Raw genomic sequence first — 141,324 nt, forward strand, 5'->3', positions numbered from 1 at the left:
AAGGCCTCGGTGAGTCCTTAGGCAGCCACTTTACCTAGCTACATAAGTATTTTGTAGTTCCAATACCTACTACCCAAAAAATTTAGAATTTAAAAGCCTGTCATGTCATTTGACTTTATCTAGTCGTAGTATACATCTGTATGTATATTTGCGAAACGTTAGAAGTGTGTGTGTGTGCATAAATTCTCTTACATTACAAACATACTTTTTGACGGTCACATCCACAACATAAGCCACTTTCCATTGCCAGCAATGCCTTAATGCCTCATCACCTCAATAAACCAACAACTTTCAATGTCAAAATCAAAGAATCGAAAAATTATATAAAAATACGTATAACTCGCATAGCACAACAGAAAAGGCTGAAGCAAATTCATATAGTTGAATAAGTGGAAAATGACGGAAATTATGTACTTACATACATATGTACAACCAGCAAATGACAATTTACGCTAACTAACAATATTGCTGGAGAATGCAATTGTTTTTGTTGTTGCACTGTTGTATTTTTTCTGTTATTGTATTTTTTTGGAATTGTTAAGTTGTTGTTGTTGCCATTATAAAATATTACTATTATATGCCATTGTAACAATTGCCGTTTATTGCGTTAACCTTCACATAGAAAATCTCTCATCGGGAAAATTACAAGTTTTGTTGTAACTGTAGAGGTCTAAACAACGGAAAAATTACATGATATGCACCCATAGTGGCAATTACATACATTACATACTTGTACATGCTTACGCATATGCGCATATTATGTGGTATGAATTTACCGGCACACCCACACATGTTTGAACTTTTTACATCAATACAGTTAAAGTTAACACAAATTATGCACAAAACTTTATTGAATTGGAAAAAATATATAATTTGATTTTTTAATAGTTCATATTTATATTTGCCGAATATTATAAATTATATTATATATAATATTTGTTTATTCAAAGTCATGACATTTAAATATAAAGCCAGCCAGCTCGTTAAAAACGTAATAAACTTCTATGAGTATTTGGTTTGTATGGCCTTCGCAGCCGCCTTCTGCACTTTATAGCAAAGTCAATAAGACAGGCTATCGATTTTTTTATTTTTTTATCTGCAAAGCCCCGTAACAAGCGATATGTATTTCTAATATTCATTCAAGAATTCAATAAGTTTGCATTTTTCGCGATTATTTCTTTAAGACACTTTTTTAAGAAAACAAACTTCATTTTGGCGGTAAAATACAAAAGCACAATAGTATTAATAAAGCCAAAATTAAATCAATTAATTTGTTAGATATTAAAATCTGGCGCAAATTATCGCCTTCCGTTAATCAACTAAAGGCTCAAACACATCCGGCCAACAATGAATACTCAATAAGATAACAAGCGATACGGAGAAGTGATCTGTACACATACATGTATATATGTATGTATGTATATTAGGGTAGACCGAAAAAGGGAAGTTTGAAAAACATGGTTTTGAGAAAAACACGTTTAAAGTCTCATGTCCGCAACTCAGCGCTCCGAATAGCTCCTTCTTCTAACTGCTGCATCTTTAAAATGACTCCGTAATTTAAAAAAATAACTTTACTACCGTTTTCTAGACATATTAAGTAAGCAATTTATGAAAATAACCGATTTTTTGAGCCCATCATAAGGGATGACTCTCTTAAAATTAAGCAAAAACCATTAATTTCGAAAAAATTCCCTACAAGGAAAATATTGTAGCTTAATTTTAAAAGGTGGCGGTGAGTATTCAAAATTTCCACTGTGAATAACGGTTAACATTTTTTTCATAAAAAACACCCTAACTTTTAAGCGTTTACGATACAATTTTTTTTATTTTCGGCACTATTGTAGAACATTGAATTTTCTAAAAAGATATATTTTTTTTCAATTCGTATGTACATACATACATACATATGTATATGTAAATGCTTTGAAAAGATAAAAATGGTTGACGCTGCAAAACAAGTAAAAAAGTTTAAGAAAACTGATTTTTTTTTTCCTTTTTATATGTGTATATGAGAAACCTGGAAACTCACCGTCATCTTTCAAAATTAAGCTAAAATTTATTCCTTGCAGGTATATTTTTTTCTTTTGTATGTAAGCTCATTTTAATATAAAATCGATTTTTAATTTTTGGCTCACCCTAATACACAAATATATACACATTAATGCGAACCACAGTAATTATAAACAGGAATCAAATCAAAGTGTCAATCAAAATAGCGAATAACCGTAATCGAGGAATTAATAGTTAATAACCTCTGCAAATTGATGATATTTTGCGAAACTTATACAATATAAGAGTAAATGATAAAATCGTTGAATGAAAATATATTTTCTGAGCTGGGCCAAAATCAGTTTTCAAGCCTTCTAATACAAATATATATTAATTTTAGTTTTTTATTATTAATACTAAATTTGCTGATACACTACAATCTAGTTAATCATATGAACATTGTGACAAAAAAGTACCCGGAAATTGTAAATAAAATGTGAAATATTTAGCCAAATCTGGTGAATACGGTTGATCAATGGTATTCATTGAGGTTTTGGCTTTAAATTCGGTCACAATCACAAATGGTGCATTATCATCGTATAAACTCCATAAATTTTTCTTCCACAATTGCCGCCGTTTTCGACCGATGTTTTTATGCAAACGCCTCTATACAACCGAACTTCTTATTGACCGCCTATCTATCCGCAACAAATTCAAGATGCAATAAACCACGAATATCAAAAAAATTAATTTTTAGGCAGCTTTGGCGTGATTTTTTTGGTTTCGGCTCCTTTTTTCCCTCATTTCCGATGATTGTTGACCTGCTTGCATGTCATACTCATAAACCCATGTATCATCAGCAATTATAATGCTCTCCATTAAGTGGGATCGGGCTTCACACGATCAGGCATGTCCAAAGAGATTGGTTTACAGTGCTCTTTTTGAAATAAAATCAGCTTTATCGTAACGAGTCGAGCAAGAAGGCGTTTCATAGTCAAAGTATCCACAAAATAATTCGAATCTCTCTTACACTTGTCTGACGATTTTCAAGCAGCATAGCCTTCACTTTTAATATTTTCGCCATATGTACTATATGTATGTATGTACATATGTATGTAACTACGCAAAAATGCACTGCTAATACACATTTGTATATCTCTCCCTCCGATTGTTGTGATATGAGAAAAACTTTCATTGAAATGAAATTCCTACTAAATTTTCAAATTAAATAATAGAGTTATAGCATTTCGGACATCTTCCCACTTAAACAGTTAGTTTGTTTAACAAAAGAGTAGCAATTTTCGAAATTAAATAATTACATATGAATAGGGAAATGTCTATATACATATGTATATACAGTTAAACATGTCGCATAGGTAAATATGTATGTTATAAGTGTGTAAATGTAAGCTAACTGAAAAAAGTAGCTAAGTAGAAAATCAACTCAACTTTACTCAGCACAAATTGTCCTCAATTTGTTTTGTATTGTTTGAGTAAAAATGAAATTATGGTGTTCGTGTGAAGATCCCACACATTGTTTTTATTTTCGTACTTTTATTTTTCTTTCGATACTGCTTACACATACATATGAAATTACAGACATACATAACGACGTTTATTGAAATTACACACTTGTACTTAGTTAAAGTCTAAGATATTCGTATGTACATATGTAGAATTGTGTAAAATTTGCCTGCATATATTCTCCTGTAGTTAAGCAATAGATAAATGAAGATATTTATACATATGTATAAAGATATGTAAGTATAAGTTTGTGCAAAGAGCAGACATATTGGATTCATTAGAGTTCGGTATTCTATTATTAAAATATCATTATTATAAAATTTATTTTTATTTATATGTATATGTATGTATAATATACAAATTATAAAATTTTATTAATAGAAACTGACTGTCTGTCCGTCCGTCTGTCCATGCAAGTGATAACTTATGTAAAACGTTAGATCTCTGGATGTAATTTGGTGTATAAATCCCTTGACACCCAAGGATGATTGGTATTGTAGATGGGCGGAATTGGATTACGACTATTCAGGCCCCCAGACACCGAATATGTGGACCCCAGTTCCAATTTCGAATTTTTTATCGAAAATATCGATAATCTGTGAGATATAGTATTGAAAATCGGAAGAGTTGCAAGAATATGAAATGTTAAGTCACACCCGAACTTTGCCCTTCCTTACTTGTTTATTTAAACCATCTTGCAAATAATAATTTTTTGAAGCTTATTTATTAACAAAAAAATAAAAATAAATATGAAAGTATCTTTGGCAACGCTTTGGCATCCCAAGGACAATATTTTCCATGCAAATTAAAAACTAAAATTTTTTTGCCGACTGCAACGGAAGCCGGCCGAAGTTCGATCTTTACTTCATTCATTCTCAAAATAGAGAAACAAAGCTTATCCTGGTGCAGCAAGAATAATATTGACAATATTGACACTTAACGGTTAAAGAAGAATACGTGTAATTTTCATATAGATGATTATTAAATTTTTAAAACACTTTTGCTTGCAATTTCGAATTTTCCTACGACTTAGGAATGTAGGCTGAAAATATACGGCCAAATAAAGTCAACAACGACTGAAAAATTATTGTTGTTGTTTTTGTAATTAGTTGCGCAAGAGGTCAACGTTAGAGCCACATTCGCAGTATATACACATACATACATAGACACGTAGCTATAACCCATATTCGTTCATTTCCGCTTCAATGCTATCGAAATTGAAAGTTCATGAACAGCTAAAGACGACAAAAACTACAATTTGCTTTGCTGCCGTAGTAACAAGCTCACCAAACACGCACTAACGCGCTCCGGCAGCTCCATCAGTTGCCGCTACTGCTGCTGAGACACGCTACCTTCGAGCGACAAACGCCGCACGCCAACTCTACTCCTACTACATACACATACACACACATCTAACTAGAGCTGTAATCATATGTGGACAAGGCCTAGTACCGCACAATTGCATTTGAGCTACGCTTTTCAGCTGTTAGAAGGCAACAAGACGCACGAGGGTCGGAGGGTGGCTTGTAAGTGGCGTATTTGCGTTTTGGCGCCCCTTTCGAAGTCATCATCGTCATCACATAACCGCTCATATTTGTGTTATTATGTTAAATATACCAATTACATTGCATGCCAATTGAGGAATACCCTCGAGAGTTGTATTTACCGGTTACGGCAATAACAACTCAAACGCAAAAAAAAAAGTTTACAAATAATAAAGTTTTTCGTTTGATAATTGACGATGCAGCGTGTAGGGAAATTCCCGCCCAAACGAGTGACAATTCAATTGCAGAAAATATTTATTTGTTGTTTAGCTGATAAAAGTAGAAATATTTATTTGAAGGTTACGAATCTAGGTTACCTAGCTCTACTTCTAGCTAATCGGTATATCAAGTTTGTTCGAAAAGTATCAGCACCTATTATTATTTTAAAATAATAACCCGTGTATAAATGTGGTACAGGGTGACCAAATAGAAACGGTAAAATGAGAATGTAAGCAAGATTTTATTGGACGACAAACAAGGCTGATGGATCTGATTGGTTGTAAATTCAGAAATTGGTTAAAAAATTCAAAAATCGGTTACGATTCAAATTTGAATGAATAGCACTCATCCTTAGCAGATAAAAGTAAATTTCCATAAATATTTAAAAGATGAAAAAGTTTTCATAAAACATCTTTAACTATTCAAAGACTTTAAACTTAGAAAATATTCCCTTTCTCGAATTTAATACCCACTTTTAGCGAAATTTAGCTGAGAAGCTCGGCTAAACTCCAGTAAAAGTATGCACCCGTTTATTACCGGCATATCGGTGCCTATCCACACCAAGTTATCACCAAGTCCGAACGCATTTCGCTGTTAAACACATTCCATTTGTTTGTAGTATCACAGTTGTTAGCTTCATGGCACGCTACCCACTGTCGAGCGGCGCATCTTCGCCTAATGACAAGCCCCAGCTGTGTATCTTTGCTCGCAAGCGCTATTTAAGCGACTAGCGCTGGCGCTGAGGTGTCCTTTCGCCGAGTTGAACCTTCGTCAACGGCAACATGAGCCAAGTTGCTGCCGCCAGCCACCAGCCGGGCGCACACAACCAGCAACGGTGAGTCAGTTGTCATTTAGATACTTCTCTTTTTCTTTAATTCTCAAATTGTTTGTGTTGTTGCCACTGTGCATCTTGCTGTTATTTCTTCACTCGTTGCATGTGTGTGTGTATGTTTCGTTTGGTCGCTGTACGCTGACAATAGTCGCTAACCGTTTTGCTGTTGATTGTTGTTGTCATTCACAGCTTACCGTTTGGCCGTTGTTGGCTTGCAAACATTTTTGTTATTGTGGCTTTTGGCTGGTTGTATGCTCGTCTCTGTTGCTGCCCCCCATTGTGTCAGTTATTCGATCGGTTATTAATTTTTCTGGCTACCCGACAACAATAACAAAAACGACAAGCAAATTACAACAATGTACGCTTGTGTGTAGATCCGAATTTGTTGTTGTTGCATTCAAGAACAAACGCTCGGAATGCTCGTCGGCTGCTGTTTATTCGCTTGGTGTCTTCTCAAATTGCTGCTATTTATGTCGGCGACTACCGTATAACTTTGTTTGAGTGTCATCCTGTCTCTCGACCCCACAATTGGTACAACCGCTGCCGTCACTTGCAGCTACCGCAAATAAAAACCTTCACTGCGGCTCCAATGGCAGCATCCAGCGAGTCACACAGCGCTCCGCAACAAGCATATGTTGCTTACAAGCCACAACAAAAGAAACAACAGCAATAACTAATCGCAATAAGGAGGCCCCAAAAACAAATGTTGTTAAATGCTGAAATCAATATGTACTTCAATAAATTGTTCAAAGATGTTCATTAAAAGCGGACTTTGCCGGCGAAACGGGAGCGGTTTAAAGGTAAACTTTTGAGGCGCTGAAAACTTGTTCTTACAAAAAAAAATTCGAATCCGTGGAACTTGTATGAAAGATGTGCTATTTATTACACTTTTTCGCATTGCCGCCGCTGCTATCCGAGTCTTGCTTATCTCTCTAGATGGGAGGCCTAGTCTAATCTAAAGGCTTTGCACAATCTTCAAGTCCGACACGGATGCATGCTACAGGCAGTTACACATTGATAGAGCGGTGAGTGCATAATTTCCAAATCGTCATTTCTTAAGAACTTTTGTTATAATAATACTTCCGTCTTCGGTCATGCTCATGGAGCACCTTCTTTTCCACTAAAATGGCACGATCATCTAAAAATTGAAACGGCGGTGCGGAAAACCAGTAAAATGCCGTATGAGTAGATCAAATCAAGTAACTCCAACTCAAAAGAAAGCTTCTCCAGTTTTCCAAAATTTATCTCAGGCATTCTAATAATTTTAAAAAGGACTTTTCTTTACATTTGAGTTTGCATCTAGTTTCCACAAGGAAAGTGTTCGAGAGAATCTCATGGTATTCTATACAGATATGTCACACGCCCGCAGGATGGGGCTGACACATCAAGAAGACTGCAGGAAATGTCTAGAGCAGGGCAACTGGAAAACAATAAAGCATCTCTTGTGCACTTGTCCCTTGTATTGACAAGGCAAGGTTTCAAGTATTTAAGGTCCACACGGTATAAGACACTGGAGCAGTATCGATAGTGAGGCTGCAGAGTCTGTTAAAATTTACGTCAAGCGCGGCCATTCCAAACGATGACTACTCCTCTTGCACTTAGCAAGTGAACTCTTTCTGGTAACGCAAAGGACCAAACTAGTATAAGCGCGGCTTATTAGCCTACCAGATAAACCTAACCTAACTCAACCTATACAGATACATATGTAATGAGATCAAGCGTAACAGTAAAATACGAGCGAATATTAAATTTGTGCTCTCTGATCTAATAATTACAAGTACAACGAAGAGTTTTGCAAGGAAGGAAATATTTAGCTGCAACTGTTACACAATGAAATATGAATTTCCAAGAAGAAACATAAAAGTAATTTGTAAGCGAAAATATGTTGTCGCCACCGGCGCTACAGCAAAAGCAACATTTGTCTCAATTGATGACGAGCCAGAGACAAGCAGACAAGCAGACAAGCCGTCAGACAGAGACGCTCCAGCAATAAAATTTTGAGAGCTAAAATTTGCCCATTGAAGTGTTCGAAAATTATGAAAAAAATGCGAGTAAATGAAATAAACAACAACAGCAACAACTAGCCGAATGATGGATCTATACATTTGCTTGTTGAAGTTTAATTAGTGCACCCTGTAATTATGATAAAACAATTGATGAACTTTTTGTTCGGAAAGACACACACACACATATACCACCCATGTGTAGTTGAGTATATTACACAAAACTAACTACGTGATCATTAAAATAAATTTAAATAAGTACAAAAGACATTTGGCTGTCGATTTGACGAACCGCCGATCTTTACTGTTAATGACCAACGCCAGTTTGTAGCACTGATGAACTGCGCAACTACACAACAGCACAACAGCACAATACAGCAATGCAACGCTGTACATCATTACACCATTCCAATTCGATTGTTATTATTGTTGGTGTTAATTCGCAGAATTATGCGCATAAGCGTTCATTTAAACGCTATTCGTTGGCGGCAAAAGACACAAGGAAATACGACGCTGGCGGCGCTAAGTGCACTGATCTTCCGAACGCCAGAGTCCATTCACCAGCAAACTGCGTTTATGAGATATGCACGAGTATGTGCTCCATTAATGCAGCTGGTCACTCGCGCCGGCATTGACCAGCGAAATGTGTGTATATGTGTGTGTGTGTGTGGTTGTGAATGCACGCTGCGCTCCTGCTGTCAATCAAAATGATTTATGTCACTTCCCACCGTATATCATCGCCGCAATTTATCTTTGTTACTTCATCGAAAATTTCATCCAGACATATGTACATACATATTTACTAGCAATATACATGCATACTTATGTACATACACATGTTGATGGCCACACAAACCTCACAAACATGAATAAGTATTCCTCTCATCTGAGCCTGCGAAAATGTGTGATCTTCACGCTGACCGCCGGTACACGATACACTCTAGTTTCTTAATTGTATCTATGTGCATTTCAACATGTACATAAATATACGTACATTGATAATCACATAATGACTCTTTCGTTCGTCACAAATGCGACCCGCCCCCTCTTGTGGGTTGGCGGCCTTCTTTTGTTATGCGTTCGTCGCACTTTTCTCAATTCCATTCGCTCATTGGAAATGCGCTTAATTTGCGCATGATACTAACTTTGCAAAGAGAGGTTAACAATGTTATATACATATTTATATCCTAGATATATTAAGTTTGCTAAAAAGCTTGTAACACTCAGTAGGAAACGTCGGAGATGCTATAATGTATATACCATATAGTATCTAAATGATCAGCGTTTTGAGCTCTCATTTTTGAGATTTCTATCTGAAATTTTTCCCACGTCCTTTTTTCCTCAAGAAGCTGCTCATTTGTCGGAACCGTCGATATCGGATCACTACTACAAATAGTCTCCGAACAAACTGAACGGTCAATATTAAACTCTTTTATGAACAACTTTTATTTTGAACAACTTTTTATTTGAAAGGATGTCATCACCAAATGCGTTATAGATTATTTTCTAAGATAACAGCACAATATCTGACGGAATGTTCCAGATCGGATAAATATAGCTGCCATATAAACTTAACGATCAAAATCGAATTCTTGTATGGACAACTTTTCTGGTTGACGAGATATATTCATAACATTTAGCAAAGATTATTGTCCGAAAAAACGCTGCAAATAATGAAGAAATTTTCCAGTTCGGCCAACTATGTATATCATCAAGCTATCACACAAAGTAAACGGTCAAAATAAAGTTCTTGTATGGCAACTTCTTTCGGTGCAACCAAAGTTAACATTTTTACTTACTTTTTTTAATTTTTATTTTGCGCTTGGGGCTCATTTTTCTCAAAAAAGGGTTCAATGAATATGTTTCTACGAATATTTGTCAATAATTTTGGTTTGAAGATAAACAACAGTCTGGCGCTTTATTTCAAAACGGCGGCTTCTTTGCTGCCAAGTGAGTGGGTGAGCAGGTTGCGGTGGTGGGGTGGTTTTCAATGAGGCATTCAGTAACTGTGACTTGGTATTTTTCAGTGGAACTTTTGATTTTGATTTTTTTCATCTTTATTTCCGATAATTATTATGTCCACGTTAAAGCAAATTCTTACTTTTTATTTCCTTTTTTTCTTTTGCTTTTCACTGGCTTTTTCTGGTGACACTTTATTTCTGTATTCCGGCGCTGTTGTTAAATTAAAAAGCGAGGGTATCAGAAATGATAGTTTGGACAAGGTCTTTTATAAAATTGTCAATTTCCTTTCAATATTTTACATTTTTTGCGAAAAGTCGCTTGCTTGTTATAATTTTTGTAGTAGGAAGTGGATCGTTCTCAGAAGATCATTTGGCCCTAAGAAAAGTGAAAGCTCGATTTGTTCCAAAAACACTCAATTTTTTCGAAAAACAGCGTCGCGTTAACGTCTGTAAAACAATACTTTCCGACTCACAGAATGTGAAACGCGTTATTACTGTGGGTGAGTCTTGGATCTATGCTTACAATCCGGAAACGCACCATCAATCGACCGAATACCGAGCCGAAGATGAGCCGAACCTGAAACCACGTCAAAGCAGGCCAGAAATTGACTTTAACAAATGCTCAGAGGATTGGAAAAAACGTGAGTATATTGGGTCAAGGGGAATTACTTTGAGGGGGACGACATAGATTTTGAAGAATAAGTTAGGAATTTTAAAATTATTCATGAAGTCTTGCTATATTTTGCTAATAGTAGTACATATGGTGACCAGATCACGATATCAATCAGTTAAGTAACGTACTTTTGGGTGGAATTTTAATTTTCAAATTAAAAAAAAATGGTTTCTCTAATAAAAAGTTTGAAGCGCACAACGTTAAAAAAATATATAAAAATACATACCTTCGGCCATTTCAGCTTAGAAGGGGTGACCATCATAAAAAACACTATGGTAGCACTTATTCAACCACAAAAGGGCAGTGAAAACTACACAACAAACACAATTGCCCATATTTTCAAGCTAACAAATATACTATGATTATATCGTTGTTTAATTTTTGATTATTGCTCACTATAATTTCATTTGTTGTTGTTACTGTGACTACTTTGGCTATTTTAATATTGCGTGCGCTTGATTGAAATCGGTTGGATCGTATATTTTCACTTATGTAGGTATAATCGTATACATATGTGTGTTTATATCTATATGGTATGTGTATATGTACATAGGTACATATATGCTAAGGCATATCGTAAAGCATACCATTATCGATAATGCACTGGTAAATGCAAATGGTGGGTAAAGCGCACAAAAAGCTGTTTTTAAGGCGGCGTGTACTTATAGTATGTATTTCTATGTCAAACTTTTATGCCTACATATATATGCATATAAGGCATAATTCCACGTGAAGAAAGCAGTGAAGTACTTGGAAGAAATAAATCTAAATTTCTACCACTTTTTCCCGTTCTTCTATAATATATGCATGTATACTCGTATACATAGCTACATATATATGTACATAGGTACATACATACATATATACATAGCATAGTTCATAAACATATTTGTGAAAATATCCTCCATATCATACATGTATGTGTTATTATTGTTTTTTTTTTGCTTTTAGCCTTTGATTATTATCACAATTTACTAAACAAAAAACAAAAAAGAAAGCGGCCACCAAATTTACCCTCGGAAATGCGCTGAAACCGCTTATTATGGCCGCCATGTTGTACACAATAACCGCAATAATGATAATAGCTGCAACTATGTACGTTGATACATAGTTAGGTATATTCCTGCAAGTAAATATGTATATGAGAACACCAACGAGTAATCAAAACAACACGAAAAATATTAAAAAACCGAAATATGTATGTATGTATGAATGGTTGTGTGTATATACTTATTAGAGAAAGAAACCTTCTTCATCGCCTCACATTTCCACGAAGTCTCAAGCCATTTACCACGTATATACCAACATATAGTATACACACTTATGTACATGAGAAGAAAAAACCTTGATAAAAAAGAGCATAGAACTGAAAAAGCGGCCGTCAGCCACTGGTTGATTTCTGGAGTAGAAGGAATCGATAATAATTGATTTGATTGATGGTCTGTTCGTAGATGGGGCCAACAATCGCTTTTCTTGTTTTTGTTACTGCCGCCGCCAGAGCTGCCGTTCTCTCTCTTTCAGTTCTTGTATTGGCTGCCACAGCCTCCAAGTACATTGTTGCATAGCATCTGTGATAGTAGTTCGTCGTATGTCGATTTTTATTGGCATTTCGATGGGAGTCAGGTAGATATACATACTTACATACATACATATGCATGTATGCTGCAACGGCGGACAGGCATTGAATACCTTTGAGTTCATTCAAAAGCAATTTCGACCAATTATGGAGTATGAGAGTATGATTGCCGCAAGACGCTGCTCTATTATATGAAGATGTTGTTGTTGTGGGGCAACTGCTTCTGTTTTTATTTTCTTGTTGCAAGTTGTGAGAATTATGCTGCTGGGATGCTGGTTATCATCATTATATTTAGTTGCGCGTATAAAAATGGCGTCGAAAGCGTTGAGCGCTAATTTTCAAGTTGAAGTTCGTATTGGCGACATTTTCTTATAAAATAATTAAATGTAAAAATTTTTGGCATACATCACCATAAAGAACTTTAAACTGAGCTAAGCTACTCTCACCGAGCGATTTGGCCAAGCGAATTGTTATAAAATGTTATATTTGTTTGCAAAACCAGACCTAAGAATGCACACCCAGATGGATGAATGGTAACAACATGAAAGAAAATTCGTATAAAATTTTATCGGCCTCATATCTAGAGTTTTGGTATTCAACCGAATTCGTTTAAGTTATGTCGGGCGGATCTAGAGAGTACACGTGAAAAAATAAAAACACGTTCTTCACAATTTCAAATTTTTTAAAGATAAAATGACAAAAAGATAAGACATGGAGGGTGGAGTCAAAATTAACGTCAGTGATGAAAGTTCTCTGATTGCCATTCACTTGAGAGTGGCCAGAAACGATTCTTTTACATATGGTTCAAGCAGCTCAAGACTTCCGGTCCTACACCAAGTATTCTTTGGGTAGCCAAAAAACCTCCGTTTGAAAAGCGAGCTAAAGTGAGAAGGCGAAACATCTCCACCACTGGTTGTGCGCTGGGTTTGGGACCCACCACAAAAACAAAACACTAGCAATGAAAACTAATCGCCAGCCTAGGATGAGAGATCCCCTTTTAATTGAGAAGTAAAGTCCTCTCCCGACGAACAAAAACCAAACTCTATAAGTCACTCATTATTCCCGTCCTCCTATATGGTGTAGAGGCATGGCCGATGACAACATCTTATGAGTCGACGTTACAAGTTTTCGAGAAAGGTTCTGCAAAAGATTTGTGATCCTTTGCGCGTTGGCCACGGCGAATATCGGATTCGATGGACGACAATGACATAGTTTAGCGAATTAGGAGACAGCGGCTGCGCTGGCTACTTCATGTCATACGAATGAACGAAAACACTCCAGCTCTGAAAGTACTCGACACAGTACTTGCCGGGGGAAGCAGATGAAGAGGAAGACCTCCACTCCCTTGAAAAGACCAGGTGAAGAAGGACCTGGCTTTGCTTGGAATCTTCAATTGGCGCAATATTGCGAAAAGAAGAAACAAATGGCGCGCTGTCGTTAACTTGGCTATAATCGCGTAAGCGCTGTCTACACCAGTAAACAAGAAGAAAAAGAAAATAATAGTTTACACAGATAACTATGTAGACGCTTAGTCTTAGCCCCCTAGTCCTCAACAGCAATCCTGAATGTAACTCAGGGGCATTAAGCAGCTTGGTAATTTCGATAAATTCGAGATTCGTTGATTATTTTTTTAATTTTTTTTAACTAATCAGATATATTAAACAATACAGTATATCCATTGCTTTATATTACACATGTACATATGTACATAAGATCATGCATTTATATGTACCAGCATATACCTTGATCCCTACCATGTTTTCCCTCGCCGAACACTGATACTCCATATCGGCAAAATTTGCATATTCATCCTGCCATCCAACTACACCTCAAAGCCATTACACTTCGAAACCCAATTGCTTCTACCTTGAGAGCCTTACAGTCAGTAGCACGATCGTGCCGCATTACCCAGATCAATCGTGAAGTGACAACAATACTTAAGAAATACAAAAGCGACACTCACATATGTACAGATATAAGAGAGTGTGCGACTTCATCGACCTCAAATATAAATTCTGCTGGGCTGGACACCAGCTGTCGTACAAGCAACAAGTGTACTCGTAACTGATCGTGCAAATTAAATTAATCGGCAACAAAATCACAAGTCAAATGTCAGCAACATTGACATACAAAATTTTAAATAGGAAAAAAATGCAAATAAACCGTTTTTAAAATATGCACAGTGAATATTTGTTGATTCGGGTCATGCCAACGCAACGAATCGGGTCAGCGCAAAGAAATCGCAAGGAAGCGGCGATCGGCTGTGAACTAAGCGTAAGCCTTTATTATTACAGTTATTATTTTTCAGTGTTTTTTTTTAGTTTTTGTGTGAAATTAATCTTACTGATTTGAAAATCGACAGGATGAAGGTGGACCGTTGTTTTACGCTCATCAGCGAACTTCAAACGCGCATACACACCTTACTGCTTATACTGTGTCTACATGAGTATATATAAATCTGCGTGTACATATGTACATATGTATGTTTGTACATTTGGCTGTCGAGAATCGTTTTGCTGTAGCGAAAAATTAGCGCACTTGATTGACAGCTCAAATGGGATTTTAATGGTCTGTTGCCACAATCAACCATTGCAGGGATGCCGGCTGACATTGGCCAGCGGCGCCCGATTGCCCCAATCGAAGCTTGATAATTGCTGAAGTTGCTGCCGATGCCAACGCAGCCTATAGATCTTTTTTCCCTACACTAACGAATTAAATGACCCTGGAAAAAACGAGAGTAAAGTTATGCGAAGAGGCAGTAATCATCATAAAGGGAAAATACGGTAAATAAGCTGGAGTAGAGAGCAAATTGCCAACAAATTGATGTGAAATTGATGTTTCGAAGGCGCATTAAAATAATATACACACATTATACCTATGTATGTATGTGTGTGCCAAATATATAATAATCAGATTTTATATATGCGAGAGGCGAAAAAACAGCGACAGAAAAAAATTGTCGACAGCTTAAAGTTTTCAACACAATTTCGTAATTTTCTAATTGTAGACAGTGTCTAAAACTTTCTATTTGCTATTTATATATCTATACCCTGAAGAAAAGAAATGTCGGAGACCGGATAAGGTATACCTACCTATATGTAAATGATCACCGCGATGAGCTGAATCGATTTGCCTATGTCCGTCTGTATATACCCGAACTAATCTCTAATATCTGTGAAAAGAGGACCGACACATACCACCTCTTCGTCGACTTCAAAGCTGCTTTTGACAGCGATAAGGAGCTGCCTTTATGAATTTGGTATCCCCGCAAAACTAATACGGCTATGTAAACTAACGTTGAGCAATACCAAAAGCTCTGTCAGGAGCGGGAAGGACCTCTCCGAGCCGTTCGATTCCAAACGAAGTATCAGACAAGGTGATTCCCTATAGTGCAACTTCTTCAATCTACTGCTGGAGAAAATAATTCGACCTGCCGAACTTAAGCGAGCTGATTCAGTCTTCTTCTATAAGAGTGTGCTGCTGCTAACGTACGCTGATGATATTGATATGATTGGCCTTAGCATCCGCGCCGTTAGTTCTGCTTTCTCCAGACTGGATAAGTAAGCGAGGCAAATGAGTCTGGTAGTGAACGAAGGCAAGTGAAATATCTCCAGTCATCAAACAGAGGGTCGTCGCACTCGCGACTAGGCTCCCACGTCACTGTTAACAGTCGTAACTTCGAAGTCGTAGGTAATTTCGTCTGACTTGGAACCAGTATTAACACCAACAACTACGTCAGCCTCGAAATCCAACACAGAATAAAAACGGCCAACAGGTGATACTTTGAACTAAGTAGGCAATTGAGATATTGTCCTCTCTCGACGAACAAAAACCAAACTCTATATTTTCGATGGAACGATGAGATGTACGAGTTATACGACGGCATTGACATAGCTCAGCGTTAAGAGACAGCGGCTCCGCTAGCTAGGTCATATTGTCCGTATGGATGGAAACAATCCAGCTCTAAACTCCAAACGATTGGCGCGCTGCTGTTAATTCGGCTATAACCGCGTAAGCGGTGTCTACGCCGTTAAAGAAGAAGAAGAATTTCTCAGTTTTTGAGATATTGATCAGACGTCCTTTTCTTCCCAAGAAGCTTTAAGGTCAATTAATAATTATAAATTATTAAAAGAGTCCGCTTGCCACCACGACAACAATTTAGGCATTCCACAACTATTCCAATTTATTCCCTGCGTGTAGGTCTTTGCACTACATTCCACCACGAGTATTACTCAGCAAACATTCTAAATTCTGAATTGCTTCATTTGATCGGAACTCTGTGGCGCGTTAACGCAATGGCACACACCGTAAACGCTACGCATTTGCTGAATTGAGTTGCAGAAATGCATTGCTGCACGCAACAATCGCACACCGCCTAGTACCTGCCTGGAAAATGACGCCAGCCACCAACCCAACTTCGCGACCGCTTACTACCAAACTGGGAGCTATGCCAAACTCGGCTATGGATTGCATGGGCGGCAGTAGCAGCAGCAGCTGACGTCACACATAAGCCCGCTGTGTCATAGCGGACACAAGTAATGCGACGAGGCTTATGCTCGCCAACGCTGGACAAACGATACGTCGAGACAGCGGGTGGCAGTGCCGTGCGGGTAAAGAGTTGCCATTCTTGGCGTCTGACAGAACTGAGGACTTGGAGGTGTATTGGACTTGTTGTGCGGTGCCGGTGCCGGTGCGGTGCCGGTGCCGGTGCGGTAGGCGTTCAATGCGCCCATATTGTAGTTTCTGTTGTTGTTGCAGGTTGCCTGCTGCCTTGTGAGTTAATGTTGTGTTTGTTTTGCGTTTCATGCGTGCGCGTGTCATCGCGTCGGTCTAAAATGACAGTTGCGATTTAATGGCAGTGTGGCTTCGTTTGCACTGGAATCAGTTACAAATTAATAATGAACTGCCACAACAAGCAACACAACACAGCACAGTTTAACAACAACAACGGTGACAACAGTAAATATTATACAACAAAAAGTAATACGTGCTTACACACACACATGCAAACAAACAACAGCCAGTCTTTTAGCTGCCACGAGTCCTGCACCGTCGCTTGTCCCAGCAATTTGCGACACTTAAGCCATTGTGGAACTACCGACCGGCCCAGCGATTGGCCAAAGCGGGTGTGGAGCTGTCTGCGCCTGTTTTTTTTTTTGCCTATGCTGGTGTGCTAAGCGCCCATAATGATAATGACAGCAATCGCTGACATTTGCGGGAATGACGCAGTGTCTTTGTTGCCGTTGCTGTTGTTGTTGTGCTATGAAAATTGCAATGTCGTTGACAATCGAAGGCGACACTAACTGCATACAAGTGTACACACACGCGTAAGTAAATGGAACTGTTATGTAGACACGATTTGCTTGTTTGCCTGTTTGTTGTTGTGCGAACTTTATCACCTTAATGGCTTGTCAATGTTTGACACTTTAATTTATTCATAGCCACTTAACGGAATCGAAGTTTCAGTGCCCATCAACACTGGGCCATTATAATAATATTTTTCGATTTTCGTTTTTGCTCCATTACCCAGCTGGGGTAATTGTGTGGGCGGCAACATACATACATACTTACATACTTATGGATATGGCTGATATTGATTTCAGGGTGTTGGTGGCAGTCGATTTCTACGAATAGTGTTTATTGTTGTTTGAAGAATTTGTTGATTGGTTGAAAAGAAATACATTGATTAATTTTATTGGGGCATTTTACTGACTTTTTATATCCGGAACAAGGTATATTAAGTTTGGTAGAAGGAAACGTCACAGATCTTATAATATATATACATACATATGTATACATATACATATATATGTATGTATATATAAATGATCAGCGGAACGAGCTGAGTCGGTTTACCCGTACGTCGTCTGTCCGTCTTCCGTGGTGGTGTTGGCTAGTTCCTCAGTTTTTGAATTAACGATCTGAAATTTTGCACATGTCCTTTTGTCCCCAAGAAGCTGCCCATTTGTTTGAACCGCCGATATCGGACCACTGACAGCTATATACTATGCCACACAAACTGAATGATCAAGTACAAAATTTTGTATGGATCTTTAAGAAATTTTCCACGAATTATTATTCAAGTCAATGGTACAATTTCTTCAGAGATCGGATGATTATAGCTGTCCATATAGTTGTCATACAAGCCGAACGATCCCAATCAAGATAAAGATCCCTGTGAAGGATTTTATAGCTTACTTATAATTTTTTAAAGTCTGATAATTGTTAATGATAATTGAAAATAAAATATAATTTAGCGTCCTTTTGATTTTTTTGTCAACTAATTTTTTTGAGAGATATACATATGTAGATATAAATACATCGTATAGCAGTTATGAGTCCAAAAAGGAGTGAAAAGAGAAAGAAGAAATGAATAGAGAAGAAAGAACCATTCACTCTTTATAGCCGAAACCGCCAAAAACGCTACTCCCTTCCTTCCTTTGACTTCTTTAGCGAGCAAAATGTGTCAAAAGTTGATCCCGTGGTAAAAACGCAGAGATCAGCCATCTTTGTTTGTTTTCTAGAATTTCAAACATATTTTATAATTACTACAGTATATCGAGATTGGCAACCCTGCGTTGTGAGTGAGCAATCAGCTGACACGTATCTACGGCAAAAATCCAAATGCCGTGGATTCCTACGGCATCCTATGGCTAAGAGAGAAGGGAGTAGCGTTTTTCGCTGTTCACTTACATTGCGCGCCCATAAGATAGGTCGTATCAGCTGACACGGGCCACGGGTCTACGTTTTTGGCTATTTCGGCGATTACTAGACTCACAACTACTAGTATGGAGGACAATTGAAACTTGTTGCCAACTGCTTAGATTGTGTAAAGTATTCTGAATATTAAATTCGTAAACATAGTTCTGACCTGAAAAGTGTTCTGGAGACTGTTTTTATACTATCTAAATTTCTTACGTCTAAGCCTCGACTACAGTGTAGAAGCAACTACCACTACTTAAATAAAACCAGCTTCAATTCATTATCACTTACTTTAGTGGACCTCATAAGGTATTTGATACTATTGATTGATCATATCTGTCTTAGTTTAATAAATAGTTTAATTGCGATGATATAATAAAAAAAAACAAAAGTAGTCTGCCTTTTGCAAAATATACATATCTCGAACCCCTTCACGGTGTTCTAAACTCTTCGGTGTTCTAAACCCTTTATAAATCCCCAAAGTAAGCATGTACATACATACATACATATGTATATGCATACAAACATTCAAACTTTTATCAAAAAGTATAATAAATATGTTTATATGTGCCATTTTCATACCAATTAGAAGAAATTTGCATACAAAAATAATACCGCAAAGAAATAAAATGCAGCAATTTACATAAAGTCTCAATGCGCCGCGCCGTACAACTGCAAATCAATCACCGCCGCGTGAGCCGCGTGTTCTTATACGCTTATCGGGTGCATAAATGCACAACTTAGCGATTATTATCCAAATCGCACAACAACCACACGCAAACCTGCATATACCATACATACATACATACATGCATACCAGATAGATTCCAATGGAAATTCCACCAACAAAAACACTTTAAAAATCTCTGCAGTGGAAGGCAAATACTATTCGCATGCATGCAACGCCACAACGCCAAGCTAAAGGCGCTGCACACAACAAGAAATCCGCAACTAAATTCACTCTCACTGCTCGCATGTCGGCGATAAAGCGACGTTGCATTGCGATTTGATGCGACTCTCGGCGATTGAAGTGCAAATGCAGCACTTACACGCACATTTGTGCAACTTCCACACACGCTCATTGCATATCTACGCGTTGCACGGCCGCCTGGCTGACTGGGTTACCCTGTGGAAGGGATGTGTGTGTGTTGGTTGCATGCCTTGGCTATCGGCAGTGAAATCTGGCCCAGAAGGGTGTGGCTAGCGGCTGTCACACACCACACTTACACATGCATGCACGGCTGCGTGTATTTGTATGCGAGAAAAACAATCACAGCACAATGGTTACTTACAACAGCAATAAAAACAATGTGCCATCATGACTGCAGGGCGTGTCGTCCAACAGTGGCTAAAATTACAGCGTTGTGCTGTGGCTGGTCTGGTATCTAGGTGGTAGTGGGGACGATGGTGGTGGTGGTGTTGGCTACAGCAGTGCTCACGCTCGTTGTGTTGGTGGTGGAAATTTGCGAAATAGAAACAATCTAAGAAGTTGAGGTGGTTGTGATTATGCACTCAATGTGGCAATGATTATGGCGGCCGCAGTGGATGCCTGACTACCGAATGATTTTTTTATTTTATTTATTTGGGATTTGCGCAATACGGTGTGGATTATTTGTATATGTACATATATGTCCACTTCTTCGGTATTGTATTATATTTACCTAAGTTTTTAGAATGAAAAATATTTGTAATTGTAACAATCTGTTATTATTCATACTTAAGACTTTAAGACGAGTTCTTCATAATGCTGAACATAGGCATAGGATTTGAAAGATAAAATGAAAGACAAATTATTTTACGTGCGATCAAAGGTAGGAAAGAGGAAGTGGAGAAGTGATTGAATTTTGAAGGATAAAAAATGGCTTATCTCGATTTGCGTAAAACTACGAGTCCTATAGAAAAAGCCATATGACAAAGTTGGAGGCAATGAAAGAGCGAAGCCAGGTCCTTCTCCACCTGGCCTCTACAACGGAGTGAAGGTCTTCCTCTGCTTCCCGGCGAGTATTGCGTCGAATACTTTCAGAGCTGAAGTGTTTTCATCCATTCGGACAACATGACCTAGCCAGCGTAGCCGCTGTCTTTTAATCCGCTGAACTATGTCAACGTCGGCGTATATCTCATACAGTTCATCGTTCCATTGAATGCGATATTCACCGCGGCCAACGTGAAGGACCATAAATCTTTCGCAGAACCTTCCTCTCGAAAACTCGTAAGTCGACTCATTAGATGTTGTCATCGGCCATGCCTCTGCACCATATACATACATAGCAGGACGGGAATAATGAGTGACTTATAGAGTTTGGTTTTTGTTGCCTACTCAGTCCAAAGTTTTTTTTTTCTTCTCTATTTTGCTTTAATATTGAATAAGCGTCCTAGTTTTCAATCAAAAATTCGTCAAAATATCGGAATTTTTAAAAGTCAGTAGGCTTTATCTTCATGGAAATCTCTATTTTCTGATGGTATAAAAATATATACATTACTATGGTAAGCTTTCGCAGATAATGTTATAAAGAACCATACTATACGATTTACAGCTGCTTAAATAAACCATTTCAAAGCCGTTTTTCCGCATGGAATTATTAAATCTCAAAATTAAAATATAAAAGTATTATTAAACTAAAAAAATAAATATCTCCCTAAGTACATATGTATATATGTACATATATATACATACATACATATTTTTAAAGTAATATTTTAGCATTATATTGTAGATATTTATATGTATATAGTAGATATGTATCTACACTTCCTCCTTTTGTATATAAGTATGTATGTATGTAAGTATTAGTTATCCATCCACCACAGCGCCCATACAAGAACTGTCAATCATTAACACAGCTGTAATCCATGTACACAAAATCCATATATGTATGTATGTATAAGGAAAACAGAAATAAGAAAGTACAAAAAAGTATCATAATTATTTTCGCATAACTAAGCCGGCTTAAAAATGAAAATCAATTGGCAAAAGGAAGCCTTTTGACATAATCCCTAAATCGCTTGAAGCGGCGTCTCCTACACATGCATATACAACAACATATTACATAAGTTGTGCCGCTTTTGCCATAATCTGTTAATAACTTATATTCTGTTTTTCTTTTTATAGTTCCTTTTCAAAAAGTCAATTGCTGTTCAAAGGGATTAGCCTTTCTTCCACTTCAGTCACTCCAGACACCTTCGCTCAGGCACCTGTGTATCGGCATGAGGCTATTACAACTGCTAACGGTAATAATAGCCAAACGTTGCACAATTTTATATACAGATATACAATTCAAATGGTTGCTTGTTGCGGTTGCAATCATGAGAATACTTTCCAAGATAAATTATTTTCTAAAGATACTGTATTTTTTCACTTAAATTTTGTGTACATGCATATGTATGTATGTTTAAATATATAACCATGTTTATAATATATCTGCCTAGAGATTTAGTTTAATAGCTTTTTTCATTTTTACTTGACTTATCACTTTTATCTAAAATGAAAAACAAGGTTGGTAAAATAAATATGATTTATATTTGTATACTGCAATAATTTTTTCCAACAGTTTTATTTTTATTTTGTATTAATTATTATTATTTTTCTACTACAGTATTTTTAAAAGTTATTTATAATATTTAATCAAACAAACAATTAAAACATAAATGCCAAGCATAATTAAACCAGCGGAACGAAACCCTATTAGCAAAAAAAATACTGGAGCACAAGAAAATGGCAGGAAAATAAATGTTTGGCAAAAAAAATTCAATAACCTACAGCACTTCTCTTCTTTAATAATTTTTAACAACCAAGGTCACCTGTCATATCAAAAGTATTAAAAACAAGATAACATGAAATTTTACAAAAATTCCTCCCGATTGCGTGCTAGCTCTTTCGCCTAAATTGATAACGACCACCTGAACGACAGATGTATGTAGATAGCTTACATATGTACATATAAACAAGCAAGTAAAGAGATGGAATGAAAAACTAAAACCAACATAAACAAGCAAAAACCAGCAGAAATAAACAGTTGCAATGTAGCACCATTTGACGTTTGATAGACAAGCAACTGCTGCTGCCACAGTTGCTGCTCAGACTCTCACTTGTCGATTTATTAGGTGATGCGATGCCAGCACAGTCGATTGATCGGTCGTTCGTGCCGACTGCAAAAGCGAATGAGCGGTTAGCTGATAGTGTGATACGCTCGTTAAATTGCACGATCAACATCGATTACGGTACATATTTTCTCAACACAGCAACGAATTGTATTGATTGGTTTGCAGCTGTGAGAGATTTCTTAGGCCAAACTGCATTGGTGCATTGTAGGTACATATGTACATGCATATGTATGTATGTATAGTAGATTAGATGCACAGATGGTAATTTAGTATAGCAACAACACATAGCAACAACGTTAGCGCAAAGTTTGCCACTTAAACGTTAGCGTCAACAACAATTTGTGGCATTGGAAAAAATTGCCACTGAAATTAGCGTCTGGCATTCGGTACGGTGTGGGGTGTGGAGTGTGGGGTGCTTGAGCTATACGTCGCTGCCAATTGACACTTTGATTGCATTTAATAAGACGATTGATCACTTAAACGTTGCCGCCCATTTAGCATGCACGGCAGCTGAACTATGTAAGCACGCTTGTATGATTGTTTTTGTTTTTGTAATAACTACCTGTTTACTTAAATTGCTGACAAATGTTTATTGCCGACAAATTGCTGTAACAATCTCATACTGATTCAGTTGCCTGCTTGCAGTTTTTAATAATAAATCTGTATATTTTTTAATATTTAGTAAATTTAAATATTTATATATGAAATACATACATACATACATACATGATAAAGTATTGAAGTTATAAAGTGAGTATTTTTTAAGTGTTATAATGTTAATCTGTTAATCTGACGTTGTAGGAAGTGTTTTTTTTTTTGAAAGTCTAAATCATTATACGATTTGAACCGCATTTTTTGCTTATAAAAGAGGCTCTTGTTACGAAGACAGGCATTGTGATGCGATGTTATGATGTTGCGATGTGATATGATGGCGTGATGTGGTTTTTTTGCAAACGCATTGAATAAAGTCAATGAATTATAAAATGACATGCTACCTTTAGGATTATCAGTAACTAATTTTAGAGAATTGAGGTGTGATGTGGTGTGCTGACATGTGATGTTTCTTAATGTGACGTGTGATGGAGAACATAGCAAACATGTAAATGGACGTGTTAGAATGAAAATTACTACGTCAGAATATAATTGAATGTAAATGTGATGTGATGGATGTGAAACGCCATATGATGCGATTGAGATATGACGTGATGAGATTTTTATACCAAACCAGGGTATATTAAGTTTGCAACGAAATTTGTTCAATTCTAAACATACAGAACAAACAAATATATTTATATATATATATATATAAATGAGAAGCTTGGTAAGTTAAGTCAATTGAGTCATGTCCATTAGTCTGAATACACTACTAGTCCCTCAGTTTTTGAGATATGAATACATATGCAATTTCGCATAGGTTCCTGTCTTCCCAAGGAGCTGCTCATTTGTCAGAACCGTCGATATCGGATCAGTATAGCACATAGCGACCATACAAATTGGACGATCAATATAAAGTTCTTTTATTGGAACTTTTTTATTTGGAAAAAAATGTTCTCAAAACTTGGCAAAGATTATTGTCCAAGATAATGGTATAAATTCAGAACTAATTGTTGAGATCAGAGATCTATAGCATATAGCTGCCATACAAACTGACTGATCAAAATAAAGTTCTTGTATGGAATCTTTTTTCTTAATTTGAGAAAGGTATTATAGCTTCAGTGCAACCGAAGCGTTGAAGATAGGCACATGTAATGTAGTGATTTATTGGGCATGATGGCATAATAATAACGACTGATATTATTCAATTTTAACATAAAAGTTAGTGTTGTATGATATGATATTTGTGATAAAATACTATACATCGAATGCACGTGAATACTACCTTATAATGAGCTAATCATTAAATCTAACCCATAAACTCGCAATGTAAATTTGGCATCGTTTAGTACACAACAAGGGCGGCATTTGCTAAAGTGGAGGCAAACGACTAATTTTAAATGCAGTTATGTGAGCAATTACGCTTACAACATGAATGCGATGGAAATTCTTACATGCCATTATATTTTTTACCGACATCACAAAAAGGTGGATAGTAGGGCCACAGGGAGAGCAACATAATATAGCAATAAGTTGCACCTTGCAACAAGTGCAATTTGAGGCAATTGATAGCGGCATCAAATGGTAATACAAGTAGACACCAGCGCCAGCCCCGGCATTTAGAGCCTTTTACTTGTACATATACATATGTATCTATATCAAATAACTCGTTTTTCATTCAAAAGAAGCGCGAATCGATAGCACACAGCTGCTGATATCAACTCTTTCGGTTTAACAACACATAATCGGTTATTTTTTTGTTTGTTTTTGCAAACAACTGAAATAATCGCGTTCTACATACATATGTATGTATCTGCTCATGTCTGCGTATGTGTGAATGTATTTGGAGCAAAGTATAAATGTCAAGTGCAAGACAACCCCAATGTGGTAGTTTTTCCGCATTAATATTTGTAATTTATCACAAGAAAAAGTAGTGTGCAAACCAGTTCAACGTATATTGCAGCTGCACCGCTGAGTTGTTGGCTTTCTGCATCAACGACAACCCGAACCGCTCAGAATGCGAAAATCGCAAGGCAATGTCCTGCGCCCCACCGGTCTTCTCAATTAAACTCGCCTCTGACGTGTGCATCGTTAGCGCTGGCAAGGATGCGCTTAACTCAAGGATAATAATCATAATTACCTTGTGTCTTATCATGAGGCAATGGAACATGTTCAACCGGCTACTCATACTTATGTATATAAGTAGGTATGCACATATGAATGCATGTATAAACATTTAGAATTTTTAATCAGCCTGAAAGTCGTTGTGATAATTGGGCGAAAGGGTGTCAGTCGAAAACATACATTTCTTGCGCAAGAAAATTACAATGCGAATTAACGCAAATACTTGCAAATGTAGTTAGGTAAGTGGGAATGTGCTTGTAATTGGATATGAAAATGTTGATAAATTTGCATTGCATATGCGGAACTGACATTTCTCCATATGTACAATCCTAAATATGTATTGAGGTGCACTGACCAACTCAACACAGCCAAAGGCTAATTAAACGAAGAACGGGGTTGTTTAAGTTAGTAAGATTGCAAAAAGCGGCTAATTATAAAACATGGTCATAAATTCTAAACAAGTGCATACAACAAAAAACAGCAGTCAACATCTGCTTTTGCGACGGCTGTATAGCAGATGCGACTAATATCAGTTTTTGCAAAAACTAAAGAATTATTAAGTTTTACAACTTGGACGGCTTGTAATTTCGATAAATAATATATTCTTCAAGGAGAAAAATTAATAAATATTCCAGTGAAAATTAATAGTAAAACAAGAAAAAATGTTAAATTCGACTACACCGCATCCGAATCCCCTTCACAGGTTCATTATGTAGCATAAAAGGATATTGCCAGATATATGCTATAGTGGTCCGAGCTAAAGAATTTGCTCATAGAGTATACTGCGGACAGCTTGGAGAATAATTAATGGCAAATTTCTTGGAGCCTTGAGACCCGCGGTGCATGCTGCTTGGATCCCCTTTCATCGGCCTTTTCAGGCAAGGAAACAAAAAAGTCCAAAGGGCCACATCTGGGCTGTAGGGCGGCTGCGGAAGCGTTGGGATGCCGGCCTTGGTTAGGTAACTGTTCACAAGAAAGGCGGTGGTCGGTGTGAGTCAGGGCGTTGACGTGATGCAACTTCCAATAGGCTTCGATGTCTTGTTGGACCCGATTGACCCTACGTTTGAGTCTCTTGAGGACTTCCACGTAAAATTTAATTTATTGTAGACGATCCCTTTGATGTAAAAAAATATAATGAACATTGTTTGCACTTTGGATTTGCTAGATTATCAGCAAACTCTTCCCGGCCCTCCAAAAAGGCCTACTGATCATATCAAACGCCTCTGTCGCAGATTCATCGAGTTTCACACAGAATTTAATCGCGTACCTCTGCTCTAACGAACGCTGCATTTTCGGCTTGCACCACTCACAGAAACACGTCGCCCGAAAAAAATGTTGTCAATAATGGATTTCTCTAAAATGGCTTAGGTATCTAATAGGCTTCTTCGTGTAGTTATAACCACAACTGATAAGATGACCACTATCTGCTTAGGCTGTTTAAATACTCAGTGGCTTTCTCAACAATCTAAACTTTTTATTTTTTTTTACTGAAATAACGCTTCAAATAGTGCAATCATTTATAACTTGTGTTTTGAGTGCAAATCCAAAATTTTTCTCAGCACTCTTCTACTATATAACACACATTTGTAATGTGTACTCACAAAGCTGATTTGGGCAATATTCAGAAAAATATAGCAATTAAAACAAATTTCATAAAAAAATATGCTTGAAATATGTAAATTATGCCAATTTATCCTCTTATTTTTCCTCGCTTCACCACTCTCTACACTAATTATTGCTTTGCTCGTATCTACGCTCTGCGCCTAGACTTAAATGAGCAATAAAATATATAGCAGAAAAGCATTCGCCGATAATATGCAAAATAGCAGATAAAAGGCAGCAGTGAAATTCTTATACCATACAGACGAGTATGTAGTATGGCCAACTTCTTGGAAAATATTAAGCAATGTAATTTCTTTGATTTATTACCGCAACGAACAAGAAAAAGGCAAAAGCAAGTAAAATGAAAACAAAAAAAAATTACGGTACAAACGATTGAGTGCTGAATGGGCGTTATCGCGAAAAAGTAGACGGTAAAGGGGCCAAGCAGTCAGCCATTACGATTTGGAGCGCACAAACTCACAGACACACACATATACATATGTAAATTCAACTCTGAAGGCCGAATTCTCCAACACACATCAATCTGGCGCTTTTATGAAAATAATAATAAATCAGTGGTTGCAAAGCAAAGGAGCCTTTTACGGAGGCAGTCATTGGTTGCCCACAAACGACCACTACAATCAACAACAACAAAGCGAAATATAAAAAAAGCACCAGCAATAAAAACAAAAATGAATTACGACAAGGAAAATGGCGCTCAGGTTGTTGCTGATCTTGGGCGCTTGATAAGCGATGCATTTATAAATCTGCACAACAACAAAACATATAATAAACGTTAAACAAAAATACAATTACATATACATATGTATGTGTATTGCACAAATACGAGTATATAAACACAAGATATGTTTCTAGTTATACATACTACATATATGTATGTATGTATGTGCATATGTATATTCGTGAAACAATAAAGAGCACTCAACACTGTCGCAACGCGAAGCTAGAATACATGTTGTACAAAATCTGTCACATGTATTGGAAGTAGATATATACATAAATAGTCACTTCTACAAAAAATACAGTAAAAACATATTGGATTCAAGCAGCGGTAAAATGAGTTTAGAGATTATGTAGATGGCCTAATATTAGATTAATTGTATTCTGAGCCAGAGCGGCCATTTTTTAATGGCAATGTTTTTACGTCTCAATATATACTAAAGTGATCCGAACTTTTAAAATAAAAAAGAATAGAAAAGTAAAGAAAATATGTGTGTAAAGTATCATATTGATATCACTAAAACTGAGCGACTAGTTCACATATGTACAGACGATCAGGCAGACTTGGCTAGCTCTTCACGCTATTTATGGTATATAAATATTTTGTAGCGTTCTCGACGTTTCCTTTTGAGTGTTGCAACCTTCGTGGCAAACCTAATAATACTGTTCAGGATATAAAAGTACATAAATATATAGTATAAATATATGTATATAGGCATTGACTTCTTCTGCTGCTGATGTAGAATAGCCAAACACCCACTCTTCATATTCATCAAAACACAAAATATATAGGTATATAGTAAGGCTAATGTATTACCGGCGATAATTGCTTTTATTTTTATTGTTTTTATTGTTGCTTGTGTTTCAGTTTTAATTACAGTGCAAAGTGCTATATGCTGTTGTCAGCTATTAATGTGATTAATATTATTTTTATTATCGCGAACCGGATTTTTTGTTATATTTTTTCTACACTTTTTTATGTCATTAGATTTTGATAGTCGTCACGAGGTATTAGCTTCTAAGCATTTATTTCCATCAACGCTTTTTTATTTTATTTCGATCTTGAAAAGTCGGAGAAAAGAGTTCTTTGAAGCAGCAAGTTCTTAAAAGATTTGAATATTTTTACTACAACTTTGTATATACATACATATCATCACCTGAAATGCAAAATAACGTAACAACATTTTCGGAAATTTTCAGTGGCATGAATGAAACATGAAATAAAATGGAACATGAGTGAAACAAAATTTTAATATTGGTTAAAACTGGTTTATATCTGATCGCAGAACCTGAAAATATTGAACGTATGTATTATTATGTATGTAATTTGAAGTAGTGAAGCATAATCAATAAGGCACTCAATTTCGATTTTTTTGATGATACGTTATTTTGCATTTCAGGTGACGATATATTCTAATTTTATTATCATTGACCCATAATTCCATTGTATTTAGGGCGCTATGAATCGATATATTTGAAATTTTCGCCCGAAAGCTTCGAAAGAGTCGGTTTCCCACCGCCAAAAATGTTTTCTAAAACTATTTTTGTGGACAAAAATAAGCAAAGGATTAACTTAAACTTCCTATAAGTCATCGCCATAAGAAGATTTATGAGTTAGAACCCAGGAGAGTAGCGGTCACAATTTAACTGCCAACTAACCTAAAAATTAAGTTGAAGATATAGGCTCAAATATAATTAATATCAGAAAAATATATTCGTATCACAAAAAATGGCAGTTAAAACTGCTTTACCAAATATAAAGAAGTGTTAGTGTTAATATGAAAAATCAATTTTACAGCAAGAGGCAAACAACGAAATAGCATTCAAATAAATATAATAATATTAATATTACTAATAATAAGTGGAAAGTATTGTAGTGGACAATGAAATGAAAATGTGTATTTAACAGCATTGCGTGTCAATGCGAAACAACAGCAAAGAAACACGACAGGCGTCGGTACAAGCGAATTTGCGCTTGCCGTGTAGCATAAATCTAGGCGCAAAAACAAGGAATCAACGCGTACAATGTATGCAAACGCGCTTGAGACACGCCGATGCGGTTGTTAGTGGAAAATCGAATGCAACCGTTGCACACACACACGCACATCCACACATGGAGGCCCAAAGGGCCGTTGCGGCCAAGGGTGCGATTGCATAAGCCGGCGACAGTTAATCAGCACCATGAAATGCAATTTAGACGCAACAACAAAAACAATGTATGTTAATGTGCAGTTGAAGCGCAACCAAAAAACAAAAATGAAGAGAGAAAAAAATAATTTCAGCTGGATAAAACTGTAAGCTACAGGTGCAGCGGTGTGGCGCAGTAAAGCGCTTTGCTGTGAAATGCCAACCATAATTAAGCCATAAATTAAGTTTTTATGATTTTTAGCAATGTTATGAATTTATGTTAGCATATTATTGGCAAAAGTACCACAAAGCAACGTGCTATTCCCTAATAATGCCGCCATAATGGAGCAGGAGCGCTAGAAAGCAGCAAACTGGCTAGGGTACGCAGGCATATATATTTATGTATGGTTATGTATGTTCCTGTACGAAAGCTTTTGAGCCGAGACTACAGTAGCGCTGCTATACATCTGTAAAAACGAAGCACTTTGTCCATGAATTAAATTGTATTTTGTGCCTATTTCTCAACAATAATTCTTAACTTAAATAAAAAAACAATAAAATTGTTCAATAAAAATAATAAAACCTTACAAGCAACAAAAACAAACTGTATTTTAACCACGTTCCAGGAAAACAATAACGAGTAACTCATCTTTTTTAGAAATTCTACAGTGATCAGGGCCAACATGCACTAGCGCTTAAAGCAAAACTACACACTTTAGATCTTACTTTATTTACATATATAAGTATTTTCTTAACCACTTATTGAGCCAACCTCGTATTTGTGTTCATAAAAAAAGTATTACGAAGTATGACCAATGGTTCTTTGATGTCTATGCTTGGCTACAACTTATTTTCCACAAACGTCACTTGGCCGGCACCACACTGGGCCGCCAAATAATGACCACCTCAGTCTCAAGCCGCAATTTCTATGCGTGTTCGCAAGTTTGTTTGGCCGTTTTGCAATATTTTTCTTATTGTATGCGGCATTTGTTGGGCGCTCATGCGCAGTGCAGTGTTGCTCCATAAATGTCAGACGCATATAAATTTAACGCTTTAATTTTAGTCGGCGCTCAGCGAAGAAAAAATATGCAATGAAATAGCAAAAACAATTAAGGCTAACAAGTATCGTTGAGCCATTCACTGGATTAACTGAAATGCACATGAGAGTTCGCAAGCAGAAGACGACAATAAATTTTAAGTTATGCACGAATAGTTATACCGAGGATAATTGTTTGGGACCGAAAATTTGATTTTCCTAATCACATTGTGCCGACGAAAATATCTAAAAGCGAAATTGTTTAGTAGGATAAAGTTAGGTTTGATACATTTTTAGGAAAGCGTGAAAAACGAAGATCCAAAGCTGTAAAGAAAAATCGACAATCGACTGCATTCATATGTACATAAAAGATCCTTGCTCAATTTCTTTTTGTGTTACGCGCTCTAACTTTCTTCGACAAATCGAGGAAGCTTAAAAGTGTAAGTCCACTCACTAATGGATTCCTTGGCAGAAATACTCTTAATTAACAACAGCGCGCCAGTCGTGTCTTCTTTTCACAATTTGGCGCCAATTCTAGATACGAAGTGCAGCCAGGTTCTTTTCCCCCTGATCTCTCCCCCCGGAATGGAAGTCTTACTCTGCTTCCCCGGCGGGTTCTGTGTCGAATAATTTCAGAGCTGGAGTGGTTTCATCCATACGCAGGACATGACCTAGCCAGCGTCATCAACTATGAACTATGTCTTAGACCAAGTATCCTCTGAGTAGTCAAAGAACATCTGTTTGAAAGCGAGGTAAAGTGATAATGCGAACCATCCCTCCCCAGGGTTCTGCGCTGAGTTTGGGACCCGGCATGTAAAGAACGCCCTCAATGAAAAGGAAACAACAGGCTCGGAAGACTCCTATTACAAAACAAAAATATATGCTGGTAGGAAAAGGGATCAACTCCAGATTGACATAAACTCCCATAATGTTAACGTAACAGCAAATGAGGAATTCGACAAAATAACTCTTTGTCAGGAATGTCGAGAGAAGGAAAGATACATTTTGGACAAAGTCGAAACTTTTGTTAAGTTCAGCGAGTTAGCACTTAATTACGGCCTAGAAACATCTACAGGGTGATATTTAACAGGTTGGATTCGACTGTTGTAGCTTATAGTTCAAATTAGTAGACCGTACTCAGCTTCAAAGCTATACCTAAATATGAATTCAAAAGCGTTTTTTTTCAACTACACAAAACACTATCCACGATAACCGCTTTTATTGCCTGAATGTTTCAAAGCCGCTAGTCAAACATGGCGTGCAAAATTTAGTGTAAAACGATTTACATTTCTAATTGCATAACCAAACAAAAGCAAATATTGAGCACGCTTATGTGGAACTGCAAGTAGAAGGCATGCATTTGCATATCGTATATATTTCTTGTACTTTGCACCGAACGATTTCAATATTTCTGTTTCTTTTACTTGCCTACCGCAATCTTAGTAACAATTTCTGCCCTTTTTAGGTCAACACGCGTCCGACAAGAAAACATAACCTAAAACTTGCACGACGCTGCTGCACTTGCAACGCACGCTCCCTTCGCTGGCGGCAACAGCCAATTTTCTCATCGTGTTTGCACGGGTGATGGCCTTGCTCAGCCTATCAATTAGCATAATCGTATTTAGCAGAAAAACTCAAGGAAAAATAATAGCAACAATTACAGCCAAATTTGCAAGCGAGTAAAAAATTACACTCTCGGTTTTTTTTCATCATATTTAGGACAAACGAAAATTACGCGAACTATGTAAGCTAAAACAAAAGGGTTAGGGTTCAATGTGTAGCCATGCGCGCCACTTTAGACGCTCCGAGCGCCGGTCAAGCCAGCGAGCCGATATTATTGCTCATGTCCTGCTGAAATTAATTAGTATGGAAATTATCAAAATGATCGCTCTGTTTACCTTCTCTAGGCATTATATGACTGAAATTGATACAAACATACATATGTACATATGCAGATGCGCTTTGATCGCGAGCGATTGCAGCTTTTATAAATACATCTGAAATTAGCGAAGTCAGTCATGGCTCGTAATTCAAACACTAAAGGCGTCATTAATTTTAAAGTATGCCCGGAATACTTAGCTACCGCAGAAACACACAAGTGTATATACATATATATAGATATATATTGTAGATATGTATGTGTTTATCATACGTTATTATAATCTTCATCAAAAAACTGACAGAGACAAGAAAGTTAATTGCACCAAACCATCTCAATTTCTTCAGGGAAAGCAACTCTCTCAATGAGAGAAGCACTGTACAGGAAGAGTTATCTCAAAATTGCTTAATGTGCAGCTAATGTACTATGTCTATACGCTTGTAGAACCCCCAGAGTTGATCTAGTTACTGTTGCCCAGAGCATACTGAAGTTATGGAGGGAAGACTTCTTCAGCCTGCATAACACCAGGAGATGCTGAGCCCGATTACCCAATCTATGATGATGGAGCAGACTTTCCAACGCCCGACCATGAATAGGTTCGATTAACAATTCCTCGTCTGAAGAACAAGAAAGCGGCGGGGGCCGGTGGATTGCCGGTCGAGCTATCCAAATACGGCTGCGAAGATCTGTTAAGGAGCATGCATCAGCTTCTTTGTAGAATATGGTCGGACGAAAGCATGGCCGACATATCGAATTTAAGTATGCTCTGCCCAATCCACATAAAGTGAGACACCACAAAATGCCCCAACTACCGTGGGATAAGCCTCCTCAACATCGCATATAAGATTCTATCGAGCGTATTGTGTGAAAGATTAAAGTCGTCAACAGACTGATTGGATCTTATCAGTGTGGCTTTAGGCCTAGAAAATCAACAACTGACCAGGTATTCAACATGCGCCAAACACGTACCACCTCACCAATTTCAAAACTGCTTTTGACAGCACGAAAAGAGCTCCCTTTATACCGCTATGTCTGAATTTAGTATCCCCGCAGAACTAATATGGCTACGTCAGGATCGGCAAGGTCCTCTCCGAGCCGTTCGATACCAAACAAGCTTTCGGGCAGGCGACTGCCTATCGTGCGACTTCTTCAATCTGCTGCTAAGGAAAATAATTCGAGCTGCAGATCTGAATAGAGAAGGTATAATCTTCTATAAGAGTTTACAACTTCTGGCATACGCCGGTGATATTGATATCATATATTGATCATCAGAATTTTCTAGAGAAAAGTTCTTGCAGAAGATTTGTGACCCTTGATCCGATCCGACTAAATTTTTCGGAGATTGCAAAGCTGCTTTAGACAATAACCCACGCCAAATTTCGTGAAGATATCTCCTCGAACGAAAAAGTCCTTGCAAGCACTGCGTGCCGAACATTCAGTGATCCGATATCGGCGGTTCCGACAGCAGCTTCTTAGGGAGAAAGGAACAGGTGCACAATTTTATCGATATCTCAAAAACTGAGGGGCTAGTTCGCGTATATACAGACAGACGGACGTGGCTAAATCGAGTAAGATTGTCACGCTGATTATTTACAAACATATTTTGTAAGGTCTTCTTCCGGGTGTTTTAAACATCGTGGCAAACTTAATATAACCCATTCAGGGTATAAAAATATCAGAATATTTACTACAAGTCATATTGCCCTGCTGGCAGCCTTAATAAACTAGTTTTTCTCATATTAGAATTAGTATTCAAAGCAAAAATTGTTGGAGCTCAAGAAGAAGAAAAACCAAGGAATAGCAAATATTCAAAGGTGAAAATGAGTTCTGCAATGGTTGACAAAATTTCCCACGTTTGCCAAATCAATACTTTATATCGTAGAATGAAATATGAAAGCTGGCAAATAGGCGGAAAAAAGAAAACACGGTTGCTTTTACAAGAATACAGATTCTTCATTTTAGCAAAGAAAAAAAACAACAACATAAAGTAACCAAAAAATATTCAAACATTGCCACGGAAATTGGCACATTCAAGAGCAGTAGTCAAAGCGCACAACAAGTCTTTACCAAATAAACAGCGACACTAACAACAACAACAACATTATTGGAAGCAGCCGTACAGCAACAAAGTACCCTTTGCACTGCGAATGCCAGTGGCATGGAGATGATATCAGCCTATTTGTGGGATGCGCGAATATGTGTTTTAATTTGAACTGACATGAGGACCGCGAACCCGCTAGATATAGTATATAGCAGTATAGTGGCTGTGTACAAGTGTATGGCTCTATGTATGAAGATACAGTGCAAGGTTCGAAAGTTAAATACCAGTAAAATAAAAAAAAACAAGTAAGGAAGGGCTATTCGGGTATAACGAAACATTTCATACTCGTGCAACTTCTCAGGGTCAAAGCCAGACTAATATCTTCAGGTACATAAAGCTTGTGGGGGTCTAGAGCAAGTTTTCATCCGATTTTATTCATTCTAAGCACCAAAATGTACCGTTATCAGGAAAATAACATTCTCTCCATTTTATTAAGATAAAACACAAATTGCTCTATATGTGCCGTGTAAAGTTACTCAGAAGTTCGAAACTCTTTATATTAGATATATGGAGGCTACGGGAGGTATTGACCCGATTCAAATCATTTTTGATACACAGATATACTATTATCGGAAAAGGATTCTCACGAAATTTCAATTATATTGGGTAGACGAGAAAGTCTTTTCGTATTTTGCCAAAAGATGTGGTTACAGTCGTATATCTCCAGTGCTACCAATCACATTGTGTCATACCATATAGTGTTAGAAAGGTGGGATTTTAAACTTCATTTAACTAAAAAAAAATTAAATTCGTGTAAGTTTAAAAAAAGCTACAGCTGTTCAAAAATGAGTGAAAATAATGAAGAAATTCGCTATATTTTGAAATTTTTGTTTAAAAAAATTAACTTTAGGCTCTGTGGGCTACATATTCGGTACCCGATTATATGGAAAGTAGGTTTTAGTCTATTTCACTCTTCACAACAACGGCGTATCATAGGAGTGTCATATACCAAATTCGGTTGAAATCGGTCGGGCGGATCTCGAGTTATCTGATCTCACCTAAAAGTAGGCTGAGCCACGCTCACCGTCCAATTTTGTCCCCGGCTTCATTAGAGCCCTGCCATACCATCTCGGGGGTAAAATTTAAAAAACTATTATACTCTGTAGCCACACGTTGCAAGAGTATAAAAACAACACAAAAAGCAAATGCAGCAGCCAAGTAATACTTCGAGAAGGCAAAGCGTACACACTTATGATAATGTTGAAGTTGCTGAATCCGGCAGACAGTTTGTCTATAAAAATTGTCAAAATAGTGTCGTATGGTGACTTTTGAATGCGCTACTCGATATTACTAGTTTTCTTTGCAAAAAAATTCACATAAACTTGAGTGTTTCAAACTCTCTCAATCCGAGTATTCTATGTATATACGAAACCCGAAAATCAAACTTGACTACTTGAACTGGTTTTACAGTCGCAAACTTATTATGAGAACAAAGAAAATGTTTCGTCTACTAACATATGTACATATGTATATTAAAATTATCATTGTTTTTGAGTTTGTACTCGAAACGCAATTTTGTGAGAGCATGACTACTTTAGATGGAGCTGATTGTAGGATCTCCAGTACACCAAATAAGATGCAATAGAGATAAGATTTTAGGCAAAGTAAGTCGCCACACCATTGATTTCCGACGACTCACCGACCGCACAACTCTCAGCTTGCTAATTCTACCGAGCATTTCAAAAGTAGGGTGTACGAAGAAATGCAAAAGTTGCATAAAGCCAATTAAATTAAGAAATCTGATGCAACAACGACAATTCTTGTTCCTGCCGTAAGACGCAAGTTCCCGCTGCTCTTTTTTTTTGCGTTGTTGCTTTAGAAGAGAAGGACTTCGCTGGCAGAGTCCAAGCAATGACAGCATGAATCAGCAAACATTCTACGCCGCTGTTGTGATGAGTCGTATTTATCATACACACACATACACATATACCTAGATAAGCATGGCTATGTGTGTATGTATGTTCAAGTGGACACTTGAGTGTCGTGGCAATTGGCATTTTTGCGCAATAAACATTGGACCACGTTATTTAACATAAATCGCGCTGCTACCAAAATACGTGGCTGCAGGCACCCGAGTGGCTGGCAAAACTCCAACCCAACTGAGTGGTTACATTAGGAAACTGCCAGAATTGTAGTTGTTGCAAGTGCACAGCGGCACTAAGTTGGTGAGATAGTGGAATTTTTGTTTTTCGTTAAATGATTTTCATTCACTAAAACCGAGAGTTTGGACTGGCTAAACTTGCTGGCTGCTTGGCTGGCTTTGCAGTCGCAGGAGGCTTTGCAAGCGCGCGCCTCTCCATTTGGCCACTTTTAGCAGTGTGTGAGTGTTTATGCTTCACCAAGTGACAAACGACCTTATGGCTCAGGCTAGTATTGCTGCTGCACAACCCCACTTCGACAGCTTTGTGGTAGATCACGACCGAATCGAGAGAAACCGACAGAAGTACGTTAATAAAGTTTGCACCATTTTAAGAAAGCGTCCCAACAACAGCTAATAGCAACCAAATGAATGGCACAGCAACTGAAATCGGAAAGCAATTCACACCTGCGCACCCCTGTACCCCCGCACCTACGCCAACCAACTGGTAGATGCCAATTCGGACGGCTCGTTGATGGCACCACCACCACCATCACCATCAGCATCACTACTTGGCGGACGCGTTGCAAACTCTTTCTCGTCTATATATAGAGTATATATGTAGTTATGTATAAATGTAGCTATATAAAGGAACGAGCCACAAGCCATCAGCGTTGCATCCTCGTGGGGCAGCAAACAGTAGCTACCTTCTTTGATTTTGGTTGTTGTCATTTCGTTTCGTTAACTACACTTTGCTACAGTCGTCGCTGTGCTTTGTTATTGCTTGGTCTTTATTCGTTCAACGTGGTAGCGGAGTTGCTCCTGCTCCGGCTCCGGCTACTGCTGCTGCTGATTTTCACAAAGCGATATCGCGTACACAAAATGTTAATGAGCAATTTGAGATGGTGCGAAGCGATTTCATTATTTACGTTTTTTGCATGCACACATACATACATGCCTCTTTATATTTTTTATATTTTCTGTTGGGTATTGCTGAAATATTCGTATTTTTTCCTTGGTTGACCGAATGAGTTTGCATCCCATAAAGCTTAGGTGTGGTGTCTCACTTCTCCACGTTGCCTATACTGATTTGCCGCAGAAGTGCGGACAGACTTAGCACTTGGCAGCAAGACGCACTTTTAATAAGAGCGCAAACAATTTTAATTAGAATTTGGCAAATTAATTGTTTCCTGCCCAAATATCTACGCTTCTATTGGATAAAGTTCGAAAAGGAAATCATTGTATGTTTGAAAATTAATGCAAAATATACTATAAATGAATTGACGAAAATAAAGGTTAAGACTATGAAATGGTCTTTTTAATATATCGAATCATATTGTATATCTTGAAATTAATGAATATAATGTTATGTAAGTGTTGAGAAAAGTACATACATACATACATACATATGTACATAGGTACAACTGATACGACTTAAATTTTGTTTTTTATTTTCTTTGTCTGCTTTAAAGAGTTTGAAAATTAGTTAATAATTTTTTCGATATCACATCAGTAATTGGAGAAAAAATATATTTTCTAAAAAAAACTTCGGTGTATTTTGGACATAAGACAGTAAGTCTACACAAAATTTAGTGAAGGAAAAAAATGTTTGTACAAGATAAAAATATAAACCTCTAAAATTTGGTTATTTCGCTTTTTCACATAAATTTTGAGGTTATGTCAAAAAAGTGTATATTGATTTTTTTCTTTACCTCCAACATTGTCATATAACTTTTTTCTATAGGACTCGTAGTTTTGCCAGACATCGAGATAAACCATTTTTAAAAATTGAAAGATCAGCTTCGGGAAACACGCTATGCGTTCTTTAATGCTCCTGTTTCTCTGCTTTCCCCGGCGGTTACTGCGTCGAGTACTTTCAGAGCTGGGGTGTTTTCATCCATACTGACGACATAACCTAGCAAGCGTAGCCGCTGTCTCTTAGTTCGCTGAACTTTGTCAATGTGGTTGTATATGTTAGCTCATCGTTCCATCGAATGCGATATTCGCCGTTGCCAATAACCATAAATCTTCCGCAGAACCTTTCTCTCGAAAACTCGTAACGTCGACTCATCATATATTGTCATCGTCCATGTCTCTGCACCATTTAGCAGGACGGGAATAAGGAGTGACTTATAGAGTTTGGTCTTTGTTCGTCGAGAGAATCAATTGTCTACTCAGTCGGAAGTAGCACCTGTTGGCAAGAGTTATTCTGCGTTGGATTTCGAAACTGACATATTTGTTGGTGTTAATACAGGTTCCGAGCTAGACGAAATTATCTACGACCTCGAAGTTATGTGACTTGGGAACCAAGTCGCAAGTGTGACGACTGTTTGTTTGATGACACGGGAGATTTCGTCTTGACCTCGTTCACTACCAAACCCATTTACTTCGCTTCGTTATCCAATCTGAAGAAAACAGAAGTAACGGCGCAGATGTTGAGGCCAATGATATCAATATCATCGGCGTAGCTCGATTCAGCTCTACAGCTCGAATTATTTTCTCCAGCAGTAGATTGAAGAATTCGCACGATAGGGAGTCGCCTTGTCTGAAACCTCATTTGTTATCGAATGGCTCTGATAGGTCCTTTCCGATCCTGACGGAGCTTCTGGTATTGCTCAACGTCATATTACACAGGCGTATTAGGATTAGGTTAGGAGAGTGCTGTGAGTAGTGCATTATTTACCGTATTAACATCGAGTAAGAAATTAAGAAAATCTTACTTGTAAGACGCCGTGACATAACTGCAGATTCATTTAGCTCGACTTTATATATGCATTAATGTTAGTTGAAGATTAAGCTCATTGAAATTGAAAAAAGTAGCTTCACAGCCAACTTAGTCTTTACATCCTCACATTACATTCTCAATTAAGCTACACTTTTAAGGCGCCTCCCCGAGTGCATGCAAATATAACATACTCGTATATAGGATCAGCAAAGAGCAGCCTTCAACCGCTAATGACTCGCAATGCATCATAAAACTGTCACCTGCCCACTGTGCATAATGGCGGTCGCCTACAAATATATTAAAACTTATTTACCCAGAATGGGGGAAACCAAAAAGCATTCACGAGACTGGCATAAATTAAAGTGGCTAGTGATTAATTACCATTTGCCATTTTACCACTTTTGTGGCAAATAACTTTGCCGCATTCGGATCGTGCGCGTAGCACTGACCATAAAACAGCACGGAGCAGAAGCAGCCAACGTCCGAACGGGTGGTAACCCAATTCAGTGTTAATGCAAGTCGAATGGCCAAGCGTACAATTTGATTAAAACATAAAAACGCACATAAAAATTGTAACTTAAGTTCATATTTTTTAAACGTTACAACAACAATAAACAATAAAATTAGCAGCACAAAACGAACTGAAGTGGAATGAAAGCAGAAAAAAGTAAAAAAAAAACAAAACTAAAATGTGATTAAAGAAAACACACCAACTTGCACAAAAAAATAAATAACTGAACAACGGAAACCCATTAAATTTGCAAAGCAGAATGTCAACAACAAATTTTACTTACAAACAACAAATACATATAACAACGTATTCAAGGCAAGCGATAAAGCTAAAGTAGGGCGCAGGCTCGACTTACTTCTCTTCCATTCAACACATTTCTTTTCAGCATGCTGCTAGGACAACTGACGACGCGATCAAGGATCAGTTGCAACGAAGCAGCTACTAAGTGTACATATATGCATTATAAACATACATACATATGAATATGTGTACGTTTGTCAGTGCATAGAATTTTTCATTAATGTCACGGCGCATTTTGCGCTCCTCCTCTACTTGTAATGAGTTTCCAAGAAATTGCAATTTAATTAAACGACAACAATTAGTGTACGGAATTTGACATTCAGCCGTCGAAAGGGTATGAACACAGCGAAATGTCGCATGTCGTTATATGACATTATAATATAATGCAAAAATGTTATTAGCAATGCCGTCTAAGCTTAAGCTATTATTTACAATGTTATATGAGCAATATCCAATATTTACAGCCTTTGTGGAACACAAAGTAAACGTTAATTAATAATATAATAACTATTGTTATAGAAAAAAATGGTTAAATAAATAATGCAATGGTTTGCCGTAAATCATACTTTTAAAAATACCTTACTAAAATTGTATAAAAAATATTTCAAATCTTTTTTGAGTTACGGGCATCCAAAGTGCAACCGCTCAGTTCGATCAGTGGTATTAGCCGTTACCACGAGAGTCGAGTAAAAGTAACCGGTACGGACGAGGACTACGAGTATTATTCGGCCGAAAACTGTCTACTCGGCACCATTCCTAGAAATTACTTCAGGAATGTTTTTTGTCGCTACAACAACATCAAATACGTCAGTTATCTTGAAAGATTTTTTTCTTGAATTTGCTTTATAATCTAATTGATCAAATGATGATGATTTGTTTTCTACATGTTCTGCATGTACAAAGGTAATGGAATTTTGACAGACCAAAATCGATCAACTTTTTTGGCTGAAACTCTACTCTTTTTAAATCGCCATTTTGCAATTTTTGAATTTTTTTCGCACGTACATAGATCCCAAATGAACCCAAATGAAAATCCGTGATCATCGGTAAAATGGAATTGAACATCTCCAAAACATCGATTTATCGCATTTTGACCGAACATTTGGGCTTACGAAAGGTGTGTGCACGGTTTGTTCCGCACAAATTGACTGACGACCAAAAATTGCTCAGAATCGATCGACGCTTGTGACCGATTATTTGACCAAAAATCACATTTTAACCATTAACCACTCCCCGTATTCACCTGATATGGCACAGTGCGACCTCTTCCTTTCCGGAAAAATGCATTTACCCATGAAAGGAAAGCGTTATGCAGACGTAGAGGCCTTTCAAACGGCTTGCACCGGCATGTATTGAAGCAGAAGGAGACTATTTTGAATAAAATAAATTGATTTTACAGGCGGCCATACCGGCCAACGAGCTAAAACACTCGTTCGACATGCTTTTGGACCATGCAAAAAGCTGTATTGAAGCAGAAGGAGACTATTTTGAATAAAAAAATTGATTTTGCCGAAAAAACCATTTGTCCTTTTTTTAGGTCTGTTCACTTTGGAACAAAACTTGTATCTTCTGAAAATATTTTTTTATCCATGAAGAAGGCTGGCATCACTGCAGCAGTGAAGCTCCTATTTCTTTAGCGCCGTCAGAGATCGCCTTTAACTCAAAAAGCATTTAATTTTTATCTTCAATAATTGTGTTTTGCATTCATTAAATATGCATAAATATACTCTTAAATTGTTGAAACAATTGATGTAGTACTTTTTTGTGACTATACTATCGTAAATGAGTTCTTCGTACGAAAATTTGGGTATTCTTTGCAACACTCCAAGTCCAAATATTAAGGAAATTTATAACTCCGAGGTGACACTTTTGGGATACTATTTTAGTTTTGCAGAATATTTTAGCTTCCCTTACCAACCCAAAAAAGACTCGCGTTTGTATATATATATATACATACATATATGTATATACATACATGTATATGCACAACTCTCTCTATATATGTATTACTAAAGTCTGGAGCCCCTTCATTCAAGGCTCCTTCTCATTCATTAACTCGTTTTATGCACAGTTCGTTAATTTTCTTATCGCTAAATTTGCAAATGTTCTGCATAAATATGACAGGACATAAGTGTATGCGTATTTTTGAATATTTATAGCAAACAAGTATATGAACGTAGAATGTAGAGAAGGGTAGCTTCAGAAAAAATCATAATAGAAGAGAGCATAATACAGGTGCAAAACTCAATATTGGTTCTTTCCATTGTTAACTCGTCATAGCTTATTTCACATTCAAATTTTTCTTTGGTTTTGGTTTTCAGTTCCACAATCTCTGCGCTGGCATCTGACCAAAACAAATGTATATGTCGGTTTTTCCAAATCATAAGTATATCGACATCTTAACAATAACGGTGAATCCGTCACTGTTACATACCAAGTTGAAAAGTTGACAATCTGGTCGTTCAAGGCTTGAAGAGCGAACGCTACATGCACAAATTTGACCGGACGTCAATAGAAATTCGACCTGCTTCAATAATCTAAGCACTAGTATTATGCTGGAGTAGAATTATAAAATTACCATTTTGTAATTGGAATAAATGTTTATGAAAGCTTATAAGAGTTTTATCAAAATTGCGTATACAAAGTAAAGTATTCTCAATGTAAACAAAAATTCGGAAACAATAACGTAAACCTCAATACATATAATCAAATATAACATTGTAATCATAACTACATACATATGTCTCCGGTTTCTTGATAGCAGTTTAAATTTTGATATTTTAAATAAGTATTTCGGGCTAAAAACAGTTAAATCTAACCATATATGAACTCGCGGCAATAACATATAACGTTTGGTCTTCGTTGGTACAGAAATTTGAGGAATAAAATTTAATAAACGTTTAAAACATACAATAATACTCAAAACTGGTCTTACCAAAATTGTTGAAATTGTCGAAAAAAGGCTTAGTTACGTTGAGACAACAAGCTGGACGGTGTTATCAATGGCTCTTCTGTACCTTCCGAAGGCGCTGGCGACCGCAATACGCTCGTTGTTTCTCTGTGACATTTCATTTGTCTACGTGATATCCATGTGACAATAAGGAATATCACAAAACAGATTAGCACATAAATAGCTACTGTTGCGAGAACCTGCAAAATGATTATAGCACCAACCTTTTTCATAAAAAATTGCAGTTTATTCTAAGGAATACAGCGTTTTTCGCCAAGCATACTTACTACCACCAAGCCCTCCAATATGCCCTTCAACCAGTACGGTATATAACCGTTATCGGTTTTTACGCCGACCGTTGGCTGTGGATTTTTAGCGCTATTATCTGGATCGAAAAAGTTTGACTGGGGGAAAAAATTGAATTCTTCATCAAAAATATCAGCTTCGCGTTTAGCGCTTCCATGCTGTGGTTGTTGTTGTTGCTGCTGTTGCTCTTTTTGATATTTGGCCGATTGTTTTTTCTTTTTGCCTTTTTTCTCTTTTTGTTTCTGTTAAGTGTAAAATAAAATAAAATAGAAATACGAATATTATAATAAATAAAATAAATCATAAAAAAAATGTTTTACCACCATATTTGAGTAGGCCCCGGCGAGATTCGAACTCACGATCTCCTGTTTACTAGACAGGCGCTTTAACCAACTAAGCCACGGCGCCGTTATTAAATTTCGCACTAAACACCTTTATATACGCAAGACGCCTGCTTTGCTTTAGTTATTTTTTACTCAATAGAGTAGCCAAGCATTCTTTTACATACACATAATTTAGTATTCTAATTTTTCTAAATATACATATATGCTTACTTAGGAATATATTTCATAATAAAATAATCTACACACTTAATCTAATACCACCAATATATTTATCTTAATACATTATATGCTAGGCTCACCATTTCTTGCTCTTCTTCTTCGCATTCGTTTCTGAAATCACCACTTAGTATCTTTTTCTTATCTTCTTCGGTAAAAAAGTTCTCAGGAATCACACATTCATTATTATAATAATCGTAGTGCTTCAAAATATTAAAAAAATACCATTGGTTTTTCATATAAATATTTTTATGCATATTTCTATGTTATGAAATACCATATTTGGCTTATCACAGCGTGGTACCGGATCGCAATGCTCTGTGGTTTTATTATAAAAACTGCGTTGTCCAAAGTAACGTTCCTGACAGTTTACAGGAGTGCAGTTATTCAAATATTCTTTATCCCAATTCTTACAATCCTTATAGTCAGGCCCTTATATATTAAAACACATATTAAAGGCATGAATTGTAGAATAGAGTAGTGGCATATTTGAACTAACGTTTTCTTAGCGTATGGCAATCGGGGTCGAGCGTAGTAAAACGAGTGTCGAAATGTATAGCATGTTTATGATGTTCCTCAACACCACGAGCATTTTTTGATGTAACAACAATGGGACATTTTCCGACACGATTGTACAGAGACTTTTTGTTTCATTTTATAATTAAATAACAAAATATGTATATATGTAAATATATAAATATAAATTTTTTTAAATTCTTACAATTGTTGGCCATATCAAGGATACAACTTCAGCAGCTCCTGCTACAATATGCCCAAAGTTTCCGCCTACTACACGGCCTGCCTACAATTAACATAAATTAAATATTTTATACCATATAATTTAATTTATCATAGTGCTAAAGATATATCTACATTTTTCATAATTTCATTTTCGGTTACATTCACACTACAAGTGGCATCGGAATGTATACGAAATTCAAGCGTTTCTCTATCGTTACACGGCGAATTTACAACAGTTAAATCTGTAGCAAATAATTAAATATATAGATATTTGCTTATATATTTTTTCACCAATTTATGTATATACATATATATCAAAAGAAAATGTGAAATTAAAAAAGAATGAACAATAAAAGAACTTACCGAAAATTAATCCAATGTCGTTCGGTTTAGGTATACGTACAACAACTTTGTTAATAACAATTTTGGCAAACGCCGTAGTTGTTATAAAATATATTAGCAACAATATACTGCCACAGTTCATAATGCTAAATAGAACAAAAAAACAAGATATTAATAAATATTTGAACTGTTTTTTTAATGGAATAACTCAAATATCATAGACGGCAAGTCGAATGGAAAGGCACTCTGAGAATATATAAATGGCAACAACCTATTGTTCTGAGATATAAAATAATGCAACCCTTAAATTAATCATCTGTTTGATTGTTGTTTTTATATTCCAATATTAGTTGTTTTTGAGTTTACTAATTTCCGCTTAAAATAACAAAACAAAATTATTATACACTAATATGGATTCAGAATTAACATTTAGAGATTATGCATTACTCAAAAACTTAAAATTCAACGATGAACGGGTATCAACTGTAACATCTCGTGAACAGGTGACTTTCAATACCAAATGTGAAACCTTTGGATGTCAAGTTAATATTAACAAATCCATTTAAAATTTACATACAATATATGTATTTCAGCAAAAGACCGAGAATTCCATAGAAAAATGTTTCAGTCGCTTTCAACAAATGCAATACCTGGATCCAAAAGTAAAGAAAATTCATCGAGAAGATCACCAACGCTATTTGGAGTCAATGCTACGTAGGCTTCCCTTACACTATGAATGCCTTGACAGTAGTAGGCCATGGAATGTTTATTGGATATTGCAAGCTGCTCATTTATTAAATTTCACCTTTGACGATGAAACACTGGAGCATGTGGTTGAATTTCTCATGAAGTAAATAATACAAAACCAGATTGCTCAACTATTTCCATTAATTAGCAAACGTTTAATTTTCATTAATCAGATGTCGTCATCCAAATGGAGGATTTGCAGGTGGTCCCGGTCAATACCCACATTTAGCTCCAACATATGCCGCTGTGAATAGTCTATGCTTAATTGGCACTTCAAATGCGTATCGTGCAATCGACCGTGAATCTTTAATGCAGTTTTTATTCTCTGTGCGTGAACCAGATGGCTCCTTTAGGCTACATGTTGATGGCGAGACGGATGTTAGGGGTGCTTATTGCGCTATCTCTTGTGCCAAACTGACGAATATGCCTGAGGAAGTTATCAAAAAATTGTTTGATAAAACAGGCGATTGGATTGCCCGATGTCAGACATATGAAGGCGGTTTTGGTGGTGCCCCAGACTTGGAGGCACATGGAGGTTACACATTTTGTGGCATTGCAGCTTTAGCATTGCTCGACGAAGGTCACAAATGCGATATTGAACAACTCCTGGTAAATGTCAAGGAATATTTTTTTAATATGCACTTAACCTTTGCATTTGTTTTATGTCTCAATTTCGTGCATAGAAATGGAATCTGCAACGTCAAATGCCTTTTGAAGGCGGATTTCAAGGTCGAACAAATAAGCTAGTAGATGGTTGCTATTCATTTTGGGTTGGTGCCACAATACCAATAACTCAAGCCTTTATATCCCAAAAAAGTAAAAATCTAGCTTTTATACCAAGATCAAAGTGCAATGAAAAAATAAATTAATCATTTTCTTCTCAGGTGGATCCATTAAGAAGTCACTCTTCGACACAAGTGCATTACAAGAATATATATTAGTTTGTTGCCAAAAAGCAAATGGTGGCTTGATTGACAAGCCGGGCAAGTACGTATTATGCAAATATTCTAATTCTTAACATTTCGGAAATGTCTCCAATATTAAATATATTTAAATTTCGAATCAAAACAGGCCTCAAGATCTCTATCATACCTGTTATACGTTAAGTGGCGTTTCAATTGCCCAACACTCTGAATCGTCGCTGAATCCACAAGTGCTAGGCGATCCGGCGAATGAGCTTTTACCAACGCATCCGCTGTTTAATGTTCCCCCAAGGGCTGTCGCCAGATCATTAGCCCACTTTGAGGTACTCAATGACAATTTCAAAGATTTTCGGAATCCCTCAAGTTGTCAGCATGATACAGGTGGAAATCAATACAAAAATGATTGTGAAAAATCATCGATTGAAAGCTACATGGAAGTAGAGGGAGGTGTAAGTGCTACTGAAGAAGAAGAAGCTCAAATATCCTCTGTTAGCTCGTCAATATCGAACTGATGAAATATATATAATATTATTTGGTATATTTAATAGGAGCGTGAAAACTAAATTTGTTGAAAGTGCAAATACAATTTTACCACATCATAAAATTGGAATGTAAAATTATTTTGTGTCCGAAAAGTTATATATTATGTATGTACATATGTTTCCTAAAATTGAGTACCATAAAGGAAATTTCCCACAAAAAATTAAATTGTAATGTATACAAGTATATACACTGTCTTAAATACACAAAAATGCACCCAAAAACTTAATGGGGACAATCCCATATTAGTTACACTTACCCTCGGTCGCAGTACGAAAGTGGTCCCATAAATATGACTAAAATATGTACATATGTATTCCAATGCTTTGTATGAACGATATTTTTTCTATTGTCTTTAAATAAATGTCAAGTGTCTTTAAAAGAAAACTCATTGAAATGTTTCCAATAAAAGTTGTTTTAACCTTTGACATTTCCTCAAATATGTCAACTAGATTTAAACTTGTTAAATCTACTTCCGCTCCCTAGAGAAAAGGTCTGCTTTATTTAACGATGTCCATGGTTCATCCAATGATTTCTATTAAAATACACTAATTAAAAATATATTCCCGAATATTTTACTAAAAGTACCTCAAGTATCTGTAAATACGTTCGTGCAAGTGAAACAACATTATTTTTCTGAATACTGGTAAAATGACAATATTTGAAGAAATAGAAAAAGGGGTCCATTGGGGTTACTAAACCCAATTTTTGTCTGAACGAACAACGGAAGGCATCACTAAATTAATTCGGTGGAATGTTGCCGAGGTGACGGTCCCCGGTCGGATAAATGTCCCTGTTCGTGCCGGTTTTGGTTATGCTTGAATCATTCCCTATTCCTTTGGTACATCGTTTTCAAACCATGGATCTCAAAAAAAGAGGCCAGGTATACATATGTATGGGTTCAATAAAATTGTCTGATGGTATTTAAAAATGTTTTTCTTTTTTTAATTATTATATGGATATGAATCATATAAACAGCAAACACTAAATTATTTTTAGCTAGTATAATTAGTGTCTAGAAAAAATTATTTATACATTTTTATGACTGTTGATATGATATACCACTTTAAAATAAATGTTTATCATATTATGGAATATTAAGAATTATTGTTTTAAATTTAGTTTATTGCTTCTTCAATTACTATTTTTCTTATGCTATGCTTAAAATATTTAAAATAGTCGGGATAAAATATTTTTTGACATTCGATTTGAAAACATTTTTTAAAAAAAAGCAATGTGTGGCACCTCTGTTGATGCAATTTGTGGCGAAACATTTGGCGCGCCTTACCTATTTTACTTCCATTCTGTTTGCAATTGTAGCAAAAATCTATCCCAAGAAAGTAAATTAAATTTCATTTGTGAAAATCCTGCTGTTAATTACGTTTAAGAAAAGGAAGCGAAATGGGTCTTTTGGATTTATGTGAAGAGTTGTTTGGAGAACGAGATCTTTATAAATTGTTGGATTTGGAAAAAAATGCATTGCCAAGAGATATAAAAAAAGCATATTACAAGATGTCTTTACAAGTTCATCCAGATCGTGTTGAGGAGGATGAAAAGTCTGCAGCTACAGAAAAGTTTAAAGTTTTGTCCAAAGTTTATCAGGTACTATCCGATAAAGAGAAGCGCGATTTATATGACGAGCAAGGTGTTATTGTTGATGAGGAGGACGAAGGAAAACTAAGTTCATGGATAGATCTGTGGAGACAAGTGTTTAGACGGGTTACTGAGGAAGATATTATTAATTACGAAAATTCTTATGTTGGTTCTGAACTGGAACGAGACGATATGAAAAAGGCTTATTTATCAAGTAAAGGCTGTATAAATAAGATAATGACTGAAGTGCCATTTCTGCATATTAAAGATGAGCCGCGTCTACAGAAAATCATAAGAGAAATGATTGATGCCGATGAAGTGCCGGAATACAAAATTTTCACGAATGAGCCATCTCAGAAACGTCAGCGTCGTCATAAGAAATATGCCCGGGAGGCGAAAGAGGCGGAAGAGATAAAACAAAAATTAGGGTCGGGCGATCTACAAAAACAGATATTGAAGCGTCAGGAGGAACGACAGGATGGTTTTAACTCATTCTTGGACAAATTAGCTGAAAAATATGCAGATGGTGACGACAGCGAACTATATGATTTTTCAAAGAAAACCAAACCTAAGAAGAAGGCAGCCAATACTCCATCGAAAGGCGTCAAGAAGGGGAGGGTACAGAAAAGACGCACTTAGTTTTTTGTTTATTTTATGTTTAGATATGCGCTGGAGCATTAGTATAGTATGTAGAGGGAATCACTTATATAAATTTTTTGTTTAAAAAATGTATGTGGAAATACAAATTGAATTTATTAGAAATGTACGTTAATGTGTTTTCATATGAGAGTATAATGAAAATAGTATCTAAAAAAATATATATATATCATATACTTACAATTCAGCGGAGAAGATTCTTTTCTAGTAAAAATCTTGAGACCTGAAACTACATATATCATTTAATTTATATACAACATATACATACATTTTAACAAATTTGTTTGTAAATTTAAATATTAATAATAATGACCTTTAAAAAGGTTTTTACATTGCTAAGAAAATTCGGCATTCTTTCCTTTTTTGAAATTCCTCTAGTTCTATTCTTATATGCAAATATTCATAATATTATAGAAATGTTTTAGAATATGATAAAAATTAGGTCAAAATATTTTTTTCTAAAATCGACTTTTATGAAAAGTTGGCAACCTAATCAGCTGATTTTACAATTTTATTCATATCTCCTTCTAATACGAAATTTTTTTCTTTATTTTGGCTGTTAAAAACAAAATATTCATTTGTGTAAACTTGTAGAATTAGAAATATTTTAAAATGGAGCATAAAATAATATTGAAATGCCGCACTTGCTTAGAGGAAAACGAAGAGGATAGCATGTTTGAATTATTTATGGAAAACGATATAAATGTTAACGGGAGGCAAAAGAAACTAAAGCTTAGTAAAAAATTTGAGTATTGTTGTGGTGTACGAGTAAGTGTTTTGTTTGTTGTAATCCGTATACCATGCAAACCTTAATTTTTAATATTCCAGATTAGGGAATCAACCGATATGCCATCTAAGGTTTGTTGGAAATGTTTTGAAATGACGAGAATATGGTATAACTTTCGACAAATGTGCATGAATTCACAACTTTACCTGGAGAGTTTATGTGAAGATCGAATGCGCCCAGAAGGCGCCGATGATGCGGAGTTTTTAGAATATCTAATGGAAGAATTGCAGGTACACCGTGATAGAGTACATGGGTCTTCTGAAAGTTTAGAATCTGATACAGATGATGACGATGACAATAATGATCTTGGTTTATTAGTGGATGAAGACGATGATGGAGATTTTATAGAATCAGAAAATAATTTAGAACGCAGCGTTAAATTAGAGGCGGAACAAATGGAAGAGAAAATTTTCACTCAGAAAGCAGAATGTATAGTAACCAACAATACGGATGTTGACACAACCCATGAAAATAACAAAAAAAGCAGAAAATCGCAAAAAATTCAAGACACTATCAAATTTTCTAAAAAACGGGATGTAAGCAGAAGACGTATATGTCGTCCACCTAGTCCAACATCGTACATGTGTTACATTTGTGGCAACGTTTACAACAAAAAAGCTACCTTTGCGTATCATATGTCACTGCACAACAACGTCAAACCACATGAATGCGAGTATGTTCACAAAAATAAAATTAAAAGTGTGTTAATTCTAATGTTTTTTTTGTTCTATTAGACTCTGTGGTAAATCGTTCCGCCAAATATGTGAGTTGAAGAATCATATGCGACGTCACACTGGTGAAAAACCTTACAAATGTTCATACTGTGATCGACACTTCATTGATCGTAGTGAAAAACATCGACATGAGCGGTAATATTAATGCTATTTTAAAATCATATTTTATTGTAGAATGGGTCAATTTACAGAGTACATACAAATACGAGACCATACATATGTAATGTTTGTGGTAAAAGTTTTACATACTCTGCCATACTGAAGAATCACTCAAAACTGCACTCTGGTAAAAAAGATTTCAAGTAAGAATATTCGTATGCTATACGTTCTTACTTAATTAGTCCAATAATTTATATTATATTCACTTATATTTGCAGCTGCATGGTCTGTCAGAAAGCATTCACTCTTCAGCATCAGCTAAAGGCACATTTACAAACCATGACCCATAGGCTGAAGGAAGCGCATTACGTCGCTGAGGGATATGAGGTTGTTTACGAGTAGATATTATTTCCTTTAAATATTTAGTTTATATATTTTTTATATACATAACATAGTTCGAAAGATAGCAGATTTCTATTATAAAATGTATATGAAAATGTTTAAACGAACTATATGTACAAATACATAATACATATAATTATTTACATATGTATCATAGATTTCTTTGTGCACAAAGCGCATAAAATATCACTTGGACGTTGCTAGATGTTCAGTAAAATATTTATTGGGAAACTATTTTCGATTATAAACAAATAAGCAAAAATTACTTTTTAAATTTTTTTTATATTTTTTTAAGCAGAAAATACTTACACACATGTATGCCATGGTTAAAGATAAAACCTACTCAATAAATTGGTTGTTAGTAATACTAAAACCATAGCATTAATAAAACAGGCTGAAATAAGCTATATGTAATAACTTTATTTAGTTATAATTCCCCAGCTCATTCGCTGTTACAATGTTTTTATGTTGGTTTGTGAGCAGGTGAGATTTTAACTGATGGGGCAGTTTAAATGATTTCTCGCAGGGCTCGCATCTAAAAATAAAAAAAATAATAATAAATATATATATATGTATATATATATTGTTAAGATAATTTTGTTACAAACTCTAAACTTATACATAGTTATAGCTGTACTCACTTAAAAGGCTTTTCATTTGTGTGCACTTTTTCGTGCGTACGAAGCGTAGTGGATAAGGCAAATGATTTGCCACAAATGTTGCACTGGAAAGGTTTCTCATTCGTGTGTATCCTGCAAATTCATTGAGAAGAGTTTTTGTTTATACACTGGGGCATTATCCTTGCAGAAGCGAAAAATACAAACCGTTCGTGTTTTACATGCGTACTTCGATCCGTAAACCTTCGTAAGCAATATTTACATTCGTATGGTTTTTCTCCTGTGTGTATACGCATATGCGCCGTTAGATTACACGCCGCTGTAAAGCGTTTAAAGCATAGCCTATACAATAGAAATATAATAGTTAAACAGTTAAAATGTACATTTCATTTCTTTGACTTACTCGCACTCAAAATTTTTTTCCTTGCGGTGTATTCTCATGTGATAATTTCTAAGGCTTCGACTGGTGAAATGATTGCCACAAACGTCACAGGAAAATAAATACGAATCATTACCTTTTCTGCGTATATGTGGTGAAGCTCGATCCCTGATTTTAATGGTCGTTGAGCTGGGTCGTTTTGTTAATTGATCCTCATTTAATTCCAACTCATGTTGTGGCACCGATTCAGTTTCGATTTCATCTATTAGATACTCTTCTATCTGAACCACAGATCTCGGTGTTTCCGCGTCAACATACTCAGGTTCTTCACCTTCTTCACAACCATCTATTTCTTCGTAATTATCTATTAGTTGAATGCCGTCATCTGCATTAACATCTAGTTCTACATCTTCAATTTGAGAATTCGACGACTCCTCGGTTTTAACGGGTTCTTCGATTAAGTAGTATAACTCCTCTTCGGTTTGTAGCTTTGCTTCTGATTCGTGTGTTGGTGAATTGCTAGAAGTCTTTAGTTTATCTACTCTAATTTCAGTATCTACTGAGTTATCTATGTCATCTTCCTTATCATTATTTGAGTTGTAATCATTATTCTCATCGACTATATCCTCATCACCGATTTTATTGTCATCAGCATAATCCAAAGTATCCACGATGCTTTCGGTATTGTATTTATTTTTTTGTAATCGTAAAGGGGTTTGCTTTGAATTTGTTTTGCTGTCATCAAAGTCCGCTAGTTCATCTTCCTCAGATTCTTGAGCTGTGACAATTTGCTCTGAACAATTTGGTCCTTTTTGTGCCTTACTCAGTTTTCTATTTGACATTTGCAAATGTCTCTGCTTATAATTTGTTTTCCTATTTCTATAGACACCATCCACTTCCGATTCTTCATCATCTTGACCTATAAACTTCTGGTTTGCAGTTGCTTCGTCATGTTTCTTATTAATATTTCTGTCAACCGAGTTCAAATCGACATTGTTGTCATGAATTTTTTTATCATCACTACTTTCTTCATAACTCGATGTATACGTAGCACTATCCTTTCTGTGATATTCCTGGTTTTTTGAGACTAACGATGTACTGGGAATTGTACTTGTGAAATGGGCTTTAGTATTGTCTCTACTATCACCAATCTTTTCTGATAATGGCAACGGACTCGGTAGACTTCCTTCCTTATTATCAAAATATTCCTCCGTTTCTGGATCCCGTTGTTCATTTAATGAAATGAATTCTACATCCTCGTGAAATATTTCTTCTAGTAATTCCACTGAACGTTCTCTTTGTTTATCCATTTTTAACATGGACGTTGCTGATTTAGTCTTTTGAATAACTGACTGCAAATATTCTTCCGAATTTCGACAGGTGGTTCTAAAGTGGTATGCATATTTCAGCAGAAGCAAGCATTTACGACAAATCTTGTCTGGCTGGTTGTCACTGGTTTCCATCTGTAGGAGTTTTTTTTAGGAATTCTTTAAGAGAAATATATACAAAGATTTCGTTCACAAACCTGCACACCAGTAATATCATAAACTTGTCTAACGATTTTAGAATCAATCAAAATATATTTTGCATTATGATTTTGCCCTTCCTCTGCCAAACAAACGCGACAAATATTCCATTTTATGCTGATCTCCATGACTGGCATCCAGATGTATCTTCCTTTTTTCCTGCTTACAGTTTGTTTATATTCAAGTAAATTCGCACTGATCAACTAAAATTTTGTTTATTTACTGCTAGAAGGGAAAATTACACAAATCAAATAACAAAATAAATTCATGCACCAAAACGACAAATTATGATAATCTGTCAAAAGTAATTAGAGATGTGAAAATACATATTTATACTCGGTATCAAGTGTAACTCTTTACTACTTAGAATAACGAACATCTATAGAAAAAAATCTAAGAATATTAGAAAAGTGATTTTGACTTCTAAATATTATATATTAACATTATAAACTAATCAATACTCTTATTTAAGCATTTTTGAGTTGTAGTACATTTTTTATATTACTAAATATTTTTCATCTGAATCACACTTTCCTTGAGATGGCGTTGACTTTGACATTTGTTACTGTCAAAACATTTTGTGACACACATACACAAAGTTAACAATACGCGTATTATGCTATCGATCAAGCAAAATATTTTGTGATTAAGTAAATATAAAGCAAATCCAAAAAGTAAAAGAAAAACAAAAATATTCCAATAATGCATGTTTACGATTTATGTCGCATTTGTTTAACGGAGGATATTAACACAAGCAAAATGCAACCTCTGTTTGAAACCGAAGATGATACATGCAACGAAATTGTGCAGCAAATAGAAGTTTGTGGTGGAATAGTCGTAAGAATTATGCTTAATTACCTTGTACTATTATATGGCAGCATATAAATTAAGGTGTTCTTTTATACTAACAGTTGAAGCCACACGAAGAGTTTCCAAAAATGATTTGCGTGCAGTGCCTAGAAAAGTTGAATGTGTCATTTAAGTTCCGTTCCATGTGTCAAGCAAGCGAACACGCACTTTTGGACGCTATAGTAAAGGTAATAGAGGAAGATTGTAGGTTTAATTTAATCATGATTATAATTGTTAATGCATTATTCAGTCCGAAATGAAGACGGAACCATTAGACTATGAGGGCGCACAAATCATATCTAAACATGAAGAAGATAATGAAGACGAAATGTTCTTTGATATGCATACTGAATTTATTGATGCACAGGAGGTGCATCTAGAGGATATTACTGAAACCGTTGAAGAAGAAGTGCTTGAATCTGATATGGAACCCAATACTGAAAGTGCTGAGGAATTTATTGAATACACGGACAGTGAATATTTTGAAGAAGAATTGCCTAAATCCATAATTAAGAAGACTGCTACGCCAACATATATACAAAGACAGCCAGTAACTAGCGACAATTTGGTTCGTAAGCGAGGACGGCCAAAAACAAAACCCGAGGGGATCTCATTAAAATCGGAATTACATAGTGGTAAGAAATCAAATCGAGGCAGAAAAAAGAAGGAAGAACCTGAAGTTGCAAGTATAATGTGTGAGATATGCGGGAACATATATTCGAAACGTAATTTGTTAAAAATGCATATGAGACGTCATATGGCCGAAAAGCCCTTCGAATGCGAGTAAGTGAAGTACATTACAAAGGACCAACCTTTTTCTTATTTTATTTTGATTACAGAATTTGTGGGAAAACTTTTGCATGCCCTTCCGAAATTGGACGTCATATGCGTGTGCACACTGGAGAAAAACCTTACATTTGTAAATATTGTGGACGAACCTTTGCTGATCGGAGTACAAATATAAAACACGAAAGGTTTGTTTCAAAAATTAACTAAAAATCTTAAGTTGGAATCTACATAAGTCTTTTAAACAGAATACATACAAATGAACGTCCGTTCACTTGTCAAACATGCGGTAAATCTTTCACTTATTCTAATGTTCTGAAAAATCATATGTTAACTCACACCGGCGAAAAACCATTCCCGTAAGTGTCACTTTGCTATAAATATTTCTATAAATCAAAAATGATTGAACTTCGTTGTAACTCTATCTACAGGTGTATACCATGTAATAAGACGTTCTCACGTAAACACCAACTGGATCAGCATATTGCAACTATAACGCATCAGCAAACAGTCAGAAATCTAACTACAACGGACGTGAAAGTGCAACATATGCTACAAGAAGATGAGCCTAATCAGCATGTTTCTAACATAAACCACCATCAAACCCTTCATACAATTAGCGCAACGAATATCAAAGTGGAACATTTGCTACAACAATTCAATCCTAATCAACATATTACCACTATTACACAAGGCCAAGACGACAGAAATCTTTCTGTTTCGCATATGATAGAGGAAGAAATTGATCAAACCTGTGAAAGGCATATTGAAGAGGTAGATGAGGATGCTGAACAACAAGATAGCGATGTATACATAAATACTGAATAATTTGATTTTGATTCGATATGCATACATTTGTATATTTCTTTACACTTAAATATCAATATATACATAATTAAAAGGTACTTTAAGTAACTATATATCTAATATGTATGTAAATTACTTAAATAGCGGTTATGATCTACTTTCATACGAAATCATTTTATAGTCAATGAAATGCGCCCTCCAACCGCACTTCATTGAATAAACAACTGGATTAAAAAATAATAAATTAATAACCCTTAAATTATATTTTCTCACGCACCAGCATTTGTCTACACTCCGTTCAGAACTTTTCGAACTAAATGAGTGAATTCACTTCGTTTTTAAGTGTTCAAAGACGGTTTTGTTAGTGAAAAACATTTGACTTTTTGATTTGTTTGTTGTTGGCGTTCAACGTTTTGTTTGTGGATCAGAGAACGTGTATGTACGATAAGGTGCGTTTGCCGTTGGAAAGATTTATTGCAAAGCGTACATCTGAAAAAAAAAAATACTTTAAAATTATTCTTTTTTTTTAACAATATAAATACTTGAAGGAGCGTTCTCCAGTATGCACAAGCATGTGGTTCTTTAAAACATATGATGTTGTGAACGCTTTACCACATTGTGGGCACCCAAATGGACGTTCGTTTGTATGTGTACTAAAATGTAACAGTATTTGAGTCCAGTGAGATAAATGTGTAAGTGATTTGTAAGAAATTACCGCTCATGCTTAATTCTTGTACTATAGTCCGTGAAACGACGCTCGCAATACTGACAAGGGAATGGACGTTCACCGGTGTGTCGGCGCATATGTCGTTTAAGTTCGCCCTCGGTAAAAAATTTATTCGGACAAACTCTGCAAGTAAGAAATTAATTGTAAAAAATACGCTTGATCTATTCAAGTTCTATAATAAACTGACTCGCATTGTAGAGGCTTTACTCCAGCATGTCGTTTGATATGTGAATAAAAATGGCTACGATACTTAAAATTATTACCACATTGATCACATATATATGTTCGTGGTTTATTCTGCTTTTCTTCTTTAGCTTTCGTCTTCTGATTATCATCGCTCTCTGGATCTTCCCCATTGTTGTTTGCCTTAACTGGCTGAGAGATAATTTCTTCAGGATCTCCATCTTTTTCCTCATTTTCTTCCATTGCTGCTCTTGTTTTATTCGATGGCAAGAGTTCGTAGTCGGAATTTTTCAAGGACTGATTTTCCAACTCTACTTGGGAATCATCGTGCTCCACTTCACCTTCATTAAGTGCATCGAAATCACATTCACTTTCTACTGCAACTTGTAAAATATAACCCGAACGGGTATTGAAGTCCAAATCTGCTGTTTCAATTCCCTTACTATATGACAAAAATTCATCCTTCACTGAAGTAGATTCCTTTTCCATGGCGCTAGCAATTTGTCTCTGCCTGTTTTCATTTTCCTTAGCATATGACAAAAATTCAACCTTTACTGAAGTAGATTCCTTGATGGAGTTATCACTGGAAATTTGTTTCTGTCTACGTTTCTGATCGAAATGACACATGTATTCTGAACTGGAAAAATACGTTTGCGCTGAAATGCAACGATTACGAAATTCGTAAGCCCGTTCCAATTCTTTTTCGCAATCCGAACACATTGCGGACGGTAAATTGCTGAGATTTTTTAACTGTAACAAACACAAGAAAAGACTTATTGGGAATATTCTCAAATATATTTTAGTACCTGGATATTAGTTAGTTGGAATATCCTTCGAAGTGCTGATTTTCTACTTCTGTCAAAGAGCGAAGTCGTGGTTTTGTTTTCACAGCATCCCGCGCAAAGCCTGCATAGTTTCAAATCTTGTCGCATCTTAAGTACTTATTTTTTAATTTTTATGTTTTATATCTACTAATAATCAAAATAATATACAACTCGTATTTGTTGATAACCAAAATGTAAATAAAACAAAATATTTATATTTGTAGTGTTGCCATCATCATTAATCATGAAAACAATAAAAATATTCTAGAATAATAATATATGAATTTTTAGTTTTTATTTTTATACTATACACTTGTTTTTGTAATATATCACTTGTCATTTACAAGATGGTTTGACTTCATAATTGCTGTATAGTTTATAAAAAAATATTGTGAGGAAACTCCCATACCAAAACCAAAACACAGAATGACAAGCCTTACAACGAAGCAACACTTTAAACATTGTGCAAAAGTTATGCACCTTAAAAATTCAAATAAATACTACTTGCAATGAGTAAACGCTCGTTAAATTGCTTATTTGGCTGTTTGGCTGCTAATTCTCGATATTGTCGAAACTACAGTTACAAAGCAGTGCGTCGACCGGATACTGCAATATTATCCCGCAAATTGACAGCGCCACAGGTGGAGTCAAAACCAGATGAACTTCAAGCACCAAATGATTTAACTAAACATTTAAGAGCAAAAATATTGGCAACAGGACCGATTACAGTAGCGGAGTATATGCGCGAAGTGCTAACCAATCCCTTAAGTGGATATTACATGAATCGAGATGTTTTCGGACGCGAAGGAGATTTCATCACATCACCGGAAATTTGCCAAATTTTCGGCGAGGTATACCTCTTTCACATGTTTGTATATAATTGATGCACGTTTTAATATTTTATAACAGCTAGTGGCTGTTTGGGTCGTAAGTGAGTGGCGAAAACTGGGTAGTCCAACTCCATTTCAAGTTGTTGAGCTTGGGCCTGGTCGGGGTACATTGGCACGCGATGTTCTAAAAGTCTTGACACAATTTAAACTCGCCGGACAATTTTCTATGCATATGGTGGAGATAAGTCCCTATTTAAGCAAAGTGCAAGCTCAACGTCTTTGTTTTAGCAGCGAGATTGTAAACGACGAAAATTCTTCTCACTACTTGACAGGTAAAACAGCAACTGGTACGAAAGTATTCTGGCACAAGCGATTGGAGGATGTCCCAAACGCATTTTCCATAATATTGGCACACGAATTCTTCGATGCTTTACCAGTGCATAAACTACAACGAGATGAAAAATATTGGAAGGAAGTCTTAATTGATGTCAATGACAGTAATGGCAACGATTTCGATAATAAACAACAGTTTCGTTATGTAATCTCAAAATCTCAGACCCCAGTATCACATTTGTTCACGTCAATTACTGGAGAGACACGTGATTGCCTTGAGTATTCATTAGATACAGATCGTATTATTAATATCATAGCGAATAGGTTTGAGAGTGATGGTGGTATTGCGTTAATAATGGATTATGGTCATTTTGGTGAAAAAGGAGACACATTCAGAGTGAGGAAAATTCATGTTGTTTCATTATTTAAATTTATATAACCTAATTATATAGGCTTTTAAAAGTCATCAACTACATGAACCACTACTAGCTCCTGGCACAGCGGATTTAACGGCTGATGTAGACTTTAGACAAATTAAACGCGTTGCAGAAGAAAATGGCAAAGTACTTTGTTTTGGGCCTGTTGAGCAAGGCTGCTTCTTAAAAAATATGGAAGGCGAGGCTCGTCTTGAGGTAATAAAACTTTAATGCAACTATTGGTATTTTTATTTAATTACTCCCTTGTATTCAATGCCAAAATGTATCTTCTACAGAAATTGCTTTCAAATGCTTTGCCTGAAAATCGTGATGCCATTAGAAGTGGTTATAAAATGTTGACAGATCCGGAACAGATGGGCAGACGTTTTAAATTCTTTTCGATATTTCCAGCCGTATTGAAAGAACACCTTAAAAAATTTCCAATCAGTGGCTTTTATTAATATGTAAACAATTATATTCAGAGTTTGTTTAAATAATAGATATATTAGATAATTTATTAAACTTTTGTTTTGTTACAAATGTTGATACTGTTAACAATATAGTTTTTTGGTTACACGCACACACATATTGTACATGGTGCAAATGCAAGATTTTATTTTTTTTGGAATGCGTTATTAATCGTCTGCATCTCGGCTGGTGTTAACTGCAACACAGCACTTATAGCATTCAACATATGCCGCTTGCCATCTGGATCTCGTGTTACAATATAACTAATGATCACGTTCTTCAAATATTCCAGATTTGCTCCTTCTCGTGTTTTGCAACGCTCCAGCCTAAAAATAAAATATATATGTAGTTTTAATTGTTAACAAAATGTTCAATGGCATATTGACCTGTCGACTTGCTCCTCAAGTAATGCTATCTTATCGCAGAGATCCTCCTGTGCGTTCACCTTCTCCTGTATAGCCTTACGCAAACTGGATTCAGCAACATATTTTGCTTTTCGCAATGCGGCTATTTCGATATCTTTCCGAGCTATCTCATTGGCGTAGTGTAGCATATGGCAGTTTTCACCGACTGAAAGCTTCTTCGATTTAATTGGAACCTTTGAGCTCAATTGTGTGTTGCCACTCCCTGCTCCAACTCCATCATTACTCTCAGCATCGGATGCTGAAGTGGGCAAGTTCTCAGAATGGACGTCAACGGTCGAAGGAGATGTTACATTATGAAAAATTTCAAAAGATGTCTGCAATGTTTTTATTTCTTGCTCCTTTTCATCGAGCAGTTGCAAGGATCGTTGCCTTTGCTTTTGTAATTGTTGTTCCAAATCAACCACTTTACAACGTGTCTCATTCTCCAACTCACTTAATTTATTTTTCCATTTAGCACGTTCTTCTTTTAGTGCGTTTCTCATTTTTTCTGCCTGGTTTTTTAGATCTAGTTCTTGCTCATCGATATTACGGTTCAGTACTTTAACTTTTTCTTGCAAAGTAGATATATGCGTTTTTTGGCTATGTAAACGATCTTGTTGTTGTGCCAGTTCGGCCTTACAAGAGTCGTATTGGTGTTGTAAGCTAGCTAATTCCTCATGACATTGTGTGTGCTCCGCGCTGACTGAAAATAATTTACTTATATCGACAGGATTTGTACTACGCGAATTTTCAGCCAACAACAACTTTTTCAGATGTATAATTTCATCAACTATAACTGAAATATCATAGGTTATATTACTTTTCCTACGTCGAGATTGATCCACATCGAAAGAGTTTAGCTCGCTTGGCAAACTCGATTGTGAATCAGAACTTCGTTCTAACTCCTGTAGTTTCTTTCGTAGCACATGTATGCTTTCTTGGTCCTGTTGTCGTAGACGATCATAGTTTCCAACGGTTGCACTTAGCTCGGCTAAACGCTCCTCTAAATTGGCGACACGATCTTCGTGTAAAGCTGCCTGGCGTCTACTTTGATCTTCTGCTTGCAGCACACGTCGCTGTTCATTCTTTATTGCAATTGCGTGTTGTTCCTTAAGTTGTTGCATTTGTTGCTGTACTTGTTTTAATATAATCATATTATCTGTTGGGTCACCGACATCTTTCGCGGTAAGCTGCGAGCTATTACCTCCCAATTTCATTTCTTTCAACTGTGCTTTGCTCTCTTTTAGTTGTGCTTGTAGCTCGCGTATTCGGGCATTCTCCGTTTCATTATTGGCGAATTGTGTTTTGAAATTGTTTAATTGCATTTCAATATTTTCCTTCAGATGTCTTTCATCAGCATATAGCTTTTGTAACTCTCGTATCATTATCATCTGATTATTTGTTTCTTTTTCCCGCTCCTGACATTCTATTATCCACTTTGCCTTAATTTCATCAAGGTGAGCCTTAGCTTTAACTTCATTCTCTTTAATCGTCTTCTTTAAATCGGCGATGAAATCATCCTTCTGTGTTAGTTGACCTCGTAAATGTTTTTTATCAGCCTGAAAGGATGCTTCCATCCGTGACTTCTCTGCTGATAAAGTAGCCAATGAATTCATCAATGTCATGATCTGTGATTGCAATTGTTGTTTTTCATCTATCACACAGTTTGAATCATCTGGGGGTGCTATATCGGGGTCGTCAACCTTTTTAGCGTCGAGAGCATCTGAAATGCCTCTTGAGGAGACATCTGAAGATGCTTTTTCGTTATTAGTTTCTTTCGAAGTTGTTAGTGCAGCCAAGCTTGATTCAAGAGCCTCCTTTTCTTTTAACAAGCCTTTATATGCGGTGACCACATCTATTGATTGTGAAATTATACAATTTTTTGTATTTTTTCTAATAGTATCATAGTTACCTTTCAAGCGCTTTTCATATCGAATTAGCTGCTCCTTTTGTGAAGACACCAAAGCCTCTAATTCACGTTTATTACGATCCATTGTATGGAAAAAATTTACATTTTACCAAATAAATAATTTATACTCTATTCGTTTACGTCGACAGAAAACAGCTGATGATCATGATTTTGTTTATTTATTTTTTGTTCATTAGTAGAAAGGGTGTTGCCATTTAAACACATAGTTTGCAGTCAATTTGATAGAGGCTGTTAATAAACCAACGATTACCTTCATCCCGCCCAAATGATGTCAGGAGCACCACCACAAAAGTTCGTAATAAGCGGAGTCAAGAAAGGAAATAAGTGGTGCTAAGGTTAAGCGAGATAAACGTAAGTGGTCGCAGAAACACTGGACCCAAAAGTCAAGGAGAAGAAACGGGTCCGCCAACAAAACGCGCACAATAATCACAGAAGTTAATTAAGGAGGAAAGCAATGAAGAAGATTATACTAAAACACAAATAATGAAATATAAAATCAAGGATACTCCGCCGTCCGATAAGAAACAGAAAAAACCTACAGGATATCTTTGTAACGAATATCTGCAAATAGTTACGGGTAAACTATCACTAATACAACATAGGAAAGTGCATAGTTATCTTGAATCGTTACATGTGACATGACAATAAGGATGACAATAACAATAAGGATGAAATATTTCACACTTTATGACGTGTCTATCAATTTTAGTCCCCCACCTGAGTTGAGATAAAATTGTATAGTTCGTCATTATTTGGGGTTACAAACCAGACAAATTGTTTCATATTAAAAAGTTAAATTCTTATGTATTTTTTATTTAAAAACAAATCGGCATTTTACTTTATTATTAAAATAATTCATTGTCCTTCTACTTCATCTTCGGCTTGCATTTGTGCTATTAGCCTTTTCCGTTCCTCAGCTTGTCGAAGTTTGCGCATAACCAAATCTTCGTAATCAAGAGAAGACCCCACTTGACTATCAGCTGCTTTTGTCATAGGTGGTATTACCCACTCAAGATGTAGGGGATTTGCTAGACGACCCTTTTCATAGGACAGTGCTAATTCGGCAGCTTCAAGAGTCTTAAACTCTACAAGTGCACTGCCCTTCTTTTTTGACATTACCAACGCAACGACTTCTCCATATTTCTTTAGAAAATTTTGTAAAATTCCTGGTGTGTATCCACCGTTATCGTCATCTTTTCTATCTGATTTCCATTTTATTTTAATTCTATGCGCAGATGAGTCAAACGACTTTTCGCTCTGTGCCTGCTGGTTTTCAGCTATTGTACGCAGCAATTGTTCTCGCATTAGACGTTGTTCTTCTTGCAGTAGTTTAGAACCTTCACGCCGCAGCCGCTCAATTTGGTCTTGCAACACTTCTTCATCACTTTTGGAAACCGTGGCATATGGTTGTGTACTCTGCAGTTTGTGTAGTGCATCCCGTTCGCGCTGTTCCAAATCAGCTTTCAGTTTTTGTCGTTTACTATCCAACTGCTTATTCCGTAATTCTGCTGCTTTTTTAGCTTTTAGCACTTTGTCATAAGCAGTGCGGGCTGACGCATCAGTGAGTATTTCCAAGGCTTTCGATAATTCATGGAAAAGTTCTGCCGCCTTGGGATTGTCCGGATTTTTGTCAGGATGGCATTCAAGTGCTTTTTTACGATAAGCTTTTCGTATATCAGATTGCTCAGCTTCAAGATCAATCCCGAGTAGATCGTAAAGGTTTGTATCACCAAATTTAAGAGCAGACATTGTTTTTAAATATTAAATCAATTATTATATTAAAATCAATTTATTATCAATTTTGTTTTGATTGTTAATTTTTCTTTGAAATTTTCTAAAATTCTTCCAATAAGACTTGTTCGATTTAAGAATGTTTACCAACTTTTGCATAAGTAATTCAGAAATGTCATTCTTGTCAAAACGAACAGTGCTAATAGAACAAATGACAGCAATTTCATCAACATGCTTTTCTCATTATTATTGCTATTTTCAGCAACGTGAATTTTAGTAATAATTACTAATACTTTTTACACAATTTATTATGTGAAAACGATAATACAAAATGAGTGTTTATCACGATGAGGTCGAAATCGAAGATATGGAATATGACGAAGAAGAAGAGGTTTATTACTACCCATGTCCGTGTGGCGATCGATTTCAGATAACCAAGGTACTAAAATATTTTAATGAATATTGAAAATCATAAATATTTCATATTTTTAAGGAAGAACTTATGGAGGGTGAAGAAGTAGCCACTTGCCCCAGTTGTTCCCTTATTATTAAAGTAATATATGATGCGGTAAGTGATACACTGGTACACAGACGTGATTAATTATGAATAATACTAAATTTTATTTATACTTAATAGACTATGTTTAAAGCAGAGGAAGATGAAGAGACCGTGCTCAATGATAAAATGAAAGAAATGAAATTGGAAAAGCACTGAGAATTCAATTTCTTTTGTAAAAAGACTTCTATATTTCTGTAATATATTATATATATATATGTTGACTAGAGTAAACAATTACGCCTTCTGGCTTATCTTACACATACATATTTTCAATATTTGTTTGCAGTAGTAAATTTTTATTCAGCTTACTTCTAAAATTTAAACATTATTGGAGTTAAAAAATATTAATATTCGTTAAATACTGCACGTACATATGTGTATGTATATGGAATATAGGCCCTCATCTCTACCTAATTTTACATTAAAAGATTCAAGCAAAATAAATAATTTCTAATATATTGTATACATATCAACAGTTAAATAATTTTAATAACAAAAGATGAAATAATTTATTATGATAGAAAATAAATGACAGTGCTAAAAGATTTAATTAAATTAATATGTATTCATACGGCTTTGTGGGAGAAATGCTGTCTAACCAACTGATTGTACAAGTTTATGAAAACGTTATATTTCTTAAATTGTAAATCATCTTTAAATTTTATATTGTTCTGAAAACAAGTATTTTATGATGTGAACCTAACATTTCTATTCAAATAGTTCAGGGGGAAACCAGGAACTATTGTATTGGATTTTCTTATAATACTACGTATAATATGTAATACAACTTTTCCGCTTACATTTCTTTCCGCTATTGAAAGCTTATTGTTTTACTATTTCTTTCGAATTATTGAAAAACACCTAAAAGCGTTGAAGAATACACATTGAAACTCTTATAAATATGTTGTAAATACCAGACCAGTACATACTTTACTTTAACATCCATTTAAGCGAAAAAGTTTACTAGGTTTGTTCTCCGAAAATCTGTGCTCTTTTTCAATATTTAGGTAATCGAAGAAAGACTTATTCTTGATTTTTATGTATGAGACATTTTCTAATGTAAGGTGCTTAAAACTGTTGGTTGTTTACATGGACGGGTATTTAGCAATACTACTGCTCTAACCAGGATCCAGTCGTGGCATTGGGCGCCTTCAACTATAAAATTTGAAACAATTATTTTATATAGAATTATACAAATTTTCTAAACTTACTTTTATGTTAAATTGTTTCATTGTATTCTCTAGAGCAACCGCATTTCCCGAAAAATAAGCAGCTATTGCATTATGAAGTAATACTAGCTGTTTATGCATCACTTTAATCTATAATGAAAAGAATTAGCACTTTACGGGTATGAAATTAGAACATTCAAATTTAAGATACGCACTCTATTTTCGTCTAGAAATTGCATTTTCACGGCGACATCGGCACGTAATTTTTCATAAAGTTCCTTATGATGAGAAAAGTTTTTCTGCGCCTCTTCGGCGACAGGACTCTGTGGCAATTCAGGTTTTGTGTTTTCTAAATCCATACGATACGCGTCAAACTCCACTCTGAAAATATAGAATTGGTATTATAAAGTTTTAATTATGGTAAATACTGTCGTACCTGGCTATTTCATATTGTTTGATTGTGAGTAACGTATCATCGATAGTTTTATTGCACAATGTATTCACTGATGAAATGAAAAAATTCAGAGCACTCAGCAGCAACTCACCGTTCTTTGTCAGATTTCGTTGCGTTTCAGAATTACATGTAAATTCTTCTTGTAATTCTGGACTTTTCTGTGCTAAATCAGCAAATGCCTCGGCCAATGCATGTTGAGTTACTACTACATGATGAAAATGAGAACTGAAAGCTCGCGTCAGACGTAAAATAGATAAATATTTCCGCTGTGTTTCTCGCAACTGTTCAATTTGCGCTTCCAACTCTGAGTCAACAGTACGTTGCGATTTACCTAATTTTTCTAACATAATCTGTCGAGTACATTTGTAAGTTGATATGCTCCAATTCTTTATACTGTCGATTTTTGAAGCCCCCGTACGTAAAAGACCGGCGTCCATGCCGTTCTGGGGGCTAGTTTGTGTCATCGGTGTAGCGGGTGCTGAAAAAATTAAAGTTGTGAAAATTTCCGATAGCGTTCGTCAAAAAATATACCTGAATGATTATGCAGTGGTAGACTATTTGGGGGCATAAACGGCCGGCCTTCGGTCCCACTATGTATTGCACTACCACTTTCATTCATCGGCGGTGTGTCTTTTAGCATCTCGTGAATGCTGCGTTCTGTATGCAACGAATGGGCCATTTTGTTGCAGTAGATGAGTTTTCTCGTGTTTCCAATGACTAATTGGAGAAGTAACTTAAAATGATATCTAATTTATATATATATATTTATTATAAGATGAATTTTTATATTTTTCAGTCATTAATGAAGTTCTATTGGTTCAATAACACCGCCAGTCGGTGATGAGATATGCGGGAAAGAAATAAACAAAAATCGATTTTAAACAGTAGCTCTTACGGAAAATGTTGAATCCCACAATACTTTTCAACAGGTGCAATTATGTTGCCTATTGAATAATTTTTCACTATGGTGTAACACCAATTTAGTTGTTTTTATCCAATTTGAATTATCTTATACAAAGAAAATTTTTACATACGACGCCTGAATTTTTTCTACCGATGACAGAGCAACGAAACTGTCGCTAAGCAGTGTTGCTGTGATTTTAATTCAAAGACAGGCTTTTCCGAATATCTCCCATTTTATATAATTTGAATTTTTAAGTTTTACGTGAACGGTTTGTTTAACACTGAATATAATAAAAATATTGTTTAGGTTAAACGAGTTTTGTTGGAAAAAAAATAATATTTTATATATAAAATAAAAACAAAATACACTTATAAGAAAATTTTCTAAGCGGCTTACAACACTGTCACTCAGATGATGATTGTATGATATATAAAGAACGATAAGTTTATAAATGCAATCCCTAATATACTTATGTGCAAAACGATATTACTAAAAAACTCTCTACAATTTATTTTCATTTCAAATAAATATATCGCGGTTTATAACAAATACATTTGATTTAAAAATTAAGCTTTAAGAAGTACTTTTGCAGTGGTTTCGTGTATTTTAAGATAAATACAAATTTTAAAGCAGAATCCATTGCGAAAGTTGCTTCGGGCAAATTTTATCACAACGTTGGAATTAAGATACTTTAAAAGCCAGGTGTATTAATTGAGGCTAGTTCTGAAATAACCAATGTGACCAATCCAATTTCTAAAAACAAAATATTTGCAAAAGTTGGATTCCATCAGGTTGGATGTTTTAAAGAGCAGCCTTTAGTCGACATTTGCTAAGTAAAGAAAGCCACAAAGAAAAAGAAAAACAGTATATAGATTATACTTTTCCAAAAAATAATAAACAATGTCTAGCGAAAGTGATTTCATTCAGCGTTCCTTGCCATCGCCTTCAACGTCGCCACAACTTGTCAAAAAAATACGGCTCGATGAACAGGCTCTCCACGAGCAGGCAACTGCTATGAAAGAGAAAGGCTTCTCCCTAAGCGCTATAGAAGAAATGAAAACTCGTGTTGAGGAGAACAACCAAAGCGGAACACTGGATCAGCAATTGCGTCAGTTCCAAGTATTGGACGAAGTACAGGGATCTGGATCTGAAGATTCTGGTAAGTTGTGTTTAAACCATGTGTAAGGGTCCCCATTTATCCATTTAATTTTCTTTGTCAGAAATTGCAAGTGAAAATGGCGATACAAATTTTGATAATGGCGACGGATATGAATCCTCTGATTTGGATATAGATGACAATGAAATTGAAAATTTGCTTAACGAAAATTTACCTGATGATTTGAAAGAGCCGAAAAAACCCAAATATGAAGAGCGATTTAAAACAGTATTAGAAGGTTAGAGCGAAACCTGTTATTATAATAAAAAAATATTTAATTAAATTATGATTTTAGAGAAAGGCCACAACCATTTTGAAGTGTTGCCGGAAGGTTGGGTGCAAGTAACACATAACAGCGGTATGCCTCTCTTTTTACATAAACAATCTCGTGTCGTGTCGGCGTCAAGACCATACTTTCTTGGACACGGTAGCGTAAGGGTAAGATAATAAACGTCATTTCAGCAAAATTGTATATATACATATGTTAGAAGCAAGTACATTATTTGTAGACCTTATTAACTGACACTATAAAATAGTTGACTAATAAATTGTATAGCCTGTCCAATATTATATATTAATATATTAAATTTATACGTAGACAATATGTATTATTGAAATCTTACTTCATCCTTAGAAACATGCCATTCCATTGGGCGCAATTCCTTGCCTAAATTATAGACGAGCCGTTGACGAAGAGGAGACGGAGCGTTTGAAACAAAAAACCGCAGAGAAAAATTCAGGGATGCAAGCAGAAGAGGTCGTCGAAACCAACTCTGGTAAAGTTCCTAAATGTCCGTTTGCTGGTGCCAACGTTAGCGCAGTTGTTTCTACAGACTCCAGTCAGTTCGCGCAGGTTTCATCCTCTACGAATGGAAAAGAGATGGACATAAGCGAACCTTCTGCAACAGCAATATCTGACACACCTACAGCCATCGCACCAACATCAGCGAACACAGCGGATCTGGCGGCTAATGTAGCAACATTAAAGAGTCTAGTGCCGCCTGCGAAAATTGTCACCGTCACTGAGAATACACAAAAGGAGTCACTGACTCCCGAACAATTGAACCAATACTGTGCGAAACTATTCAAATTCAAAGTGATACGTGTTTTACGTTTTCGTTCCTGGAATGCGCGACGTAAATTTACAAAAAATCGGAAACATATTAAAAATTTGCAACGACCGACTCTGCCGGATGGTACGAAACTAATTAAATTTCCAATATTGGCGCCAACTGGCGATACAAATGCGAATACTCGTGGTCGAAAAGAATGGATTATGAATCCAAATGGAAAAAGTTATGTCTGTATATTGCATGAGTATGTGCAGCATGCTTTGAAAAAGCAGCCAACATATGAATTCAAAGAATTGGAAAATGCAGCAACGCCCTACTCTGCAACGGTATCAATCAACGATTTGAAATATGGCACTGGCTATGGTACCAGCAAAAAACAGGCCAAATCAGATGCTGCGCGTGAAACATTGGAGATACTTATACCAGAAATGAAGGACAAAATTACGGGTATTAAGCAAGATAAGAATGCACCGAAAAATAATCACAAAGATTTATCAGTAAGTTAATTTTACTATGAAAATAGTTAAAATATTTGTAAAAAGTAAATAATATTCCTCTATTTTCAACAAACTAGGTTTTTGACGATATTAAAATACAAGATCCACGTGTAGCAGAATTTTGTAATAAGACAACAGAGCCCTCGCCTCATGCTATATTGCTGACTTGTCTCCAGCGGAATTTTGGTCTTGGCGATGTGCAGATAAATTACGAAATTAACCGTACGAAAAATAAGAAAAATGAATTTACCATGACTGTGGGCAAACACACGGCCAAAGTGTTATGCAAAAATAAGCGTGAGGGCAAACAGCTGGCTTCACAGGCGATTTTACAGGTGCGTTTTTTTCAGATAATTCGGTATTTTCAAATTCTTAAAAAGGTTTATTATTATTTTATATAATATTTTTCATAAAAATGTCATTTTCATTTTTCAGATTTTACATCCGCATATTAAGACATGGGGCTCCCTATTGCGTCTGTACGGCAACAATTCAATAAAGACGTTCAAAGAAAAAAAGCTGGAGGAGCAGGAGATCACGGTACTGCAAAGCAAAGCTGCGATAAATCAGCCAAATTACGCTATTCTTGACAAACTAAAAGCAGAAATGTTAAAATTAGCGGAAAAGAATAAATCGGTTGTATCAATGGGCACCTTTGTGCCACCCTGTGATGTTGACCTACCATCATCCTCTGGTTCTAATCTCAATAATGTAGAACTATAATCTTCAAACTGAAATTTTGTGTGGGGTTTTTTATGACTGATATCAAATGTGACTGAAGAAATGAACAAATTAATATTAATCAAATTAAGTGATTTATTGTAATAGAATCGCCGTAAAAGTAAACTAAGGTCGTTTATGTGCGTGTTGAGGCCTAAAAATTCGATGTTACTTTTAGCACTTTGAAAGTTTTAATATTCTGGCATACAGTTATAAAAATCTGGAAATGAGACGCTTTCTGAGTTGTACTAAAATTTTTCGATATAAGGAATCGTGATTTGAGTATATATAAATTGCTATCTATTGATAATAATACCAACTTGAGCTTCAATCTTAGTTAAAAACATTGCGATGTTTCTAAAAAAACTTAATTTTTACATATTAGGCAAAAGAAATTATAAAAATTAAAATAAACCAATGTATCTGGTAGGTTAAATGGCATAATATAGATTTCTAAAGCAATTATAGATCATTAAAGTCCATAAATAAAATAAAATGTACATTTTCCACAAAGGTGGCAAATAACCAATGCATTCTTTATAATAGTTAGTTTGTTTTATAAGAAATGCCTTTACATTGAGTCTCTGTATGCATATACATATATCAGGAATATATTATTATTGTGAATTATTATGAAAATAAATATTCGTACAACAATAAAATAATATTTGTGCTTGCTTTTAATACTGACGTAAAAAATCCTTTGTGATAAACAAATGTGTTAAGCGGTTTAAGTTGGGTTAGGTACAACACGGAAGTGTCCCTTTAAAAAGTTGTACCAAACAATTTGTTAAGCTATAGAAGATATCACAAAGCCTTTGGATTTAAATTGTTTCTACTGATAAATGAGTTTTGATAAGATGTCGAATAATTGAATTAGAATACACGATAAATAAAAATGTTTTCTGAACTGAATAAAATAAATTTAATAAAATCCTTACTTACACACTTTTATTTTCTGTACATCAACTAATAACAACGATCCTATATACGGTTCTGTTGTCTATGTCCAGTTATATTGTATAAGTGCATTGAAAAATTTTCTATTAGTATATAAGACTATTCTTAGACAACATCACCTCCTTGAGCAAACAACTTCAAACCTTGGAGGCATTTTGGGAAATCTTGTAGGATAAGTATTTGGCTGAGAAGACCGGAATGGACGACAAATCGGGAAGCTCATCAATTTCTAAAAATTGTAAGCAATATATAATTTTCATAACTGCAGGTAATTATTATAAGATATACAATTTGTTATATTTTTATTTATTTGTGTGAATATAATTAAGTGTTAATGGACACCAATATACTATTTCCCAATATTTTTGCAGATTTTTGTTTTTAAATGCAGTTATTTTTAAATAAATAAAGTCAATTAATAAAAATCAACCATAAATGTTTTTTATAAACAATATATTGATAATTTAAGAGAATATAACAAATGATAAGAGAACTGCTGAGCGAAAATAAAAAACGCAGCGAAAAATGAGGCGAAACTGTTTTTGTTATTTCATTTTTTTCATATATTTAAATGAAATCGAATGACGAATTAGAAATTGCTAAATTCCGGGAGTAGTTGCTTGTTATAAGTATTTATTTTTTAATATTATGGTCTAATTTCAATAAATAAAATCGGCATAGTTTAATTGCGTTAACCACATTAAAACATTACATGCATACATACCAATTTACATATTCGCTTCGACGTGAGCGTACAGAGTGTAAAGAGCAAGCAAACAAAAACAAATATACGTATTGGCTTTGCATATGCGACGAAATGCGAATAGGCGAGACCTCGTGAACAACAACGAAGCAAAATAGCCAGGGAAGACCGACAGACGGACAGACAACAACGAGCCATGGCCGCGCGAGCGACGACATAAACGCTAATAATATTGGAAATTGTATAAAAAATAAATGAAAATTTATTAGTAAAGTTAGAAAAATGGTTTTGTTTATAAATTGAGTGAAAATCTGCATATTTTGGTGAATCAATTTTTAATTCATGGAAACTTGATTATTTTGAACAGCAAACCGTAAGCAAAAAATGGACTAGAAAAAACTAAAACGTCAAATATGTACATATAAATTTGTGTGTATAAATGTACGTTTGCACTTACAAATAAGTGAACGATTTGATTTGCGAATCGTGAAGGCGACAAAGTCGACGAAGAAGAGCGATTTCAAGTATTGAACATTAAAAAGTAAAATTATATGAGTACATATGCATAAAACAATTATTCTTGCTTATATGTACCTAAATATTACTAGTGTTGACAGCGTGGAAACGGTGTGGATTGTAGGCAAATCGTGGGAAATGCATTGATGGCACCCACTGACATTCAGTTCTTACAAAGCTTACAAATAGTAGTTTGCAAATATTGGTTTATTAATCAGATTAGAGGAACCATACTTTTCAAAGCAATCATAAATTTTGCCCTGTAGACTTTATAAAAGCTTGAAGCTATATCCCGGCAAAGAAATCGATACAACGCCATAGTCCTGCTGGTCAGCAGTGACAGCTATTTCAAGCAGCGGAAGCAACATACATACATATATGTATGTAAATCACATAAAGCAGGCTATTGGACTGTTGGAAATAAGGAAGAGCTGGCACTCCATGGTTACGAATGTAAGCTACTCACGAAACTCAGCAGGTCACGACAATTGAGAAGAGTGGTAAAAGGAGTGAGTGCGGCTGTAAGATCACGACAACTTGATCTTTAGGGCACAAAATGTAAGTATACTTTATATAGTTAATATTAAATGATTTCATTATGTTATTTAAATATATATTTTTTTTATTTGGCTTGCCTCATTGTACGAATGGATGGTCCCAACTTTTAATACATCTGCAGTGTACCATGTATTGGCAAGTCTAAGCAAATCCCGTTTTGTTAGACTATGGTTGCCCACAGTTTTGCTGATCTGTCCGAATTTTCTAATGATTATTTGTGTTTGTGTGCTGCAATTGTTGATGCATGCGGCTGTAAAAGGGAGAAGGAAAACAAACTGTCATCTAAAGAGGAGTTTTAGCTTTGTTACCAAAGTTTCCTCATTTATTTCTGTTTGGAATGAATGACTATATGATAGTACCATTGTCCAAGAAAACACGTTAATTTTAATTTGACCTGATAAAAACACAACACATTCAGTTGAAAAATGCTATTTACATATATACCTTGAACAGAGTCGGAGACCGTATAAAAATATTTACAAAGCGTAACGAGCTGAGTTGATTCAGCCCTCACTTTTTTTTTGTTTGAGATGTTGTCGATATCGGAACACTATAGCAAATAGCTGCCATACACAACGTTTATTGCTCGAGTCAACGGTAAAATAACCGAATAAATTCAGATCTGACCACTGTAGCATATAGCTGCCGAACTATCCGACCGATAAATATCAAGTTCTTGTTTGGTGCAATCATTGGCTTGTTTTTTAAGTAATAACAAAACCCTGTCTCTGAGTATATATTGTTGATTTGTGTGACTGGTAAACATAAGGCTTCTTCTATTAGTCTGCTAAATGTTGATATTAAACTTCTTTTTGCCAGCTATCATATTTTAAAATCGGGTTTATTGAATTATTAAGCATAGTAGTTTCGTAAAATGTAGCGTTATTGCATTGGGGTACCCATCACATTTACATAATCGTCAGTACGGTATTTATTTTCTATAAAGTTACCAAGTAGTAAATATTTGTATAATATTTGTAAAGTTTCTTTTTTAAATATTGTATATACATCTTTGTAACAATGGAAATTAAGAGATGACTACAGCTAACAATATTTTAGAAATTGGAGAATACTTATCGTTTGTTGTCCAACAAAAAAAAAAAAACGCCTATACTCTGAATGCATGTATGTATGTATGTATACGTATTTTTATACACATTGCATTGTACGGTATACGAGTATTTCTTTTCATACCTGTAAGTAGTTGTTGGGATGGATGTTTTCGTTGCGAAAGCATTTTGGGGGGTATGGGAAATTATTTTCGGCATTTGTTGGTATCTACGTTTTGTAGGCGTGCAATAACAATAAGAATAACAATTTTCTAATCGGCTGTATATATGTAATTTACTTGTGCTTCGTGTATATTCATCGCAGCAGACGAAGGTAGCCGGTGTAGTGACTGTGAAAACGATGAACGTACAGCACATAAGCTGATCAGCAACAACGTTCATTCGGCTTGGATGTCATACACCACAGGCGTGTATTTAACCTTTTCTTTTTTGTCATTGCTGGTGTTTGTGTATACTATTTTATTTCTCTTTACATAATTAATTAAATTAATTCGAACAATCATACTAATTATTTTCTTAATTATTTCCATTCCTTTGCGTACGTATTTAGCATTGAGTTTGAACACATCATCATTCCCATGATATCATCAACCCTGTAATGGAGAAAAATACGCTGGCTGCTGAAGACAGCGTCGACTCAATACCGGGTCCGGCGTATGAGCATATTGTTGTCACAACGACCCCCTTAGTACCGGCCGTTAAAAGCGGCCTGATCTCTACGAATATTTTGACGGTAACGGAGATGGAAGATGCGGATATGGAGGAGGAGGACTGTAGTGAAGGTATCGAAGAAAATATGGACGTAGGATATGATCAAGATGATCAAGAAGTGAGAGAAGATAAACAGCAGGTGCCTGACACTGAAGGCGGCAGCTTTGTAGGAGATGATTTCAATGAGTGTGATGATTATAAAGAAAATGAACGGAACTTGAAGCTAACAGGTCTTAACGCATTAGAACAAGGTACAGTTGATATTGATGCACATACTGAGCAAGTAAGCCAAATTGATAATAGTAGTGCAGTCACAGTAACAACAACTTTGGTTAACTCCTTACCCAAGCTGAATTCACAAACCGAGGCAGTAGTCGAATCGTCTATAGAAGGTGTGGGTATTTGCCCAGTACCGGTGCAAATTGTTTCCGCATTGACCGTGAAGCCTAAAATGTTGCCAATGAAAACAAAAAATAATAAACTTGTTATGGTACAGATGATGAATGACCAGCCGATGGACAGCACTCAAGCAGGTGTGCACAGTTCATCGTCTAGTCGAATTTCCAATAGCTCGCGCAGAACAATCGATGAGGTTGCTGAGTCTGTTGTCTCAGATGCAGATAAACTAAACTCTCCTGGTCAAGAAAAATCTCCGGATTCGTTACAATATAATCAACAACATCAAAACGCACGCTTTCTTGCACGAAGTAGTACACCGTTATCTCGTGAATTTCTCGCACTCCAACGTTCTGTGAATGAATCAAAGGTCTTGAGTGAATTTGTAACCGACGCAGTGCGAAAGCGCCAAAAGAGTGCGCCAAAGGATGCTAATGAACAAACTTACACGCAACAACAACAACATCACTATAATAATCATCATTACCACGGCGAAAAACAGCGTAAACATAGCAAATTCGCTCCTTTGAAAGACGATAGTGGAAGTTCGACATCGAGCAACTTGCAGCGACGTTCACGCAGCAAGAGCGTCAATCGCAAAAGTGAGGATATTCTGGATACCTCAACCGGCAAGCTTAAACGCTGGCCATCTGATGAGAAGATGCTTAAACGCACTAATATGCGTTCACAAAATTCGGAATTTGTACAGAAACAAATGGAGTTTTTGAGTCGTGTCAAACATGATGAAGGCGAAGTTTCCTCAGAAGCGGATGATGGCGAGCGTAGCTTTGTCAATGTTGGTGAAGATGAGGATTTAAATTTAGTGGTGGTCGAGAATAATACAATGAATGATAGCAATGCATCGGTTGCTGCTTTTGTGGGGAGTACAAATTCTTTGCTGGACACAACGTTGGAGCGTGAGGCGCCAGTAAATATTGCCACAACGTCTAATGTAGATAGTGTAGAGGCACGCTTAATAAATTATTGGGCACCACCTCCAAAGGTAAGTGCAATAAATTTTGTCTGTTGAAAAAAAATAATATGTTAATTTTTTATATAAAAAAATTTCCAGAGAGGTTGGGATAGTTTTTGCTGGAAATGTCGTGAGTGTGCCGATCTATTTCCGTGTTCCAAATGTGTGCGCTGCTTCCATTGTACTTGCATTAAGGTGACAGCGGCCACAAAATTAGATGATTCATGGGTATGCCCAGAGTGCATGAGTGTGGAGAACGTACTTAATGGCCCCAAACGGTAAATTATACACCTCATCAATACATTTAATTTTTTTTTATGATTAAACTTATTTTTATACCGTAAATATTTACGAAATTATTTTTTGTTTGGAATCAAACGGGAATCAAATGAATCGTAAAATTGTTTGCGGTATTATTTTTTACTTGATTGATATCAATTGGTCTTGCTCCTCATTGAATAAAAAAAATATGTTTTATTTAGCAATGGTTTAAGCCAATAAAATACATTTCTAAACCATAATTTTTATATTGTGAAATAGTTTTTATAGAAAATCAAAACTCTTTCTTAAAAGTTGTTTAAACAACTAAAATACTTTTCCAAAAACCATGTTCGAAAATTCTACATAAATTTATAATGGGCATTTTAGCTGCTGCAAAACATTTTTTCTAAAAATGTTGAATTCGATTTTTTAACATTTTGAATTGACAATTATCTAAAGTAGCTTTAACGACTTAATTGTAGTTATGCTAAAAAACTTTGCTTTTAGAGAAAATAGCATTCGAAGTAAAACATTTTGTATTAATCTAATATCTAAAATTCAATTTAACCTCTTGATATTTTTTCGTCGTTGCAACAGCAGTTCTCGTCGCAATGAGATGTCCTTAGATGTGCTGAGTCAGCTTCTTTCGTTTGCTTTGAAACGCATGAAAATGGTTAAAGGGGTGAGTAGATATCTAAAATTACACACAAACTATATGTGTATACCGATGTAAATGTGTGTCAAAATTTAAAGAAATAGAAGACCAAATTTCGGAATGATTTTTACGTTCTTGTAAGTTTAACACCATTTTGCATTTATGTAATTTCAGAATTAATGAAAAATTGTTTATCTCGCAGTTGTATTTTTGCGTGTTAAATATAAAAAAACAATATAAAACATTAAAAATAGTATTTCGTTCTGTATTTTTGGCGTTTATTTCGCCTCAGATACCGCACAACCAAGTTTTGCCTATTGTTATTCATTTGGTCAATTGTATTTTGTTTCATCACATGACGCTTCGTCTTCTTTGCTATCACATTTGTTTGTTATTTTTTTATTTGCTTCGTGTATGTTATCGTCATCGTGGATTTCACGAACTTGTCTCTACTGCAGCATATTGGAGATTTTGTTTTAGCTTGGTTGAATTTTATAGAGCAAAAGCTACTACGGCAACAGCTGAGACAGCAACAACTAATCGTTGTTTTAACTTTCAATTTGCTTGATATGACTACAAATTTACATAGCATACATATGTACGTATATTGTATGTAGTATGTATATAAAAATCTGCCGTACATACATGCGTATTTTTATATTTGCATATGTATTTTGTGGCACTGTATATAGAAGTATACATATATGTATATTTAAATTTAATTATACTGAGCTTATTTCGTAATCATTTCATTTATTTTATGTTTTTCTTATATTACAATACGGCTGCAAAAAATATTCCTGGTTATCGAAATCAAAGTAGTTTTAATTTTTAGACAATTTTAACAAGTACCCTATGAGTAGAGTATGCTTACTCATCACACAATGGTGTTAGATAATCTGCATTTATTTATAGGTATATAAAACTTACTATACTATTTTTTTAATAAGTGCGTATATTCATCGATGTAACTTTGCAAAAAGTTAAATAATTAAATAAGATATAGATATACATTTTATATTATATCAAATAACCTTTATTTTCTTAGTCATAATTGCTGTTATGACAAATAATTTTGTTTATGACTTACCATACCAACAAAGTAAGAGTTATTAAACTTGATAATACGCACAATGATTTGCAATAAAAACACATTATACTTTTCAATATTTCAATAGTCAATAGAGATTAAATACCAATTAGAATGTGTTGTAATGATCGGTGTGTAAGCACCATTTAATGTACATTTTAACACTTAATTAAGCATTTCAATTTGAAAATAGCCAAAATATAAAAAAAATATTTAAATAATCCAGTCTGTATCGGTATTTTTGTGGAAATAAATTAACTGTTGTTATTGTTGCTATAGCTTAAAACATTCCTCAAATGGTAATTTTGAAAAGGTTTTTGAGTAATAATTTGTTTGGTAGAATTTAGCTTGAGCCCCCAATGTCTGGTGCATATTTTGAACTGAAAATCTCTTATATTAATGAACTGTTAAAGAATTTCATATTTTAGTGATCATTTTATTATTATATTCAATTATTAAGATATACATAAGTAATTAATATTATATACAATATAGAAAAAGCAAGTTGAAATAAAATATCCAAAAATATTCGTTTATATGTCTATGTATCTATATAGTACATATTATGATCCAATGTGCATGTCGCTGAAATGTCTTCTTTAGAAAGGGTTAGTCAACAGCCCATGTTTACTGGTCTGCAAACCCAGAAAATATGCATAAATCCATAGATTTAAGTAAATATGTGGGTAAAAATGTGAGCAGCGCATAGATTGAGCGTCAATCATTATTCACCGGGTCTTAATTCAACTAAATGATATACTTTACAATTATCTAACATAGAAATTTTATGGCTGGCTAATGCCGTGAATGCAAGGATAAGTCATAGATTGCAAACAAACGTTTGATATGCTCATATATAAATATTTATATGTATATCTATATATGAATTAACAATTTAATATAAGCACGTACATATGTTTGGCTCGATTTGTTCGTAATAAGTGATTATGTATTTGATATTACGAATTCCATCAATTATGTCCGGGTTTGTTGGATATGTAGCAAACTTGTTTAATACAAGTACTACTCTTTTATTGCCAGATTACATTTGCTCTTCGATACTTTTCTGTTGCATACGCTATGGCCTCGGTTTTTTTTTCTCTTTTGAAGATTGCGGCGAATTTACCGGTTAAGAGCGTTATATTTGTATTTGTATATATGCAACACTCCTCACTACATACTTTCTATTTGCTTACCTGTTCCTCATTCCACTCACATTACACTCATGTTGTTACTTGCCCGTTCTTTTGCTACTTTTGTTAATAATAATATACCTACGTATGTATATACATATATTATATATGTATATGCAATCCGAAACGCTTTCAGATAGTTGATACTTATATTTGGGGTTTATCTGCTGCCTAACGGTACGCAGTAGTGATATAATTGATGGAAAATGCTACATATGTATATATATTAAGATATATGTATGTATGTATGTAGGTATAAATATATATATGTATATTGTATACTTATGCATATGGATATTGACCTATTTCAAGTCTTGATGCACCTCTACTTATATATATGTACATATTTGTAGCTATTAAAATCTTTTTACACATTAAATCATCGCAGGGGAAATATTTATAGTTATGTTTATTTATATTAAGTATAAATCCATAAAAAAGTTTGAATTTTTTAGGTTGGCTAAGAAAAATTACGGCGACTAATACTATGTAATTACGTTTTATAATTAAATTGCTAAACAATTGTTTAACTTAATGAAGGATAAGTTTTCACTTAGCTAATTAGCCCTTGTCAACCAGCAAACTATATAATTATTGTAATATTTTATAAAATTTATAATTTCAGCTAATTTACTTATAATAAAAGAAATTTCACTTTCCATGCATACATATGTATGTATGTACATATATGTATGATATTAATACAATTATCGCCAGCAGCTTTAGGGAAATTCAGAATTATTTGTTTTATGCGGCATTATTTATTTACTTATTCTTCATTTTCAATTTGCCATTGCAGTATTCCAAGTTCCTATACACCGACAGTTTTCTATTACATTACGCCAAGTACATTGCAAACCCGGTTACATTCACCACGTTACAGGAGAGAATAGAGAAACGCGCCTTTCGTTGTTCCGAAGAGTTCCTCAACGAAACAAAATGGATACTACACAATGCTCTCATCCTTAGCAGTGGCAGTGAGTTAGCACAAAGAAATAGGACATTAACCGTTTTCCATTTTTATAAAAGAAAATTCATTTATTCCAGGCTCTAGTAAAGAGGTGTTCACTGCCAAAGCCATATTGAAAGTTTGTCGGCAGGAAACCAATGAAATCGATACCTGCGGCGAATGCTATTTGAACGCCAATACGCGTACTGATTGGTTTGTGGATGTTTGCGCGCAGCCACATCTATTACTTTGGGCAAAGTTGAAGGGATTTCCGTATTGGCCAGCAAAAGCTATGGGTCCCGGACAAGGACTCTCACATGTGAATGTACGCTTTTTCGGCGAACATGATCGCGCTTTTGTGCCGATCAAAGATTGCTTTCTGTATTCGGAGCAGGATCCAAATACACAAACTGGCAAGCGTTCGGCGCGCGAGCTGGCCGATTGTATTAAAGAAGTTGAGGTGCATATTGAGAAGATTAGAATTAAAGTGGGGGCGTTTAAGTATGCCAAATTCAAAACCCCTTACGAACCGACTGAGGAGCTGCAGCAATTGGAAATGATGATACCCGGTGTTATGGACTATATGAAACGGCAACAGGCATTGGTGCCGAAACCTTCGTTACAATACAAAATTGTTAAGACGGCGGATAATCATTTGTCGATTATAAAAAAAGCATGTACTACAGAGTCGAGCAACGATTCGGATCATTCTGTTAGTCCAAATAAGAAGTCAAGTAGTATTACAAGTACAAGTGGCAGTTGTAGTGCTGGTGATGTCAAGGCAGCCATAATTACGCCTAAGTATGAAGTGGTTAGCAAAGCAAGTTCTGACGATAGTAATTCGTCAAAGGTGACCGCCGTCATTTTGAAACGCAAATCCTCTAGCGAACACAAAAAAGAGGCTGGAGAAGAGCTGGAGCTACCAATGCCGAAGGTAATAAAATTTGATAAGGAAGAAACTGATCCGCGCTTATTAACCGGTGCCATTCTTACTGGTAATGTCGATGGCAATGCGGAAACCAGTGTCAAACGTAAGTATGGCATGGATGCTTGTGGCGTAAGTGTAAATACAAGCGCCTGTAGTGTGGGTAGTGCCACTAAAGTGACTGATTCAACCGAGCGTCCACGCACGAAGCATGCCAAGCATGAACCACGTGTTCCAATGCTTACGATTAAAACAAATGCAAACGCATTAACAGTAGCAATTGGTTCCGACAGCAAAGCTGCAACCTCTCTAGCAGTACCTAACTCAAATTGCTCCAACGTTACAAAATTGAACGTGGAAGCTAAGAAAACAGCTGGTGTAAAGGAAGAGCTTGCTGCCGTAGTAACGTCGGCACCATTATCTTCATCACCAAATAATGCTCAAGCCTTAATGGAGAACTTAGTTAAGAATAAGCACGGTGTAACGATTAAGAAGATATCAAAGGAGGGTCCAATGAGAAAACCCGATGAATCTGCAAAGTTGGTAGTGGCAATGGGCACAGTAACAGAAGAGGCTCCAGCAAACGTTGACAGTGATGCGAAGCCAGAGGGTGCGGCTACGGATACTGCAACCGGTATACAAACAACTAGTTCCACAAATAGTACTGATAATGATAACGGTAATGCAAACAAGAGCGCAGAGAGCAGCAACAGCAGCAGCAGTTGTACGAATAAAACTGAGGACAGTAAAAAAAGTACTACCAAATCCACCGCAAATACGCACATACTAAAAGATTTGGTTCCTTTTATTGAGATAAAGAAAGAAATTACTTCGGACGATGAAGCAGACATGCAAGTAGTGGCCAACATAAGTGCACAGAACAACAAACATATGAACGAAAAAGCGTCCAAGGTCACAACGGAAGCTGTGCCAACATCAAAAGCAAACGTTGATACTAATGCGCATGTTTCATTACCTGTGGTTGCAGTGCAGGCTGTACTGCCGAACTTGTCGCTCGTTAAACAAGAAGTAATGTCAGATGAGGAGGAACCCACAATCGCCACAGCTAATACTGGACAGCAAGAGCTGAACACAACATCGTCTGGTGGCGATAATGCAACCAATACACCTACTACCGTATTAACCGATGCGGTTCGTGTTGGCGATACTATGATCCAACGTGTGAATGCCAAAAACAATCGCAACACTCAACCAAGTCTAGTTGCACTCAAAACTCTTGCTCAAGCAAATCCGGAGGGCGCTACTGCAATGGATATGCCAAATGCGCAAACGTCGGCTGGTATCCATATAAGTCCCCCTAATAAACGACCGAATACTCGAGGTGTGCCATATGGTCCATTACCGTCATCTGCTGTTATTCAGTCACAGCCGCCGACACAAAAAAACACAATATCAGCAAATAATGCAGCGAATCGCCCTACAATGCAACAACAACACCAATTACCCCAGTCATCCTCACCGCCTCAAGTGCAATCTCAATCACAATCCATGCAGTCACTTCAGCCGCTTCAACGGGCACGCAAATCATTTCCGAATCGCGTTACGCCTGATGCTAGTGTAACACGCAATAACTTTTCCAGCGCACCACTTTCATCGCCTGCTCTACCGCCGCCGTCTACATCGCCCTTAGCAAATAGTAATGACTTGAAACGGACGCTCTTGAAGAACAGTATGGTCTCCATACCAAGACAAGCTTGGTCGCCGCATGAGCCTCCACGAAATGCCACCGTTAGTAGCAACAATACCACCACACATTCTATACCAGTGCCACCTCTTACCGCCGTCTCCAAAACACCCGCAGTGGTTGCGGTGTTAAGTGACAACAATAATGCCGGTAGCACAAACAACAATAATAACATGTTGGTTAACACGAATCCCATACCGAATGTTGCCATCAATTCCGCGGCAATAGTGACACCATTTGTCACTTGCAATGGCAGTATTGGTCCAAACGGAACTGCTCTACTTACTCCACTCACTATGTCAGCACCACCGCCTTTGGCGGGTCTATCTCAACCATCGTCTAATATGTTGACACCTACGGTAGGAGCTGCTTTGTGTTCAAATATACCTATGATTGGCAACAACATTCATGGCAGTAGTGGTAACGCTGTCGTGTCTATATCCTCAGCAGTTGAACTGCCTACACCACAAGCGGTAGGCATTCCTAGTAACGCAATCAACGCGGCCAGCACATCCAGTGGTGATATTGTAACAGCTAGTTTAACATCAATGGTTACGGATGCGATTTGCCGAGGTCCACCAAGGTTGATGCAACGTCCTAACGGTCCATTAAAATCGGATGGCACGACTATGTTTCCCTCACAAGCGGGTCCGGTGTGTCAGACGCTGGTAGAGAATGCGCATAAGGTAAGTGAAATATAACTGTAACTGTATTCATTAATAATATTGCATGGATTAATTGTCGTTTTATTTATTATTTAGTTAACGGACTTCTTTATATCTGTTATGGAGGACACCATGTTAGAGATGTCCGAAGGCGATGAACCCGTTTTACAAGCTAAAATAACAATACTAAAAATAGAGCTTGAGCGCACTAAGCAAGCGTATGAACAAGAAATTGCCGAACTCAAACGCACCTCTGATTTGATGCTCTCCGAAATGCGTAAAAGCATGGAGAACGAGAAAACACGTATTTCCAACGAGATACGCAAGCAATGCGAGCAAGAACGTTTGAGATCCATTGAGGAAACTAAAAAGAAGCAGTGGTGTTCAAATTGTGGCCGAGAGGCACAGTTCTATTGCTGTTGGAATACATCGTATTGTGATTATCCCTGCCAACAGATGCATTGGTCGCGTCATTCGGCCACTTGTGCACAGACACGACCAACTATTGCTAGCGCTAGCGATAGTTTGGCGAAAACCGTTAGTACCATGACGACAACGGTATCGGCAATGGGTCTACAACAACAACAACAACAGCAACAAAATGTTGGTTGTGGTAGTAAGAATTCCAATAATAATATGATGGCCGTCACAACAACAACTTCAATGTCTGGGTCACAACAATCTCAATCAACACTGTATAACAAAAACACAATGAACAACAAAAAGGATAAGCACGGTGCATCGAAAGTAAGTCATCAGCAATCCGCCTCAAATTCGTCTACTCTCGGCAGTTCCTCTAACAACTCGATGAGCTCAATTGCCGCTGCCAATGCTGCTGGCGTAGGAGTGGCCTCGGGGGCAGCAGCGGAGTTATTGAAATTGCCCTCTAATACATATTTGCGCACGGTGCCGCAGTGTAGCAATGCTGGGAATAGTAATAGCGGCGGTGGAAATTTACGTGGCTCAACGTACTCCGTGCAACGCGTCAATATACCGGTAAATAAATAATTTGTTTCTAGTAAATATGTATATGAATTTGTAAAATAAAATGCACACTAATTATGTTTTCTTTTCTACTCCACACATACTAGCTGCCCATTACTGCTTTGGTACAACGCGGCAATAGCTGGGAACTCACCAGCGCAGCTCCCAATAATAATGTGGGTGCCGCCAATATGGCCACAATAACCGCGCCAGGATCGAATGTCACACAGGCTATGACTCAGTTAACATCTCAGCAACAGCAGCAACAACAACAACATCATCAACGTATGCTTAGTGGCGGTGGCAATGGAAATATCAGTGGTGGTGCATCATCGAATATGTCGGCGTCAAGAAGTAATTCGCGCAACCGTGCGGCTGCTGCAGCGTTGCAACAAACAATGGCCACCATGCATAGCGCAGCTAGCGGAGCGGCAACATCGATGTCTTGTGGCATGCTACGACCGACGCAGATGTGATGATGAGCCGAGGACGCGTGTTCAAATGTCGGCAAGCAAGAAGTAACAGCGTCCACACAAAATGTAATACCAATGAGCCGCAGCTGCAGCAATAAGAAAAGCAGCAAAGGCGCAGGAAAACTTAAGAAAACTGCAACTGCGTTGCGTGCTAAAATGCAAAGTGCAGTAACAAAAGTAGCAGCAGCTGCTGCAGTGACGAAGAAACATTCATTAGCGACAATGGTCGAAAGTTCGCCGCTTTCCATTACGCTTGTGAGGAAATGAAGTTAATTTTTTGAGGAAAAAATTAATGTATGCGTAAAGTGAGATTCTAAATTGGTAAGAAGTGCGTTCGCTTTCAATTACTTGCCTTCATTACACAATTTACAACAATTACAACGAAGTGCTGGGCACTCGAATATGTTTTCAATTTGACATTTTGCTTAAGTTTTCCCATTTACCAAGTAGTTTTAAGACTTGTAAATAAAGTTTAGTTTAGTTAGTAATGTAATTGAATTTCAAATGCCCTTCTATGGGTAATGCAAATAGCTGCAGTGTTGCGGCTCAAGTGCGCAATTATCTCTAGTAAAAATGGAATTAAAAGTAAATATATATAGCTATATTTATGTATGTAGTTAACTATACTCGAAACATATGCCTACATAATAAGTTGTATAAATTATAAATTTACATATGTTTAAGTAACTTTAAAGTATTGTTCCATTTGAGAATTATAACAGTGAAGTACATAAACATATATATAGCAGCATACTTGTATATAAACCATATATAGACGTACCGTACATGAATTCATAAAATCATATCTGCAAAAATACATAGAAACATAAATGTAAAAAATCACGCAAACACATTTGTATATGATGCATTAAAACATACTTACTTACATGGACATATGTATACCCATACTTACATATACTTACATAGTATAATAAATTATATTATCATACTTATCAAATAATAATTCTCTTAGTTATAATTTCGCATTACACACTACCACAAAGGGTATTTTTAAGTACTAGTTTGTATATTCAAAAAGGAAAATAGTGAAAAACTATCGTTATTTGCTTTTCGTTCATATTTAATTAAAAACATATAAACAAGTGTCGAAAAATATATAAACTCATCAAAATTTTCTAGTTATAAAATAATAATTTATCTTATAAAAACATATGTATATAAAATACAGACTCATACCATGCTAAAATGACGTTTTGAGTCAACGAAATCTGATTTAAGTTCACATTATGGATCAGACACTTTCGTAATATTGAAAAAAGGTTCTTATATGATAAGTGCTTCTATTATATTAACTACTTTTGTTTTTACTTCAATTTTTATGTAAATATATTTAAAGTATTTTATTTGAGTATAGATTTTTACGAAGGGTTACTATTAAATGGCTTGTAAATTACTTTATGCATTATCATAACATATTTATCTATAACATCTATACACATTTTATTTGGTATGTGTATATCTACATATGTATGTATTATCCGAAGAAACTATTCACAACTGGACTTGAACCTATTTTGAATTCCATAATTTTGCTAAATAATTAAATTAAAATAAAGCGGAAAATATTTTAAATATTAAATAATGTATTTGTTGTAATTGCTATAGATCTAGATGACTTTTATAAGAATATTTTGGGTATGGAAGCATTTTTTTTATTTTGAAATCTTTCCAATTTTTTCTACGAAAGACTGTCGAAAAAAGGGCCGAATTCGATACATTTTGTTCAAACCGCCACCATTTTGTCAAATTTCAAAAAAAAACCCAGCGCAATAGCGACTTTCCTACAGATTAATAATCTTTTTGAAATTGTTTTTTGGATCAAAAATGCGGCTGCAATCGTGGTGTACGATGTCCTTTTATTTACGTGGCATTTCAACAATTTATTTAACTACTTGTATTATACACCCAATAACTAAACATAAAAAAAACATTTTGTATTTGTCGGGAATGTATTTATTTAAAAAAAAAAATCGAAAAAATCAGTGATTTTTCGGAGGGTCACACTGACCCTTAAATGGCCTTAAAGGCAAATGCGCAACTTTTTTAACTTTCATTATTTATCTAATTTTTGATCTCAAATATTTAACTAAAAGTAAAAGAATAACACTAAATATTTTAAAAACACTTCGATATAATTTTGTTATTTTTTGAAAAACTAAAAAAATAATAATAATGCTATTAAATCGAAAAGCTTTAGTCAATATCCAACTTCTTGAAATTCCCTTGAATGCCGAATAGCTCCGAGGCATTTTTCGGTTTTCCCGGACGCAATTTCTCGTTTACTTGATGACGCTTTTCGAATTGCAGCATTTCTTCGCGATTTTCTTTAAGCTTGGCGTAAACGGTTTCTGAAAAGTATACTTGATTAAATGTGGGTTTTTAAATTCAATGAATAATGCAACAAAATGCAGAGAAGTCTCAAAATAATTAAGCAATAACAATAGCTCACATCCCATATAATAAGAATAATAACATTCGCTACCTCTGAATTCCACACATTCCAACTCATCGCCACCGTAATCTTTAGGTAATATAGACTGTGGTACAAATTTATAAAAATCCTCCAGGTTATTGTGTATATACAGTATACTGGTTAGCTCCTTCTTCATAAACGGTGTCATCAGCGCCAAAATTTTATCCATAAATGGTACAATATTGATGAAATGGAAACCAATCAAACGTATTGCGGCAGCTTCCTGCGTTTGAGTAATATGCTTCGTTTGAAATCTTATAAGAAAGAGTTTAGAAAGCACTCACCTGTAAATAGAATAGAAACTTTTTCATTTGAAATATGCCGATGCGTGCCACATGCCCCAAAGTGACGCCCTTTAAGTCCATTACCATAATGTGACCTGGACGTATGCCATCTTCGGACATCCACATATCGAAAATCATGCAATAACTGTAAAATGTAGCAATAAAAAAACTATATTCTAAAATAAAGAAATATTAATTCTTGCTGTAAAAAATGCATTTTTGCGAGATCTAGCAGTTTAATGGTTTCATTAGTTCGAGCTCTGGTAAGCTAGCGACAAATGTATAATTGGTAAAATTTCAAAAATATGTAAAGCAGCAACACAAACTTGCTAATATTCATATCGTTTGGGAAGCTCGTATATAAAATATTGTTTAAAGTATTATTGCTCGATTCGCATAAAATCTATAATCCTATAAAATATAGCTTCCGCAACGCCAAGGACTTATCAAGCCGACTTCGTATACACAAATATAACGAACGTGGACAAACTCGTGCATATAGTTAATTTATATCTGCCATAAAACATGAAAAGTTATTTTTATGAAGTGTGACCGATTAATTGGTTTCAAGCTAAGTATTTTGCTAACCAACTTTCTAGTATGTGTTTCAAAAACAATATGGTAAGTAGGAGAATTATAAAGCCCACACACGGTGCAGGTGACGCGCAGAAGTTATAGAAGCGGTTTACAAAGCGTAGCACCACCCACATTCACCTAAAAAATGCCTGCTTCGCAATTTCACTCGTGACACTCCATGCTCCCTTAGTACAGTTTAAAAATTCTGATTACAAGCGCGTTTTTAAACAATAAACGTCGGCCACTAAAATAGTTATCCTAAAAAACGGGGTACAAAAACTGGAAACGCAGATTAGGTCACATAGGAATGGCTCAGTGTTCCTGGCCTCAATATTTGAGAAAGCATTTTGTATTTCTTTGTGACCGTGTGTGTGTGATGATGATGAGGATTATGAACGGAATCTAATTTTTGGCCTCTCGTAGGACATCCTCACCTGTTAATTCTATTAAAGATGGTTGATTTACTAATGGTTTGAACTAGGATTACATATAACAGGCCTTTTATTCACAAAAATTCACGTTCTGTAAAGAATGTGCTTCGGTCAACTTATGGTAAGCATAATCGGTCTACTGAGCATATTATTCGCAAAATCATCATCCAACTTGGGATCCGGCATTCATTATTGGAAAATACAAGGTGGGTTCCAAAGGAAGCACCTTTGGAAAGCACCTTGTATTCGACCGAATAGACCGCGTCCCGCACGCAGTGAGGAAATCATAGCAGTCTTAGCTGAAAGTATCTACGAAGATCGTGGAGAGTCGATTTGGCACCATTTTCAGCAACTCAGATTGACGTTTGAAACGACTTGGCGCATATTACGTCAAGATCTTAAATTAAAAGCGTACAAAATACAGGTTGTGCATCGCTTCGCTTTATGAGATTTTGAAAAGTTTCAAGAAGATCCGACGTTCCCGAGCCAAATTTTGTTCAGAAATGAGCTCAATTTCTGGCTCAATGGGTATGTAAACAAGCTAAATTGCAGCATTTTGGGCAAAGATAAACCTGAAGAGATTTGGAAGCTGCCATTTCAACCAAAAGAAAAACGGTTAGGTGTAGTTTGTGGGGCCGTGGAATGATCGGTCCATATTTCTTCAAAAATTATGCCGGTCAGAGGGTAACCAAGGGGGACCATTAGCGCGCCATGATAACCAACTATTTGATGCCTGAAGGTCGTGATCTCGGCGACATTTGGTTTCTACAAGACGGCGCCGCTTCCGACACATCGCATCAATCACTGGATTTATTGAGAGAACACTTCGGCGCGCAGTTAAATTCACGTTTTATGCTGGTCGATTGGCCACCAAGATTGTGTGATATCACACCGTTAGACTTTTTCTTGTTGGGATATATAAAGTCTCTGCGGAAATTCCTCTTCGATTTAGGCCTTGGAGCAAAACATCACGCGTGGCATTCGTCAGTTACCAGTAGAAATGCTCGAATGAGTCAGCAAAAATTGGACTCAACGGATGGACCATCTGACCAACATTTCAAAGAGATAATCTTCAAAAAATAAATGCCAAAGAATGTCCTTCCGAATGATAATAAACATTCCCCATTAAATTTCAAGTTTCTGTGTTTCTTCCTTAAAAAAGTTGGGAACCTTGAATTGGATCTTCTCCTTTATAACATAGGTGTATTTATTTTGCAGCGATTTTAATTTAAATGAAACGTTTATTGACGTGACATGAGCTCGCTGTTTTTAATACTTAAAAAACGGCTAATTAGTTCGTAATCTCTCCAATTAATAAGCTAATGTCACTTCATTTGACATATAAATGGCTCTAGTAATTATGAGCTGCAAGTGCATAGTCTATATTAGATGCATACGTTTTATTATAATATGTATGTATACATACATATATAAATTTTAAAACTTCACGTGACACATGTTCAGATGTATCTCTGACACTAATTGCAATTACGAGACTTAATTAACTTCGTATACTTTGAAATGAACTTTAGAACTCGGTAAATGCAATTATTTTTAATTTAACCTGAAATCAAGCGATTTATTTGTGTTTCAAGTCATGTTTTTCAGAGATATTACTAATATGTTAATACTAATATACATATGTACTAATATTGAGATTGTTTGACAAGGGATATATGTACATATATACATAGATGGCAAGAATACTAAGCAGAATCTCTCCATGTGCTGAAATATAAACAAAAACTATAAATGGGAGAAGTACTTTAAATAAATATCTAATGGAGGTTTCAGCGCCAACTAATTCGATCTTCTCTCATTTTGGTTAAATATTAGTCTTTTCGTATTTCTAATCAAACTTTAATTTATTTTTTATATTTATAATGAACTTTAATGAACCAAATATGTACCAGTTTGGTCGACCACTTTTTGCCATTTTTTCGCTTGAGGCATTATTCCTTCAGTTTCTGGTTTCTTGGCGAAAAACTGCAACAAGTAATTTCCACACGCTTCTCTTCAAGCCAACTTTACTCCATTAAAGGAGTTCTGCATAGACCGAAACAAATGGTAGTCCGGTGGTGGAAGGTGGATGCATCAAAACTTCTCAGTTATGCTCTCCCAGTTTTCACCAAGTCATCAAAGATGTGCGTGGTCTAGCGTTGTCCTGATGGAAGACGAAGCACTTTCTGTTGATCAGTTCTGGTCGTTTTTTCGGTTGCTTGCTCCAATTTCATCAGTTGTTGACAGTAAAATGTAGAATCAATCATTCGATCAGGCAGGAGCAGCTCATAGTAGATGGCTCCTTTCCAATCCCACCAAACACTCAGAATAACCTTTCGAGGCGTCAATCCTTGCTTTGCACATTATTGTCGTATTTGATCCACTTTTCGTCTCCTGTTACCATTCGCTTCAGAAATGGTTCGATATCATTTCGTTTCAGCAAAGAATCGCAGATGTTAATTCGGTCCATTAAATTTTTCACAGACAATTCAAGTGATACCCAAACATTGAGCTTCTCTTTGTAGCCAGTCTTTTTTAAATGGTTCAAAACCATTAAAATTTCAAAATTTATTACTTTTATACTTCATACTACATAATCTTTATTGAGCAATTTTAGAAAGTAAAGCATATTTGATTTATGAAATACATATAAAGATATTAAGTTTGACAGAATATGTATGTACTTTCTTTTCTTTTTTTTTTTTTTGTAATAAATTGGGCGTAAGAGAAAAAGATCGAAATTATAATGTTCAATTACTTACAGTTTCATGCAGTCCACAAAATTGAAGTTCGATGCATTTGTATCAGCTAACTTCCCGATTATAACGCGATAACCCTCGGGTGTGGTTTTTGGCAACGGACATATTGAGCTAAAAGTGGTTAAAACAAAAACAAATTAATATAGAATTAAAACATGTGTACTTATACATATATCTCATGTATATGATTTTCTATAGTGGGTATATGTTTTAATTTCGCTCTGCCTAACTAACGGTATTTTATGAATATACTGGAACCCTTTCGGGTTATATTTAATAACCGATTAGAATAACTATTCGGTTAATATCAGGAGACGAATCTGACATCGTTGCTCGTGTATATGAGCCAGTAATATTTGACAGATCGATTTCATTTGACTATTGACAAGTGAAATGTTTCATGGGGTTATTAACTTCTGCTATTATTTTTTAGTGATCGGCGCTTGGCAGATAAGGTAGAGGACAGCGCATGTGGGGGAAAAAAAATACAACCACCAAAATGATTACGATATCGACGATTAAATTTTGATTTGCGTAACATGTTTTAGTGAAATTTTAGTCGGCGAGTTCCAGCGCATTGTGTCTTTACTCATTCGTAAAGTGCTGTAGTACTATGAAAATTTTGCAGATTTTATGCAGATTTCTAAGTTCATTCATAGGCTATACAGATATTTATATATAACGGTCGCTTACACTGTTCGCATGGCCCGCTGCAGCTCTGAGCGCTCACAATCCAGATTCGTAAAGAAATCATCGCAGTGTGTGCGCACCGTTAGATTAGTGTCCAGCACCTGTTTGGCCATTTCCATGCTGTTCATGGAGGCGTGGAAGAAGTGCAACGCCTCCTCTTCGGACAAATTCTGCATGTGCGGTTGGGCGTGTATCCAATTGACGAATTTTTTCATCTCTTCACGTGAGATTTCCGGGAAGCGAGCATATTGCTCGTTCAAATTCGCGGGTTTCATTGTTTACTTGTTACTAGTGGAGCTTATTGTTTATTTGTTTTCGTATTTTATATTTCGTATTTAGTCAACACACACACTTTTGCACTTTGTCACATATGAGCTAGGCACTATCAATTTTAAGGACTAAAATTTGAAAAAAAACTTTCGTAATCCGCTTACAAATTCGTCTAAAGCTCTTTGGCTATTTAGCTGTCTTTGCGCAAGCTGCGTTGCGAATGAAATGAAAATGTTCCGTACACAAGTTTGAAAGCGAAACTGGTAATTTCGCTGATTGCTATTGTTTATGTATTGTTGTTGTTGCATGCTACCCTGTTTGTCAGTCACCTAACTTTTGTTGACTTTCTTATTGCATTTTATCGGTTTTATTGCCCGTCATGTTGTTGCTTTTGGTGTTGTTACTGCTGCTGCGCAAAAATTATTACTTGCAAGTAGAAATTTTCATTACGATCATTGCGAATTGCAGTGCACAGTGGGGCCGAAGTTTGACGAAGAAAAAATAAATTTGTTTCCTATTTCACAGGCCTCTTCAGAGACTGTAACAGAGTAGATCGAATTGAAAGCTACTACCCTCTTAGCGCTGGCCTTCAAAGCCGAAACTGTAATTTTTACCTTCATGCCAGTTTACTTTTATATCAGTTATTTGTTCGATTGACCACTATTTAAATTTGCAGTTTCATGGAAATTTCTGTAATTTTCATTGAAAGATATAAGCAAGAACACCATTTACGGGTTATTCAATTTTATTATCAAAATAATAGCTCTCCAATTGCAACTTTTCGTGTGCTTTTGCCATTTTATGGTCGTAATATTGGTCGACCTGTGCTCGCTATTCGTCGAATTGTCGACAATTTCGAGCGTACATTTTCTTTACAAATGTTCAAGTGCCAATAAGACGCTTGTCGAATTATATACATTATATTCGAAAATATTGCGGCCGTTCAGGCAGGTGTTGCTGAAGACCGCAATTTGTCGACTCCAATACGTTCTCAAGAATTGGGACTGTCTCAAACCACAACCTGGCGGATTTTGAGAAAGGATTTGGCCTTGCATTCGTATAAAATTGTTCTCATTCAAGAACTGAAGCCATTGGACGTCATGAACTTTCTGATTTTGCTTTTGAACAACTAGAAAGCAAAAACGATTTTTTTAAGAAAATCATCTTCTCCGATGAAGCTCAGTGGTGTGGTAAATAAACAAAACTGTCCATTCTGGTGCGAAGAAAATTCTCAAAATATTCATGAAAAACCATTGCATTCACTTAAATTGACGGTTTGGTGTGGTTGGTGCGAAGCTGGTGCCATCGTTATTGCCAATGAAGAACGGTATAGATCGATGATAACCAACTATTTATGGCGGCAATTAGAACAAGTTGATCTTGACAACATCTGGTTCCAACAAAACGGGATTATGTGCCACACAATACGTCTAACAACCGCATTATTGCGAGAATTATTGGGAGACTCGATTATTTCAAGATATTGTGACCATCAAGAAGCTGTGATTTAACACCATTAGACTAATTCGTGAGGGGTAATTTGAAGCCATTGATCTTAAGCATTAAACCAGACCCTCTTCAAGCATTAGAGTCAATATTGAACGTACTATTTATGATAAATGACTTAATTTAGTGGAAAAAGTACTCGGTAATTGGATTCATCGAATTTGTTCCTGAAAAAAAGTCGTGAAGTCAATTGACTTCCATGTTATATTCACAATTTAATTGTACGATTGCATATCACATTAAATAAAAAACAGTTGAACTTCCTTAACAATAAGTGTGTTTGTTTTAAAGAAATCATATCAGTTTTTTTGGAAAACACTGTACAATTTTACAAAGTCTCGCTAACATAACATGCTCTTATTAGAAAATATTTTATTAGCATAAAACTTTCAAATTTAATATATTCGAAATTTCGTCAAATTCGACACACTGTGCTTTTGCTGCATGAAAATTTCTATCCTCCAATAATCTGTGTGTTTGGCCATATTTTGCGTGTGGCACGTTTGTGAGCTTGCAATAAAATGCATGTATATATGTATATATATGTACATATGTATGTGTGCGTGGATACGTGCCGGTGCACACAGATGCATTTTTACATAACTATAAAACATATTTGTAATGAGTAAATTGTTTTTATTATATGTTTTGGTTGTTGTTAATATTATGAGTTTTGCCATTTGATGACTTGAGGTTGTAATTTCTTTATATTTTCTAGCACTTACTACTACTACTACTATTATTTTTTAGAAAAAATAGTTATATTAGCTTCCCTATTAGAGTAGCCAAGGCAACAGCATAAAAAATATTAATTAAAGAAATAGGGGATATCACTTCAATCATTCCAACAATTGGCAGCATTCTTTGCGATTTCCCATGGATTCCTAGTAAATATAATTGTTAAGAAAGAGGTGCCTAAGCCTTTTCTTCTTCTTTGTTCGCGTAGACACCGCTTACACGAGCCGAGTTTACAACCACGTGTAGAATGTATGAGTGGCCGGAAACTATTATTTTACCTATGGCTCCAGACTAATGATTTTAGCCCAAGTATCCTCTAGTTAGCCAAAAACACATCCGTTTGAAGGTGATCTAAAGTGAGAAGGCGAATTATTCCTCCCCAGGGTTGTGTGCTGGGTTTGGGATCTGCCACGTAAAAAAATACACTGAATGAAAAGATCAAAACAGCTTCGGATGAGAGAGTTGCCTAAACCCCCAAATTTATACTTACCCCATTTCAAACTTAAAAAAGCAATTTACAATTTTACTGGGAATATATGTAAATATACTTGTACATATAAATCATTAGACCAGCAAACAATTAGCAAAAAAGCATTATTTTACATGCGTGCTGTTTTCTAATTGACCGCGCGATCAATATGAACTTTGCGACTTACAAAGCTGAGTATATTTGAAGCAACTGATACTTGCGAAATGGGTCGGCAACGACTTTTCTTTATTTCAAAGATAATAAAGCTGTTTTGTTAGAAAAGATGTTTAGAAACTAAATTTGTGTAACACATAGAAATATAAGTATATAAATCTTAGGGAGATGGATCGAGTACACATCCATATATTCGTGCTGCGTTACCTTTTTTGTTTGGTGCAAACGATATTTTTCCAAAATAATAATTTTATAAAAGCCCATACGTGAAATTATTTTTAATAACCTCTGTCTTCAAAAGTATTCTTAAATAGGAGTCTTATATTACAGTAGCACGTCAGATCACTGCTTTCTAGGCAGTATGAGTACAAAACTCCAAAGAATAATTATCATATATAAAATTTACGAAAGGAGATCCCAAGCGTGATATGAGTAATTTAATATTAAAATTATACTTATAAAGAGGGTAAGAAAGGAACACAAGCCTAGTATAGACGATCAGTGATCTTTCTGTAACCAGGTGTGCATCGCACAGGTACAACAGGTTGCAGTGAACAATACCGACCTAGTCAAACGTTTGAAAGCGGTGTCGTAAGGAAGATGAGTAGACGCAAATAGTTACTAAATGGCAATTAAAAAAAGGACGTTGGAACAACCCTGACAAATGGTGAATAAGAAAATGCCTGTGCTGATCAAAAGTCAACGTACTGAGGGTTGAATGCGATTGCGAACGCCGCACACAGGTGTCAAAAACGATCGCGTCAACAGTGACAGTAAATTGAAAAAACGTCAGTTACAGAACTGAAGATGTAGCAAAGGAATGGGGTGGGTAAAGTATGCAACCGTGAAGAAACAATGAAAAGTTAGGTAAGAAAGGTTAAGCAACAGGGTGGAATCACAGCCACGTAACGCTACGGTGCTAGTCATTTGAATATATAATTTTTAAGGAACTCGTAGACGGTTTTTGAATAATTAAAGGTTCCGCTGTTGAACATTTTTTACTTTCGTTACTTAACTCTATGTGTCGCGTAAACTGACCGTTAGTATCATCTGATGTATATTACTTCATTAGGGTAGGCGCATCATTCACAGGAAGCCGTTAAGGAGGGTTGCTTCCGCCTCAACGTTTCTTCATGCGTGCGCAACGAGGAATAGTTGTGTGTGGGTGTGGCACTTGTCGGAAAGCTATACTGTCTGCTACCAAATTATAAGCATTTAGTGTTTAGATGTCTGTTACAACTTGTAACGTCTTCTATGAAGGTAACAAGTGCATGGTCTCGAGCAGTGGTTTTCTTTCGTGCAGCGAAGCGTACATTTCATCCTTGTTTCTGTTTTGCGGACAAAAAAGCTAAGCATTTTAGGACGCGGAATGTATAATTGCCGATGCGCATATGTATCTTCAAATATGCGGGTAGTTTAAAGAAAGTACTTTTAAGATGGGTCACTGACCGTAATTTATAGTTCAACTAATAGAGGGTTGCAAAGAAAAATTTTAAAACGGATTTTGAATAATGAATGTCAGATGCAAAAGTTTGCGGGAAATTCGAGAATTTCATAGATTACGAATGATGGATTTCATGAGAGTATAATATATGTATATCGCTTTCTTGTCTTAAGTCTATAACAGGCGTAGATACCGCTAACCCAGTTATAGCCGAGCTAACAACAGCGCGCCAATCGTTTCTTTTTTTATCCAATTGCCGCCAATTCGAGATTCCAAGCAAAGAAATGTCCTTCTCCACCTGGTCTTTCCAACGGAGTGGAGGTCTTCCTCTTCATCTGCTTCCTCCGGCGAGTACTGCGTTGAATATTGTCAGACCTGGAATGTTTTAATCCATCCGGACGAAATGACCTAGCCAGTGTAGCCATTGTCTCTTAATTCGCTGAACTATGTCAATGTCTTCGTATATCAGCAGGGGAATAATGAGCGACATATAGAGTTTGGTCTTTGTTCGTCGAGAGAGGATTTTACTTCTCTGTCGCCTATTCAGTCTGAAGTAGCACCTGTTGGCAAGAGTTATTCTGCTTTGAATTTCGAGACTGACATTGTTTAGTCTATATACATAGGCTTTAGCAGTGTTAGCTTTGCTGCGAGGTTATTAATTGACGTAGGAATATTTTCAAATCATGTTAATGTAGACGTAGCATTGAGTTTCCCTGGTAAACTTTAGATAGGATGTACTTACCATATATATTGTAGGGGGACCTTTCTAAGGTTGTTCCTTAGATCGGGAGTACATAAGCCAAAGAAATTGCTGATAAACCTAAATTCCTTAACTCTGGAAGTTTCAAATATATTTCTTTCGTTACCTTCAACTAGTATAATGTTGAAAATATTTAGAACTAGTGAGATGAACGAGATTTTTCACAACTTCGAAGTTATAATGTTTGAAATATGAATCGTCTTAAGGCACTCCAATAACTTACGTTTTTCTTCGATCATGCCCAGATATAGTCTTCTAACTTTTTCCACACTTAACAGAATGTGGAAGTCAACGGTTCCTGAAAACACTTTGGACAGTACATATAAGTTCGATGGTAAATCCGTTATAAAAATGAAAAACAATTTCTTTAGACTCATTCATATCATTTTAATACTTCCCCCAGCAGATTCTACTTTAGTTAGAGTAATTTTCTCCCTTCCTGTTTGTTGTTTTTGCACAGTGCTTTATTTGAAATTTTTACTCGCGCCACAATATGCCTGTTTTGTGTCTTTTGTAGCTTAACTGATTGCATTGCGAGTGATCCGCTTACATACAAGTGTACCTATCCCGTATATGAGTATAAATCGAAAACCAATTAAATACAAACATTCAGTCTGACCAGGCATTCTGATAAATACGTAGTCATCGAACCGTCAAGCCAATCCTGTTGCGCATTGCATCCTGTTGTTAAGTAGACCATGAAACAGGATGCCAATGAGCGTGTAATAGTCGTTTACATACATACTTATATTCATATATTTCTAAAGGTATGTATGTACTCTTATACCAAGTAAAGGAATTCTGCTGGATATATGTATGTATGTATAAAAGCACATAAATGTATAAATATGTAACTGTAAATTTCAATAGTTACATAATAATTGTTCGTACCATTTTCAGGAGCAGTTGCTACTATGCATGGTAACCACATATGTATGTATGTATATGCAACACTTGTTTCACGAATACGACTACTACTGACGAGTAATACACTGAGTCAGTCACCGATAGTGGTGAAATTCAATTTCCTCTATCGATCTTTGATTGCTTATGATTTTCAATATCCGCTTAGTCAATTTATGGTCCTCGATACCCTAAAAACCTATTATGAGGCAAGCTAAGCAGTTAGTTGGTTTACAGTTTAGTTGCTAAAAATTGACACCTGTTAAAATGTCAAAAGAGGTAGAAGTGTTTAAATGCAATGCACCACTTTTTACTTCATATTGCACGGTAGAAGTACCAGAGAGGAAAATAACTTCTTAGTAAAAGAACTATAGTTATTTATGAGACAAAATCTCCATAACCATATGTTCAGCTTTTTCACAATGTCAAGAGGAATGAACCCCTGAATTGAGCATAATAGGCAAAACATTTATGTTCAACATTTATACATTGATAGGAACTGACCAATCGCCAGGTCGACTTGAAAAAATCCATGATCAACCAGATATACAGAATACATCCACTCTTGGAAAAGAACTTATGCAATAGATCCAGCACAGCTTTTTGCATTTCACAGCCAGTTAAGGTGTTTTTATGCCGCTTTTGTGACGATGCCATTGGAGTTTACATATCTTAAAGCAAAATGTAAAGAAAAAAGAATAATTTATCCAATAATAACAAAACGCATTCAAATCACCAAAGTGAATGAAAAGGCAGCAACGACAGGCAGCACCTGACACGAGATCACAAAGCTTTTTCCAAACAAGCCACTTATGGGCGAAGCTTTAACTCTCGCATAGTTGTCATACGTACATACATACATACATACATATATAAAAAGACGTGTACTTATAGGTATGTGAGCATTCAGGTTACACTTGTTGTTGGCGTTGTTCCTTTTTATGTTAATTGCGTCAGACTTTTATTTTTATTGATTTCTGTAGAAACAAAACCCTTTCAAAGCCACAATCGGCATAACCAATCTTTAATTCAGACTTTTAGAAGTTTTTTGGTTATCGTTTGTTTTTGGTCTTCTGTTTTGCCTTTAGATTTACATTCGTAACTTTTTATCTTTATATTCCTTTTTACATACCTATGTATTTACAAATATATATTTGTGGTAGACTCTTCTCACTTACAATTACAATACACACACAAATACATTTATACGTACGATCTTTGAATTGGCTTCCCGCTTGGCTTTCGTTAACAAACTTTTTGAGCTGTCTGAGCTACGAAAGCGAAGAGGCGCAACTGTAGCGAGGTGTGGGCACATTATAAAGCCAAACAACAGTTAGGTTACTTGGTATGTAAATGGGATATTTCATTGGGGATACTCGTATAGGTTGGATAACATCATCATCGTCGTCACCGTCACCAACCGCAGTCACAACGAAAGCAAAATCAACAAGAAATTGAATAAATAACAGTTAAGTCAGCGTTGAGCATTCCATTAGCAGCTCAATCGACTATTATTCCCTTTTGGTTTATTAGTATGGTTGGGACAATCGTATGATTATGCCTGGATACATATGTACATATGTCAATGTACATGTAGATTTACACATAAATATGAAGGTGGAAGCACGCAGACATGGTGGCCATAATATGTTGTCATAACCTTAAAAAATCCATAAAATCTATACTTGGAAATCCATCCCAAAGACTCTGATGGAGTTTTTGAAAATATTTTAATTTAAAGCCTTACTAACAGTGATTGCTTTGAAAAAACCGAAGGTCCGTTGGTCTTCATCCATGAAAGTTGTTGATTTAATCGGGATTCAATTTACGAAATAACATATTGAATGATTTATGAGTAAACCGAATAAAAGCCTTAAAATGATTTTAGTTCTTATTTTTGATACATTTTAGAACTTTCTTGGGTTGAAAGTGCAAAGTGCTGAAAAAGTGATTTTTCGAAGTGAAACAACATTCACAACGAGTTTTAATATTTTTTTGTACTTCTGTGGGCAAAATTTTTTCAAAGAGGATCGAGAACAAGTTGATCATTTCAGTCTAAGAAAAGTGAAAGTGCTATTGATTGCAAAATCGTTAATTTTTTTTCGAAAAACAGCGTTGCGTTAACGTCTGAAAAAGAGGCCGGTATTATGGGCCTACAACTCTTAATTTTTGCACCGCGATAATGAACCGTCGCATACTGCACTGATTCTTCGTGAGTTTTTCGCGAAAGTTTCAACCAATATCGTATTCGCCTAATTTAGCTCTGTGTGACTTCCGACGACATAGATTTTGAAGAAAAAATTGAGAATTTTAAAATTATGAACAAGTCTTACTACTTTTTGCTCATAGTGTTACGCATCTTGATGATATGAAATTCCCTTTTTCAAACAGAAGAAACGAACCTGAATGTACTGACCAACAATTCATTGATATGTTAGTAACCTCGATTTAGTAAAATATTCTATTTATTTTTTCCTCGCTTTATACCACATTCTAACATTCGTTTTGAGTCGTTAAGGCAAACAACTATAAATAGATCCACATAAAATAGCAACGTTAAATGACATACATAAGTGTTTCCCCCTCGAAGCTCAACTCAATGCTGCCCATTGATCGCTACTTCTACTCCACCAAGTGCCCGCATTCCGACCACTTTGCTATTATTATATTGTAGGTTATTACAATAGTGGTATGGTAGAGAGGAGGCGGCTAAAAATATACAAGTTCCAACATTAGAAAGCCTTGAACTGTAAGACCTTTCGAAACTGCGTTCGCGTCAGCCGCATCATCCACAACGCCATACGCTTCTGCTTTGGAGTACCCAGCGTCTTCACAGCGTACTTCTTGTTAATGTTAAGACTTAGATGCTTTCAGTCGCCGCAACGCTCGACGCTACTTAACCAGTTTGAAATGGTTCCACTGCGGCGCGTCCATTGGTGCGTCAGGGCGACGTCTATGTGCCTTACTCACATAGTTAGATTCCTTTACGGCTTGATGTCAGCATTTCAGTCTGCTTGAAAGACAATGTGCTGTTGACAGCGGTAGTCTGCTGGCCGCTCACTTTGGCTAGCTAGTCACATTGCATCTATGTAACTTCTTTGTATGTGCGTTTAACCACCCAACCGTTATCTCATAATGGTGCCAAGCTTCGCTTCTTTCGCCGCACACTGTGCCAAACTTTTAAAGTCTGTGTTTAAAAGCTAAGGAAGCAGCTCGTTGGAACATTTATGAAAGGCGGAATTATCATATATACACATATGTATACGTAATTATTAGAAGACTCTGAACAGGCATTAACTTGAGACGATCACAAGCACCTTTGGAACTATTTGCTTTCTCAATAAAACATGCAAGGTACCAGAACTCTATGGATGCAGCCCGAAGCGGAATCATATTACCATATATATGTTATATATATTTCTCTATATTTGTCTAATGTCGATTCCATCGACCGCCTTTATTTCTTGTATATAGTATATGTACATATGTATATAAAAGAGTTAAAATCAAGTTAATATTTTTAGTAATATTTTTTTTTCAAGTGTACTTTACGACTTAAATATATAAAAGCAAACCAGCTCTAACTTGTGGCTTTTGGCATTTGCGTAACATCTAAGAAATACTCGAAAAAGCAGTAGACGTACCTTAGTACACAAACCAAAGCCGCATTTGTAATCACTGCATCCGCCCAATGGCGGATCTTCATGGTAACTTACACAGTCTCTAGCAGAACCGGCACTTTTGAATCATTGCTCAATTGAAATGCGTTACTATTGCTTTTCATTTCTATAGAATTTCATATTAAGGTGTCGTTAGTTGAAACAATGAAAGCGCTTTTCATTTATTTTTTGCAATTTCCATCTCATTCTTCTTTCTACTCAGTATCTTTAGTAAAAACTATGTTTATTTAATGATTGTTTTTTAAACACGTTAAAGTTTTTCAAGAATTATAACAAGATATTCGGTGCAAAACTAAGACAAAACTCCAGAATTAAATATTTTGAAACGTGGTTGCGTCTTTCAATTTTCAGATAGTCTTTTATGAAAGTACGATTAAACATCAAAATTGATCAAAAAAAAAAAAAAAAAGTTAGAAACAAATATCTTACAAAAATTTTCTTGAAAATTTGATAATTTATTGCGAGATTTTGCTGAATACAATATTATTCTGAGTAAACAAAAAGTAATTTATCGCAATTTTACAACTTTTCGGAAAGTACTTTCATTGCTTCGACTGCTGACAGCTTTACTCGCTTATGTTTCGTTCTTATGGATTTCTATTACTTGTTTTATTACATTCATTACAAAAATATACTTGCGTTTGACTACAAGTCTGTCTGCTATAAAGTCTTCTCGTCTTCAGAGAAGCTCACGAAATTTTCCCTCGCTTATCCGGTTGTTGTTGGAGTTGTTTTCTTTTATTTTTTATATAAGAGTGTGTATGTTTTCGTGGCTTCTCGTTGAATTTTCCGTTTTTGTGTTCATTTCAATTTCGTTTTGTTGCCTTTTATGGACTCGATGACCATGAGAAGCTTTTAATGCGGAGGATGTAACTGTGCTTAACATAAATACATACATACAAAAGTGTTGTGAGTGGCTTTGTTGTTGCCAATCATTTGGCTGCATTTGGAGACTCATCGTTAGACGACGCAATAGACGGCTGGTTTCTTCTTCTAACTTTAGATGTAGCTTTTGCCTCTTTTTTGCTTTTGTTGGTGCTCCGCGCCTGACAGCTGGTTTAGCTGGTATTCAACTTGCTGGTATTTGGCATCTAATTTTCAATCTACACCGCAGCTTTACCAAAAAGCTGCGTTTGTGACGACGTGCAGACCGTCAGTCAGCTGTTTAGGAGCTGGTTTTAGTCTGCTCTTAATTCCGCTTCAAGTTCTGAATGCATATTTGCGTGTACTTAGACCCAGTTTAATCAGAAATCTTCTTTTAGAACGTTATTGTATATTATTTTCAAATATAACTCGTCACTTACATATTATACAAGTATGGAATACTCTTTAATTAACCCGTGTAAATGCATATGTATGTACATATATATAAATATGATTTTCTAGTTACCAACGACTTTGGCAAAGTTAGAATTTTAGATGCTGCATATACGCTAAACCGCTTTGTTTGGGTTCTTAAGCATTTTCACTGCTTTAAACTCTGCCTAGCTTAATACAGATGCAGCTGTACATGCAAGTACGTAAGTAAGTGATTTAGCATTAGCAATGCATTCATATTTCTGGTTCTCAGCGATTTGTGGGTCATGAAAGTGAATTTATCGAAATGTTCTTGCACACTTGCGCATTTAACTTCTCAAAAACCAGTTCTACAACCGCAAATCCGATTCAACTGATTATAGTTATCAACAAAAATACATATTTACTACTAACCACATTATTGATTAAATGTATAATCCTAGAACCATGAATATTCTTATAGCCCAAGTTCTTAAGTATTTGGCTATTTTTCTAAATCATTAAGACCTCTTGTTGGAGTCTCCCATAATGAGTTCAGCTATATGAATTTCTATTGGCGGTTTCGGACGCAGTGTAAGACTGTTTCATCTCTTTTTTTCCGTTGCCTGTTTTTATAGATCTGGGTATGTGTGATCAATTGCCTACTCAGTCCGCAATTGAGAAGTCTCTCTCGACGAACAAAAACCAAACCCTTTAAGTCACTCATTATTCCCGTCCTGCTATATGGTGCGAAGACATGGACAATGACAACCACTGATGAGACGACGTTACGATTCGATGGAACGATGAGCTGTATGAGGTATGCCTCACATTGACATATGTAGTTCAGCGAATCAAGAGACAGCGGCTACGTTGGCTAGGTCATGTCGTCCGAATGTACGAAAACACTCCAGCTCTGAAAGTATTCGACTCAATACTCGCCGGGAGAAGCGAGGAAGACCTCCACTCCATTGGAAAATCTAGGTGGAGAAGAACCTGGCTTTGCTTGGAATACCCAAATGGCGCCAAATTGCGAAAAGTTGGCGGCTTTTAATGTTCCGAATACGAAAAAGAGATCAGAAACCATTTTAGAAGTTGAATTGAGCCCATGTGTACGACTGTAGCCACATAAGGCGACTTCTTCTCTAATATTGGCAATTTTCTGAATGAACATTCCTTCAAGCAATCATGCATGTGTATAGGCTAATCATATACATATATATACTTTACACACATATATATGTATTACATATCATACACATAGCAAACAAGGGAGGGCCGCAATACTCGGCCAAGCAACAACCGCAACTATTTGTGCAACAACAATGAGGATGTTTTGTTATGATGATGACCATCATTATTATGACTCTATGTAAAGCTGTAAAGTGCAACATATACGCATACTTACATAGCTCTAGGCGGCTCTCTGAAGCGTGTCGCTGACTAAATAACAAAGCAACGGAACTGAAAAGAGGCAGGAAAATGCGAAAAGCAATGGAAAAATCCAACTACAAGCGAATAGTTTTGCCACATGGAACTGAGCTGGTGAATAGCAACAAATGAAATTCGTATGTATGTATGAACAATATATTTTACATAGGATAAATTGTTAGAATGCGATTAAAAGAAATAGGAAGTGTGGAAACTAAACTCATTGAAAAATTGAAAATATTCGTAGTGTTTTTCGAAAAAAATTTGGTGGGTGCATAAATCAAAAAATTATAATCATTTCGAGTATTTTTTCAAATGCGGTTTTTTGGGGTGCGAAAACATGCATTTGTGTGTGTATGTGTATGTAAGTTAACACAAATCACCCTGTCTACATACATACCTACTAGATTTTCTATGTTAACTGCATTTATGTTTCTACACAAACATATCTATGATTATTTTGAATATACTTTATCTGATTTTGTGGTCCCTTTTATATTTTGCTCAAAGAACTGTTATTTGAACCAAAACACATGAACTTTTTTTAAATACAGATTTTTGACTCCCAGAGTCTTGGGTAAACCGAGAAGAGTTTTTCTAGTTGATATACTAATCATGAATTAGAAAATTTAGCTTTATAAAGAATTGGAATATGCGAAAATTTATTGCTATAAAGATACATTTAGCTACATATTTTACAGTCTCCGCACTTCAAAGAAAATTTGTCAAACGGGTTCCAAAAATCTTTCTTCGAAATCTCCATTCATAGTATACATACATATGTATATCAAAACTTTTTTAAAGTTATCGTTTTAATCACTATTTATCTATGTATTTATTTTATTAATTCTGAATTTCTTCGTTGGTATCACTTGCGATTTAAATTTATTCACTATTATTATTATTTATTTGAGGTCAGATTGCTCCGATCTTTATACTTTTTGTGCTGGAATTCACTCATTCTATCAATATATCAAAGAGCTACATGTGGATAAGGGTGTGGTTGATTTTTATGATCCGTTTATGAGAAATCGTCTTCATATCTCTAACAAAGTTCTGCTGGGTAATGTTAGTTTTTGAAAAAACTCGAATGTGTTTGCTCAATAAAAAAAAAGTTTGAACTAAACCTTTAGAGTGTTTTCAAACCAGAACATAATCTGAGTATTAGATAATAAAATCGAGTGTCCGAAATATGTTATGCATTAAACTCATTGGTATCAGTAAGTATTTTCCATTAACTTTTAAGTCAATAAATGGTTCACAAAATTAAATTTTACTGAAAATTAACTTCACTCTTCTTCGCGCGGAATTTAACCACACCATTCAACTATATAACAATAGTCGTGTTATATAAAAATATTCACCCCGATGCATCGGAAGAAATTTCACGCTCACCTCATTTTCCCCCTACAATGTGACTTACTAGCCTGCGCGGTGCACAATCCGGCATTTGAAAGCAATTGCCTAGGTCGCACATCCGCGTCGCATTTCCTTATCACTTCCGTTTCTACAGTGTTACTGTAGTTTACTCCCCTAATTGCGTTTATGCCAGCAACCCAAAACAATATTTAGAATAATGTTTCCAATTTCGATGTGCATACATATGTATGACTGAGAACATTGTGCTGGCATTTTTGAGCGCCCAAGTGTCCGGAAATGAGATGCAAATTTTATGTGGGATTCCAATGCTTCATGTCCTGACGTATGTATGTACATACATATATACACACTCATGCCAGTCCGCTCTTTGGTTCGCTGATCTTTGTTGCCGCGACGGTGGACAATTGAAACGCCAGTGTTGTCTGTGGTGGTGGTGTCTATTATCAAGGGGAAGCCACTAGGAGTTATTTAAGAGGGTTATTAAATGTATCTTTTTTGTGAAAACTGGCGTTTTTCTTGCAGTGAAAAGCGTTTCTTGGGTAATTAAGCACCATACAAGTATATAGTATAAGGGAAAGCAGGATGATGCGCTGACGTGTTGTGTCTTCTTTAAGGCAAACTGTTGCTCGTATATAAACCTTACTTACATATAATATATGGGGAAGTGAAAGATATGTGGGTTCGCGACCTTTTAATGACCGTTGTGAATCCTCGCGGTTCGTAGCAAGCAAGGTCGGACACGTGTTCAATAGTACACACTGCAAACATACAAAAATATTTGTTGTTTTATATTTATAGTAGCTTTTGGGTTTCTTAGTAGAGAATACTAAATTTTATAACGGAAGTTTATTCATGTTACATACATACATATATGATATTGATAATTAATGCTGAGCAGAAAGCTATCTAGCCGAAAAATTACGTTTTTAAGCCTAGAACGAAGAGTTCTTACAACATACATATAAGATTCTACTTTCGACTTGAGGGTTTATATTTGACAACAGTAATCTAAAATCTCGGTGGGAACCTTTTCCAAAATGGGTCTTGTGAATGAAAGACTTTTAATTTGCTTTTAGCATGCGAAATCGAATCATAGCAACGCACAAACAGCTGAGAGGATATTCTTTGATTAGCGAAAACTTCAAAATACATACATACATGTATATTTCTTGACACATTTTTTTCAGGAGCCTCCGAGTATATTTTCACAATGAAAGTTTGTCACAATCCAATTCAGTAATCATGAATCATTGGTTACTACTGAAAAATATGTCTCTATACGAGTATATAGTTACATAGTATGTGAGTTGAACGTGAACACCATTTTGGTGATTATGCTTAAGACCGGCTCATAGACCCAAATGGGAAGACATGTAAAGTTCAGATATATACATATGTACATACATATATGTATGTATGTTGGTTGGTGTTACCGTTTCAAGTATGTGCTTTCAACCTACAGGCTTCCACTTATTATTACATTAACCATTATCCGATTTAGTTGTTTTTGTTTTAATACTTTCTTTACCCTTATAGTAAACTTAAATTTTTGCCACCATCTTTGCAATATTTAACGGGTTCCTCTTAACCAACTTACCGCCCAAAGTCTAAGATTGTTACACAGGTATACATATAGCGCTGAAGACAGGAGTATGTGTGTGTGTGATAATTCTTCGGTTGTGTGTGAGTTGACTGTTTTGAAATCCCGTCAAGTTCAATGACCGTATCATGGATTTCTCCAATGGGCTCTGCTATCTAACTGCACACATACATACGTCGTATGTGCATACTGTATCTTCTTACTATCTTTCACCCAATCCCTTCCGTCGCTTTCTATTGGCTGTGTAGTTTTACTCAGCCCTCAGCTTTACTCTTCATTCTTCTATGCTGTTACAATTCTTCACATGCTGTTCACTAGATTCTCAGCGCAACAGTTGGCTTTGGTTTAGTTTAATTTGATTGCCCGCGTCCGCATTTGGCAGCCAGTGCGAAGCATTTGCTCGCGTCTTCCTGCTTTTCTATCACCTTTATGTCTTCTTCCCTTTCTAATGCTCTTTCCATTATATTCCTTTTTTGTTTATTTACGTTTTTTGTTGCGTGTGACTGCTGTGCGACGCTTAGATATTTTCTACAACTCATTATACATTTCTCTCATGGTCCCATTGCCCATTGTGTTGGTTATAAACGTTGACTTTATCGTCGTCATCACCGTTAAGCCTTTTTTCGTCTTCGCGCTCATTTCTTTAACCAATTGTTTATTATTGTTAGTGTGTTTTTTATGGCCAACTCTAGGAGTTTGTCATCTACTCTTAATTCTTCATATTTTCTCAGCTTTCTTCTATGATTGTTGAGGCAGTTTTTGTGGAAATTGTGCGTTTCTGCGTCCAACAAGCATCGTTGTCATTATCATACGGCCATCGATCCAAAGGGAAAAGAAAGTCAATGTGCGTTGCTACACAAAATCACCGTTAGCCGCATTTATGTTGCTCATGTCCATGCATATCCATGAGAATGTGCCCTTACTGTTTGTGTTTGACGGATTAGTGTTGAAATGCTTACTGAAAGAATTGAGATCCACGTTGTGTTGACCATTTGGTGTAGCTCTAAAGGGCAGTGAACTTGAACGACTTTCAAAATGTTTTGTAAGTTTTGTCAGTTGAGCGTGTTCCGTTTGAAGATTACAATATGTTTAATCGGATTAGATTACAGACATTAAAATGTAAATGTTTTAAATTCTGGGAAACAAATCTTCCGGCAGTGGGATGTGAAGCTCAAAGCTTTTCGAGCGGGGAATATTAATTATAAGGAAATCGGTGCGGACATATGACCAAATGTACTTATTGTTGTAACACACCCCGCCCAACTTTGTCAAAATGTAATAGCCCCACCGGTTACGAAGAATTTTTCAAAGGAGATAGACTCAATTTTGAGATAGGCCCATAAATATGACTTGTAGGTTTGAAATATTGTAGAGGGTTCTGACCTGTGACACTTAAGACAGATTTCAGTGTTAAAAGACATCGGATCTCACTTCCTAAGATGAAACTCTGCGAAATTTAATTTCTCAAGTGCACAAGTACCTTGGTTTCTATAGGCTACAGTTTGAACAAGAAATGTGGCCCCACACAGGCATCGAGGAGAAACGTGAACAGAGGATCCATATGCATTATTATAAATTTAAAAGGTTTTCAATTCAATATTTTAATACTTCCTTTGATGCTCTATAAGTATATCGCATTAGATGGAGTTAATCGCGTAATACGTACATCGTCATTAAGACCAAATAACGATAATAATTAAGTTTTATTGGTCCAAATGGACTGATGAGACCGTGGTTGATGAGAATGATAATTGTCCTATCGAAAAATAGAGAGAACTAAGGATACTTGTTTGAACTATTTAGGGTATAGTTGGTTTCTTCAATGTTGACTTCAATTGAGCTCGCGCCATATATGTACTTCCATACGTCATTCCATACACGATGATCCATTTAGTCGGACATCAGCGCCATTGCAGAAAAAAAATTTACCTTTAAAACTTGAGAACACCAAATCATCGGTAGCATTAGGGCATTTTCCAAAGATGGAAGACAAGCTATGTATGTATGTCTAATTATGCCACATATGAACATTTGTGCGCAACTATATATGTATTATTATAATGCTTTTAATTAATTGGAAATAAGATTTAATTCAAAGGGTGGGTCCATGTGATGGGTGTAAAAGAGAAAAGAGAGTATCAGAAATTCTGTGTGTTTGGATTGGAGCGCCAAAAGCTAAACATAATTTCTATAGGATAAATGATCAATGAGCAATAACAGCTGAGAATATACTAAATACCCACATATACTCAAAATTATTGAAGAAAGAAACATAAAAATGAAATAAAAAACGACAAGAGCTTGAGGAGTCTATTTGTGCTGTTTGGCTGATCATGTGTTTATGTAGAAACGAATCAATGAGAGAAGTCTCCAAAGAGCGCTTATTAGATATATAGAGAGTATAAAAGCTTTTGAGGTGAGGTCCAATTTGTAAGCTGGGTTTTTAACAGATGAGATACCCTTGAGAGCGTTGCGCACTCATAAATACAAATCTATGTGCGCATTGGATGTATTTATGTATATGACTTGACAACGAAAGGCTACAAATCAAGCTCTGACTACAATCAAACAAAAACCCATAAGAGTATCTTTTGGAGCGATAGGTATGATTTTTATTCTCTCTAATACAGCTCCAACACGCTCCAGTGAATGCCGCTCTTGTAGCGTTGGTGTCTGAGACTGCGAGGAGTGCGTACTCATAGCTATGGCGCACATTGTTAACCTCTTTGCCACATTAACAAATTTGTTTTTGTAATTGCCATTGCTATTTTATGTGCTTTGTTGTTGTAAAAAGGGTTCTTGAACTTAAAAGGGGTCAATTCGCAGCTCCGGCACCACCAGAGTACCAGTGAGCGCGTTTTGTGGTGTGAGTTTGAAATAGTCAAAATGAAACTTCAAATGCCTTGGCTGCGTGCCAGCTGTGTGCTCGTTTACTAGCCGGCGAAGTCGTGTCGGATCGTCTCGGTTTTGCTGACGGTAGGCATAGGCAAGTTGTTGTGGTGCTGGTTGGCTTTTTTGTGGGCTTTCGTAACACGCACTCATACCTGTGGATGTTACATAGTTTTTCCTAGTTTGCCCATGCGAATGGATAACTGCTTGCCTGGGTTGCCTACGTGCCTTCGCTACTGTTGTTGCTGCTTCTATTGGCCAACGGCAAGGGACTTTGAGAAACGCACTCGTTGCACGCTGCTTTAAGATGTCTAACAATTTTATATAACATACGTATGTATGTGTGTATCTGTGTATATAGCATGGTATGGCTTGTAGTTTCACTATACATGCTTGTAGTTTCTTCATTTTCCATTTTAGTGCTGCTTGCATGCTTTTGTGGTGCTTCTCCTCCTTTTACGCTTTCCACTAATTTGTAACTATTTATTTTATTTACTTATATTTTTTTTTGATTTTGAAAGCCTGTTGCTTTTCCTTCGCGCTTGAATTGGTTGCACAAGCTTATTCAGAAGTCCCGTTGCGTTGTACGCACTCGAACGTGGACGATACTAATATGGGTGATAATGTATTTCTGCCGAGGTAACGGATCATTGACACATGTGTGAGTAAAACACAAACTTGTGTACTTACTGTAAGTACATACTGGGTTTTTCAATAGCGATGATATGATTTCGAAGTGTCGTTTTGGCCATTTTTGATATGTCATGATCTGTAATTTTTTTTTTCATTGTATTCAGTAATTTTTACAATTTGATCATGGAAAGATATACATATGTGAGAACAACGTTTACAAACTATTAAATTTTATTATCAAAATAACGGTTCTCCAATTACAACCTTTCGTGCGCTTTTGCCATTTTCTGGTCATTGATGAAAATTTTGAGCGTTAAGAAAATAATGCTGTCGTTCAGGCAAGTATTGCTGAAGACCGCAATTTGTAGATTCCAAGCCATTCTCAAGACTTGGCGGATTTTGAGAAAGAATTTGGGCTTGCATCCATATAAAATTGTTCTCCCATAAGAACTGAAGTCATTTGACCTTCTAAACGTCGATGAATTTGCTGATTTTGCCTTGGAACAACTAGACAAAAGGTAATCCACAAACTAAATATTCATGAATAACCATCACATTCACCTAAATTGACAGTTTGGTGTGGTTTTTGGTCTGGTGAATCATCTTTTTATGGCCGCCATTGGAAGAAGTTGATCTTAACAACAACTGGCTTCAACAAGACGGGACTAGGTGCCACACAGCACGTGTAACAACCGAAATATTGCGAGAAAAGTTTAGAGATTCGATTATTTCAAGAAATTGTGACATTGAATGGCCTCCAAAAAGTTATGATTTAACACCATCAGACCACTTATTGTGGGGATATTTGAAGTCATTGGTCTTTAGCAACAAACCAGACTCTCTTCAAGCCATGGAAGTCAATATAGTACGTGCTATTCATGACTTCATTTAGTGGAAAAAGTATGCGAAAATTAAATTCATCGAATTCGTTCCCGCAAAAACAAAAAATTGTGGAGTCAAGTGGCCTTCATGTTATATTCAGAACATAATTGTATTGATTGTTTTTCACATTAATTACAAAAACATTTGATTTTATTTTTGACAAAGAAATATTACTCTTATTGGAAATAGCTGTACGAGTTTGTTTTATAAAGGTTAACATATTTGCTAAAGATTGAGGTATTCGAGGATTTCAGCCAATAAACCTTCTATGTATGACATGTATGCATATACGAACTGATACTTATGGTACCACCATTGTTAGCATCATAGGAGGCGGATTAAGCACTCAGCGCTAAGTCCGTTTCTGAACCGATTTTACGAAAATTTTAGCGTGGTATGAATTGGCTTATACGAGGGTGGCCTATCTACCTTCAAAATTGTACATACACCTATATATTTTGAAGAGTACATACACCTACATATTTCTTTATTAAAATTTTCCTCTTCCATTTGATACTCCTTCTGGTGACTTAGTTTTCACTACGCTTCTCATCTGATCTGTATGTATTTGAAAGTGCTCAATGTTTACTTGGATTAATTAAAATGTGGGGATTCGCAAATATACACATAAATGTGTATGTTTGTCCATAAGTACACGTAAATACTCATAATTCAGAGGATGCGTAACAAGTGGTAGAAACCGGTTGGAAAAACAATTTCATCTCAGCATAGGTAAAATGAGTAATTCTTTACATACATACATATATTTCAGCTTCATGTTGGTGTTGCTATTCGCAGTTATACAATTGCGGTTCACAAATTAGAGCTTCTCCTTATGCTATTAGCACTAATATTTGTATGTACCATCTCTAGATGTTTATACTCGTACAACTTCAACTACATACATAACTACATATACATATGTAAGAACTTTCCATCTGTCCAGTGTTGGAAAATATCTGTGGTTTGAAATATGTACTTAATTTGGGTCCCCAATACTTCTATAGCAAGAAAATAACACTAATTTAGGAAAGTTCATTGGTCATTTAAATTTCCAAAGTGTTTCCGAAAAGCTAAAGGTTTTTCGTCGTTCAGAAATATTTCAGGATCCTTACTTGCTTTCGATAGTAAAAATCTGGTTATCTTTATATTAAAAAGACGAAGAAACTTGTAAGACGTAGTTATATTAGGCCAATTATAAAAAATTAATGTAATCGCCTTAATTACACACAACGTATGATATACCGCCGTTTCATGAGTAAGTGATTTCCTCAATTTTTCCTGACCTCTGTTAATAGAACACAGTTTCTGAAATGCCATTTCATGTACCACAATATAACACCTATTTTAGCTTGCTAATTGTCACTGAGAACTGTCCCCTGATGGGTATTCACACAATAATGCTCCGTTGCGGCCGTTTTGCTTGTCAGCAGTTTCTTATTCGTCGATGCGACTCTTCCGTGGCATCAATTAATTCTTCGACAAATACAAACACATAAGCTTGCATGAAACAAGATTTCTAATATGCTTCTTTAGTCTCAATTTTAATCCAATTTTCAACCAGTAACGAGCATCAATCTGATTTTCATTTTGGGCACCTGTTGTTATTAAATTCGTTGCGTTTCGTATTTCCGTTTTCGGTTCGTTTCATTCAGTTTAGGATTTTTTACTTTAATTGTGAAATTATCTCACTGGTGAGAGTTTCTTTCTCTTGCCCTGCTTTTTAATAATCATTCAATGTTTGTGCTTTTAGAAATTTTTTGTGTAAGTACGAAACATTCTTCACCGGATATCGTTGCCTTGTTGCTTCCTGTTGCTTTTCGTGTCATTATAGCCTATTAGGTCATCGAACGACGATGTTTATTTTTAGGAATTTCTTGTACTCAAAAACGTTAGTAATAGCTTAAGTTCATTTTATGGTTAAAAGACGAAGGAGCTCTGAAGTAATATGTTAGGCACAAGGACAGATAAACTGTCAAGTATTCCCTTAGAAGTGTTTAATTAGATTTCTTATGTATATAAAGTTGGTTTGATTGTAACGGCATACAACAATTTAATACATACATGCACATGTTTGCCGAAGTTAGAGTGCATGAGCGGATATAAATCGCTGACAAAGGAAATTAACTCGGAATTGTAGCTTAACGGCAACGTAAGGATGACTGCTTAAAACGTGTTGATGTTATCAATTACATATCGGCCCCTAAATACAAAACAACACATCTTTCAAACAAGAAAAAACGTTAACTTCGGCTGCACCGAAGCTAATAAATCCTTCACAGGAGCATTTCTTTTAGTAACTATGTATGTGTTCAGTTTACATGGAAGCTATATGCTATAGTAAGCCGATCTGAACAAGTTTTTCGGAGATTATATTATTATCTTAAGCAGTAGCCCATGTCAAATTTCGTGAAGATAACACGTCAAATGCGAAAGTTTTCCATACCAGACCTTGATTCCGATCGTTCGGATTGTATGGTAGCTATATGCTATAGTAAGCCGATCTGAACAATTTCTTCGGAGATTACATTGTTACCTTAAGAAATAATCCATACCAAATTTCGTGAATATATCTTGTCAAATGTGAAAGTTTTCCATACAAAAACTTGATTCCTACCATTCAGTTTGTATGGCAGCTATATGCTATTGTTATCCGATCTGAAAAATTTTTTTGGAGATTACAGTTTTGCTTTAGAAAATAATCTGTGCCAACTTTTGTGAAAATACATTGTGAAATGTGAAAGTTTTCCATACAAGAACTTGATTCCGATCGTTATGTTTGTATGGCAGTTATATGTTGTCCGATATCGGCAGTTCCGACAAATGAGCAGCTTCTTGAAGAGAAAATGGGGTTTGCAAATTTCAAAACGATATCTTAAAAACTGAGGGACTAGTTCGTTCGGTGTTCGCGTCGGCGTTACTTAAGTCTCGAAGATCTAAACCTTTGACTGCACTCGTACTTAAAAACCAAGCTCTCAAACGGATCTGCTAAAATTAATAGGATAGTTTTGTCAAAAGTTTACATAATAAAACCAAGGTTCTATAACGAACAAAAAATATTTTTAATCGAGTATGCAATGTTCAACTTTTGTGTGTTTCCCTTTGAACCAATCGTTACAATTCTTCAAAAACTTTCAAAACAAGCTCCTTTTGCCTCGATGCAGATTTGACAGCGCGATTTCCAAGCATTGAAGGCGTCAAGGAAGGCATTCTCCGGAATAGCTTTGAGAGTCGAGGAACATGGTGCTTGAATCCCTTTTCATAGACCTTTTCAGGCAAGGAAACTATATGGCGTTCGTTAGGTAGCTGTTCGACAGAAAGGCGGTGTGAGCCGGGGCGTTGTCGTAACCCGAATGACCATGAGGACTTCCGTCTAAAACTTGGTGTTGATGACTTGTCCCCGGGGGAAAAAATTCATGGTAGTTAAAAAAAGACAATGAGCATCGTTTTTACTTTGGATTTGCTCATTCTTCTGGTCTTTATCAGCGATCTCTTCCCCACCCTCCAAAAAGGCATGGTGCCACCGAAACACACCACTTCTTGCGAAAGCAACAGCCTGCTTGATCATATCAAACGTCTCTGTCGCAGATTTGCCGCTCGTTCGTTAGCTACCGAATTCAGTTGGTGCGCGCCCGCTCCGATGTACAGTCGCGGCGGAAGAAAATCAGTCCTATTACTTTCCACACAAATCCTGTAATATAAGATGTATCTTGTTTATTTTTATAAATTCTATTAAACTTCTAAGACTTTTGTTTAAATATGTACTCGTGATTAAAGATCATGGTTCCCACGAGGATAGTACATAGACGGCAAAGCAAAAGTTGAGCTGTTTCATTTCATTTGCCCTAAAAGCTCTCGAGTAGAGACCTTTTAAAACAAATTTTATTGATTCACAGTTCGCTCAGCGAGCTCTTCTCTCGCTAGTTCCCACTGGTGGGAAGTAAATGGGATTTACTGTAACTGAATGTATTCATACACATATGTATGTACATAAGCACATATCATTTGTTCTTTTCGAGTATCGTATAACCTTTCGTGCAACATCATCAATTAATGTCCTGTAAAGTCTATTAAACTGTTTTTTGTTTTGGACAAACAAAAGATTCCAACGCACACATTTGTACATATGTATGTATGGGCATATAATAATACTGAGTATGAGTGCCAGTATGTAAATAAGGCAATATGTGTATAATAAAAGAGTACAAAATGCAAACAACGAAAAATGCATTCAGTATTTAGATTATTATCCTAAATAAACGCTCAGGTGTTCAACAAATACACAAATATATAATCAGTTGGAAAAAATGTCTAGCGGACACGCATAAATGATGAGATTCAAAGGAGCCAACGATAAAAGCAGCACTCTTACGTTGGACAAGGCAACAAGGACGAGAAGCAATAAATGAAAAACATAAAATTGAAATGACTGATTGAAAGGCCAGCAATGGAACAAAGCATATTACGAAAGGACAGCGCTGAATAATGTATTACGTATACTAAAAGCATATGTATATGGACATACCTACGTATCCTTGCGCCACTGGATATGATAACCAAATCACAATGCAGTCGCCAGAATCGCTATAAGCCATTGATCGGCTAAATGATGGTACAACTGAACGCTCTTGACGACCATTCTTTTCTCTTGTTGTGTCCTACGACGACTCGCTGACTTGATATGTAAGTCATGTCTGCTTGCTTTATAAATAGCGTGTGATTTGCAGGATTATAGCAGCGTTGGCGTTGGCGACGGCGGTCCTGTAGAGATCACTCAGACACATTTATTTTTATGTTTACGTATTTAATTTATGTGTATATGTGAAATTTAGGGGGTTGAAATTTAAATTTAAACGCTTAATATACAAGAAAAAATTTAAAAATAAACAAAATGTACGCAAACGATGTGAACTCGAGAAAAACGCTTAAGAAAAGGGTAAGCTTAACGCGGCCACAAAGTGAATGTCTGGGTAAAATTGTAGCGCAACAGGATAAATCTAAAGCGACGAGTTGTGTACAAACTATAAGCATGCATATACTTGTATTTATATATAAGTGGCAATTCAGTTGCCATACTGAGGGGAGGAAGCGCAGTGTTGAAATACAAATTGTAAAGATCAACAATTGATTGGGTTGTTGGCGGCCCGAAGGCATAATGAAATTAAATTTAACACCAGCATGCTAAAGGATACAACGTTGCCGCATTAAAGGCAATAACAATAATAACAATGCGATCCATAAAGCAATGTAGGAAATCGAAAATATCACAGGAGTGCGATCGTGAGCGGTTGCAACCACCAACAGCTCTGCTATGCTGCGGCTTTAAGTATGTATGGGAACTTTTTTCACAGCCTACACCGAAACCAGTTCCTGCTGCCTTCTTGGCCCTCTTTGCCGCGGAAATTGCTGCGTTTGTGTGTTTGTGCGCGACTCGTCAAGGAGAAAGTTTTTCAAAATTTGATTTGATTACTTCATGCTTCCCTACGTTGTTTCGGTGGTAGTTGGTTTTTGTTGTTGTAATTGTTGCTTAATTTTATGATTTCAATACGTCGACAGTTAAACGAGTAACGAATGCGCGGTTCGTGATTACGGGAGCATGACCGGCATGAGAACGGCGCACACCTATCTTGCCCGCAAGGGAAATGCATGGATTTGGCTGCCTTTAACTTCATGCTGCCTTGCTTTTTAACTTGTTTTACCCCTATTTTAGTTGGTAATGACCGAAAATTTATGTGCAGGATTTCTCATATGTATATGTACATTACTTGCATGCCACAGGTGTTTCCAAGCTATGTGATTAATTTTTTCACACATAAAAATCTTTTTAAATTTTAATTGAAAAAAGGAAAAAATTTTCTGTTTTTATTGCCTCCGCGATCTTCAAATGCCTTCGCTTACAATTATCCTTTTGTTATCTTCATTTGCAGGACAATACACGGCACAGGCATTAAATTTGTATAAAAAACAGTACGAAAGCACCACGAAGGCTTGTTCGCCTCCTTTAGTCTGCTTGCTCCGCTGCCAGGACCAACAGGTGTTAAATAGCGTGACCAGGCAATTATGCGCACTTTTTCCGCTTTTCATTTGGCTCACGCACACAAACACCCTTTCCGTGTGGGAAAATTTCAGCGTGACCGCACTGCACTTGCGCTTACATTTCTACTAAACAAGCTACGAGCTTAGTACCATTGTCCTTACACGGAAACAGTAGCCGCTATGTGCCCCTTTTTGAATTAATTTGTGCATACATTTCATGGAAATTATGTAAAACAAGTTATTTTTATGTGAAATTTCTTAGATTTAGATTTTAGTTTTGGTTCACACATTGATTCAAGTTCTAATTGTCGAGTAATTACAATTTGTCAGGGTCGAAAATCAGGAACCGAGTGCTAGCACTAGTTATAAGCTATTCAAAAAGCTGTTTTTTTCTTTTTTTTTGCAATATTCTACAGTTGACTGGCTTTTTCCCAAATAACTTAAATTTTTAGAACAAACGAGTTTTACACCGGTCTGCACTCTCCAATAGTGGGTTAAGAAATATTTGCCTTTGTTTTAGACTTTGTATAGTAGCAAAGAATCTTTTTTGATGGACAAGTGGAGGTAACATTTAATAGAACATCGAATGTTAATTGAGCCCTTAAAGACGCATGCGTGGAACTTAAAATCTTGCGTATAAAATTGAGGTTTCTGCTTACCAGAAGAAAACGTTGGACCCCCTACAAAATACATCTATAACTGATCAGCATGACGAGCTGAGTCGTTTTAGCCATGTATGTTGGTCTTTCGACTGTCCATCGTATCCATCGTGTAACTATTATTTGTTGAAACCGATACCAATATCAATATATACAAGATCTGAAGACTTTTTAACATCCTTTGTTGCTATAAAAAATGCAGCTGTGAAGGATACTATAGCTTCGGTGCTGCCAAGGGTTTTTGTTTATTTAAAAATTAATGCTATCCTTTGGTAGAATTTACGAATTATTTTTATTTTTTGACCAAAATTTGGATAATTTTTCAGTTTACAATTTTATTGTGATTTTTCCGTCAAATCAGAAATTATGTGCAATTTTTGTTGTATACATATCAACATGTACCATGTGCTAGGAGTGTTCCATAGTAAACAGGACTTTTTGAATTCAGCTCCCTCTGGGTGCGCCATCTACTTACATATATGTCGACTGGTGTGTTAGAATCTGCTATCTTTATCGATTGTCCAGTGAGTGAATTTGATGACATTTTATCGATTGGAAGTGAAGTTATTGCGTTTTAAGTGTCAGTGTGTTTGTGTTATCGGTGCGAAAATGAGTTCGAACAGAGAGCCAATATTAAGTTTTGTTTTAAAATTCGTAAAACTTTTACCGAAACGTTTCAATTGATGGCGATGATTGCTTATCTCGTAGCAGAGTCACGAGTGGTTTCAACGTTTTCAAAGTTGTCGTGAGGACATAAATGACGATTAACATGTGGGCCAATCAAAATCCGTGATCACCGGAAACTCCATTGAAACTGTGCGTGAATTCATCAAAAATCAGCCGAAATAATCATTGAAATTCATGGAATTGGATTTGAAAATCTTCAAAACATCGATTTATCGTATTTTGTCCGAACATTTGGGCTTACGAAAGGTGTGAGGACGGTTTGTTCCGCACAAATTGACTGACGACCAAAAACTGCTCAGACCGATTTTTTGACCAAAAATCACATTTTAACCATAACCACTCCTTGTATTAATCTGATATGGCACCGTGCGACTTCTTCCTTTTCGGAAAAATGCCTTTGATCATAAAAGGAAAGCGTTATGCAGACGTAGAGGCCATTCAAAAGGCTTGCACCGGCATACTGGGGGCCATACCGGGCAACGAGCTAAAACACTCGATCAACATGCTTTTGGATCGTGCAGAAAGCTATATTCAAGCAGAAGGAGACTATTTTGAATAAAATAAAACCATTTGTTCCGTTTTTTTTAAGTCCTGTTTACTTTGGAAAGCACTTTGTATGTACATATACATGTATGTAAATATGATATGTACATATTAAAAATCTGAGCATATTCTGCTAAAAGACAAGGGTTTATGCTGTGCCCATGCGTTGAATATGTAAGTATGTATGTATCTGAACAAATGTAAGTGTATATATCTGACTTACTATATAACTGTACTGTAGTGCGCCTGCTCATAAATGAACAACAACAAAATCAAACAAACAAAAGGAAGGCGAAAATTGCTGTCAAAGCGAAAGCACAATGGAGCCATTTATTCGCTTATACAAATCTGTCTGCCCATACATACATACAGTATTCACACACATGAGTAAATATGAGTTCATTAAAAACCACAAGGGTGAAACCACTCAAACACGCATACTATACACCGACACACATTCATTAAAGTAAATTCATTGGAATGCAAATCGTGACAAGAGAGGATACTTCAATGCTCCTTGGGGGCAGCGCAGGCGCATTAGCGATTGAACTGCGAGCGGCGAGCATGAAGTTGACTTGAGTGCCACTACAAAGGTGCTGCGCAGGCGAAATTCAAGATACAGCACTGACTTCAATGGCAGTTACTGAATAATTTGCTGCATTTTTATTTTTACCCGTGATTGTTTTGTTTTTACTTTACCAAAAGGGAAACTTATTTGCGGATCCTTCCTTAGTGGAAGGCGGTGTGAAGAGGTAGTATTTTTATACCCTGAACAGGGTATATTAAGTTTGCCACGATGTTTATAACACTAAGAGGGAACGTCGGAGACTTTATAAGTCTAAATGATTAGCGTGACGAGCTGAGTCGATCCATGTCCGTCTGTTTGTCCGTTTGTCTGTCTTTGATGTCGATCTGAAATTTTGCACGCTTTCTTAACTCCCCAAGAAGCTGCTCATTTGTCGGAAGCGCCAATATCAGATCACTATAATATATAGTTGCCATACGCACTGAAAGATCGGAATCTAAGGCCCGCATGGGAAAACTTTATCACTAGACGAGAGTCATAGTGCAATCTCTGAATAAAGTGTTCACATCGGACCAGTACAGCATATAGTTGCCATAGAAACTGAACGATCGCAATCAAGTGTTTGCATTGTAAAATCTCGAGTTATCTTGACGAAATTCGGAAGAGCCGAAGGCATTAATACAGTCACCGAAAAAATTGTTCTGATTGGAACCCTTAACTATTTTTAAAGCTGTGACATTGGTAAACCTATCGGAGCTAAGTGAAGACGTCTGCCTATAAAAAAAATTAAAACTATATACATTTAGTCATCTTACGATTTCAGAATTCTATTCTAAAGAAAAAGAAGTAGTCAATCTTGAGAAGAATAATGACACAGCAGTGTAAACAATCTGTTTCTCTAGCTGTTAGTTTTTCCTCTCTACTCTCTGTTCTTAAAATACTAGTAGTACGAGTAAAAAGTTGTAGTGAGCAGCAGCACCCCACTGGTATTTTTTCCTTCACTCGTGAGTGGGTAGCAGGAATGTCTGTACACTGTGCTCTATTATTTTAATTTTATTTCTTTTGCTTTCTTTTTGTTCCTCCTCACAAGCAAAATGCTCCGGGCCACTGATCATTGCAAACGTTGCCAACGAACGTTCGTAAAATTGCTGACTTTTGCTGTTACTCATACCTATGTACATACATATATGTATGTATGTGTGTGTATGCTTTCATGATTTCTTCACTGTCTTCCCGTTCTGCTGAGGGTGCGATTAGCGGGCGAATTGTTTGTGTGTTGCCCATTTCAACAGCAGACAACGTTGTTGATTCCCGTTCTGTGCAGGATATTTTTCGCTTTTGCTTTATTAGATAGAGACTTGCGAGCTCAGTTTTCATACCCATACGATCACTTGGTGTGGTGATCTTCGCTTAGGGGAGCATAAAGGAATGGTGGGCCACATTGTGAGCATGCGCAATGCAAAAGTTTATAGAATAATTGTATGTCTGTTCGTATGTTTGAATGTAACTGTGGCTTGGGTTTGGTTTATTTAGAAGGGTCGCGATTCGAAGTGAGTTTTAGTTACATACTCTTGTTGTTGCATTAATAGTAAACACAGTAGGGCCTTGCATTGCATACGAGTATTGAAAGACAAAGTGTTGCCACTGTTATCCTTGACTCTGCAGTCACATGTACATACATATGTATTTATCGTGTTTATTTTCATTCTTAATTTTTGTTAATAAATAAATACAAATTTCAAGAGATTGGGGGACGCACGTACTTATATAAGTACATACTACATAAATACATATCCATATAAAGAAGTTCATTTTGTTGACTTCATATTGTCTGCTTCAAATGCGATCAGCTTATCTGTAATCTTCTTATGTAATATTTATTTACATATCTGTAATATGAATTCTTCTTTATAAAGGAACAATGTAGAGCCAATTGAATCTACATAGAATGTACAGAGCATATAAAAAATATGTATTTACATACATATGTATGTACTATAAGTTGTAGTGGTTTCAAATATTTAAGGGGTGAAGTGAGTATCGCTTGTCCATTAAAATTAGTTCAAGTCGGTCGTTATTAAATACAAGGAGTCACTCATTAAGATCTATACACTTTAACATGGGTTTGAACAAATTGTTGAAGCACTTTTGCCACTCTGATTGAGGTATCTCCAAAACAAGCCTTCTGAACGTATCAACCGCCTCTTCAGGTGTCGAAAAAAGTTGACCTTTTAGTTGTTGTATTACGAATGGGAATAAAAAGAAGACTCTCAGTACCAAGTCAGGTCTATACGGAGGATGACTCATCGAATCGATGTTTAGAGTACTCAAAAATGCAGTTGTTTCAGTCGATGTGTGAGAGCTGCTGATTACTTGAAAAACAATTTACTGTTCTATGTTGTTCAGGCGACCATTTGCTTGGAAGTACTTCGTGCGCGAAGAACTTTTGTTGGATTTGGCTCATCTTGAAACACACATAGGTCAGATGACGATCTTGTAGTCTCAGATATTAGTTTGCGGAACAACAACTAGTATTAGACGACCTTCCCGAAAGTCGTCTGAGAGTGACATACGACCTCGAGCTTCATCGTCAAAACTTGAATTAAGTTCATCTATGTACTGTTGATGAGTTAATTTACATCGAAAGCTTCTAAACTAATCTTGCGAAAATGTTCCATCTCTTGGTGGAGAGGAATATTTTAAGTAACTGTTAACAACAAAAACAGCGTTCGTATGTCAAAATGTTCTGAGGATGGATACCAAATTTTACGATCAAATTGTGAGTTACCAGATTGCAGCACCAGTGTTGCCAAATCCCGAAATATAAGAGGCAACCCATGTATTGCAATCTCTTATTATTTACTCTTAGACCCTTTCTTGTTTATACACTGATTATCTTTTCTTGATATATACATTTGACTTCCTATAGTCGGAAAGAACCAAATATTTAGAATTCATATACTCGTTCTTCTACACTTAGGACTCAAATGCCATTGGTTTAGCTTGCAACTTTTCGAGACCAAGATTTTATAAAGTACTATGTGTGACTATAATAAATAAAGTATATATATTAGGTCTCTGAAACAATGTAATGGTCGGTAACTCTCTTACGTAGCTAAAAATCGTCACGAAATCATCAACCGGTCACTTCAATCGTCAATCAATGACTAATAGGACAATGACTTCTTCCAACCACGCCCCAATAGACAACATTATAACTGCGTAAATTTATTTAATGGATTCGCCAACAAAAAATATTGTGATAGAAGCAACTACCAGTTACCTAAATGTACTAAGAAGGCCAATGCACCAAAAGGGGTACAATTCATGGCAGCTCTGAGGCGCTGGAGCGTTGCGAATGCGCATGTCAGCAGGCAATCCATTGGGGAAGTTTGCTACTTGCAATCAGGCAACGAAGCTGGTAGTATACAGCAGACAAATACATATGACAAAGAGCTGAACGACTGAGCGAAGCGAAAAGTAGACCGTCATCCAGTCAGCCAACCAAACAGCCAGGCTAAGCAATCAAAGCGCAGCGTGCACTGCCTACATAGCCAACCAAACCGACAAGTAACACACAGTCACGCCAAATAGAAAACACTCAGATTCGACCATCCTGCGTTAAGCGGTCCCCCCATTTTTCCTACCATCATTGGCATTGGTTAAGCAATCAACCAATTTTTTGCTTTCCTTCAACTTGTCGATTCCTGTTTTGGTTGTTGGTTGCATGGTCTGCAGTTGCTGTTGGTGAGTAAATTGCTTGTAGACATTTTCTTGAAAATCTCTCGTTCCTATGAAATTTTATGCATAAATGGTTCTTAAAGGTCCACTTGAGATTTTTCCTTTAACACCAACTCACATACGATTACAAGGAGAATTCAATGGATGTTTTGCTGTGCCAGGGATTGGGAAATTTAAACTGAATTTTGTTAGTTCCACAATTCATGTATGTACATAAGTATGTATGTGATTGAAACTTGATTGAACTCTTAAAAGTTATTTCTCGAGTAATATTACAAGGAGATAACACTAAGCTGTTCTTTAATCCTTGCTTATCGTAATTATTTTGTCAAAATTTAAAAAAGTAAAAAATCAGAAATATTGACCGAAAATAGTTCAACTGCGTCCGTTATTTGAATAAAAATACCAAAATGGCTTTAAAAATTATTTTAAATTCGAAAATCGTATCTGCTTCGAACTGACTGTTGCTTCCCTATTTGATGGAATATTCGCAAAATGCCAAGTTTCCATGTATGTAGGTACATAAAAGTCGAACGTAGTTGTAGCTTGGACTTATGCAATTGTCAACACCAAGAAGTCTCGTCAAATGACGGATTGGCATACTTGGCGTTTCATGGGTGGTTATTCGAAGTGTTTCAAAAGATTGAATAGAAAATTGATCTGTCGGCGATCCGCAAAAAAGCTGTCACTATCTGTGGTTGCTTTGGATTCTTGTCGATAGAGTTCGAGTTTTGTGTTTCCAAAATCGGAATATTATTCGTTTGATTTTATGCTAAAGGAGTTTTGTTGATTTTCGCTGACGTTAGATTCTTCTGAAAATGGGCACATAAATTCCAATGCTCAATCGTCTGCAATAACTACTGTTTTCCCGACTGGATCAAAGATCCTAAGAATATTTTTATTGTCGTTCCGCTTTAATTCTGATCTATGATCCTAATGTGGATCTTAAGATGGGTACAAGGTAATATACATATTTAGTGTCGATTTTAATCATTGCCCATATTCTTTAGTAATTTTAAAGGACTGCAAATAAATTTCATCAGACTGAGTATAAGTAGAGGGTGAGAGTTTTGCCTCTCAACTGCTTGCGTGGTGTATGCAAACGCAACTTAATTTGAGTGTAGCTTTATAATCGTTGTGTCCAAACTCAAACTCATTAAAAAAAGGACAAATTCTTGCGATGTCCGTTTGTTACTATGCCGCCACATTAATCGTCACGTATTCGGCAGCTTTTTTGTGCTTTTCGTCACCGATGTCATTGTTGTCGCAATTCTCTTTCGCTATGCACAATCCTCCAATCCTTAAGCGCAGCAACAGCACTGCAAAGAAAACATTCAACTTCAATTAATTTTTTTCTTTTCATGCATGTATTATTTCGTTTCTGCTTTCAGTAACCCTCATTTGTTTACTGTTAATGTTGTTGTGCTGCTTTTGAAAAAAAAAAAATAAATAATTTTTTTTTCGCTTTTTAGCGAAGTGCAATGCAACACGTTCACAGCGTATCCGTTTTGTGCAGCAACAACAATAATAACTGTTGCAACAACAAAAGCTACACAATGCATCATTTGTAAGCTTAAATTAGTTTTTTCTCCTTTTATGCGTATTTGCACTGCAATATTATTGTTGTTGTTATTTTTATTCGTTCGGTGTCAATGACAATAACAGCGTTGCAGGAGAAATCGAGGATAGCAACACACGTCCAGTTGCAGTCGCATTCAGTGAGACACATGACCACATATACATATATGTATATACATATGTACATGTGTGTGTATATGTAGCTATATACTCTTATATGGACTTTACGTTTATTATTTGGTGTCATATTCGTCATTTGCGCCTTGCACAAAATTCTTTTATTTGCCTGCTCCTTTTTCGCATATTGAATTTGATCCTATTGTATACTTTGCATTATTTGTCCAGCATTAAATGCAATTTGTGGGAGCTTGCGAGAAAATGTAGGTACTTTCATACATTCATATGTATGTATATGTATATATATAATGTTAAGAATACGATCCGATTCTTATTGAAATTGTGACAAAAGTCAAGTGATCTTCACAAAGGTTTTTTCAGGGAAGTTTGGAACAAAGCTGTTTTATGGCTTCCAATTATTAAATGAAAAAAAAATCATTGTATGTATGAATTTGACTTGAAAGTAAAAGTTTCAATAAAGAGACATTTCCTAGGCTAGGTTAGGTTAATCTGGTAGTCCAATAAGCCACGCATAGACCAGTTTTGCGATGCGGAGTTCAGTTGCTAGGTCCAGGGGGAGTAGTCATCCTTGCCTGCGCTTGACGCGAATTTTAACAGACTCTGCGGCCTTACCATCGATACCTCCTCCAGTGTAGTCTTGTCAATGCGGGACAAGTGCACAAGAGATGCTCCATTGTTTCCCTGGTGCCCTGATGTAGACATTTCCTGCAGTCTTCTCCATCTGTCAGCTCTATCCTGCGAGCGTGTGTCGCCACCAGATAGTGACCAGTTAGTATTCCCATCATGTTCCTACAGTCCCATCTATCGAGTACCAATAGAAATTTTGTATACACCTATCTACCGTTTGGTACATGACTTTTGAGACACTCCCTAACTCTAACTCATAAATCAATTCAAAAACTTCCAAAGAGAGGATGATGAATCACTGAAAAATTAACATCAAAAATTAAGTTTTGGATATAAAAGATCTAAAAATCGATAGATAAATGAAGTAAATCGGTGAACTCATAATAATCAAATAATGCAATCGTTTACAGATGGTTAACGGAAGGGATTATGATATAATTTTTTGGAAACCTGAGGAAATAAAAATAATCGGTGATTACTATTCATTAAAATTTACTATTTTTTTATTTTTTTGAAGACGGAACCTTACACTCAAAATCGTTTAGTGAATGTGTTCTATTCGTTTCAGCATAAATAACGTTAAACAGTCAGAACGCCTAAAAGTGCGCATCACATAAAGAAGATTAGGGTAATAAAACCGAAAAAGTTCGAGGGTGACCAAAGACAAAAAATACGATAAACTAAACCGATTTTACCGATCGCTCAAAAAGCCTGTTATTTCATGTTTAGTAGATCTGTAAACTCTCACAACTAGAATAATACTTGCATTTCGAAACGAGTCGTACCCTCATCTATACATGACATTTCGCAGATGAAAGCAAGACAGGCAAACGCACCTCGATAAGACTTGATTAAAACCAATTATGCTGAAGCGATATGAAAAGTATAAATAACTGTCGACGCAATCTAAAGGGCAACCACAATGTTGGCAATTTAGGGTGTTATATACTTATTGCCTGTACATATAGAATGACGGCTCACTTATATACCACAAAGCATATGTAAATGGTTCGAAATGCGGTCAAGTAATTTTATAACTAAGATGTCGGTTTTACTTTTATTGTACCACTTCTGCTGTGTCTTTTGTGGAATCCGTGTTACTTTGAATTACTTCTGCCGATTTCGTATTGCATTTCCTGTGTTGTGTCACTTCATGGTTCCTGTTTATTCATTTAGTTAATTCCTTGAATTGCCAAGTTACCACATCAGGTGGGTTTGTAAGCGACTGTCATACCTATATGTATGTATGTGTGTATGTATAGGTGTGTTTGTAAAAGGGAGGCTGAACTTGCGACAAGTAAGCATGAATTATATTTGCTTCAGCGAAAACCCCTCCGCCGCTCATTAGCGCGCTACTAAGGCGTGCGCGCAGACGAAACGGCAACAGAGGAAGAAGACTTGTAAGACAAGCGCTAAGCTAATATACATACTTACACATACATACAGTTCTATGTACAAGGATGAAAAGTACAGCATTTATATGTATAAGTTGGCCTTTTTGACCGCTTGAGTGTTGATGTTTTGAATTTATTTTTCTTAAATTTTTATACTGAAAAGATACATATGTACATTAAATATGTGTACAGTATAAATGAGAAATGAGTAAAGAAATAAAATTAAAAATATTATAAAAGCAAACTAACCGCTCTCTCAGCGCACCTCGTCATTTACGTTAGGGTGGATAACCGCAGTGGGTAATAAAAATTATTTTGATTGCTTTTATTTCTCGAAATAATAAATTCCTTTCTGCTGACCGTGTGGTTGTGACAGTGATTCGTGCATACCGGCCACCGAGCGCCTTGCAACATGCACCGTCTCAAAATCGTTCTATGCTGAATTTCGTCAACGAGCGTTTTTTTGTTTGCCCTTTCTTGACTTAAAGGCGCTGGCTTCTTTATCATTTCTTCCTTGTTTTATTGCGCACATACAAATACATATATAAATATACACATGTAGCTTACAATTTTTATTATTATTTATAATTTCGGTTTTATTTAACGATGAGCCTTTGCGGGTTTGAAATTTTGAGTTATCAGCGGCCACAAAAAAATGTAATTGCTTTTTTGTTTGCGCGCTTTTTGGACTCCCTACAAAATATATCATCTATATATGTATGTATATGTGTACCCAAAAATTTTTACGACTTTTTCGCAGTGCTTACTGGTTGTTGCTTTTGTTGTTGGCTGCTTCGTTAACTGCTTTTCGTACTAGTGCTGTTTTTGCTTTTGTTATTACCACTTTATATATGCTCCACTCTCGTTGAATTTCGTTCGTTTCGTAATTGTTTCCAGTGATAAACACTTAACCGCTGCCTGTCGAATCATTTCGTTAGACTTCATAGATGCCACACAACCCATCATAGATCATTCTACTGTAGAGGGTTGCACACAAACACTTGTACTTAACTGCCTTGAAGAGTATGTGTTAAAATGTTAATGGTTATTAGAGTGCAATGACTTATGTATATACATATGTATGTATGGACTTCATACAGGACTCTTCGATATGCCGATTTGGTACAGGTACGAAATGTGAATTCTGGCTTTCAATCTGATTTCAATACCAGGTGAAACATAAAAAGTAGACGAATATCAAAGAGCCACTTAATTGCTTTACTTCTTTTTTTGTGCTGATTCCGGTAGCTAAATGTACATACATGGATATATGTATATGTACATATAGTATATGTATGTATAAATACGAGTTTATTGATTTTTTTCGTATTTATTTCTATTTAACAACCGTGTGAGCGACCACCTATGAACTAAGAAAAAATAAGAAGAAGAATAATAGAAGTGAAACATATTCAGTTTACAGAGAGTTTAAACAAAATGTATTTAGATTCGACCGAATACTCCTTTGAGAGAATTCTGTAACATCCTGTGCTCTTAAAGTCAAACATATACATATGTCAGTCAAATGTTTTCTGCCAAGTCATATAAAAAAAACAAGAAAAGAACGTTAGCTTTGGCTGACCCAAAACTAAAATACCTTTCACAAATATAAAACATGCCTTACAATAACATAATTTTCATCAGCCATTTTGTATGGCAGATCAATATATGCTATATTGATATGGAGATTGCAAAATTATTTTAGAAAATAACCCATGTTAAATATTATGAAAATATATTTTCAAATGAAAAGGTTTTCCACACAGTACTTGATTCCGATCGTTCAGTTTGTATGGCAGCTCTTTGCTGTCTATAGTAGTCCGACAGCGACAGTTCTGAGAAATGAGCAGCTTTTTGGCGAGAAAAGAATGTGTGTAAAATTTCAGATCGATATTTCAAAAACTAAGAGACTAGTTCGCGCATATACAGACAAACGGACTGACAGACGAACATGGCTAAATAGACTCAGTTTATCATGAGGATCAGTTATATCTACTTTGTAGGGTCTCAGGGGTTTCCTTTTGGGTATTACGAGCTTCATGACCAACTAAATATACCTTGTTTAAGGTTAAGACAACAGAGCACTTCGGTGTTTAAGATGATTCTGCTTCAACTTACTCTCAATCTTTGCATATATTATTATATAAATAAGCACCAACTCATCAAATTCAAGTACAAATTCCTAAAGTTTTGAGCTGACTTCAGGCAGTTACATACTTGTATATGGATGTTTGTGGAACTGATTTTACTGAGCTGGTAGGACTGTCATTAATAACTATACCAAATATGAGCGCGATCTGTCAACAGCTGCTTAAGTCGCTACATCTCCGTAGTGCGTTGCGATTTTACAAGGGATAAAAAAGAATTTGTCTCAAATTTTTATTTTCTAACCGTGTGCGGAATCGTGGCGAATGTTGAAAAAGGCTTACGGTTATTCAGTTTTATCAAAATCACAAGCTTGCAAGTGGTACAAGGCCTCCAAAGACCATCGAGAGATCATTAAAGACATGCCTCGTTCTAGACGATGTTCTGGATATTGTGAGTATGAAACGCGTTCATGCTCGACTCGTCCAGATAAAACTGAGTTTTTTTCAAAACAGAGTATCGTAAGCATGTCTCTTTAGACAAGCTTGATCGTGCGAATTCCAATCCCACATTCATTGGTTTATGAGTGTGATATGCAAAAAAGTCAACAATCATCGAAATGGAACCTGTTTTCAGTCCATCGAACAGATAAACAAAATTCGTTGAAGGAGCTAAAGGCCATCCCAAAAAGTGCTTAAGAAAAGTGTTTCGAGGACTGGAAAACCCGTTGGCATAAGTGTATAAGTGTATTACATCTGGTGTGGATTACTTTAAACTCGATAAAGTGAGTATTGATGAATAATTAATATGTCTTGGTCATAACTAGAATACTGATTTTATTTTGTTTAGAATATAGTTTAAATCGGAAAAATGAAAAATGATAGACTGAGTGATTTTCATATAACAAACAAAATGAAAGAGATCCATAAGTCATATGCTCGCAAATTTCTGGAATTTATTTTGTAATAAAAGCAGTCGGTTGGCGAAATTCAAATTAATGAAGCAAATCGGTGATTCATGTCCCCTACAGCGCCTCTTGCTGAACGCATCACATCAAGCTCAAATTTATCCTTCATGACATTTCGTTATGCGCCAAGTACCATCTGTGTTTGAGCGAGAGTTTTACGAAAATATTTCTGTGCAGTCAGCAAATCCTCTTAACTCCCTAAGAAATAACGTCCGACTGGGATACAACGCCAAATATACCAGAGTAGATATGTATGTATATGTCTACATACCAAATATACGCACGTACACCACTCGTATCCAGGCATCTTTCATATTCATATCGCTATCCCACCATCCATGCCAGTCCATGCTTAGCTGTCTTCGAGACGTTGGACACTTGGGTGTGATTTTTCTTGTTTTATTTGCCTACACGCGCGCTCCCCAAAGATCTGCACCGCGATCGCTGCGATCACTGCCATCTTTGAGGGGATCTTGTGTGTAGCAAGCCGTAAGTCGAAAGGATGGAAATAAACAAAGTCGAAGAAGGCGACAACAGGGATAGGCACACATCAGCACATAAATACATACGTACACATGTATGTGCACATATATACGAACATAAAGGGATGTAGCGATTGTTGATGGAATTGACTTTTTTGTAAATGAAGCAAACAAACATTATGCCACAAAAAGAAAGAACAAGTCGAAGCAAACAACAAAAAGCGAAAGGATTGTGCAATACAAAAGCAATAATGAAGGCACAACCGTGACAACACCAACACCAACACCAACACAAGCGCCCAAACAGGAATATGCAACAATCAAAGCAGCAGCGAACAGTCCAAGTCAGTTAGCGAGGGCGACGCACGGGGCTGTCGTAAAGCATATACAGACATACAATACATATCCACATATTTGTACATTTTGTATCCCTTTTTCGTGGGAGCCAAGGAAGACCGCGTGTGTTGCAAACCCAAGCCTGCCAACAGACAGGTAGAAATACAACAATAACAACACCAAGTCAACAACAATAATAGTCGCGGCTTTGTCATCACGATCATGCTCGGCGCAAGGAGGATGGCTGGAAGGTTGCTGGCTGAGCTGGGCTGTGATAGCACAAACTGGTTTCTCAACACTCCACAACCCAATCATCAAAAGTATGTACACACACACACGTTTAAATACCAAGTTGAAAGGAGTTTTATTTATACACAACAGTATTTGAAAAATGGGAAACCAGTTTGATCCTCTGCGCTGCAATCATCGCCCAATAAAGACGGTCACGTCGGAGCGTCGAAGGAGTGAAGCGCTCGTTGCACGTGGCTGGAGCGTACCGACGACCACGAAGACGATGAGTTGGCGTAAAGCATTAATGTCCTTCTACCATAAAATCTTCAATTATACACATACTTTATATCACACACACACACACACATGCACGCTTAATGGTGAATCGGTTTGAAGCGTTCGATTGGCAGCGTGTGATCCCCAAATGTTTTGTGGAGGATACGTTGCGTCGACCGGTAGTGAGTAGCGTGTAATGGTCGGGGGTTTGGTAAGGCAACAGGCATTTCTTGCCGGTTTCTCTTTTTAACTTTTTGTTAACGTCTTTTTTATCATTTGTTTACTGTTGTTGTTTTATTTTTTTACGTTTTTTTCAGATTTTTTCCTGCTTTGCGGGCTTTATTGAAATTACTTGTGTCTGAGATCCTTCGAACGTTTGAGCGTTGTGGCTTTTTGTACGCGTCGGTCGACTGTACTTGTTGCGTCTATGGTTCGACGGTTGGTCGGTTGTGTTTGCCAAAGGAGTAGAGTTATTGTTTGCTATATGAGGATGTGATTGGCGTTGTTCTACCTATGTTGTATAAAGATCGTGATTATATATACATATGTGCGTTCCTATGTATATATGTATGTACCTTTTAGAATGTTGTATTTGAAATTTGTATTCAATGACTTGCGGAAGGCTATGATGGAGCTGATCATGACTGTGATTGACAAGTCTATGTATCTCAAATTTAGGTAGGTTTGAATACTTTTGGCCCATGTTTTTAAATGTCGTTGTATCAATGTTCATAAGTTCTAGGCGTATTGATTGGTCGAGAAAATAGTTAGAGTCAATATAACAAGTTGGTTGATATGGGTCATATGGGTAGCTTTTATATATAAATGGATAGATAGTGAACTCAAAAAGTTTCAAGGAGGAGGAGTTTCAAAGGAGTCACTTGGTTAATTTCGAGCTTATCATGTGGTACGACATCGATTTTGGGCTTAACCCAATTAATTCATTCGAAACCCATTATTTTCCATGTCGTATACTGAAAACGAACTGGCGTCTGCTATGTATGTTATAATTATTCATTTGTGATTTAGATAAAAAATAAAGACTGACAACCAAGAAATGAGATGGAGAAAGTTGAACTATGCCACGTATAGTACAGCAGAAGTGTAAAGGAAGGAATTGTTAGACCTTGATCAAAACGTTATAGAGGATTTGAACGACATCACGTACAGTAAGTTTGATTCGACTGTCGAAAAGTTCGCTCTCCACGCCGAATCCTTATATACATATGTATATCGTCATTCGGCAGTTCGTTTACGGATTTGAGTCAAGTTTTGTCAGTGTGCTCAGTAAGGTTTGCCATTTCATGATGTCACGTTTCACTTTCGTACAACGCTTGTCCAAGATTATTACGCAAATTCACGTTCATCAAAAATCATCTTCTCAGAAGAGCCTCATTCAAACAAAATTGTGACTATTGGGCTGAGTCAAATCCTCGTGCGGTTCAGGAAAAATAATTGTACCACAGAAAATTTATCGTTTGGTGCGGGTTGTGATATTGTGGCATTATTGGGCCTTGTTTCTTTTGAAATAAGTCAAAGAATACCGGTACCATCAATAGCAAGCGTTATAACACAATTTTAACCGACGTTTTCTCCCTGGAATTTGATAAAATCGACACAGACGGTCACTATTTCCAACAAGACGGTGTGCCTCCTTAAAAATTAGGTCCAAACATTGACACATTGGGTGTAAACTAATGTAAAGTTACGGAAGGGTGTGCCAGATAGTGTAAAAAAAGTAAAATTGTCTTTTTTAGTTCCATTCAGGTTTAATTTTTTAAGATAATCTTTCACAAACCACTTCTTGCAAATAGATTAGCAGTGGCAGTTACATTGGAGCTAGCAAATCTAAATTCCCATTTTTTTCGCACATTTTAACGTGTCTTTTTACACTGCACCCTTGCTTTATGACACTCTTAACCTTTAATTCCGAAAAAATATTCGGCCATCAGGTTTTCCTTTTTGTTTACCCACACTTCGGTAAGACTTGCGCATATTTCGACATCCGCGCCGCCAACTCCACTGCGAGCTTGTAATGAACACAACAAAAGTAATTTATTTTTTAACTCTTTTTGCTGTTGTAGCGCTTGTAATTTCTGGAATTTGTCATTTTTATGAGTGCTGATACTGAAGTGACTTTGTATTTACTCAGATTGTGCCGTGTGGTTTCGCATATTAAGGCCAACGGCCAGATCCCATCAGCGACAAGGGGCACACACGTCGAGTGTCGTCTGACTGACGAATACTGTGATGAACGAATTGTGAGCGGGGAGTAAACAACCGCAGATTCTCACAAAATTTTCGCGCCAGCCCACAGTAGTCCGAGGTGATTGCCGCTTTCCAAGGCTTTGATAGGCGGTGAAAGAAGGTTCTTCCGTTTTCAGTTGTTTCTGCGCTTTGGCACATCTGTCTGGGTTGCCTACGTGAGGTAAGGCGATGGATTATTGTGTAAAAAACAGTCATTTAGACAACACAGTGTCTTCTGATGACTTTCTACACACTTTCCTGTCCACGTGCAGTCTACATACATTTGTTAATCTATGCATATTGTTATTGGGGAAGAAAGACAGGGGCGCTTGAACTCTCTCTCACTCACTGCTTGCGGTTGTTGTCCGCTGTTGCGCCAACAAATGGAAAATCGCAGTTACGCTTGCGCAGTCGCAGCCAAGGAAAATCAACAGCACACAAAAATAAACAACACCAATACACGTGATATTGTGAGGCAGCAACAGTGTGTATGTGGAAAATGTTCAACTCATCACACTGAAACGCATTGCTGCCTCGTCGCATTTGCCAGCCCTGTTTGGGCTGTTCATATCATTTCATGCCGCATATGCATGTATACTATGCCTGCACAGAATGAGGATGATTTTATTACCAACGTAGCATGGACGTACATGCATATGTATGTATGTGTTGACACTACACTTGTTGCGCTTTGTTGGGGAAAAGTTGAATGCCCTCACCAACTCAGAAGATAACGTTAAGTATAAACAAAGAGAGTTTCCTTGGGAAAAGCAGTGACTTTTCAAAGCAAAAAAAAAAACATACTCGTTTGTAAGAAGACAATAGAAATGTGTTGTACCTTTTAGAGGTAGTTCTATATATACAAACATAAAGATCCATAAAACGAAAGTAAACCCTTTTTACAATTATAGCAGGTGGATTTTTTTTTTGTTTTTATTAATGAAGTAGACAGTCAAGCACCTTGTCGGTTGGGGGGTTTCAAAACACCGGCAATGGGCAATAGCTAGGAGGAGTTAGTAACACTTGACCCCGCAGCTTTCGGCGAGTCACTAGCGATGTGTATAGCCTAGGATAACGATTGAAAGCAATTTATCTTCAATAGGCCACAACAGGCTGCTTCTTGGCAATTGCTTCCTTCAGGCCGAACACATAAGCAATACCTTCCTGACCGCTCCAGAAATTGATCTTTCCTTGAAGGGTTTTAAGTGGTTCTTTGAGCAATATTTAGTTCCTACGCAAACGATACAGTCATTGGCCTCGACGATTTTCATTATTTTTTCGATATTTTCTACAATTGGCCTTTTAGAGCACGGCGCTTTGTTACATCAAAATTAAGGGAATGGAATCAGGACTATAAACGCTATTCACATTTTCAGTCACGTAGCTTTTCGCCTTTATCGAAGATAATTGATATGTATTTATGTACACGTTTTTAGAAAACATCTCTCCTTCACAAAATAGGAGTAATGTTAGATTTATAGTAAAAGGACTGATTTTCTTCCGCTGCGACTGTACTATTGAGTGTGCGCACACCGAATGGATTCGGTAGAGGGCTTTCCTAGCTTACGAACAAGCGGCTGGCCAGTTGTCTCCGAGAACCTGAAGAGTCAGGACAAACATTTTCGCGCGACGTGTTTCTGTGAGTGGCTGAAGCCGAAAATGTGTTACTTTAGTAAGAAGTTGTGTGTTTCGGTGGCACCAGGGCTTTTTGGAGGGCCGGGAAGGGATCGCTGACGAAGACTGGAAGAATGAGCAAATAAAAAGTGAAAACAATGCTCATTGTCTTTTTTGACATCAAAGGCATCGTCCACCATGAATTTCTTCCTTCTGGACAAACCGTCAACGCTAAGTTTTACGTGGAAGTCCGCAAGAGACTCAAACGAAACGAAGGACAAGACATCGCAGCCGATTGGAAGTTGCACCACGACAACGCTCCGGCTCACACCACCTTTCTTGTGAACAGCAACTTAACCAAGGCCGGCATCCCGACACTTCCGCAGCCGCTCTACAGCCCAGATGTGGCCCCCCGGACTTTTTTTGTTTCCTTGTCTGAAAAGGCCTATGAAAGCCAAGCAGTATGCACCTCGGCTCTCAAAGCTATTTAGGAGAATGCCTTCCGTGACGCCTTCAATGCTTGAAAATCGCGCTGGCAATGCTGCATAGACGCAGAAGGAGCCTTATTTTAAAGCTATTAAAGAATTGTAACAATTGGTTTAATATTTTTTTTTAAATCGACTCAATCCTATTACTTTTCGGACAAACCCTGTAGTTACCGGTGTGAATTTAAATGTTTGATAAACCTGAAGACGGATCGAGTCGTTCGAAATCTAAAGCCGGAGCCTACATTTAACTTTCTGTAGCAAGACATAAGGCCATATCTAAATTCCCTTTGAACTTGATTTGATTTCTTTCCAGTTATTCTCTAAAATATTTGGAATCCTAAATACAAACAGTCCACAAACCGAATTGATCCAAATACTGACTTCTTCTTTAATAACATAAACTTGCACATATATATTTACTTGTAACGAATACAGCTCCACTGAAGTTGACAGTATAATCATAGAATATCTGATTGCACCAGTTCCTTGAATGCGCCCCGTCGAAACGGGAGATAAACGCGACGGTTCAGAGATCAAGCAAACGACGGCATACAAATATTGACTTTACAGAAATATTAATATCACGTACTTATGTACTAGTATGTTTGGATGCATACGGCAATGAGTTTGGCAAATCTGCAAATGAAGGAGCAAGATCGGTAACAATTTGAGCAGGAATAGCGAGGAGAATGAAAAATTACAACTAAAAAGGGATATGCGGAGCAACAACAGGCATCCAAGTGGGGCGCAACAACCTCACAGTGCCACAGAGTGCCACACAGAGCAACTCTAAATGAGTGGCGGCGAGGTATACGAATACCGAAAGGCGGCAAAATCAAGTCAGAGGAGGATGCAGTTGAAGTGGAGCCAGCAATGAAAAATGGAAGCGGCAAGCGCAATGGGCCAATGAGACTGCAAGCAACTCAACTCGATAGCAGGAATTGAAAGAGCAACCAACTGGTTGTGCCACTAAAGGCATTATTGCAATAGGCATGTTGGCGATAAGGCGACCAGCAGTGAGTGAGACGATTGGAGAAAGCTGGAGCTGGTCGCATTGCAAGTAAAGGGAGCCTGCGTGTAAAGACTAGCGCAAGGCTGTGGCAATATTTACATTTCCACACACCAAAACACCGCCAAGCAACAGGCTCCAGTAAAGCGTACACGCACACATGGCTGAGTACACATACATATTTAAATATTGTATTTATAAGCACAACAGTATTCTGTACTGTGTTGCTGTACTTTTCTTGTTGCATGCGGTATGCCACGGCGCGCCTGTTGCGAGTTGGCCTCCTGCCATCACAACAATCATGCCACATTACTCCTTTCTGTTGGTGGCCGCGGCCCGCCTGCTGCCTGCTGCCTGCTGTCGACTATTATGCTGCAGCATTGTGCAGCCAAACGGATAGCATTGCACTTACCATACAACAAATACAACAGGCAAGCACATGCACTTGCAGTCACCACTGTGCCGGCACCAGCCCCAGCCCCAGCCAACAGGGGCACAAGCAGGAGTCGTAAGACGAAAAGAAAATCCGCCTTGCTTACAAGGAAAGTCACAAAGCCAACGGCAAAGGAAAGTCAACGTCCCAAAAGACGAGCATACATACAAACAGCCCTAAGTGTAAGTGTGTACGTGTGCAGTGAAGTCAGCATGCCGGAAAAGTGAATGAGCAAAACAAATAAAAAGCAGAAAAATAAACAACAAACAAAGCAACAGCGCAACGACCGCGACGTAGGGGTAAGGTGCCACGGGCTGCAGGCGCATTGCTACAGTGTTGGTACTCAGCGTAAACAAACGAAAGGATTGAAAACGTCACGCCGCTCTGCTGCCAAGGAGTACACAAGTGCAGCAGGCGTCGCAGCAACCGAGGTGAATGCAGTTCGTTGAACTCGATCCCATCGCATTTATTGTTGTTGGTGTGAGTTGCTGTTTCTATCAGTTTACATTTATTAATGTGTGTGCATGTATGTGTGTGTGGAGGATGCAAGAGCCATGCGTAAGAGCAACTAGTTGTGTGCTACAGAGTCAAATGCAGCGCAACGGCAATGTGATCTTGACGTGGATCGCCGCAAACAGCCTCCATATATGTATGTACATATGTAGTAATGCGTGACGTTGGCGCGTACACAAAAGGAGTTGACTGCAGTAGCGATATTGTGTGAATTTCTACGCACGACAGATACGCACACATACAAAGTTTTGTATAAATACCTATGTACATATGTATAGCCAGAGATCATGCGACAAGTTTTATAGCAAATTATAATACTTACCAGGTTAATCAATAAGTTCTGTCGTTTGATAAGAAAAACACAATTTTATGATTCAAAATACACTTTATTATTCAGTATAATCTCCCTGCACATTAATACACTTGCTTCAATGATCCTCCTCCAATCTGTGGATCCCATCCCTGAAGTGAGAATCCGGTCTGTAAAATACGCATGAACAGCCGTTATGACCTCTTCATTTGATGAAAAACGCTTGCCACGCATACATTTTTTGAGTTCTGGAATGTCGCTGGGGGTCAAATATAGTGAATACGGTGGATGCTGCAACAATTCGAACTTTAATTAATGGATTTTAGCCATTGTCAAAATGCTCTTGTGACATGATGAATTGTCCTGATGAAAAAGGATTTGTTTCTTCTGCAAACCGGGTCTTTTTTCAAGAATTTTTTCCTTCAACTGTTTTAAAAGGTTGCAATAATATTCAGAATTGATGGTTTTACCAGTTTGGAAGTAATCCACAAGCAAAAATCCCCTCGCATCCCAAAAAACTGATGCCATAACCTTCTTGGCCGATTTCCGGACACGAACTCGTTCAGGTTCATACCACTCTTTAGCATCTTGTTCTGATTTAGAATCATGGTGATAGACCCAAGTCTCATCCATAGTGATGAATCGACGCACAAAATCCACTTTATCCTTTTTAAAATGCTCCAAA

The 141,324-nt window shown here is 36.3% G+C and overlaps 16 protein-coding genes, 1 long non-coding RNA gene and 1 other non-coding gene across 25 annotated transcripts; 10 read left to right on the forward strand and 8 right to left on the reverse strand.

Annotated features, from left to right (window-relative positions):
* Positions 1 to 6,048: 6,048 nt before the first annotated feature.
* Positions 6,049 to 22,424, forward strand: LOC120782498. The gene is made up of 2 exons (XM_040114804.1): positions 6,049 to 6,111; positions 22,133 to 22,424. Exons 1-2 carry the CDS (start codon positions 6,059 to 6,061, stop codon positions 22,422 to 22,424), a joined length of 345 nt encoding a protein of 114 aa, XP_039970738.1. The 5' UTR covers positions 6,049 to 6,058.
* Positions 22,425 to 43,073: 20,649 nt separating this feature from the next.
* LOC120782427 lies at positions 43,074 to 46,004 on the reverse strand. Its single transcript, XM_040114678.1, has 9 exons — positions 45,862 to 46,004; positions 45,631 to 45,740; positions 45,479 to 45,559; positions 45,257 to 45,398; positions 45,035 to 45,189; positions 44,841 to 44,960; positions 44,179 to 44,439; positions 43,877 to 44,115; positions 43,074 to 43,798 (listed from the first exon to the last, which is right to left on the reverse strand). The coding sequence occupies exons 1-8, from the start codon at positions 45,980 to 45,982 to the stop codon at positions 43,906 to 43,908; spliced, it is 1,200 nt and encodes a 399-aa protein (XP_039970612.1). The 5' UTR covers positions 45,983 to 46,004; the 3' UTR covers positions 43,074 to 43,798; positions 43,877 to 43,905.
* Trnat-agu lies at positions 44,532 to 44,605 on the reverse strand. The gene has a single exon. It is a non-coding gene; the product is annotated as a tRNA-Thr (tRNA).
* A 148-nt stretch (positions 46,005 to 46,152) lies between the features above and the next one.
* Positions 46,153 to 48,441, forward strand: LOC120782426 (protein farnesyltransferase subunit beta). The gene is made up of 6 exons (XM_040114677.1): positions 46,153 to 46,343; positions 46,434 to 46,690; positions 46,761 to 47,196; positions 47,271 to 47,403; positions 47,472 to 47,574; positions 47,659 to 48,441. The coding sequence occupies exons 1-6, from the start codon at positions 46,251 to 46,253 to the stop codon at positions 48,020 to 48,022; spliced, it is 1,386 nt and encodes a 461-aa protein (XP_039970611.1). The 5' UTR covers positions 46,153 to 46,250; the 3' UTR covers positions 48,023 to 48,441.
* Positions 48,442 to 49,335: 894 nt separating this feature from the next.
* On the forward strand, positions 49,336 to 50,409 carry LOC120766533 (J domain-containing protein CG6693). The gene has a single exon (XM_040092104.1). It carries the CDS (start codon positions 49,452 to 49,454, stop codon positions 50,280 to 50,282), a length of 831 nt encoding a protein of 276 aa, XP_039948038.1. The 5' UTR covers positions 49,336 to 49,451; the 3' UTR covers positions 50,283 to 50,409.
* A 456-nt stretch (positions 50,410 to 50,865) lies between these two features.
* Positions 50,866 to 52,347, forward strand: LOC120780124 (transcription factor Ouib-like). The gene is made up of 5 exons (XM_040112408.1): positions 50,866 to 51,068; positions 51,129 to 51,760; positions 51,822 to 51,956; positions 52,013 to 52,123; positions 52,199 to 52,347. Exons 1-5 carry the CDS (start codon positions 50,913 to 50,915, stop codon positions 52,320 to 52,322), a joined length of 1,158 nt encoding a protein of 385 aa, XP_039968342.1. The 5' UTR covers positions 50,866 to 50,912; the 3' UTR covers positions 52,323 to 52,347.
* A 375-nt stretch (positions 52,348 to 52,722) lies between these two features.
* On the reverse strand, positions 52,723 to 55,124 carry LOC120780114 (zinc finger protein 112-like). Its single transcript, XM_040112399.1, has 5 exons — positions 54,844 to 55,124; positions 53,343 to 54,781; positions 53,147 to 53,281; positions 52,964 to 53,074; positions 52,723 to 52,857 (listed from the first exon to the last, which is right to left on the reverse strand). The coding sequence occupies exons 1-5, from the start codon at positions 54,979 to 54,981 to the stop codon at positions 52,746 to 52,748; spliced, it is 1,935 nt and encodes a 644-aa protein (XP_039968333.1). The 5' UTR covers positions 54,982 to 55,124; the 3' UTR covers positions 52,723 to 52,745.
* Positions 55,125 to 55,434: 310 nt separating this feature from the next.
* LOC120781565 (transcription factor Ouib-like) lies at positions 55,435 to 57,399 on the forward strand. Its single transcript, XM_040113804.1, has 6 exons — positions 55,435 to 55,681; positions 55,756 to 55,881; positions 55,944 to 56,476; positions 56,533 to 56,667; positions 56,728 to 56,838; positions 56,911 to 57,399. The coding sequence occupies exons 1-6, from the start codon at positions 55,547 to 55,549 to the stop codon at positions 57,305 to 57,307; spliced, it is 1,437 nt and encodes a 478-aa protein (XP_039969738.1). The 5' UTR covers positions 55,435 to 55,546; the 3' UTR covers positions 57,308 to 57,399.
* Positions 57,400 to 57,538: 139 nt separating this feature from the next.
* LOC120781575 (transcription factor Ouib-like) lies at positions 57,539 to 59,218 on the reverse strand. The gene is made up of 5 exons (XM_040113813.1): positions 59,003 to 59,218; positions 58,201 to 58,946; positions 58,002 to 58,136; positions 57,829 to 57,939; positions 57,539 to 57,775 (listed from the first exon to the last, which is right to left on the reverse strand). Exons 1-5 carry the CDS (start codon positions 59,126 to 59,128, stop codon positions 57,625 to 57,627), a joined length of 1,269 nt encoding a protein of 422 aa, XP_039969747.1. The 5' UTR covers positions 59,129 to 59,218; the 3' UTR covers positions 57,539 to 57,624.
* Positions 59,219 to 59,371: 153 nt separating this feature from the next.
* Positions 59,372 to 61,121, forward strand: LOC120782680 (protein arginine methyltransferase NDUFAF7 homolog, mitochondrial). The gene is made up of 4 exons (XM_040115068.1): positions 59,372 to 59,871; positions 59,930 to 60,580; positions 60,636 to 60,815; positions 60,896 to 61,121. The coding sequence occupies exons 1-4, from the start codon at positions 59,530 to 59,532 to the stop codon at positions 61,058 to 61,060; spliced, it is 1,338 nt and encodes a 445-aa protein (XP_039971002.1). The 5' UTR covers positions 59,372 to 59,529; the 3' UTR covers positions 61,061 to 61,121.
* LOC120782678 (GRIP and coiled-coil domain-containing protein 1) lies at positions 61,084 to 63,545 on the reverse strand. The gene is made up of 3 exons (XM_040115066.1): positions 63,384 to 63,545; positions 61,454 to 63,326; positions 61,084 to 61,393 (listed from the first exon to the last, which is right to left on the reverse strand). Exons 1-3 carry the CDS (start codon positions 63,463 to 63,465, stop codon positions 61,213 to 61,215), a joined length of 2,136 nt encoding a protein of 711 aa, XP_039971000.1. The 5' UTR covers positions 63,466 to 63,545; the 3' UTR covers positions 61,084 to 61,212.
* Positions 63,546 to 64,187: 642 nt separating this feature from the next.
* LOC120782682 (dnaJ homolog subfamily C member 17) lies at positions 64,188 to 65,249 on the reverse strand. The gene has a single exon (XM_040115073.1). The coding sequence runs from the start codon at positions 65,148 to 65,150 to the stop codon at positions 64,257 to 64,259; it is 894 nt and encodes a 297-aa protein (XP_039971007.1). The 5' UTR covers positions 65,151 to 65,249; the 3' UTR covers positions 64,188 to 64,256.
* Positions 65,250 to 65,336: 87 nt separating this feature from the next.
* Positions 65,337 to 66,164, forward strand: LOC120782683 (DPH3 homolog). The gene is made up of 3 exons (XM_040115074.1): positions 65,337 to 65,571; positions 65,626 to 65,700; positions 65,770 to 66,164. The coding sequence occupies exons 1-3, from the start codon at positions 65,464 to 65,466 to the stop codon at positions 65,845 to 65,847; spliced, it is 261 nt and encodes an 86-aa protein (XP_039971008.1). The 5' UTR covers positions 65,337 to 65,463; the 3' UTR covers positions 65,848 to 66,164.
* A 62-nt stretch (positions 66,165 to 66,226) lies between these two features.
* LOC120782681 (arfaptin-2) lies at positions 66,227 to 68,411 on the reverse strand. Of its 4 annotated transcripts, XR_005706273.1 has the most exons (7): positions 68,210 to 68,411; positions 67,846 to 68,031; positions 67,297 to 67,792; positions 67,076 to 67,241; positions 66,903 to 67,010; positions 66,621 to 66,846; positions 66,227 to 66,552 (listed from the first exon to the last, which is right to left on the reverse strand). XR_005706273.1 is itself a non-coding variant. In XM_040115070.1 (6 exons), exons 2-6 carry the CDS (start codon positions 67,991 to 67,993, stop codon positions 66,802 to 66,804), a joined length of 963 nt encoding a protein of 320 aa, XP_039971004.1. In that variant the 5' UTR covers positions 67,994 to 68,031; positions 68,210 to 68,411; the 3' UTR covers positions 66,227 to 66,801. The 4 variants fall into 4 exon arrangements, 3 of the variants coding, with proteins under 3 accessions (XP_039971004.1, XP_039971006.1, XP_039971005.1); XM_040115070.1 differs by having other exon boundaries at positions 66,227 to 66,846; XM_040115072.1 differs by having other exon boundaries at positions 66,227 to 66,846; positions 67,846 to 68,047.
* A 354-nt stretch (positions 68,412 to 68,765) lies between these two features.
* LOC120782679 (microprocessor complex subunit DGCR8) lies at positions 68,766 to 72,008 on the forward strand. The gene is made up of 6 exons (XM_040115067.1): positions 68,766 to 69,377; positions 69,439 to 69,612; positions 69,670 to 69,812; positions 70,009 to 70,944; positions 71,022 to 71,279; positions 71,380 to 72,008. The coding sequence occupies exons 1-6, from the start codon at positions 69,119 to 69,121 to the stop codon at positions 71,665 to 71,667; spliced, it is 2,058 nt and encodes a 685-aa protein (XP_039971001.1). The 5' UTR covers positions 68,766 to 69,118; the 3' UTR covers positions 71,668 to 72,008.
* Positions 72,009 to 73,365: 1,357 nt separating this feature from the next.
* LOC120766669 lies at positions 73,366 to 87,266 on the forward strand. Of its 4 annotated transcripts, XM_040092304.1 has the most exons (9): positions 73,367 to 73,868; positions 73,936 to 74,401; positions 76,022 to 77,581; positions 77,651 to 77,829; positions 78,410 to 78,494; positions 81,550 to 81,727; positions 81,780 to 85,015; positions 85,091 to 85,990; positions 86,086 to 87,266. In XM_040092304.1, exons 3-9 carry the CDS (start codon positions 76,070 to 76,072, stop codon positions 86,452 to 86,454), a joined length of 6,459 nt encoding a protein of 2,152 aa, XP_039948238.1. In that variant the 5' UTR covers positions 73,367 to 73,868; positions 73,936 to 74,401; positions 76,022 to 76,069; the 3' UTR covers positions 86,455 to 87,266. The 4 variants fall into 4 exon arrangements, with proteins under 4 accessions (XP_039948240.1, XP_039948238.1, XP_039948239.1 ...); XM_040092306.1 differs by having other exon boundaries at positions 73,366 to 74,401; positions 81,798 to 85,015; positions 86,086 to 86,454; XM_040092305.1 differs by having other exon boundaries at positions 73,367 to 74,401; positions 78,413 to 78,494.
* A 1,317-nt stretch (positions 87,267 to 88,583) lies between these two features.
* Positions 88,584 to 94,215, reverse strand: LOC120766670 (alpha-tocopherol transfer protein-like). 2 transcript variants are annotated; one of them, XM_040092308.1, is made up of 5 exons: positions 93,689 to 94,215; positions 92,999 to 93,106; positions 89,230 to 89,398; positions 88,955 to 89,168; positions 88,584 to 88,820 (listed from the first exon to the last, which is right to left on the reverse strand). In XM_040092308.1, exons 1-5 carry the CDS (start codon positions 93,958 to 93,960, stop codon positions 88,666 to 88,668), a joined length of 918 nt encoding a protein of 305 aa, XP_039948242.1. In that variant the 5' UTR covers positions 93,961 to 94,215; the 3' UTR covers positions 88,584 to 88,665. The 2 variants fall into 2 exon arrangements, with proteins under 2 accessions (XP_039948242.1, XP_039948243.1); XM_040092309.1 differs by having other exon boundaries at positions 88,666 to 88,820; positions 89,230 to 89,374; positions 93,689 to 93,960.
* Positions 94,216 to 132,588: 38,373 nt separating this feature from the next.
* LOC120782556 lies at positions 132,589 to 135,005 on the forward strand. The gene is made up of 3 exons (XR_005706268.1): positions 132,589 to 133,838; positions 133,900 to 134,236; positions 134,343 to 135,005. It is a non-coding gene; the product is annotated as an uncharacterized LOC120782556 (long non-coding RNA).
* The last annotated feature ends 6,319 nt before the right edge of the window (positions 135,006 to 141,324 follow it).

The sequence above is a fragment of the Bactrocera tryoni genome, chromosome 1 (genome assembly GCF_016617805.1).
Source record: "Bactrocera tryoni isolate S06 chromosome 1, CSIRO_BtryS06_freeze2, whole genome shotgun sequence".
NCBI lineage: Eukaryota > Metazoa > Arthropoda > Insecta > Diptera > Tephritidae > Bactrocera > Bactrocera tryoni.

What these genes read in the sequence shown, in the direction of transcription:
- LOC120782680 (XM_040115068.1), top strand. Translation starts at nt 59,530, where the DNA reads ATGAGTAAACGCTCGTTAAATTGCTTATTTGGCTGTTTGGCTGCTAAT. An exon ending in TTTGCCAAATTTTCGGCGAG is followed by an intron (nt 59,872 to 59,929) that starts GTATACCTCTTT and finishes ATTTTATAACAG; the next exon opens with CTAGTGGCTGTTTGGGTCGT. An exon ending in AAGGCGAGGCTCGTCTTGAG is followed by an intron (nt 60,816 to 60,895) that starts GTAATAAAACTT and finishes TATCTTCTACAG; the next exon opens with AAATTGCTTTCAAATGCTTT.
- LOC120782681 (XM_040115070.1), bottom strand. Translation starts at nt 67,993, where the DNA reads ATGGCCCATTCGTTGCATACAGAACGCAGCATTCACGAGATGCTAAAA. An exon ending in AAACAATATGAAATAGCCAG is followed by an intron (nt 67,242 to 67,296) that starts GTACGACAGTAT and finishes CTATATTTTCAG; the next exon opens with AGTGGAGTTTGACGCGTATC. An exon ending in AATTTCTAGACGAAAATAGA is followed by an intron (nt 67,011 to 67,075) that starts GTGCGTATCTTA and finishes TTTTCATTATAG; the next exon opens with ATTAAAGTGATGCATAAACA.
- LOC120780124 (XM_040112408.1), top strand. Translation starts at nt 50,913, where the DNA reads ATGGAGCATAAAATAATATTGAAATGCCGCACTTGCTTAGAGGAAAAC. An exon ending in AGTATTGTTGTGGTGTACGA is followed by an intron (nt 51,069 to 51,128) that starts GTAAGTGTTTTG and finishes TTAATATTCCAG; the next exon opens with ATTAGGGAATCAACCGATAT. An exon ending in TCTGGTAAAAAAGATTTCAA is followed by an intron (nt 52,124 to 52,198) that starts GTAAGAATATTC and finishes TTATATTTGCAG; the next exon opens with CTGCATGGTCTGTCAGAAAG.
- LOC120781575 (XM_040113813.1), bottom strand. Translation starts at nt 59,128, where the DNA reads ATGCGACAAGATTTGAAACTATGCAGGCTTTGCGCGGGATGCTGTGAA. An exon ending in TCCAACTAACTAATATCCAG is followed by an intron (nt 58,947 to 59,002) that starts GTACTAAAATAT and finishes TGTTTGTTACAG; the next exon opens with TTAAAAAATCTCAGCAATTT. An exon ending in ACTGGAGAACGCTCCTTCAA is followed by an intron (nt 57,776 to 57,828) that starts GTATTTATATTG and finishes TTTTTTTTTCAG; the next exon opens with ATGTACGCTTTGCAATAAAT.
- LOC120782679 (XM_040115067.1), top strand. Translation starts at nt 69,119, where the DNA reads ATGTCTAGCGAAAGTGATTTCATTCAGCGTTCCTTGCCATCGCCTTCA. An exon ending in ATCTGGATCTGAAGATTCTG is followed by an intron (nt 69,378 to 69,438) that starts GTAAGTTGTGTT and finishes TTTCTTTGTCAG; the next exon opens with AAATTGCAAGTGAAAATGGC. An exon ending in ATAATCACAAAGATTTATCA is followed by an intron (nt 70,945 to 71,021) that starts GTAAGTTAATTT and finishes TCAACAAACTAG; the next exon opens with GTTTTTGACGATATTAAAAT.
- LOC120782498 (XM_040114804.1), top strand. Translation starts at nt 6,059, where the DNA reads ATGAGCCAAGTTGCTGCCGCCAGCCACCAGCCGGGCGCACACAACCAG. An exon ending in GGCGCACACAACCAGCAACG is followed by an intron (nt 6,112 to 22,132) that starts GTGAGTCAGTTG and finishes TTCTTTTTATAG; the next exon opens with TTCCTTTTCAAAAAGTCAAT.
- LOC120781565 (XM_040113804.1), top strand. Translation starts at nt 55,547, where the DNA reads ATGCATGTTTACGATTTATGTCGCATTTGTTTAACGGAGGATATTAAC. An exon ending in AAGTTTGTGGTGGAATAGTC is followed by an intron (nt 55,682 to 55,755) that starts GTAAGAATTATG and finishes TTATACTAACAG; the next exon opens with TTGAAGCCACACGAAGAGTT. An exon ending in ACAAATATAAAACACGAAAG is followed by an intron (nt 56,668 to 56,727) that starts GTTTGTTTCAAA and finishes TCTTTTAAACAG; the next exon opens with AATACATACAAATGAACGTC.
- LOC120766669 (XM_040092304.1), top strand. Translation starts at nt 76,070, where the DNA reads ATGGAGAAAAATACGCTGGCTGCTGAAGACAGCGTCGACTCAATACCG. An exon ending in GTACTTAATGGCCCCAAACG is followed by an intron (nt 77,830 to 78,409) that starts GTAAATTATACA and finishes TCGTTGCAACAG; the next exon opens with CAGTTCTCGTCGCAATGAGA. An exon ending in GCATGAAAATGGTTAAAGGG is followed by an intron (nt 78,495 to 81,549) that starts GTGAGTAGATAT and finishes TTGCCATTGCAG; the next exon opens with TATTCCAAGTTCCTATACAC.
- LOC120766670 (XM_040092308.1), bottom strand. Translation starts at nt 93,960, where the DNA reads ATGAAACCCGCGAATTTGAACGAGCAATATGCTCGCTTCCCGGAAATC. An exon ending in CAGCGGGCCATGCGAACAGT is followed by an intron (nt 93,107 to 93,688) that starts GTAAGCGACCGT and finishes AACCACTTTTAG; the next exon opens with CTCAATATGTCCGTTGCCAA. An exon ending in GGAATGTGTGGAATTCAGAG is followed by an intron (nt 88,821 to 88,954) that starts GTAGCGAATGTT and finishes TATACTTTTCAG; the next exon opens with AAACCGTTTACGCCAAGCTT.
- LOC120782427 (XM_040114678.1), bottom strand. Translation starts at nt 45,982, where the DNA reads ATGAACTGTGGCAGTATATTGTTGCTAATATATTTTATAACAACTACG. An exon ending in CGACATTGGATTAATTTTCG is followed by an intron (nt 45,741 to 45,861) that starts GTAAGTTCTTTT and finishes TATTTGCTACAG; the next exon opens with ATTTAACTGTTGTAAATTCG. An exon ending in AAAATGAAATTATGAAAAAT is followed by an intron (nt 45,560 to 45,630) that starts GTAGATATATCT and finishes TGTTAATTGTAG; the next exon opens with GCAGGCCGTGTAGTAGGCGG.
- LOC120766533 (XM_040092104.1), top strand. Translation starts at nt 49,452, where the DNA reads ATGGGTCTTTTGGATTTATGTGAAGAGTTGTTTGGAGAACGAGATCTT.
- LOC120782678 (XM_040115066.1), bottom strand. Translation starts at nt 63,465, where the DNA reads ATGGATCGTAATAAACGTGAATTAGAGGCTTTGGTGTCTTCACAAAAG. An exon ending in ATATGAAAAGCGCTTGAAAG is followed by an intron (nt 63,327 to 63,383) that starts GTAACTATGATA and finishes CACAATCAATAG; the next exon opens with ATGTGGTCACCGCATATAAA. An exon ending in CTTGAGGAGCAAGTCGACAG is followed by an intron (nt 61,394 to 61,453) that starts GTCAATATGCCA and finishes TTTTATTTTTAG; the next exon opens with GCTGGAGCGTTGCAAAACAC.
- LOC120780114 (XM_040112399.1), bottom strand. Translation starts at nt 54,981, where the DNA reads ATGCCAGTCATGGAGATCAGCATAAAATGGAATATTTGTCGCGTTTGT. An exon ending in GAAAAAAATTTTGAGTGCGA is followed by an intron (nt 53,282 to 53,342) that starts GTAAGTCAAAGA and finishes TCTATTGTATAG; the next exon opens with GCTATGCTTTAAACGCTTTA. An exon ending in ACAAATGAAAAGCCTTTTAA is followed by an intron (nt 52,858 to 52,963) that starts GTGAGTACAGCT and finishes TTTTATTTTTAG; the next exon opens with ATGCGAGCCCTGCGAGAAAT.
- LOC120782683 (XM_040115074.1), top strand. Translation starts at nt 65,464, where the DNA reads ATGAGTGTTTATCACGATGAGGTCGAAATCGAAGATATGGAATATGAC. An exon ending in ATCGATTTCAGATAACCAAG is followed by an intron (nt 65,572 to 65,625) that starts GTACTAAAATAT and finishes CATATTTTTAAG; the next exon opens with GAAGAACTTATGGAGGGTGA. An exon ending in TTAAAGTAATATATGATGCG is followed by an intron (nt 65,701 to 65,769) that starts GTAAGTGATACA and finishes TATACTTAATAG; the next exon opens with ACTATGTTTAAAGCAGAGGA.
- LOC120782682 (XM_040115073.1), bottom strand. Translation starts at nt 65,150, where the DNA reads ATGTCTGCTCTTAAATTTGGTGATACAAACCTTTACGATCTACTCGGG.
- LOC120782426 (XM_040114677.1), top strand. Translation starts at nt 46,251, where the DNA reads ATGGATTCAGAATTAACATTTAGAGATTATGCATTACTCAAAAACTTA. An exon ending in CTGTAACATCTCGTGAACAG is followed by an intron (nt 46,344 to 46,433) that starts GTGACTTTCAAT and finishes TATGTATTTCAG; the next exon opens with CAAAAGACCGAGAATTCCAT. An exon ending in TTGATTGACAAGCCGGGCAA is followed by an intron (nt 47,575 to 47,658) that starts GTACGTATTATG and finishes GAATCAAAACAG; the next exon opens with GCCTCAAGATCTCTATCATA.